Source organism: Dendrobates tinctorius, unplaced genomic scaffold (assembly GCF_039654945.1).
Source record: "Dendrobates tinctorius isolate UK_male_01 unplaced genomic scaffold, ASM3965494v1 ptg000044l, whole genome shotgun sequence".
Taxonomy (NCBI): Eukaryota; Metazoa; Chordata; class Amphibia; order Anura; family Dendrobatidae; genus Dendrobates; species Dendrobates tinctorius.
The window spans coordinates 29,599,186-29,743,364 of NW_027361712.1; positions in this window are offsets into that span (position 1 = coordinate 29,599,186).

The following is a 144,179-nucleotide window of genomic DNA, read 5'->3' on the forward strand; positions in this document are numbered from 1 at the left end:
GAGCTTACAATCTACAATGAGATGAGGGAGATACAAAGTACAGGTGTGTATTTACAATTGTGTATTTACAATGAAGGTCCAGCCATCTTGAGGGAGTGAAGGATGGATGGAGATAGTGAATGGGCTACACACACACACTTACACATAGAATGACTTTGATTAGTGAACGTGATAGACCGCTCTGAACAAATGTGTTTTGAGGGAGCGCCTAAAACAATGAAATTGTGGATAGTCCTGATTTCTTGGGGTAGAGCATTCCAGAGGATAGGAGCAGCACGGGAGAAGTCTTGGAGTCGGGAGTGGGAGGTACGGATTAGTGCAGAGGTTAGTCGAAAGTCGTTTAAAGAGCGCAGCGATCGGCTAGGCCGATAGACAGAAAAGAGGGAAGAGATGTAAGGGGGTGCCGCACTGTGGAGAGCTTTGTGGGTGAGAACAAGTACTTTGAATTGGATCCTAAAATGAATTGGCAGTCAATGTAAGGACTGGCAATTCAGAGCGGACGCGTCCGAGTACCGATTAGCCAGATGGACGATCCTGGCCGCTGCATTAAGTATGGACTGGAGAGGGGATAGTCGAGTGACGGGGAGGCCAATTAATAGAGCGTTGCAGTAATCCAGGCGGGAGTGGATCAATGCAACAGTTAGGGTTTTTGTTGTTTCCATAGTGAGAAAAGGGCGGATTCTAGAAATGTTCTTTAGGTGTAAGCGGCAAGAGCGGGCAAGAGATTGTATATGGGATGTGAAGGAGAGATTGGTGTCAAACATAACACCCAGACAGCGTGCCTGCTGCCGGAGTGTTATTGTGGTACCACACACAGAGAGGGAAATGTCAGATTTAGGGAGGTTAGTAGACGGCGGGAGCAGAAGAAGTTCAGTTTTAGAGAGGTTGAGTTTCAGATAGAGAGTGGACATGATATTGGAGACTGCGGACAGACAGTCACTGGCGTTCTGTAGTACAGCGGGGGTAAGGTCGGGGGAAGACGTATATAGCTGTGTGTCATCAGCATAAAGATGGTACTGAAAGCCAAATCTGCTGATGGTCTGTCCAATTGGGGCCGTGTAGAGAGAGAAAAGAAGGGGGCCAAGTACTGGGCCCTTAGGTACCCCGACAGCAAGAGGAAGAGAAGATGACGTGGAGCCAGAGAACAAAACACTGAAGGAGCGGTTAGAGAGATAGGAAGAGAACCAGGAGAGTGCAGTGTCCTTAATGCCTAGTGACTGGAGCCTAGAGAGTAGGAGATGGTGGTCAACAGTACCGAAAGCTGCAGATAGGTCAAGAAGAATGAGCAGAGAGTGGTCACCGTTACGTTTTGCTGTCAGAAGGTCATTGGTCACTTTGATGAGTGCAGTTTCAGTCGAATGTAGGGGGCGGAAGCCGGACTGTGAAGGGTCTAGAAGGGAGTGAGTGGAGAGGTAACGGGTAAGGCAGGAGTAAACTAGGCGTTCCAAAAGTTTAGAGATGAAGGGGAGATTGGAGACTGATCTGTAGTTGTTTGTGCAGGATGGGTCGAGAGCGGGTTTCTTTAGTAATGGAGTAAGGCTGAGTTCACACGTGGCGTTTTTTTTCGCGTTTCCGCGGTGGTTTTAACCGCGCGATTTTGCCGCGAAAACGCGAAAAATAAGCATCCCATGCATTCCTATGGGATTCCGCAATGCTGTACTAATGCTGCGGTTTTTACCGCGGCGGAATCGCTTCGCGGTAAAAACCGCAGCATGCTCATTAATTTGCGGAATTGCGGCGATCCCGCACCCATAGGAATGCATTGTTCCGCTTACTTTCCGCATGTGGCTGTGCACACCATGCGGAAAGTAAGCAGAACATTTGCGGATGGTACCCACGGTCCGGACGAGAGGAGACTGTCCTCCGGGCTTTGGGTACCATATCCCTGTAAAAAATAGAATTTAAAAATAAAAAATATTGTTATTCTTACCTTCCGGCGTCCCGCACAGTCTTCCCGCTTCTCTTCACGCTCTCGTTCCCAGTAGTCCTTTGCGAAAATGTCCGCGATGGCGTCCGTTCTCACGGGATCGCGAAGTCTCGCGGTCATTCGCGCGACGTCATCGCGAATTACCGCGAGACGTCGTGATCCCGCGAGAACTGACGTCATCGCGGGCATATTCGCAAAGGATTACTGGGAACGGATGCGCGGGACGTCGGAGGGTAAGAATAACACCATTTTTTATTTTTTTTTTACATTTTATCTTTTACTACTGATGCCGCATAGGCTGCCTCAGTAGTAAAAAGTTGGTCACACTTGTCAAACACTATGTTTGACGAGTGTGACCAACCTGTCAATCAGTTCTCCAAGCGATGCTACAGATCGCTTGGAGAACGCTAGCATTTTGCAAGCTAATTACGCTTGCAAAAGCTAGTTTTTCCGCGGGAAAATCGCGGGAATTTAAAATGCGATTTTCCCGCGGACTGGAATTCCGGAATTCTCGCGGTAATTTCCGCGAGAGTTCCGGTACGTGTGCACTTAGCCTTACAATGGCGTGTCTGAAGGAGGATGGGAAAATGCCCGAAATGGTCGGTAGTGCATGTGAAGAAGAAGAGATGAGAAGAAGAGATGAGTCTGGAGACCTCTTCTTCTGTGATGGGATCAAATGTGGAAAATGAGCCAGGGGAGATGCAGGAAGGGATGGGAGTCACATCACTTGGTGGTTGGGAGCAGATTTCTTGACGGATATTATCTATTTTTTCTGTAAAGTGGGAGGCCAGGTCATCAGCACAAATGTCTGTGATAGGGGCTTGTGCTTTTGGCCTGAGGAGGGAGTGAAAAGTGTCTAAAAGTTTCTTGGGGTTGTTGGCTAGTGTGGAGATCAGGGTGGGGAAGTAGGTCTGTTTGGCGAGGTGAAGGGCAGCGTTATAGTATAGGTTCTTAACATAAATTTGAAGTGGATGAAGTCTTCTGGTGTGTGGGTTTTTCTCCATAGGCGTTCAGCACTCCTAGAGCATTGCTGGAGAAGTTGAGTTTGCGATGTGAGCCAGGGCTGTTTTACTCTGTGTTTGGAGGTTGTGAGGGTGAGGGGAGCTACTTGGTCAAGGGTGCTTCTAAGAGTTTCATTGTAGTGATGAACAGCCAGATTAGGACAGGAAAAAGAGGAGATTGGGGACAGTGATGAGTGTAGGGAATCTGAAAGTGTCTGAGGGTTAATATCTTGTAGATTTCTGACTGTGTAGATGCATCAAGATGATGAGGAGGAAGAGGCAGATGCATCAAGAGGAGGCAGATGCATAAAAAAAGAGGAGGCAGATGCATCAAGAGGAGGAGGGAGATGCATCAAGAGGAGGAGGCAGATGCATTCAGTGGAGGAGGCAGATTCACCATAGTAGGTGAAGGCAGATGTATCCAAAGGAGAAGGAGGATCAAGATGCAAAAAGAGGAGGCAGATGCATCAAGGGAAGGAGGGAGATGCATCAAAAGGAGGAGGCAGACGCAACAAATGGAGGAGGCAGATGCATCAAAAGGAGAAGGCAGATGCATCAAGCACAGAAGGCAGATGCATCAAAAGGAGAAGGCAGATGCATCAAGAGGATGAGGCAGATCCATCAAGAGTAGGAGGCAGATGCATCAAGAAAAGGAGACAGATGTATCAAGAAGAGGAGGCAGATGCATCAAGAGAAAGAGGTGTCAGATGCATCAAGAGGAGGAGACAGATGCATCAAGAGGAGGAGGAGAAGGCAGATGCATGAAGAGGTGGAAGAGGCAGATGCACCAAGAGGACGATGTATCAAGAGGAGGCGGCAGATGCATCAAGAGGAGTAGGCAGATTCATCAAGTGAAGGAAGCAGATGCAAGAAGAGGAGGAGGCACATGCATAAAGAGGAGGAGTCAGATGCATCAAGAGGAGATGGCAGATGCATCAAGAGGAGGAGTCAGATGCATCAAGATGAGAAGGCAGATGTATCAAGAGGAGGATGATGCAGATGCATCAAGAGGAGGAGGAGGCAGATGCATCAAGAGGAGGAGGAGGAGGTACATACATCAATAGGAGGAGGAGGCAGATGCATCAAAAGGAGGAAGAGGCAGTTGCATCAAAAGGAGGGGGAGGAGCCTGATACATTAAGAGGAGGAGGAGGAGGCAGATGCCTCAAGAGGAGGAGGAGGCAGATGCACTAAGAGGAGGAGGCAGATGCATCAAGAGTAGGAGGCAGATGCATTAAGAGGAGGCAGATGCATCAAGAGAGAGGAGGCAGATGCATCAGGAGAAAGAGGAGGCAGATGCATGAAGAGAAGGAGGAGGCAGATGCATCAAGAGGAGGAGGAGGCAGATGCATCAAGAGGAGGAGGCAGATGCATCAAGAGGAAGAGAATGCAGATGAATCAAGAGGAAAAGGATGTACATGCATAAAGAGAGAAGGCAAATACATCAAGATGAGGCAGATTCATCAAGAGGAGAAGGATGCAGATGCATCAAAAGGAGGAAGCAGATTCATCAAGAGGAAGAGGCAGATGCATCAAGAGAAGAAGGCAGGTGCATGTGGGTCGCTCTCCCAGGGCTGTGGGGAACTCGGTACCGGGCCGGTGTCAGGGGAGTGTGTCACAGCAGCGGTGACCCGGTCCGTGGCCCTGGGCGCCCAAGTAATGGGGGAATATAGTTAATGGAATGGAATAGTTCATAATGCCACCTGTGGTGCTCGGCAAAGGAGGTGTTAAGCCAACGCTGAATGCAGATCCGCTGGGACTTATGGTAGGGTGCAGCAAGGATGTAAAAGCTCCCCACAGGTGAAGCTATTGTCCCAGGGCAGTGTAGAGGTGGTTGGCACGGGGATGTAGCAGTGACGTAAGGGTAGGAAGCAGACAAGACACAGCGGGGTGAAATTTCTGTAGCTTTACTTGATAACTGCAGTCCAGGGTCCTGATTACAGATGGTAACGGAGCAGGCTAGCCTGGAAGCAACTCAGGGATTCTCTCTCAGCAGACGGGCTGTGCAGTCTCCTTCCTAGCGCTTGTTTGAATGAAGTACTCCTAGTACTGAGTTACACTGAAGTTCCTCCTGTCAGATGTTCTCAAGAACCTTACTTGCACGGCAGACAGCTGTAGCCTATCTCGGGGGCTCCTTTCTCCTGAGTCCCGGCTCTCTATCCAAGCTGCTGTTGTGCCCTCAAGTCTTAGATAGGAGTAGGGTATTTACAGCCTCCTACTCCTCTGGTATCTGTTGTAGGACCGTTAGTATCCGTATAACCGTGGAGACCAGGCTACAGTTCATGCGATCACTGTGAAGGAGCTCTCCTTTCCCAGCTCAACCTCCAGCTTCTCTCTACACATCTGCACACTTCACCCTCCGCAGACTAACTAGCCACTCCTTCCTCATGGCTCTCAGAGAGCACTCCTCCCCTTAATCCTGGTTCAGAGTTCCCCCTGCTGGCCTGGAGTGGAACTGTGTTGCATGCATGGATTGACTGCGAGAGAGACCCATCATTGCCTCCAAGCCTGGAATTACCCTCCCCTGGAGGAAGGCAAAGCCACTGTGGCGGCCATACTCCTGGGGTGCCATATTCCCCCCCTAGTGCAAGTCAGCACTCCTGGGCTGAACAAAAGCATGAAACATATAAACAGTTAAACAATTATAATTGTACAAGAGTTAAAAAATGAAAAAGTTACAAAAACCAAGAGCTTCAAATATGGTCCTATGATGTCCAAGCATCAATGTCCATGGTCCATTCCTGGGCAAATGGTTAATTATTTACAAATTGGTGACCACACAAGTCCTGTGGTACAATGTCCATAACTAAAGGAAACTCTTACAGGTTACCTGTAGGCACAAAACTTGAAAAAAACAGTTACAAATATACACATACAATTTCAACATTTACATTCACCTATATACGATATCTAATGGGTGGTATCCCTTGTGTAATGCGGGTAGACCTGCATAATACTGGTGTAGTGGGTAATGTACTGAATACACTACTGGGGGTTCTGTGTAGCACAGGGATACTAGATTGTCTGTGAACTCTTAGACTCTCCAGGGGCACAACAGGTTCACCACTGGCAGGGCGAGGGTTCTCTGGCTCCACTGCTGGTGTGGCATCTGCTACCCAATTTTCTTGATTCTCTTGAGTCACTTCTACCTGTACTACCAGTTGGGGAAATGTCAACACTGGCACCACTATAGCATCGTTCACTTTAGTCCAATTCGCAGGGAATTCTCCAAGCACTGTGCTGACCTTCTCTTCTTCCACTATGGGTTGGATGTTATCTGGTTCTTCTTTTCTTTCTTTTAACTGGTCAGGGCATGACTTCATATAGATATCTCTTGATACCGCTGCTGAGGTCTCTCCTTCATCTTTACTAACAAGGCATACCTTCGTATTATCAAAGTTCGAGGGCAGAATGGTATAAGGTTCAGCTTCCCATTGATCATACAATTTGTGCAATCTTCTCTTCCTTTTCAAAACTTGCTCTCCCGGCGACAAAGGAATGGCAGGTGCATTTTGATTGTAAAGCTTCTTCTGCTTTTGCCTTGCCTGAGCCAGACTCCTTTCCACGCATTCTTGAACTCTCCTGTACTGTTGCTGCCTCTCCGTGTCCCAATCAGCATCTGGTGATGCTACTTCAGGTGTCAGGACTCCCATGTCTAAGTCAATATGCAGCTTACCATGTCTTGCTCTCATTAAATAGTCTGGGGTACAGTTGGTAGAGTTCACTTGAATATGGTTGTAGAGGTCTACCAGATGGGGCAACTTCTCTGGCCACAGATTCCTCTCCTCCCAGGGCAAAGTGTTCAGGAGGTCAATCACTACCTGGTTCATCTTCTCGCACATGCCATTGGTCTGTGGGTGGTACGGTGTTGTCCTGATCTTCTTACAACCATACAGGTTACAGAATTCTTGGAACACTTCTGCCTCGAAAGCTGGACCTTGATCTGTGAGCACTCTTTCAAGATACCCATGTGGTCTTCAGAAGTGCTGTTGGAATGCTCTGGCTGCTGTCCTCGCCGTTTGATCTTTGACAGGCACAACTAACAGGAATCTTGAGTAATGCCAACGATGGTAAGAGCATAAATGTAGCCCGACCGGCTTGGAACCAGCTTCACATGGTCCAGGGCTACCAACTCCAGTGGCTGTTTGGTGATTGGCTACAGAGGAGCTCTCTGGCTGTTTCGATCCTTTCTGCGCAGGTTACACTGTCCACACTCCCGGCACCACCTCTCAATGGCTTTCCTCATATCAGCCTAGTAGAACCTCTCTCGGAGCAATGCTTCCAACTTCTTCCATCCGAAGTGTCCAGCTCCATTGTGGTATGCTTCCAGGACCATTGATGCCTCTCTCTTTGGGACTATCACCTGCCAAACCAGCTCATGAGTACAGGCATTGATACTCCTCTGACACAGTTTCCATTCATAAATGAACAGCCGTCCTCTCTCCTTCCACAACTGCTGAGTTTCTTCAGGAGCATCCGACTCTGGACGTGAGTCAGCTCGTGTCAGCAGCTCCTTCAATAGGTGGTCTGCAGGGTCACTATCTTGTGTTTCTGCCCAGTCATGATGGGGCAATGGATTCAGGGTGACCACCCTCAAGCCAGACCGTCGGTTCCTTACTCCTTGAGCACGTTGGGCCGGAAGTGGCCGGTGGAAGGGAGGTAGCTCTACTTCTTCAAGAGCCTCAGGGTCTTCTCCTGTATCTGGTAGGTTAGGCATCCTGGACAGTGCATCAGCATTGGCATTCTTGTGCCCTGCCCGGTACTTGATGGTAAACTCATAATTAGATAGCTGAGCCATCCATCGCTGTTCCAGTGCACCTAGTTTTGCAGTGTCCAAGTGTGTCAACGGGTTATTGTCCGTGAAGATAGTAAACTTGGCGGAGGCTAGGTAATGTTTGAACCTTTCGGTGACAGCCCAGACTATGGCAAGGAACTCCAGCTTGAAAGAACTGTAGTTATCAGGGTTCCTTTCAGTGGGGTGCAGCTTCCTGCTGGAGTAGGAGATCACTCTTTCTTACCCATTCTGTACCTGCGACAGTACTGCTCCTAGTCCCACGTTGCTGGCATCAGTGTACAGCACAAAGGGTTTGTCATAATCTGGGTAGGCCAGAACTTCATCTCCTATGAGAGCCATCTTCAGCCGAGTGAAGGATCTCTCCAACTTTTCAGTCCATTCAAAGGTGGAACTTTTCTGTTGGGTCTTCTTGGACTGCCCCACCAGAAGGTTTTGCATAGGGGTGGCTATTTCGGTAAAGCCTTTGAGGAATCTTCGGTAGTAGCCTACCAGTCCAAGGAATTGGCGTACTTCATGAAGGTTGCTGGGCTTCGGCCAGTCCCGGATGACTGTGACCTTGTTAGGATCTGGTGCCACACCTTCTGCACTGACCACATGACCGTGGTACTGTACCTTGGGCTTCAGGAGGTGGCATTTGGAAGGCTTCACCTTCAGGCCAAAATTGGACAAAGCTTCAAACACTTCAGCCAGGTGTTCCAGATGATCTTCATAGGTTTTGGAGAAAACAATGACATCATCCAGGTACAACAGGACCATCTCAAAGTTCATGTGTCCCAGGCAGCACTCCATCAGCCGTTGAAATGTTCCTGGAGCAGTGCAGAGCCCAAATGGCATATAACTGAACTCACAGAGACCCTTTGAAGTGGTAAATGCTGTTTTCTATTTGTCTGCCTCTGCCACGGGAACCTGCCAATACCCACTGGTGAGATCCAAGGTGGAAAAGTAATTAGCAGTTTTAAGTGCAGCCAATGATTCCTCAATTCTAGGTAATGGGTAAGCATCTTTATGTGTAATGCTGTTAATTTTCCTGTAATCAACACACATTCTCATGGTACCATCCTTTTTCTTTACAAAAACTATTGGAGCTGCCCATGGGCCACAACTGTCTCTGACAACCCCAGCTTCCTTCATCTCCCTCAACATACTCTTAGCACATTGGTATTGTTTTGGGGGTATAGGTCTGTACCTCTCCTTTATGGGTGGATGGTTTCCAGTGGGGATATGATGTTGAACCCCTTTTGCCTGCCCAAAATCTAGTGGGTGTTTGCTGAATACCCGCTCTTACTCTTGTGTCACTCTGTAAACCCCATTTTTCTGGTATGAAGGTGTAGAGTCAGTTCCCACCTGCGGTTGCTGACACCACTCCTCTGGCTGCTTCACAGAGCCATTGTCCTCCACCTGACCGGATGAGACCAAGGGCTCTACTGCCTGCAAAGAGTTGTTATTAACCGTGAGCAGCTTAGCAACTGTGGCGTACCTAGGTATTGTGGCCTCTTCCTCCCCACAATTCAAAAGACGAACAGGTACTTTCCCTTTTTTTGTACATCAACCACCCCTCTGGCTGTCAGGACAGTGGGCCTGCTATCGGAGTATACTGGTTCTACCAATTCCTGGTAATCTCTCCCTCTAAGACCTATAGCTGCCCGACACCAAACCAACATTTCACATCTGGGGGGTATTGCAATGGGGAAGGGATCACTCACTCTGACACTGCCAATTTCTCCGCCAGAGAGTTCTACCTGTTGTCTTTGCATCAGGGCTCTGATCTCCTTCTGCAGGACTCGTTGCTCACTCGAACCAACAGTCTCAGCCACCTGTTGCAACAAGACAGTAACCTCGGACAGACAGTTTTCAATTACATTTGTACCAAGAGTCATCATGGGATTACATTCACGTCAATCAATATCAACAACTATCAGACCTTGAGACTTTAGCTCTACCCGCCCCACTTTAACAGTAATTTCTTTACATCCTATCTGCGGCAAAGACTGACCATTACAGGCAACTACTGTCAGTTCATCAGTTGGGCCACGGGTAAGTTCTGAATCAGCCCAATACCTCTTGTAAAGAATGTATGGCATAATGGTCACCTGGGAGCCAGTGTCCAGCAAAGCGTTCATGGGGATGCCGTCAATCACCACAGGAAGGATCGGTCTCCCTCCGACATACTTGGCTCACCAATTCCTTGGGCCTTGTGGTCCTACTCCTGGGGGTTGGCCTTCTGCCCCAGGGGTTGCTCGTTTAAAGGACAAAATCTTGCAAGATGACCGGCCTTGTAGCAGCGACGACAGATGGGATGTCCGTCCTGGTCATAGCGATCGTTGTTCCTTCCTCGAAGTGGCGGGGTTCTCCTCCTCCGGAGCCACGGGACATCCTCTGGACTTTAAGGAAGCTGGATCTTTGGAGGACCCTTGCAGGGACTGCATGGTTTTTGTAAGTGCAGCCATCCCTTTGGTCAACTCCTGGACCTGAAGACGCAGCTCCTCTGTTGGATCTTTATCCAGAGTCTGTGCATCAGCCTCCACAGGGATGGAAGGAAAAGATGTTGCTTCTTGATGGTAGGTGATCGCTGGGCACCTAGGTGGCGCTGGACGGCTGTCAGTGAATTCCTGCAGTACCCGAATAGCCCTGTCCTTAAAATCAGCAAAGTCCAGATCAGGGTTTTGCAGGGTTATGATACGCAACTGTCCTCTGTGGGTACTGGAGAGGAGTCCTTCAATGAACTGCTCCTTTAAAAGTTTATCTTCCTCCTTCACACTGTCAGGATCAACTTGCTTAACTGCTCGCAGCGCCTCCTGCAGGTTGAGAGCATAGTCCCTGATACTGTCCTGCGCCTTCAGTTTACAGCCAAAGAACCTCATCTTGATATCAGCGGCAGTACGGGTGTCAAAGGTGCTTCTCAGCTTGACCAGGTTCTTTGCAACAGTCTCTTTATCAGGATCCTGCCAGGCCTTCACTTCTCTCTGTGCAGCACCCGTTAGCTGTCCAATCAGGATATTCACTTTCTGGCCTTCAGACAGAGGGTATACTTTAAACAAACTGCACAGTCTCTCTTTAAATTCACTCATGGTATGCGACTCACCCGAGTACTGCAGTAGCCAGGCCGCTCCCGGTATGTAGGGCATGGACAGCGGCATTATGGAGACCGCTGTGGCGGGCGCTCCTCCTTGCGGTGCTGCGGGGTTGGCAACGGCACCTGCCGCTGCATTGCCATCTGGCGCAGACATCCTCTCCCCCCCAGTTAAAGTTAGCCAGGGTCGGGGGTTATGTGAGCTCACCGGCGGCTGCTTCACAGGCCCGACGCTCCGGGCTGTAGGCCTCAGCTCTTCCCCTTCTCGCTCGCTGTCCTCTCTTCCCACACAGCACGTCACTTCTTCGCGCTCTGTGGCAGGCTCCGCCCTCGAAGGCCTGCCCCTTCTTCCCGCGCGCCAAGCAGCGCGGCAATGGCGGAAACTGGTGTCAATTTCACACAGTCTTTTACACAAACACAGTCTATGGCACACATGACCCGGGGAAACCGGGCTCCGTAATCCTGTTCGTGACGCCAAACTAGGTCGCCCTCCCAGGGCTGTGGGGTACTCGGTACCAGGCCGGTGTCAGGGGAATGTGTCACAGCAGCGGTGACTCGGTCCATGGCTCTGGGCGCCCAAGTAATGGGGGAATGTAGATAATGGAATGGAATAGTTCGTGACGCCACCTGTGGTGCTCGGTAAAGGAGGTGTTAAGCCGACGCTGCATGCAGATCCGCTGGGACTGATGGTAGGGTGCAGCAAGTATGTAAAAGCTCCCCACAGGTGAAGCTATAGTCCCAGGGCAGTGTAGAGGTGGTTGGCACGGGGAAGTAGCAGTGCCGTAAGGGTAGGAAGCAGACAAGACACAGCGGGGTGCAATTTCTGTACCTTTACTTGATAACTGCCGTCCAGGGTCCTGATTACAGATGGTAATGGAGCAGGCTAGCCTGGAAGCAACTCAGGGATTCTCTCTCAGCAGACAGGCTGTGCAGTCTCCTTCCTAGCGCTTGTTTGAATGAAGTACTTCTAGTACCGAGTTACACTGAAGTTCCTCCTGTGAGATGTTCTCAAGAACCTTACTTGCATGGCAGACAGCTGTAGCCTATCTCGGGGGCTCCTTTCTCCTGAGTCACGACTCTCTATCCAAGCTGCTGTTGTGCCCTCAAGTCTTAGATGGGAGTAGGGCATTTACAGCCTCCTACTCCTCTGGTATCTGTTGTAGGACCATTAGTATCCGTACAACCGTGGAGACCACGCTCCAGTTCATGCGCTCACAGTGAGGGAGCTCTCCTTTCCCAGCTCAACCTCCAGCTTCTCTCTACATGTCTGCACACTTCACCCTCCGCAGACTAACTACTACTAACTTACTTTTGGCAGAATTTTTGCGGATTGCAGCCATCATCTTTTCTGTCCTTTCCTATTTAGTTAGTTGGGCCCCATCGTTTGCTCAACCTGTCTTTCTGTCTGTGTTTGTGTTTTCATCTGCTTTTCACCGACAATACATGTTGGGGGCTGTCTGTTGCTTTGGGGTCTGCTCTGGGGCGGTTTAGATTTCCCCTTTCTTTCTTTAGGCTTATTTAGTTCTCCGGCTGTGAATGAGGGGTCTAGGGCACCGTAGGAACCCCCCATGGCTACTGTTAGTTGTGGTGAATAGGATCAGGGGTCTGCAATCCGATCGCTACCAACCTCTCCGCTTTTCTGGACTTAGCTTGTATTTTTGTTTTTTCCTCCTTCAGTGACTCATTCATAACAGAATCACCAGCCATACCACAGATTCTAGGGTACTCAATAGCAGGAAAGAATTGTAAAAAAAAAAAAAAAGGGAAAGAAAACAAAAAGTGTCAGAATTTTTTTTTTTTTGTGTGTATATTTTTTCCTCTATGTCTTTGAGGCCGTAGGGGGAATTTTTTCTTTTCAATGGAGATGAAGCAATTGTCTGATCGTGTGGAGCAGCTCGCTGCTAAAGTGCGGGGAATTTCCGCCTATCTTGCTCATTCACATGTTGCTGAGCCAAAGATCCCTACTCCTGATGTGTTTTTTGGGGATCGGTCTAAATTTTTGAATTTTAAGAATAATTGTAAATTATTTTTTGCCTTAAAGCCTCACTCGTCTGGGAGCTCCGCGCAGCAGGTTAAAATTGTCATCTCTTTGCTGCGCGGCGATCCCCAGTATTGGGCGTTTTCTTTGAAACCTGATGATCCTATTCTAACTAATGTGGACGCATTTTTTCAAGCCTTGGGGCTGTTGTACGATGAACCTAATGATATTGATCAGGCTGAAAAGGCACTGTTGGCATTGAGCCAGGGTCAGGATTCTGCAGACTTGTACTGTCAAGAATTCCGAAAGTGGGCGGTCCTTACTACCTGGAATGATGGTGCCTTGGCAGCTCTCTTTCGGAAGTGTCTGTCAGAAACCGTAAAAGATACTATGGTGTAATTTACTGTTCCCTCTGGTCTTGACGATTCTATGCCATTAGCCATTCAGGTTGATCGGCGTTTGCGTGAACGCAAAACTGCACGAGAGGTGTTGCCACCTGTTGAACAAATGTCTGAACCTATGCAATGTGATAGAGTTTTGTCTAGGGCGCAACGTCAGGAGTTCAAAAGGCGTAATAAGCTGTGTTTTTTCTGTGGAGATGCCTCGCATATTATTTCTATCTGCCCTAAACGAGAGAAACGTTTTGCACACACATTTGCTGTGGGTGGTGTTCAACCTAAGTTTCTTCTGGCAATTACTCTGATCTACTCCCTGTCCACATTTTCCGCTAAGGCTTTTGTGGATTCGGGAGCAGCTCTGAACCTGATGGACTTGGAATTTGCTAAACGTTGTGGATTTCCTATGACACCTCTGCGGACGACTATCCCTTTGAGGGGTATTGATGCTACTCCTTTGGCGAAGAATAAACCTCTGTTTTGGACCCAGGTGGTAATGCGGGTCGCCCCAGACCATCAAGAAAATTGCAGATTTTTGGTGTTGCATAATCTGCATGATATCATTGCTCTGGGGTTTCCCTGGTTGCAAATCCATAATCCAGATTTGGATTGGAAATCTGTGTCTGTGGTGAGTTGGGGTTGCCGGTGTGCCCTTAGTGACCCTCCTGTTTTCTCCACCTCTCCCCAGTCACATGATGTTCCTGACTATTTGGCTGATTTTTATGATGTATTTAGTGAGAATGAGTCTGCGTCTTTGCCTCCTCATAGGAGTTATGACTGTGCAATTGAGCTGAGCCCTGGGTGTAAATTTCCCAAGGGTTTACTTTTCAATTTATCTGTACCCGAGCACGAGGCTATGCGATCCTATATTAAGGAGTCATTGGAGAAGGGTCATATTGGACCATCCTCTTCACCCTTAGGTGCTGGGTTTTTTTTCGTGGCCAAGAAGGATGGTTCATTAAGGCCTTGTATTGACTATCGTTCCCTCAACAAAATTACTGTTAATTATCAGTATCCGTTACCCCTGATTTCTGATCTATTCTCTAGAGTTAAAGGTGCTTGCTGGTTTACCAAGCTTGACCTCAGGGGGGCGTATAGTCTTATTCGCATTAAGCATGGGGATGAATGGAAGATGGCGTTTAATACTCCGGAGGGACATTTTGAGTACCTGGTGATGCCTTTTGGGCTCACTAATGCCCCTTCTGTCTTCCAGTGCTTCATGAATGATATTTTCTGAGACTTTGTGGATAAATTTTTGATCATCTATCTGAATGATATTTTGATCTTTTCCAAGGATTGGGACTCTCATGTGGAACATGTTCGGACTGTGTTCCGGATTTTGAGGGAGAATTCCCTGTATGTCAAGGGATCGAAATGCCTTTTTGGTGTACAGAGGATTTCATTTTTGGGATTTATTTTGTCTCTGTCAACTATTGAAATGGACCCGGCCAAGGTACAGGCCATTTATGATTGGGTTCAGCCCACTTCTTTGAAGGCCCTCCAGAAGTTTTTGGGTTTTGCTAATTTTTATCGTAAAATTATAGCTAATTTTTCTGGTATTGCCAAACCATTGACTGATTTGACTAAGAAAGGTGCTGATGTGCTGAATTGGTCTCCGGAGGCTGTTTCTTCCTTTCAGGAGCTGAAGCGAAGGTTCACTTCTGCTCCGGTTTTGCGGCAACCTGATGTCTCACTCCCGTTTCAGGTAGAGGTGGATGCTTCTGAGATTGGTGCAGGAGCTGTTTTGTCCCAAAAAGATCCGGTAACATCTAAAATGAATCCCTGTGCTTTCTTTTCCCGAAAGTTCTCCCCATCCGAACGTAACTATGATGTGGGGAATCGGGAACTGTTAGCCATGAAATGGGCATTTGAGGAGTGGAGACATTGGTTGGAGGGAGCTAAACATCAAGTCATGGTCCTTACTGACCACAAGAATGTGATTTACCTGGAGTCGGCCAAACGCTTGAATCCTAGACAGGCTAGGTGGGCCTTGTTTTTCACATGTTTTGATTTTGTGGTCTCTTTTCTTCCAGGCACTAAGAATGTCAAGGCAGACGCCCTCTCTAGGAGTTTCTTTGCTGATTCTCCTGTTGTGACCAAGCCTGCTACCATCTTAGGTGAGGGGGTAGTTCTTTCTGCCATCTCGCCCGATTTGAGACGTGCTCTGGAAGAGTTTCAGGAGGACAAACCTGACCGTTGTCCCATTGGAAAATTGTATGTTCCTGACCAGTGGAGGAAGAGATTGATGTCTGAAGTTCATTGCTCTGCATTGGCTGGTCATCCAGGTATTTTTGGTACTAGAGATTTGGTGAGTCGGTTTTTTTGGTGGCCCGCGTTGTCTCGTGATGTCAGGAGATTTGTGCAATCCTGTGGGACTTGTTCTCGCTCTAGACCTTGTTCTCGCTCTAGTGGGTTGCTGATGCCTTTGCCGGTGCCCAGGAGGCCATGGACCCATATTTCAATGGATTTTATCTCTGATATGCCTGTCTCTCAGAGAATGACTGTTATTTGGGTGATATGTGATAGATTCTCTAAGATGGTCCATCTTGTACCACTCCCTAAGTTGCCATCTTCCTCAGAGTTGGTGCCCTTGTTTTTGCAATAGGTGGTTCGCTTGCACGGGATTCCTGAGAACATTGTATCTGACAGAGGAGTTCAGTTTATTTCTAGATTTTGGAGGACTTTCTGTTCCAAGCTGGGAATTCAGTTGTCCTTCTCCTCTGCGTTTCACCCTCAGACCAATGGGCAGACGTAGAGAACAAACCATACTTTGAAGTCGTATTTGAGATGTTTTATTTCTGCTGATCAGGATGATTAAGTTTCATTTTTGCCCTTGGCCGAATTTGCTTTAAATAATAGAGCTAGTTCTGCCACTTTGATGTCACCTTTTTTTTGTAACTTTAGGTTTCATCCTCGATTCTCTTCAGGGCAGGTGGAGTCTTCTGCCTGCCCAGGTGTTGACACTGTGGTGGAGAGAATGCACCAGATTTGGGACCAAGTGGTGGATAGGTTGTCTCTCTCCCAGGAAAAGGCCCAGCGGTTTTCCAACCGTCATAGGACCATTGGTCCCCAGTTTAAGGTGGGTGATATGGTTTGGTTGTCATCAAAGAATATCTCTATGAAGGTGGCTTCTCCAAAGTTTAAACCTAGATTTATTGGACCTTACAAGATTTTGGAGATTCTTAATCCTGTCTCTTTTCGATTGGCTCTTCCTGTTACATTTAAGATCCATAACGTGTTTCATAAGTCTCTGTTAAAGAGGTTTGTTGAGCCAGTAGTTCCTGTGGTGGCACCTCCTGACCCTGTATTGGTGGAAGGTAATGTGGAAAATGAGGTTGAAAAGATACTGGATTCTCGCCTGGCTAGACGGAGACTCCAGTATTTGGTTAAATGGAAGGGTTATGGCCAGGAGGATAATTCTTGGGTCCCTGCATCCGATATTCATGCCGAAAGATTGGTTCGTGCTTTTCATCGGGCCCATCCTGATCGTCCTGGTGGCGTGGATGAGGGTTCGGTGACCCCTCCTCAAGGGGGAGGTACTGTTGTGAGTTCATTTTCCGTTGATGTCTGATGAACTCCCTGTGCTGGTGAAGAGAGGTAGTGAAATTGATTGGGTTGGGAAGAACCTGTCATCTGAACAGGTGGAGCCTGATTGGACACCCGGAATCACTGAGTGGATATAAGGCAGCTGACGCCCTGCAGGGGTGCTGGTGATCCTTTCTGCTCTGAGCTCTTGCAACCAGTTTAGTCCTGTCTACTGAAAGCTAAGTTTTTGCTCTCTTATTTTTCCATGAGATTTTGTCTGTTTGCTTAGTGTTTTGTGTTCAGCCTGCCTTTGTTGGGACGGGCTGAGCTCCATTTTTGTCTCTGATCAAGTTGATCTCTTTGCTCAGTCTTCAGAATATACCTGAGTGCTGATATAGTTATTTTGAAGTCTAGTGACTTCAGGGCCTTTTTCTATCAGACGTGCTGGACATTACTTTTGGCAGAATTTTTGCGGATTGCAGCCATCATCTTTTCTGTCCTTTCCTATTTAGTTAGTTGGGCCCCATCGTTTGCTCAACCTATCTTTCTGTCTGTGTTTGTGTTTTCATCTGCTTTTCACTGACAATACATGTTGGGGGCTGTCTGTTGCTTTGGGGTCTGCTCTGGGGCGGTTTAGATTTCCCCTTTCTTTATTTAGGCTTATTTAGTTCTCCGGCTGTGAACGAGGGGTCTAGGGCACCGTAGGAACCCCCCATGGCTACTGTTAGTTGTGGTGAATAGGATCAGGGGTCTGCAATCCGATAGCTACCAACCTCTCTGGTTTTCTGGACTTAGCTTGTATTTTTGTTTTTTCCTCCTTCGGTGACTCATTCATAAAAGAGGCAGATGCATCAATAGGAGATAGAGGCAGATGCATCAAAAGGAGAAGGAGTAGCCAGATGCATCAAGAGGAGGCAGATGCCTCAAGAGGAGGAGGGAGATTCATCAAAATGAGTAGGCAGATGCATCAAGAGGAAGATGCACATGCATCAAGAGGAGGAGGGGGCAGATGCATCAAGAAGAGAAGGAGACAGATGCATCACAAGGAGGAGGAGGCTGATGAATCAAGAGGAGGAGGAGGCAGATGCATCAAGAAGAGTAGGAGGAGGCAGGTGCATTTTGATGAGGAGGAGGAAGATGCATCAAGAGGAGGATGAGGCAGATGCATCAAGATGATGAGGCAGATGCATCAAGAGGAGGAGGAGGCAGATTCATCAAGTGGAGTTGGAGGCAGATACATCAAGAGGAGGAGGCAGATGCATCAAGTGGAGGAGGCAGATGCATCAAGAGTGGGAGGAGGCAGATGCATCAAAAGGAGGAGGTAGATCCATCCAGAGGAGGAGGAGGCCGATGCATCAAGAGGAGGAGGCAGATGCATCAAGAGGAGGATGAGGCATATGCCTCAAGAGGAGGTGGAGGAGGCAAATGCAGCAAGAGGAGGAGGCAGATGTATCAAGAGGAGGAGGAGGAAGATGCATCAAGATGGTTATTAATTATAGGAGTACCTTACGTCATTTTTTTGGGGGTCCCCCATTTTAATAGCCAGTATAAGCTAAGTATACAGTTGTGAGCTGATATTAATAGCCTGGAAACATCCATGGGTATTACCCCCTTCCGAGTCTATAAACATTGGCCCCCAGCCGTTGGCTTTCCCTCTGCTGGTTATTAATATTACTTGGGAGGCCACACCATTTTTTAAGATTTTTTTTCTTTAAAATTAACAATTCCTATCTGGTTACAGCCTATGTACGCTTATTCTGTTAAAGCTCTTACATAGGCTGGTGTAACGATAATGTAAAAATATGACATAACATTCCCTTGATTATCACTATTTCTGGAACATTCCAGACTCTTCTATTCATAGCAGCACAGAGCCAAGCGACCCTCTTCTTCCCCCCTTGTCACACATTGCAGCCCTGTGCCTGGAGCTTCACACACGCTCTCTGTAACACTATACTAGCTCTTTCCTGTCTCCCCCCTCCCCTCCTCACTGCAAGGAATGTTAATTAGAACTGGTCCAATGTTTATATTTATGTTTCTCCCTCTCCCATATTGATGGTTCTGCTTCACGTCACTTGTCTTATCTATTGCATTTTTTCTAGGCTGTATTGTGCATAAATATGTGACTTCAGATTTTGTATTAGTCTAGCCTGATGAAGAGACCTGAGTAGTCTCGAAAGCTTGCAATGTATTACCATCTTTTCAGTTAGCCATTAAAAGGTATCAACTACTGAGGACTCTCAATCCTGAATATTTTTCTATCCACTGGCTAACACGGTACAAAGATATACATCTTTCCTGTTAGCTAGTAGGAAGACTTTTCTTTATTTAAGCACATGTGGTCGCATATGTATATGGGAGATAGTAAAATGGCCGTACCTCGGACCCTGTCCGTGACAGAAAAATGAAAATTCCATATCGGGACGTGCGCCGATCGGGCTTCACTACAGTGGTCCGTGCTAAATCCTAGCATTAACAGAACCAAAGAAACGGAGTTCTCCTGAACAGAGCGGAATAAACAGCTAATGTTTGATGTCATTACAAAGCTAATTTCAATATAAGATTGTCACGATCCCGCTGCTGACACCGGTATGTCACGGACGGAAGGATGCGATGCACTGCCGACACATGGCTATCACAGGCAAAGGGAAGAAAATCTTAGTTATCCCACCGCTGGAACCATGTGATAAAAAACAGCAAGCTATTATTGCCCTAATAATTTATCGCAGGGGGGTTATTTTGGATGTCCCACCACAGCTAACAATCTTCCACGAACTGCTGGGATTTATGAATATCCCTCTTTTCAGTTCCCCTTTGGAACTCTCAGCTCTCTGGCACCCTCCCTTTACCCTCAGGTCAGTCAGGGAGCTACACCTGGGATAATGGGTCGCCGGCCGGCTGCTTCAATAAGGTCTGGCCACCCGGCTCGCTGCAGTGAGGGAATTATAAAATACTCTGGCCTCAGCTACCCAATTAGCTTATAAAATCCCTCCCGTCACTCTCAGCAGTGCCCAGGGCCCAGATCACACTTTGTGGGTGATTTCTACTGTTTAGGCACATCAGGGGCTCTGCAAACGTAACATGAAGCCCGCAGACCATTCCACCAAAGTCTGCATTCCAAAACGGCGCTCCTTCCCTTTTGAGCTCTGCCATACGCCGAAACAGTGGATCCACCCCACATATGGGGTATCAGCGTACTCAGGACAAATTGCACAATAAGTTTTGGGGTGCTATTTATCCTGTTGCCCTTCTGAAAATAAAAATTTGTGGGCAAAAAGATCATTCTTGTTTAAAAAAATATGATTATTTTATTTTCATGGCTCTACATTATAAACTTTTCTGAAGCACTTGGGGTTCAAAGTGCTCACCACAAATCTAGATAAGCTCATTGGGGGGTCTAGTTTCCAAAATGGTGTCACTTGTGGGAAGGTTTCCACTGTTTAGGCACATCAGGGGCTCTCCAAATGTGACATGGCGTCCGATCGCAGTTCCAGCCAATTTTGCGTTGAAAAAGTCAAACGGCGCTCCTTCCCTTCTGAGCTCTGCCATGCACCCACACAGTAGTTTACCCCCACATATGGGGTATCTGCGTACTCAGGACAAATTGCACAACAACCTTTGGGGTCCTTTTACCCTTGGGAAAATAAAAATTTTACGGCTCTCACCACACATGTAAATAAGTTACTAGGGGGGTCTAGTTTCTGAAATACAGTCACTTGTGGGGGGTTTCCACTGTTTAGGCACATCAGGGGCTCTCCAAACGTGACATGGTGTCTGATCTCAATTCCAGCCAAAAAAGTCAAATGGCGCTGCCTCCCTTCTTTTCTCTGCCATGCGCCCAAATAGTGGTTTACCCCCACATATGGGGTATCAGCATACTCAGGACAAATTGCACAATAATTGTGGGGTCCTATTACCCTTGGGAAAATAAAAATTGGGGATGAAAAGATCATTTTTGTGAAAAAAAATATGATTTTTTAATTTTACAGCTCTATGTTATAACTAGTGTTGAGCGATACCGTTCGATACCCAAAAATATCGTATCGGATGATATCGCCCGATACGAAAAAAATATCGGGTATCGCCGATTCCGATACCGGAAGTCCCATTCAAGTCAATGGGACTTCCGGTATCGGAATTAAAAAAAGGCCTTTATTTCCTTGTTGGCTAATTCTACATAATTGAAAACAAATAAGAATCATGTAGAATGTATTGTGGGAGGTGGAGGAGACATTAAAAGCATAGTGGTTTATTCAAATCACATGGCATAGCATTAATTCCAATTTATTTTTTCAAGACGTTCGGAGTTAAAAAGATATTGACTATGTTAACTTTTTTATATTTAGTCAGATATGTATGTTTCACAACTTCCATGCTCTTCACCTTCTTTTGTACTTCTCCCACACTTTCTCCTTCATGATCCGCAGCAGTAGCATTTTTTTCATCAACTTTTTCTTCACCTTATTCATCTTCTTCTTCTTCACCTTCTTCCCATTAATTTTTTTTTTCCATTCTTCATATTCTTCTTATTCAGCTATTATTAATTTTCATATGCTATTTCTTCATCTTCTTCCTATTCTTCTTTTTCTTCATTTTCTTATGGCGACAGGCATTCCTGTAGTACTTATCTATAAAAGTTATAAGATTACACCTTACGTTCTGCCTGTCACAAAAGATTTACAACAGGATTTGTCCGCGTTCAGTTTGGCCTGCAGCAGCAGGCATTTTCCAGGGGCACCACGAGGAGGAACGGACTCACCCCCATTTACTGCTTAGTCTTCTTCTGCTTATAATTTTGATTTCTTCTATGCTGATTTTTTGTCTTATGCTTAATGTTCTTCTGCTTTCTGTTCTTCTGCTTTTGCTTCTTCTGCATCTTGTTCTTCTGTCTTTTGTTCTGTATCTTGGTGGTTGTCTTCATGCGAGAACCAGCTGACAGTACTGGAACCCGTAGTGGCAGCAGAAGGAACAATAGCCAATGGCACTACTGAGGAACAGCTGACGGTGCTGGACCCCGGTTACTATGCAGGAGGTACCTGTGCTAGAAACCACTACCAAGGACCAGCTGACGGTGCTGGACCTCGGATACCGAGATGGAGGCACCTAGGCCAAAGGCTGTGGCGAGAACCAGCAGACAGTGCTGGCACCCGGATGGGTAGCAGAAGGAACAAGAGCCAATGGCACTACCGAGGACCAACTGACGGTGCTGGACCACGGTTACTAAGCAGAAGGTACCTGTGCTAAAAAGCACTACCAAGGACCAGCTGACGGTGCTGGACCTCGGATACCGAGATGGAGGCACCTAGGCCAAAGGCTGTGGCGAGAACCAGCAGACAGTGCTGGCACCCAGATGGGTAGCAGAAGGAACAAGAGCCAATGGCACTACCGAGGACCAACTGACGGTGCTGGACCACGGTTACTAAGCAGAAGGTACCTGTGCTAAAAAGCACTACCAAGGACCAGCTGACGGTGCTGGACCTCGGATACCGAGATGGAGGCACCTAGGCAAAAGGCTGTGGCGAGAACCAGCAGACAGTGCTGGCACCCGGATGGGTAGCAGAAGGAACAAGAGTCAATGGCACTACCGAGGACCAACTGACGGTGCTGGACCACAGTTACTAAGCAGAAGGTACCTGTGCTAAAAAGCACTACCAAGGACCAGCTGACGGTGCTGGACCTCGGATACCGAGATGGAGGCACCTAGGCCAAAGGCTGTGGCGAGAACCAGCAGACAGTGCTGGAACCCGGGTGGGTAGCAGAAGGTACCCATTGAAAGCAAAGTAGCCAGGCCGCAAGCCAGCCGCAGTTACCGAAACCCACAGTCCTACAGGGGGTCCATGTCCCATTGGCACTACGGATCCAGCCTTCAGTGCCAGTTCCCGCAGCCCACATAGGAGTCACCTAAACTGCAGGCACCGTAGAGTCGGCTAACCCGGCCGCAAGACGACAGGACAACGGATTGGTGGCATAGTGACCTTGACACTACCCGGAGACAGCAGGCGTGCTGGAACCAGGCTGGGCAACAGGGAGTCCCCGTGCCAAAGACACTGCCGAGAACCAGCTGACGGTGCTGGAACCCAGATGGGTATCAAAAGCTACAAGAGCCAATGGCACTACCGAGGAACAGCTGACGGTGCTGGACCACGGTTACTAGGCAGGAGTTACCTGTGCTAGAAAGCACTACCAAGGACCAGCTGACGGTGCTGGACCTCGGATACCGAGATGGAGGCACCTAGGCCAAAGGCTCTGGCAAGAACCAGCACACAGTGCTGGAACCCGGGTGGGTAGCAGAAGGTACCCATTGAAAGCAAAGTAGCCAGGCCGCAAGCCGGCCGCAGTTACCGAAACCCACAGTCCTACAGGGGGTCCATGTCCCATTGGCACTACGGATCCAGCCTTCAGTGCCAGTTCCCGCAGCCCACATAGAAGTCACCTAAACTGCAGGCACCGTAGAGTCGGCTAACCCGGCCGCAAGACGACAGGACAACGGATTGGTGGCATAGTGACCTTGACACTATCCGGAAACAGCAGGCGTGCTGGAACCAGGCTGGGCAACAGGGAGTCCCCGTGCCAAAGACACTGCCGAGAACCAACTGGCATTGTTGGAGCCCAGGGACAATCATGGTGTAGGCCGAGGCCTACTTGGTGGTAGTTTTAGATTGTTTGTAGGCTACAACAGACTGTCAACGTGCTCCAATTAGGCATCTGTCTCCACTCTGTTTCCAGGATTTCACGTGACCACCAACACTGCCAGTTTATGCGTACAGTAGCCGTCTGCCCAATCCACACGTGTTGCTGTGTTACTGGGATTCTGTAATGTCAGCAGATCCCCTGATGTGTGTCTGCCACTGTCTCCTGCTCTGTCCACCTTCCCACAGCTTGCAGTGGGAAGGTGGACAGCGCAGGAGACAGTGGCGGACACATATTGGGGGATCTGCTGATGTTACAGAACCCCAGTAACACAGGAACACGTGTGGAATGCGTGGACGGCTACTGTGAGCAGGAACTGGCGGTGTTGGAGGTCAGGGGAAATACTAGAGACAGAGTGGAGACAGAGGCCAAAACAGAGAATGTTTAAATCTGAAGTAGTTACAATTTGGAGGCAGCAGCAGTTTGCCCTCCACACAGCAGGGGAGCAGCTGACGTTACTGACCCCCACTTTCACATGAACGAGTGTGTTTTTCTGTGTGGACAGCACTTCCGAGCACCAACTAGCATTGTTGGAACCCAGGGACAATCATGGTGCAGGCCGAGGCCTACTAGGAGCGAGGTGTAAAGCAGAGGTATTTTGACTTTGGAGGGAGCAGGACACTTTGCCCTCCACACAGCAGGGGATCAGCTGACGTTACTGACCCCCACTTTCACATGAACGAGTGTGTTTTTCTGTGTGGACAGCACTTCCGAGCACCAACTAGCGTTGTTGGAGCCCATGGAGAACCAGGGTGCAGGCCGAGGCCTACTTGGTGGCAGTTTTAGATTGTTTGTAGGCTACAACAGACTGTCAACGTGCTCCAATTAGGCATCTGTCTCCACTCTGTTTCCAGGATTTCACGTGACTACCAACACCGCCAGTTTATGCGTACAGTAGCCGTCTGCCCAATCCACGCGTGTTCCTGTGTTACTGGTGTTCTGTAATGTCAGCAGATCCCCTGATGTTTGTCTGCCAATGTCTCCTGCTCTGTCCACATTCCCACCACTTGCAGTGGGAAGGTGGACAGCGCAGGAGACAGTGGCGGACACACATTGGGGGATCTGCTGACATAACAGAACCCCAGTAACACAGGAACACGTGTGGAATGCGTGGACGGCAACTGTGAGCAGGAACTGGCGGTGTTGGGGGTCAGGGGAAATACTAGAGACAGAGTGGAGACAGAGGCCAAATCAGAGAATGTTTAAATCTGAAGTAGTTACAATTTGGAGGCAGCAGCAGTTTGCCCTCCACACAGCAGGGGATCAGCTGACGTTACTGAACCCCACTTTCACATGAACGAGTGTGTTTTTCTGTATGGATGGCACTTCCGAGCAACAACTGACGATGTTGGAGCCCAGGGATAGTCATTTTGTAGGCTGAGGCCTACTTGGAGGCAGTTTAAGATAAGACGTTGTTTGAATTTGGAGGCAGTAGCAGTTTGCCCTCCACACAGCAGGGGATCAGCTGACGTTACTGAACCCCACTTTCACATGAACGAGTGTGTTTTTCTGTGTGGACAGCACTTCCGAGCACCAACTAGCGTTGTTGGAGCCCAGGGAGAACCAGGGTGCAGGCCGAGGCCTACTAGGAGCCAGGTGTAAAGCAGAGGTATTTTGACTTTGGAGGGAGCAGGACACTTTGCCCTCCACACAGCAGGGGATCAGCTGACGTTACTGACCCCCACTTTCACATGACCGAGTGTGTTTTTCTGTGTGGACAGCACTTCTGAGCACCAACTAGCGTTGTTGGAGCCCAGGGAGAACCAGGGTGCAGGCCGAGGCCTACTTGGTGGCAGTTTAACAGTGTTTGTAGGCTACAACAGACTGTCAACGTGCTCCAATTAGGCATCTGTCTCCACTCTGTTTCCAGGATTTCACGTGACTACCAACACCGCCAGTTTATGCGTACAGTAGCCGTCTGCCCAATCCACGCGTGTTGCTGTGTTACTGGGATTCTGTAATGTCAGCAGATCCCCTGATGTGTGTCTGCCACTGTCTCCTGCTCTGTCCACCTTCCCACCGCTTGCAGTGGGAAGGTGGACAGCGCATGAGACAGTGGCGGACACATATTGGGGGATCTGCTGATGTTACAGAACCCCAGTAACACAGGAACACGTGTGGAATGCGTGAACGGCTACTGTGAGCAGGAACTGGCGGTGTTGGAGGTCAGGGGAAATACTAGAGACAGAGTGGAGACAGAGGCCAAATCAGAGAATGTTTAAATCTGAAGTAGTTACAATTTGGAGGCAGCAGCAGTTTGCCCTCCACACAGCAGGGGAGCAGCTGACGTTACTGAACCCCACTTTCACATGAACGAGTGTGTTTTTCTGTGTGGACAGCACTTCCGAACACCAACTAGCGTTGTTGGAGCCCAGGGAGAACCAGGGTGCAGGCCGAGGCCTACTAGGAGCCAGGTGTAAAGCTGAGGTATTTTGACTTTGGAGGGAGCAGGACACTTTGCCCTCCACACAGCAGGGGATCAGCTGACGTTACTGACCCCCACTTTCACATGACCGAGTGTGTTTTTCTGTGTGGACAGCACTTCTGAGCACCAACTAGCGTTGTTGGAGCCCAGGGAGAACCAGGGTGCAGGCCGAGGCCTACTTGGTGGCAGTTTTACAGTGTTTGTAGGCTACAACAGACTTTCAACGTGCTCCAATTAGGCATCTGTCTCCACTCTGTTTCCAGGATTTCACGTGACTACCAACACCGCCAGTTTATGCGTACAGTAGCCGTCTGCCCAATCCACACGTGTTGCTGTGTTACTGGGATTCTGTAATGTCAGCAGATCCCCTGATGTGTGTCTGCCACTGTCTCCTGCTCTGTCCACTTTCCCACCGCTTGCAGTGGGAAGGTGGACAGCGCAGGAGACAGTGGCGGACACATATTGGGGGATCTGCTGACGTAACAGAACCCCAGTAACACAGGAACACGTGTGGAATGCGTGGCGGCAACTGTGAGCAGGAACTGGCGGTGTTGGAGGTCAGGGGAAATACTAGAGACAGAGTGGAGACAGAGGCCAAATCAGAGAATGTTTAAATCTGAAGTAGTTACAATTTGGAGGCAGCAGCAGTTTGCCCTCCACACAGCAGGGGAGCAGCTGACGTTACTGACCCCCACTTTCACATGAACGAGTGTGTTTTTCTGTGTGGACAGCACTTCCGAGCACCAACTAGCATTGTTGGAACCCAGGGACAATCATGGTGCAGGCCGAGGCCTACTAGGAGCGAGGTGTAAAGCAGAGGTATTTTGACTTTGGAGGGAGCAGGACACTTTGCCCTCCACACAGCAGGGGATCAGCTGACGTTACTGACCCCCACTTTCACATGAACGAGTGTGTTTTTCTGTGTGGACAGCACTTCCGAGCACCAACTAGCGTTGTTGGAGCCCATGGAGAACCAGGGTGCAGGCCGAGGCCTACTTGGTGGCAGTTTTAGATTGTTTGTAGGCTACAACAGACTGTCAACGTGCTCCAATTAGGCATCTGTCTCCACTCTGTTTCCAGGATTTCACGTGACTACCAACACCGCCAGTTTATGCGTACAGTAGCCGTCTGCCCAATCCACACGTGTTCCTGTGTTACTGGTGTTCTGTAATGTCAGCAGATCCCCTGATGTTTGTCTGCCAATGTCTCCTGCTCTGTCCACATTCCCACTACTTGCAGTGGGAAGGTGGACAGCGCAGGAGACAGTGGCGGACACACATTGGGGGATCTGCTGACATAACAGAACCCCAGTAACACAGGAACACGTGTGGAATGCGTGGACGGCAACTGTGAGCAGGAACTGGCGGTGTTGGAGGTCAGGGGAAATACTAGAGACAGAGTGGAGACAGAGGCCAAATCAGAGAATGTTTAAATCTGAAGTAGTTACAATTTGGAGGCAGCAGCAGTTTGCCCTCCACACAGCAGGGGATCAGCTGACGTTACTGAACCCCACTTTCACATGAACGAGTGTGTTTTTCTGTATGGATGGCACTTCCGAGCAACAACTGACGATGTTGGAGCCCAGGGATAGTCATTTTGTAGGCTGAGGCCTACTTGGAGGCAGTTTAAGATAAGACGTTGTTTGAATTTGGAGGCAGTAGCAGTTTGCCCTCCACACAGCAGGGGATCAGCTGACGTTACTGAACCCCACTTTCACATGAACGAGTGTGTTTTTCTGTGTGGACAGCACTTCCGAGCACCAACTAGCGTTGTTGGAGCCGAGGGAGAACCAGGGTGCCGGCCGAGGCCTACTAGGAGCCAGGTGTAAAGCAGAGGTATTTTGACTTTGGAGGGAGCAGGACACTTTGCCCTCCACACAGCAGGGGATCAGCTGACGTTACTGACCCCCACTTTCACATGACCGAGTGTGTTTTTCTGTGTGGACAGCACTTCTGAGCACCAACTAGCGTTGTTGGAGCCCAGGGAGAACCAGGGTGCAGGCCGAGGCCTACTTGGTTGCAGTTTAACAGTGTTTGTAGGCTACAACAGACTGTCAACGTGCTCCAATTAGGCATCTGTCTCCACTCTGTTTCCAGGATTTCACGTGACTACCAACACCGCCAGTTTATGCGTACAGTAGCCGTCTGCCCAATCCACGCGTGTTGCTGTGTTACTGGAATTCTGTAATGTCAGCAGATCCCCTGATGTGTGTCTGCCACTGTCTCCTGCTCTGTCCACCTTCCCACCGCTTGCAGTGGGAAGGTGGACAGCGCAGGAGACAGTGGCGGACACATATTGGGGGATCTGCTGATGTTACAGAACCCCAGTAACACAGGAACACGTGTGGAATGCGTGGACGGCTACTGTGAGCAGGAACTGGCGGTGTTGGAGGTCAGGGGAAATACTAGAGACAGAGTGGAGACAGAGGCCAAATCAGAAAATGTTTAAATCTGAAGTAGTTACAATTTGGAGGCAGCAGCAGTTTGCCCTCCACACAGCAGGGGATCAGCTGACGTTACTGAACCCCACTTTCACATGAACGAGTGTGTTTTTCTGTGTGGACAGCACTTCCGAGCACCAACTAGCGTTGTTGGAGCCCAGGGAGAACCAGGGTGCAGGCCGAGGCCTACTAGGAGCCAGGTGTAAAGCAGAGGTATTTTGACTTTGGAGGGAGCAGGACACTTTGCCCTCCACACAGCAGGGGATCAGCTGACGTTACTGACCCCCACTTTCACATGACCGAGTGTGTTTTTCTGTGTGGACAGCACTTCTGAGCACCAACTAGCGTTGTTGGAGCCCAGGGAGAACCAGGGTGCAGGCCGAGGCCTACTTGGTGGCAGTTTAACAGTGTTTGTAGGCTACAACAGACTGTCAACGTGCTCCAATTAGGCATCTGTCTCCACTCTGTTTCCAGGATTTCACGTGACTACCAACACCGCCAGTTTATGCGTACAGTAGCCGTCTGCCCAATCCACGCGTGTTGCTGTGTTACTGGGATTCTGTAATGTCAGCAGATCCCCTGATGTGTGTCTGCCACTGTCTCCTGCTCTGTCCACCTTCCCACCGCTTGCAGTGGGAAGGTGGACAGCGCAGGAGACAGTGGCGGACACATATTGGGGGATCTGCTGACATAACAGAACCCCAGTAACACAGGAACACGTGTGGAATGCGTGGACGGCTACTGTGAGCAGGAACTGGCGGTGTTGGAGGTCAGGGGAAATACTAGAGACAGAGTGGAGACAGAGGCCAAATCAGAGAATGTTTAAATCTGAAGTAGTTACAATTTGGAGGCAGCAGCAGTTTGCCCTCCACACAGCAGGGGAGCAGCTGACGTTACTGAACCCCACTTTCACATGAACGAGTGTGTTTTTCTGTGTGGACAGCACTTCCGAGCACCAACTAGCGTTGTTGGAGCCCAGGGAGAACCAGGGTGCAGGCCGAGGCCTACTAGGAGCCAGGTGTAAAGCTGAGGTATTTTGACTTTGGAGGGAGCAGGACACTTTGCCCTCCACACAGCAGGGGATCAGCTGACGTTACTGACCCCCACTTTCACATGACCGAGTGTGTTTTTCTGTGTGGACAGCACTTCTGAGCACCAACTAGCGTTGTTGGAGCCCAGGGAGAACCAGGGTGCAGGCCGAGGCCTACTTGGTGGCAGTTTTACAGTGTTTGTAGGCTACAACAGACTGTCAACGTGCTCCAATTAGGCATCTGTCTCCACTCTGTTTCCAGGATTTCACGTGACTACCAACACCGCCAGTTTATGCGTACAGTAGCCGTCTGCCCAATCCACACGTGTTGCTGTGTTACTGGGATTCTGTAATGTCAGCAGATCCCCTGATGTGTGTCTGCCACTGTCTCCTGCTCTGTCCACATTCCCACCGCTTGCAGTGGGAAGGTGGACAGCGCAGGAGACAGTGGCGGACACATATTGGGGGATCTGCTGACGTAACAGAACCCCAGTAACACAGGAACACGTGTGGAATGCGTGGCGGCAACTGTGAGCAGGAACTGGCGGTGTTGGAGGTCAGGGGAAATACTAGAGACAGAGTGGAGACAGAGGCCAAATCAGAGAATGTTTAAATCTGAAGTAGTTACAATTTGGAGGCAGCAGCAGTTTGCCCTCCACACAGCAGGGGAGCAGCTGACGTTACTGAACCCCACTTACACATGAGCGAGTGTTTTGTCTGTGCGGACAGCACTTCCGAGCACCAACTGGCGTTGTCGGAGCCCAGAGAAAATGAGGTAGTAGGCCGAGGCCTACTACGAGCCAGGTGTAAATCTGAGGTTGTTTGACTGTGGGGGGAGCAGGACACTTTGCCATACACACAGCAGGGGATCAGCTGACGTTACCGAACCCCACTTACACATGAGCGAGTGTTTTGTCTGTGCGGACAGCACTTCTGAGCACCAACTGGCGGTGTCGGAGCCCAGGGAAAATCAGGTAGTAGGCCGAGGCCTACTTGGTGGCAGTTTGCGATTGTTTCTAGACTACTACTAACTGTCAACGTACTCCAGTTAGGCCTCTGTCTTCACTCTGTTTCGAGTATTTCCGCTGGCTTCCAACCACGCCAGTTGCTGCTCTGAAATGCCGTCTGCACAACCCACACTTGTTCCTGTGTTACTGGGGTTCTGTAACAGCAGCTTCTCCCTAGAGGTGAGTCAGGCAATGTCTCCTGCTCTGTCCACATTTCCACTACAAGTAGTGGGAATGTAGACAAAGCAGGAGACATTGCCGTGCTCAACTCTGGAGATGAGCAGATGTTACAGGACCCAGGTACCACAGGATCAAGTGTGGATTGTGCAGACGGCACTTGAGAGCAGAAACAGGCGGTGTTGTAGGCCGGAGGAAATACTCAAAACAGAGTGGAGACAAAGGGCAAATCAGAGAACATATTAAATCAGAGGTAGTCAGAAGTTGTAGGCAGCAGGAGAGTTTGCCGTACACACAGCAGGGGATCAGCTGACGTTACCGAACCCCACTTACACATGAGCGAGTGTTTTGTCTGTGCGGACAGCACTTCCGAGCACCAACTGGCGTTGTCGGAGCCCAGGGAAAATGAGGTAGTAGGCTGAGGCCTACTTGCAGCCAGGTGTAAATCTGAGGTTGTTTGACTGTGGAGGGAGCAGGACACTTTGCCATACACACAGCAGGGGATCAGCTGACGTTACCGAACTCCACTTACACATGAGCGAGTGTTTTGTCTGTGCGGACAGCACTTCCGAGCACCAACTGGCGTTGTCGGAGCCTAGGGAAAATGAGGTAGTAGGCCGAGGCCTACTTGGAGCCAGGTGTAAATCTGAGGTTGTTTGACTGTGGAGGGAGCAGGACACTTTGCCATACACACAGCAGGGGATCAGCTGACGTTACCGAACCCCACTTACACATGAGCGAGTGTTTTGTCTGTGCGGACAGCACTTCTGAGCACCAACTGGCGGTGTCGGAGCCCAGGGAAAATCAGGTAGTAGGCCGAGGCCTACTTGGTGGCAGTTTGCGATTGTTTCTAGACTACTACTAACTGTCAACGTAATCCAATTAGGCCTCTGTCTCCACTCTGTTTCGAGTATTTCCACTGGCTTCCAACCACGCCAGTTGCTGCTCTGAAATGCCGTCTGCACAACCCACACTTGTTCCTGTGTTACTGGGGTTCTGCAACAGCAGCTTCTCCCTAGAGGTGAGTCAGGCAATGTCTCCTGCTCTGTCCACATTTCCACTACAAGTAGTGGGAATGTAGACAAAGCAGGAGACATTGCCGTGCTCAACTCTGGAGATGAGCAGATGTTACAGGACCCAGGTACCACAGGATCAAGTGTGGATTGTGCAGACGGCACTTGAGAGCAGAAACAGGCGGTGTTGTAGGCCGGAGGAAATACTCAAAACAGAGTGGAGACAGAGGGCAAATCAGAGAACATATTAAATCAGAGGTAGTCAGAAGTTGTAGGCAGCAGGAGAGTTTGCCCTCCACACAGCAGGGGATCAGCTGACATTACCGAACCCCACTTACACATGAGCGAGTGTTTTGTCTGTGCGGACAGCACTTCCGAGCACCAACTGGCGTTGTCGGATCCCAGGGAAAATGAGGTAGTAGGCCGAGGCCTACTTGGAGCCAGGTGTAAATCTGAGGTTATTTGACTGTGGAGGGAGCAGGACACTTTGCCATACACACAGCAGGGGATCAGCTGACGTTACCGAACCCCACTTACACATGAGCGAGTGTTTTGTCTGTGCGGACAGCACTTCTGAGCACCAACTGGCGGTGTCGGAGCCCAGGGAAAATCAGGTAGTAGGCCGAGGCCTACTTGGTGGCAGTTTGCGATTGTTTCTAGACTACTACTAACTGTCAACGTAATCCAATTAGGCCTCTGTCTCCACTCTGTTTCGAGTATTTCCGCTGGCTTCCAACCACGCCAGTTGCTGCTCTGAAATGCCGTCTGCACAACCCACACTTGTTCCTGTGTTACTGGGGTTCTGTAACAGCAGCTTCTCCCTAGAGGTGAGTCAGGCAATGTCTCCTGCTCTGTCCACATTTCCACTACAAGTAGTGGGAATGTAGACAAAGCAGGAGACATTGCCGTGCTCAACTCTGGAGATGAGCAGATGTTACAGGACCCAGGTACCACAGGATCAAGTGTGGATTGTGCAGACGGCACTTGAGAGCAGAAACAGGCGGTGTTGTAGGCCGGAGGAAATACTCAAAACAGAGTGGAGACAGAGGGCAAATCAGAGAACATATTAAATCAGAGGTAGTCAGAAGTTGTAGGCAGCAGGAGAGTTTGCCGTACACACAGCAGGGGATCAGCTGACGTTACCGAACCCCACTTACACATGAGCGAGTGTTTTGTCTGTGCGGACAGCACTTCCGAGCACCAACTGGCGTTGTCGGAGCCCAGGGAAAATGAGGTAGTAGGCCGAGGCCTACTTGGAGCCAGGTGTAAATCTGAGGTTGTTTGACTGTGGAGGGAGCAGGACACTTTGCCATACACACAGCAGGGGATCAGCTGACGTTACCGAACCCCACTTACACTTGAGCGAGTGTTTTGTCTGTGCGGACAGCACTTCTGAGCACCAACTGGCGGTGTCGGAGCCCAGGGAAAATCAGGTAGTAGGCCGAGGCCTACTTGGTGGCAGTTTGCGATTGTTTCTAGACTACTACTAACTGTCAACGTAATCCAATTAGGCCTCTGTCTCCACTCTGTTTCGAGTATTTCCGCTGGCTTCCAACCACGCCAGTTGCTGCTCTGAAATGCCGTCTGCACAACCCACACTTGTTCCTGTGTTACTGGGGTTCTGTAACAGCAGCTTCTCCCTAGAGGTGAGTCAGGCAATGTCTCCTGCTCTGTCCACATTTCCACTACAAGTAGTGGGAATGTAGACAAAGCAGGAGACATTGCCGTGCTCAACTCTGGAGATGAGCAGATGTTACAGGACCCAGGTACCACAGGATCAAGTGTGGATTGTGCAGACGGCACTTGAGAGCAGAAACAGGCGGTGTTGTAGGCCGGAGGAAATACTCAAAACAGAGTGGAGACAGAGGGCAAATCAGAGAACATATTAAATCAGAGGTAGTCAGAAGTTGTAGGCAGCAGGAGAGTTTGCCGTACACACAGCAGGGGATCAGCTGACGTTACCGAACCCCACTTACACATGAGCGAGTGTTTTGTCTGTGCGGACAGCACTTCCGAGCACCAACTGGCGTTGTCGGAGCCCAGGGAAAATGAGGTAGTAGGCCGAGGCCTACTTGGAGCCAGGTGTAAATCTGAGGTTGTTTGACTGTGGAGGGAGCAGGACACTTTGCCATACACACAGCAGGGGATCAGCTGACGTTACCGAACCCCACTTACACTTGAGCGAGTGTTTTGTCTGTGCGGACAGCACTTCTGAGCACCAACTGGCGGTGTCGGAGCCCAGGGAAAATCAGGTAGTAGGCCGAGGCCTACTTGGTGGCAGTTTGCGATTGTTTCTAGACTACTACTAACTGTCAACGTAATCCAATTAGGCCTCTGTCTCCACTCTGTTTCGAGTATTTCCGCTGGCTTCCAACCACGCCAGTTGCTGCTCTGAAATGCCGTCTGCACAACCCACACTTGTTCCTGTGTTACTGGGGTTCTGTAACAGCAGCTTCTCCCTAAAGGTGAGTCAGGCAATGTCTCCTGCTCTGTCCACATTTCCACTACAAATAGTGGGAATGTAGACAAAGCAGGAGACATTGCCGTGCTCAACTCTGAAGATGAGCAGATGTTACAGGACCCAGGTACCACAGGATCAAGTGTGGATTGTGCAGACGGCACTTGAGAGCAGAAACAGGCGGTGTTGTAGGCCGGAGGAAATACTCAAAACAGAGTGGAGACAGAGGGCAAATCAGAGAACATATTAAATCAGAGGTAGTCAGAAGTTGTAGGCAGCAGGAGAGTTTGCCGTACACACAGCAGGGGATCAGCTGACGTTACCGAACCCCACTTACACATGAGCGAGTGTTTTGTCTGTGCGGACAGCACTTCCGAGCACCAACTGGCGTTGTCGGAGCCCAGGGAAAATGAGGTAGTAGGCCGAGGCCTACTTGGAGCCAGGTGTAAATCTGAGGTTGTTTGACTGTGGAGGGAGCAGGACACTTTGCCATACACACAGCAGGGGATCAGCTGACGTTACCGAACTCCACTTACACATGAGCGAGTGTTTTGTCTGTGCGGACAGCACTTCTGAGCAACAACGTGCGTTGCTGTAGCCCTGGAAATAAAGTTCAGGTCATAGAAACATGAACACAACAGGAGACCTGGATCCTGTTGCCAGCCAATTATTTATTCTGGAAGAGGACTGGCAAATTCAGGTGAGATCCAGGCCTTGTTCATTTTCACAAAAGTAAGCCGGTCAACATTATCGGCGGATAGTCGCGTGCGACGGTCTGTTACCACACCACCTGCAGCACTAAATACACGTTCCGATAATACACTGGCAGCAGGGCAAGCCAGCACCTCCAATGCATACTGGCTAAGCTCTGGCCATGTATCCAGCTTAGAGACCCAATACTTGAACGGGGAAGAGCCGTCTGGGAGAACACTAACAGGGCACGACAAGTAGTCTGTCCCCATCTGACGGAAACGTTGCCTCCTGCTGACTGGAGCCGTCTGTGATGGTGTAGCCGTTTGTGGCAGTCCCACAAAACTTTTCCACATTTGGGCCATACTGGCCTTGCCTTGTCCTGCGGCACTGCCTCTGCTACCTCTTTGTGCAGAGCTTCCTCCACTGCCTCTACCCACATGTCTGCTTTGAAAAGCACTACCAGCAACACTTGTGGGGGGAATGGAGAACATGATGGCCTGCACAAGTGTTTCTTGTACTCCCGCATTTTTCGCTCCTGGTTCAACTGTGGTATGAGGCTTTGTAAGTTGTCCCAGTAGCGAGGATCTAGGAGGGTGTACACCCAATAATCAGCCGTGTGGAGAATGTTGGCGATGCGGCGGTCATTTAACAAGCACTGCAGCATGAAATCAACCATGTGCTGCAGAGTGCCAACTGGACTGGAAACGCTGTCCCCAGCTTGAGGCAGCATCTCTGCCTGCTCAGCATCACCCCACCCTCGCTGTACACACTGACTACTAGAGCCTTGTGTACCTCCTTCCTCTGGAGAGATGTGTTCCTCCTCCTCCATTGACTCCTCGTCATCCTCCTCACTAAGTGTCCCCTGCCTGGGCCTTTGTGTGGAAGCACGTTGCGCAGACTTGCCAGAAACAGATGGCATTTCTGACTGCTCATCCTCGACCTCTTCAAAAACCTCCTCACTCAGTGCTTGTAAGGTTTTTTGAAGCAGACAGATGAGGGGGACAGTCATGCTGATTAGTGCATCATCTGCACTGGCCATCCGCGTGGAGTCATCGAAGGCACGCAAAACTTGGCAGATGTCCCTCATAGTGGCCCACTCAGTGGTGGTGAAGTGTGTCCGGCGCACAGTGCGACTTGTTTGCGCCTGATGCAGCTGGTACTCCATTACTGCTGCCTGCTGCTCACACAACCGCTCCAACATATGTAACGTTGAATTCCACCTGGTGGGGAGGTCACATATGATGCGATGTTCTGGCAGGCGGAATCGGCGTTGCAGAGATGCAATGCGTGATCTTGCCATGCTGGAACGCCGCAAGTGAGCACACTCTAGGCGAACCTTGTGCAGCAGTGCATCAAGATCCGGATAGTCCCTCAGAAAGCTCTGCACGACCAAATTGAGCACGTGTGCCAGACATGGTATGTGAGTGAGGTTGCCTAGGCCCAGAGCTGCCACTAGATTTCGGCCATTGTCACTCACTACCAAGCCTGGCTGGAGATTCGCTGGCACAAACCACACATCGCTCTCCTGCTTGATGGCATTCCAGAGCTCCTGTGCTGTGTGGCTCTGATTCCCCAAAGAAATTAATTTAAGGACGGCCTGTTGACGTTTGGCCACACCTGTGCTCATATCTGGCCTAAGTGGCTCACACAGTGCTGATTCCGAGGAACTAGAGTAGGAGGAGGACTCAATATGTACAGACTGCATTCCTGCAATCCTTGGAGTTGGCAGAATACGTACAGAGCCACTCTCCAGATCTGTACCCGGCTCCACAACATTGACCCAATGGGCAGTGAGGGAAAGGTATCGTCCCTGTCCATGGCTACTGGTCCACGCATCGGTGGTCAGGTGGACCTTGCTACTGACGGCATTTAGTAGCGCATTTTTAATTTTTCCCTCCACCTGCTTTTGCAGGGCAGGGACAGCTTGCCTGCTGAAATAAAAGCGGCTGGGCACATTGTATTGTGGAACTGCCAATGACATAAAGTTCCGGAATGTGTCAGTCTCCACCAGCCTGAATGACAGCATCTCAAGGGCCAGTAGTTTGGCAATGCCGGCATTCAGAGCCAGTGCTCGGGGATGGTTTGCCGAGTATGGCCGCTTTTTCTCCCATGCCTGTGCTACCGATTGCTGGTGAGTGGCCTGGGAGGGTGCTGATGACTGCGAATGTGGTTCAGTGGGTGGAATTTCACTGGGTCTCTGGACAACAGTGGCAGTGGTTCTTCCATGGCGTTCCAGTGAGGAAGCCGAACCAGCTGTGTGTGAGCTGGAGGAAGAGGCCCCAACACGAGCTGAAGAGGTGGTAGGTGCTGCTGAAGGTTGGCCTACATCTTCAGTGTGTCTGTGTAACTCCACCTCGTGCTTGGTACGCACATGTTTCCACATATTTGTGGTATTGAGGTTGGTCACATTTTTGCCTCGTTTCACTTTCTGATGACACAGCTTGCATTTGACAAAGCAAATGTCATCTGCAACTGTGTCAAAAAAAGACCACGCACTGCAAGTCCTGGGAGCGCCCGTTTTGTGTTTTGGAAGAGGATTGCTCCTCACGGGTGCCAAAGTGGAGGCTACAGGCAACCAAGTCTGCCCCCGCCCTCTCCCTCCTCTTTTGGCCATTCGGGGAATCTCTTCCTCAGAGCTGCTCCCATCACCTTCCTGTGGCTGACGCCATGATGGGTCAAGGACCTCATCATCTCCACTCCCCTCTTCAAGAACCGGCTGGTCCTGGGTTGTCTCGCCAGCACCGTACGCACCAGAAATTGGCAACTGAGTCTCATCATCATCTGATGCATACTGAGGTGTGCTGACCATAGGCACTGGCCCACCCGCCTCTTCAGATTCAGAGGGACAAAGCAGTTCCGCATCACTGCATACTCCCTCTTCTTCACGCTCTAGAATGCTGCTTGGCTGGCCACCTCTTTCCAAGCCAACAGATTCTGAGAACAGAAGTAAAGATTGAGATGGCTCCTGTCCAGGGCTCTCAGACTGCCTGGGCAATTTGGCAGGTGGTGAAGAGACAGATGGTTGCTCTTCAGTGCTCTGGCCTTGGGAGGATGCGGAAGTCATTGAAGTGGATGCGTTAGCTGCCATCCATCCGACAACGGCTTCAATTTGTTCGTCACGCAGCAGTGGGGTACGGCGAGGTCCTACAAAGCTGCGCATGAAGGACTGTTGCCTGGTAAAAGTGGGGGATGCTGGGTCACTGGTGGCCGCAGCAGATACCGAATCCCCACGTCCTCTCCCTGCTGAATCCCCCCGTCCTCTCCCTGCTGAAACTCCACGGCCACGACCACGTGCCTTACTCCCTGCCTTCTTCATCTTGGTAGACTGATAAAGATAGGCAGAAAAGTAAAAAAGGGGTGGCTTAGTGTTCTTATTCCTGAACACCTGCTAACCAGTATAAGAAACACTAATTTGGCTAAGAGTGTGTGTACTACACTTTAATATGATCTAATGTGGCCTAGACAACTGTAAAGTGGAGTGTTTGGTGAACTTTATTTCCTTTTTTTTTTTTTGGGTGGGGGGAAAGGAAAGGAAAGGATGTGACCAAAGTTTGAAAGCTATAGTATCACAAACTTTTTGGAGCGATTACAATGCAGGAAGCTAACCTACAATGCAATTGATGAGGCTCCAAAAAATAGGGTGATACTAGCCTGGCTGGCCCTGAAGGGCACAAGCCAGCAAAAAGGCTCCTCTATCTAATCCTATATAGTGTTTGCAACCAACCAATGACAATGGATGCGGTTGTAAGCACACTAATATAGGAGTAAAAATCTGGCTAAATTTGCTGCAAAAAAAGGACTATGTATGAGGCAGTGACGCACGCTGAGCGGACTACAGCTAGCGGTGGCTGTAGAACACACTGCAACGTGAGCTGCACTCACACACAGAGAGACCTATCAGACAGCCAAAAACAGTGCAGAGAAATGGGCTATAGCACTGAAAGGCTGCTGAAAGGCTCCGCTGTCCACTCCTTTAGTGTTTGCAACCAACGTATATGGATACGTATGAAAGCACACTATACAGGAGAAAAAAAAAGCAGCAATAAAAGAAAAATGTGTATGAGGCAGAGACACACGCTGGCCGGCCTACAAGCAGACGTGCCTGCAGGACACACTACACAGCGTGGGTCTGCACTCACACAGCCCTTGCAGACAGCTGTCAAAACAGTGCTGCTAGGGAAAAGCAAGCTACAGTGGTGGTTTATGTAGCCTGGATAAAGCACAATATTGTTTTTAGAATCGCTATTTCTAACTGTCCCTCACAGTCTTCAACAGCAGCCTGTCCCTAACTGAATTCACAGCAGAGTGACCAGAAATGGCGGCTGCAGCGCTTTTTATAGTGCATCATGACATCATTTCAGCACCCAATCACAGCCATGCCAGTAGTTAACATGCCTACATGCCTAACAGGATATGCCCACACTTCTGAGGATCCCCATTGGCTGAATCAAATCGAGCGGGCTCCTAGCATTATGGGAACTTCCGATTCCGGTATTCGATATGAAAAAAGTATCGGAACTAAGTATCAGAATTCCGATACAGCTAATATCGGCCGATACCCGATACTTGCGGTATCGGAATGCTCAACACTAGTTATAACCTTCTGTGAAGCCCTTGTTGGTTCAAAGTGCTCACCACAAATTTAGATAAGTTCCTTGGGGTGTCTAGTTTCCAAAATGGGGTCACTTATGTTTAGGTACATCAGGGCCTCTCCAAATGCGACATGGCGTCCGCTCTCGATTCCAGCCAATTTGACATTCAAAATCTCAAATGATACTCCTTCCCTTCTGACCACTGCCGTGCACCTAAAGATTAGTCTTCCTCCACAAATGGGGTATCGGTGTATTCAGGAGAAATTGCACAACTAATATTGTGATACAATTTCTCCTGAAACCCTTGACAAAATAAAAAAATTGTGTCCAAAGAAAAATTTTGGGGAAAAAAAGTTAAATGTTAGTTTTTTACTTCCACATTGCTTCAATTCTTGTGAAGTACCTAAAGGGTTAATAAACTTCTTGAATGTGGTTTTGAACACCTTGAGTGGTGCAGTTTTTAGAATGGTGTCACTTTTGGGTATTTTCTGTCATATTGACCCCTCGAAATGACTTCAAATTTGAGATCCTCCCTAAAAAAAATGGTTTTGTAAATTTTGTTATAAAAATGAGAAATCGCTGGTCAAGTTTTAACCCTTATGACTTCCTAACAAAAAAAAATTTTGGTTCCAACATTGTGCTTATGTAAAGTAGACATGTGGAAAATGTTATTTATTAACTAATTTTGTGACATATCTCTCTGATTTGAGGGCATAAGAATTAAAAGTTTGAAAATTGCAAAACTTTAAAAATTTTCGCCATATTTCTGTTTTTTCATAAATAAACGCAAGTCATATCGAAGAAATTTTACCACTAACATGAAGTACAATATGTCATGGAAAAGCAATGTCAGAATCAGTGGGATCTGTTGAAGCATTCCAGTGTTATAAGCACATAAAGAGACAGTGGTCTGATTTCAAAATTAAGGCCTGGTCATTAACCTACAAAATGGTTTGGTCGTTAAGGGGTTAAATGCTGCGGGTCAGCTATGTGTACTTGTTCAGTGTCCAACCTGCAGCGTCCAGATGTTGCAGCATAGTGGATGGGATTTCAAGAAATTCCATCTCCTCTATGTGTCCACAGATGCCTGCAGCTCACCCGCAGTCACGGACATGCAGCGCGTCTCTCCTGACCGCAGCATGTCAACTTATCTTGCGTAGATGTGAGTCTCCGCAAGAGAAATCTCACCCGTACAATGTATTGGATGTGGTGATTCCGCACGGTTCAGTGAACACATGCAGAATCACATCCGTTCAAAAGCCAGCAGCACTATGGACGGGGCACATGTCCGCTGTGTCAAAAGTGCTGCCATTTCCGGATTATCTGCACATACAGTACAGACCAAAAGTTTGGACACACCTTCTCATTCAAAGAGTTTTCTTTTTTTTCATGACTACAAAATTTGTAGATTCACTCTGAAGGCATCAAAACTATGACTGTGCTCAGAGCCCATGCTGACCTCTGCTTTATTTGACTGTGAAACCTGATCCTACAGCAATCAGCACAGAGCTCCAGGACCACAGTCAAGGGGGGGGGTTTGCAAGAGACTACAGAGCAATGCACAGCATTATTCACTGCTGTATACCCTCTGGGCACTTCGTAAAGGGGCTGCAGACATGGGGGGGCCTTTGTAGGTGGGGTCCCCAGGCGTCTGCCTGGTCTGCCTGACCCAAAAGCTGGCCCTGACCCCTGAGGTGCTGGGGGCCCTAGGCAGTTGTCTAGTCTGCCAGCCCCTAACGCCAGCCTTGAGTCCGAATATATAGAAATGTAAAGCTAATTTTTCTGATTTTAGCATTTCATGATGGAGCCATCATTGCCAATGACTCCGCCTCCAGGGGATCTTATTTGTATCTTTTTATTGATTCCTATAACATTCAATAAAGCTATGATGAGATACCTCTCCAATATAGCAGCTGTGTGCATTCTTATTTTTATAAGGGAAAATGTGTGGTCAGGTGGGTTTTATTAACACCTTAAATATCTGCCCTTATTATGCCTTCAGCATTCTCCACCATTTTGACACTTTATGTGATCATAACAATGTCCTTTCCTGCATCCTCTGCTGGTCCTCACTGATGATGTCACAGAGAGTTGATGTCACAATTGCTTAGAACTTTCAGCTCTCTATATTCCAATCACTTGTGCAGTTGATGTCATTGTGGTGAAGCTTGAAGATGTGGAAGAACTGACCCAGCACCGGTAATCACTATAAATAATTATAATTATCAGGATATATGCTAATTCTAAGCCAGCAAGTTAAACTAGACTAATTAAGGACTCTTGCATCTAAAGAAAAATGTCCTTGGGCCAAATTGCATGCAAATGTCATCATTCATTTTTTACCATAGAATAATGATAACTTCTTGATCACTGGGGATCCAACAACAAGGATCGCTATCGATCTTGAGAATGCAGAGTAGAGGTCCAGCATGTAGATCTCTACTTCATTCATTGTTTAAGGCAGGAAAGGGAAACCCCAGGCCCAAGGTAAATGGCCCTCAATGACCTTTGCTCCGGCCCACTGGCAGATTCCTGAGGACCACAATGCTTGGGCCAACAGCTGTATTTTGATGGCTATCGGTCTTTTAATTTTTTCTTGCTCTGTGAGCACACGCATTCAGCGTTCAATACTGATTGCTGAGGCATGTACAATGAAAGATTACATCTCCACGTCAGTGCCAGAATCAGGACATACTTTGTGGATGAAGTTAGCGTACAATTTGTCCAACCCCCGAAGGATGGCATAAATATCAAAATGGCCCTTGGCAAAAAGAAGGTTTCTCACCCTTGGTCTAAGAGACTACCTGAGATACCGTTGTATTCACCTATCTCCAGCAGTCCGATAGAGAATGAATGGAGCTGAAAGGGCTTATTTGCTGATTTTGGGAAAGAACACTATTTTTTGTCGCAGACACATTTGGTATATGGTGGCCAGAAGGCTTTTTTCTCTGTCCACACATTGCATCATATCAATGTTAAAGATGCTCATAAATTGATGACTGTGCCTGTGTTCCCATAGCTCTTCTAAGGCCACACTCACGTTCAATATTTGGTCAGTATCAGTATCAAACTTATCAGTATCAAACGTATCAGTATTTGTAAGCAAAAATCAGTAGTGGGACAAGCAAAGGAGAAGTATAACAGAAACACATCACCACTTCTGCATTTTTCACCCATTCCTGATTTTGGCTTACAAATACTGATGTAAAAATGTAACGACTGGTATGCTCAAGAACGGGATACAGCACTGCTATGAATGACTCAGAACACAATATATTAAACCAACTTTTCTTTAAAATCACTTCAACCAGCACAACCTGTACAGAGTTCACTGTCTTATTTGTGAGTGCTCAGAGCGGACGCTCTGACAGAATATACTTAACAATAAATAACTGAACTCCAGCCACCAAATTCAATCAGCTTTCTAGGTCACCAAGTCCTTTGATACCAATGCAGATGAAGATTCCAATCAGTCGCAGTAACATTTCACGGCCAGAATCTTGATATACAGGAATTCACACAGTCTCTAGCAGTCCATATGCAATCTAAGGCCCCTTTTACATATCAGTTTTTTGCCATCAGTCGCAATCCGTCAAATTTTGAAAAAAATGGATCCGGCGACTGATGCCGCCGGATCCGCTTTTTTATCATAGACTTGTAGTAGCGACGTATTGAGACAGATGGCCTCACGTTTCATTCGTCATTCGCCGGATCCGTCGGATATTCTCTGTCCGGCAGCCATCGAAAAGTCGGACAGCGATGGATCCGTCGACGGATTCCATTTTTTTAACTGAGCATGCTCAGTTTACCTCTGGTCACTGGTGTCAGCTGATGGGACAACTGATCCCATAATCCGACACCTACTACCTTGAATTGCAGTGAATTGCCCCTGCGCTGAATATAAATAAATAATTTAAAAATAAACGCCCCCCCCTATTTTTGATAACCAGCCAGACAAAACTCACAGCTGGGGGCTGCAACCCTCAGCTGTCAGCTTCAGCAAGGCTAGTTATCAAGAATAGAGGGGTTCCCACATTTAAAAAAAATAAATAAATAATTTTAAAAAAACAGCGTGGGTTCCCCCCCATTTTTGACAACGAACCTTGATAAAGCAGGCAGCTGGGGGCTAATATTCTCAGGCTGGTAAGGGGCCATTGATCTTGGGCCCCCACAGCCTAAAAATAGCAGCCCACAGTTTCCCAGAAAAGGTGCATCTATTAGATGCCAGCGCTTCCCACTTGCCCTGTAGCGGTGGCAAGTGGGGTAATAAGGGGTTAATGTCACCTTGCTATTGAAAGGTGACATTAAGCCTGGTTAATAATGGAGAGGTGCCAATAAGACACCTATCCATTATTAATCCTATAGTAGTAAAGGGTTTAAGTAGACACACAGACATCAAAATTTCTTTTAATGAAATAATTATATGAAGTTTTTAACCAAATTTATTATGCTGCTAATCCAACAGAATCACTTGTCCTCCTGTAACGAAAAAAAACACAACAATATCCATACCTCAGTTCAGTCAGGTCCCCTGCTGCAATCCATTACAAGGGATTAACTAGTGTACAACCAGGACCGGTGCTAATGCTAGCGGTCCGGCTGTAAACCACTGCAGAGTGAATGAAATCATGTCTGCGCAATCTCCCTGCCAGGTCGGAAATGAACTGATTAGCGTGGGAAAGTTTATGAACTTTTTCCCACGCTGTCATTTCAACACAGGTCAGGCGGAGAGTCTTCGCAGACTCAGTGAAAACCGCTGACATCACTGAGGATGCGCAGACACCCTGCCTGACCTGAGGTGAACTGAGGAGCGTGGGAAAACATTCAGAAGCTTTCGCACGTGATTTGTTTTCAAATACGAGGCAGATGCATCAAGAGGAGGAGGAGGCAGATGCATAAAGAGGAGGAGAAGGCAGATGCATCAAGAGGAGGAGGAGGTGGCAGATGCAACAAGAGGAGGAGGAGGCAGATGCATCAAGAGGAGGAGGCAGATGGATCAAGAGGAGGAGGTAGATGTATCAAGAGAAGGAGGCAGATGCATAAAGAGGAGGAGGCAGATGCATCAAGAGGAGGAGGAGGCAGATGCATCAAGAGGATAGGAGGCAGATGCATCAAAAGGAAGACAAGGCAGAGCATCAAGAGAAGGAGGCACATGCAACAAGAGGAGGCAGATGCATCTAGAGGAGGAGGAGGCAGATGTATCAAGAGAAGGAGGAGGCAGATGCATCAAAAGGAGGAGGCAGATGCATCAAAAGGTGGAGGCCAATGCATCAAGAGGAGGAGGCAGATGCATAAAGAGGATGAGGTAGATGCATGAAGAGAAGGAGGCAGATGCATCAAAAGGAGGAGGAGGCAGATGCATCAAGAGGAGGAGAAGGCAGATGCATCAAAAGGAGATGGCAGATGCTTAAAGAAGAAGGCAAGCCAGGTGCATCGAAAGGAGGAGGAGGCAGATGCATCAAGGGGAGAAGGAGGCAGATGCATCAAAAGGAGAAGGTGGAAGAGGCATCAAGAGGAGGAAGCACATGCATCAAGAGAAGAAGGCAGATACATCAAGAGAAGGAGGCAGATGCATCAAGAGGAGGAGGAGGCAGAAGCATCAAGAGGAGTAGGCAGATGCATCAAAAGGAGGAGGAGGCAGATGCATCAAGAGGAGGAGGAGGCAGATGCATCAAGAGGAGGAGGCAGATGCATCAAGAAGAAGAGGAGGCAGATGCATCAAGAAGAAGAGGCAGATGCATCAAGAGGAGGAGGCAGATGCATCAAGAGGAGGAGGTAGATGCATCAAAAGGAGGAGGGAGATGCATCTAAAGGAGGAGGCAGATGCATCAAGAGGAGGAGGCAGATGCATCAAGAAAAGAAGGCAGATGGATCAAAAGAAGGTGTCAGATGCATCAAGAGGAGGAGGGAGATGCATCAAAAGGATGAGGCAGATGCATCAAGAGAAGGCAGATGCATAATGAGAAGGAGGCAGAGGCATCAAGAGGAGGAGGAGTAAAAGGTAGATGCATCAGGAAGAGGAGGAGGCAGATGCATCAAGAGGTGGACAAGCAAGAGGTTGATGCATCAGGAGGAGAAGGAGGCAGATGCATCAAAAGGAGGAGGAAGCTAATGCATCTAATGGAGGTGGAGGCAGATGCATCAAAAGGAGGAGGAGGAGGAGGCAGATGCATCAAGAGGAGGAGGCAGATGCATCAAAAGGAGGAGGTAGATGCATCAAGAGGAGGAGGCAGATGCATCAAGAGGAGGAGGCAGATGCATCAGGAGGAGGAGGAAGATGCATCAATAGGAGATGGAGGCAAATGTATCAAAAGGAGAAGGAGGAGCCAGATGCATCAAGAGGAGGCAGATGCATCAAAAAGAGGTGGCAGATGCATCAAAAAGAGGTGGCAGATGCATCAAGAGGAGGAGGGAGATGTATCAAAAGGAGGAGGCAGATGCATCAAGAGGAGGAGTCAGATGCATCAAGAGGATGAGGCAGATGCATCAAAAGGAGGAGACAGATGCATCAAGAGTGGGAGGCAGATCCATCAAGAGGAGGAGGCAGATGCATCAAGAGGAGGAGACAGATGCATCAAGAGGAGTAGGAGGCAGATGCATCCAGAAGAGATGGAGGCAGATGCATTGAATAGAGAAGGAGGAGCCAGATGCATCAAAAAGAAGAGGCAGATGCATCAAGAGGAAAATAGAGATGCATAAAAAAGTAGGCAGATGCATCAAGAGGAGGCCAATGCATCAATAGGAGGAGGCCGATGCATCAAGAGAAGGAGGAGACATGCATCTAGAGGAGGAGGAAGCAGAGGTATCAAGAGAAGGAGGAAGCAGATGCATCAAAAGGAGGAGGCAGATGCATCAAAAGGAGGAGGCCAATGCATCAAGAGGAGGAGGCAGGTGCATCAAGAGGAGGAGGTAGATGCATGAAGAGAAGGAGGCAGATGAATCAAGAGGAGGATGAGGCAGATGCATCAAGAGGAGGAGGCAGATGCATCAAGAGGATGAGGAATTAGAGCATCAAGAGAAGGAGGTATATGCAACAAGAGGAAGAGGCACATGCACCTAGAGGAGGAGGCAGATGCATCTAAAGGAGGCAGATGTATTAAGAGAAGGAGGAAGCAGATGCATCAAAAGGAGGAGACCGATGCATCAAGAGGAGAAGGCAGGTGCATCAAGAGGAGGAGTAGGCAGATGCATAAAGAGGAGAAGGCAGATGCATCAAGAGGAGGAGGAGGCAGATGCATCAAGAGGATAGGAGGCAGATGCATCAAAAGTAGGAGGAGGCAGATGCATAAGAGGAGGAGGAGGCAGATGCATCAAGAGGAGGAGGCAGATGCATGAAGAGGAGGAGAAGGAAGATGCATGAAGAGGAGGAGGCAGATGCATCAAGAGGAGGAGGCAGATGCATCAGTAGGAGAAGGAGGCAGATGCATCAAGAGGAGGAGGCAGAAGGATCAAGAGGAGGAGGTAGATGCATCAAGAGAAGAAGTCAGATGCATCAAGAGGAGGAGGTAGATGCATCAAGAGAAGGAGGCAGATGCATAAAGAGGAGGAGGCAGATGCATCAAGAGGAGGAGGAGGCAGATGCATCAAGAGGATAGGAGGCAGATGCATCAAAAGGAAGAGAAGGCAGAGCATAAAGAGGAGGCACATGCAACAAGAGGGGGCAGATGCATCTAGAGGTGGAGGCAGATGCATCTAGAGGAGGAGGAGGCATATGTATCAAGAGAAGGAGGAGGCAGATGCATCAAAAGGAGGAGGCCAATGCATCAAGGGGAGGAGGTAGATGCATCAAGAGGATGAGGTAGATGCATGAAGAGAAGGAGGACAAATGCATCAAAAGTTGGAGGAGGCAGATGCATAAAGAGGAGGAGGAGGCAGATGCATCAGAAGGAGAAGGAGGCAGATGCATCAAGAGGAGGAGGCAGAAGGATCAATAGGAGGTAGATGCATCAAGAGAAGGAGGCAGATGCATAAAGAGGAGGAGGCAGATGCATCAAGAGGATAGGAGGCAGATGCATCAAAAGGAAGAGAAGGCAGAGCATAAAGAGGAGGAGGCAGATGCATCAAGAAGAGGAGGAGGCAGATGCGTCAAAAAGAAGAGGCATATGTATCAAGAGAAGGAGGAGGCAGATGCATCAAAAGGAGGAGGCAGATGCTTCAAAAGGAGGAGGCCAATGCATCAAGGGGAGGAGGTAAATGAATCAAGAGGATGAGGTAGGTGCATGAAGAGAAGGAGGCAGATGCATCAAAAGTTGGAGGACGCAGATGCATAAAATGGAGGAGGCAGATGCATCAAGAGGAGGAGGAGGCAGATGCATCAAAAGGAGGAGGCAGATGCATCAAGAGGAGGAGGAGGCAGATGCATCAAGAGAAGGAGGCAGATGCATCAAGAAGAGGAGAAGGCAGATGCATCAAGAGGAGGAGTCAGATGCATAAAGAGGAGGAGGTAGATCCATCAAGAGGAGGAGGGAGATGCATCTAAAGGAGGAGGCAGATGCATCAAGAGGAGGAGGCAGATGCATCAAGAGGAGGAGGAGTCAGATGCATCAAGAGTAGGAGGCAGATGCATCAAGAGGAGGAGGAGGCAGAAGCATCAAGAGGAGTAGACAGATGCATCAAAATGTGGAGTAGGCAGATGCATCAAGAGTAGGAGGCAGATGCATCAAGAAGAGGAAGAGGCAAATGCATCAAGAAGAAGAGGCAGATGCATCAAAAGGAGACAGATGTGTCAATAAGACGAGGAGGCCGATATATCAAGAGGAGGAGGAGGCATATGCATCAAGAGGAGGAGGTAGATGCATCTAGAGGAGGAGGCATATGTATCAAGAGAAGGAGGAGGCAGATGCATCAAAAGTAGGAGGCAGATGTATCAAAAGGACAAGGCTGATGCATCAAGAGGAAGAGGCTGTTGCATCTAGAGGAGGAGGCACATGCATCTAAAGGAGGCAGATGTATCAAGAGAAGGAGGAGGCAGATGCATCACAAGGAGGAGAACGATGCATCAAGAGGAGGAGGCAGGTGCATCAAGAGGAGGAGGAGGCAGATGCATAAAGAGGAGGAGGCAGATGCATCAAGAGGAGGAGGAGGCAGATGAATCAAGGGGATAGGAGGCAGATGCATCAAAAGGAGGAGGCAGATGCATCAAGAGAAGGCAGATGCCTCAAGCGGAGGAGGCAGATGCATCAAGAGGAGGAGGAGTAAAAGATAGATGCATCAGGAAGAGGAGGAGGCAGATGCATCAAGAGGTGGACAAGCAAGAGTTAGATGCATCAGGAGGAGGAGGAGGCAGATGCATCAAAAGGAGGAGGAAGCTAATGCATCTATTGGACGTGGAGCTAGATGCATCAAAAGGAGGAGAAGGCAGATGCATCAAGAGGAGGAGGCATGTGCATCAAAAGGAGGAGGCAGATGCATCAAGAGGAGGAGGCAGATGCATCAAGAGGAGGAGGCAGATGCATCAGGAGGAGTAGGAGGCAGATGCATCAAGAGGAGGATGAAGTTGCATCATTAGGAGATGGAGGCAGATGCATCAAAAGGAGAAGGAGGAGCCAGATGCATAAATAGGAGGCAGATGCATGAAAAAGAGGAGGCAGATGCATCAAGAGGAGGAGGGAGATGTATCAAAAGGAGTAGGCAAATGCATCAAGAGGAGGAGGCAGATGCATCAAGAGATGGAGGCAGATCCATCAAGAGGAGGAGGCAGATACATCAAGAGGAGGAGGTGGAGGAGGCAGATGCATCCAGAAGAGATGGAGGCAGATGCACTAAATAGAGAAGGAGGAGGCAGATGCATCAAAAAGAAGAGACAGATGCATTAAGAGGAAAATAAGGATGCATCAAAAAAGTAGGCAGATGCATCAATAGGAGGCAGATGCATCAATAGGGGGAGTAGGCCATTGCATCAAGAGAAGGAGGAGGAGACATATGAATCAAGAGGAGGAGGTAGATGCATCTAGAGGTGGAGGAGCCAGAGGAATCAAGAGAAGAAGGAAGAAGATGCATCAAAAGGAGGAGGCTGATCCATCAAGAGGAGGAGGCAGGTGCATCAAGAGGATAAGGTAGATGCATGAAGAGAAGGAGGCAGATGCATCAAGAGGAGGCGGAGACAGATGCATAAAGAGGAGGCAGATGCATAAAGAGGATAGGAGGCAGATGCATCAAAAGGAGGAGGAGGCAGATGAATAAAGAGGAGGAGGCAGATGCAACAAGAGGAGGAGGAGGCAGATGCATCAAGAGGAGGAGGCATATTCATAAAGAGGAGGAGAAGGCAGATGAATCAAGAGTAGGAGGCAGATGCATCAAGAGGAGGAGGAGTCAGATGCATCAAGAGTAGGAGGCAGATGCATCTAGAGGAGGAGGAGGCAGAAGCATCAAGAGGAGTAGACAGATGCATCAAAATGTGGAGTAGGCAGATGCATCAAGAGTAGGAGGCAGATGCATCAAGAAGAGGAAGAGGCAAATGCATCAAGAAGAAGAGGCAGATGCATCAAAAGGAGACAGATGTGTCAATAAGACGAGGAGGCCGATATATCAAGAGGAGGAGGAGGCATATGCATCAAGAGGAGGAGGTAGATGCATCTAGAGGAGGAGGCATATGTATCAAGAGAAGGAGGAGGCAGATGCATCAAAAGTAGGAGGCAGATGTATCAAAAGGACAAGGCTGATGCATCAAGAGGAAGAGGCTGTTGCATCTAGAGGAGGAGGCACATGCATCTAAAGGAGGCAGATGTATCAAGAGAAGGAGGAGGCAGATGCATCACAAGGAGGAGAACGATGCATCAAGAGGAGGAGGCAGGTGCATCAAGAGGAGGAGGAGGCAGATGCATAAAGAGGAGGAGGCAGATGCATCAAGAGGAGGAGGAGGCAGATGAATCAAGGGGATAGGAGGCAGATGCATCAAAAGGAGGAGGCAGATGCATCAAGAGAAGGCAGATGCCTCAAGCGGAGGAGGCAGATGCATCAAGAGGAGGAGGAGTAAAAGATAGATGCATCAGGAAGAGGAGGAGGCAGATGCATCAAGAGGTGGACAAGCAAGAGTTAGATGCATCAGGAGGAGGAGGAGGCAGATGCATCAAAAGGAGGAGGAAGCTAATGCATCTATTGGACGTGGAGCTAGATGCATCAAAAGGAGGAGAAGGCAGATGCATCAAGAGGAGGAGGCATGTGCATCAAAAGGAGGAGGCAGATGCATCAAGAGGAGGAGGCAGATGCATCAAGAGGAGGAGGCAGATGCATCAGGAGGAGTAGGAGGCAGATGCATCAAGAGGAGGATGAAGATGCATCATTAGGAGATGGAGGCAGATGCATCAAAAGGAGAAGGAGGAGCCAGATGCATAAATAGGAGGCAGATGCATGAAAAAGAGGAGGCAGATGCATCAAGAGGAGGAGGGAGATGTATCAAAAGGAGTAGGCAAATGCATCAAGAGGAGGAGGCAGATGCATCAAGAGATGGAGGCAGATCCATCAAGAGGAGGAGGCAGATACATCAAGAGGAGGAGGTGGAGGAGGCAGATGCATCCAGAAGAGATGGAGGCAGATGCACTAAATAGAGAAGGAGGAGGCAGATGCATCAAAAAGAAGAGACAGATGCATTAAGAGGAAAATAAGGATGCATCAAAAAAGTAGGCAGATGCATCAATAGGAGGCAGATGCATCAATAGGGGGAGTAGGCCATTGCATCAAGAGAAGGAGGAGGAGACATATGAATCAAGAGGAGGAGGTAGATGCATCTAGAGGTGGAGGAGCCAGAGGAATCAAGAGAAGAAGGAAGAAGATGCATCAAAAGGAGGAGGCAGATGCATCAAAAGGAGGAGGCCAATGCATCAAGAGGAGGAGGAAGGTGCATCAAGAGGATTATGTAGATGCATGAAGAGAAGGAGACATATGCATCTAGAGGAGGAGGAGGCAGATGCATCAAGAGGAGGAGGCAGATGCATCAAGAGGAGGAGGCATATGCAACAAGAAGAGGAGGCACATGCATCTAGTGGAGGAGGCCGATGCATCTAAAGGAGGCAGATGTATCAAGAGAAGGAGGAGGCAGATGCATCAAAAGGAGGAGGCCGATGCATCAAGAGGAGGAGGCAGGTGCATCAAGAGAAGGAGGCAGATGCATAAAGAGGATGAGGCAGATGCATCAAGAGGAGGAGGAGGCAGATGCATCAAGAGGATAGGAGGCAGATGCATCAAAAGTAGGAGGAGGCAGAAGCATAAAGAGGAGGAGGCAGATGCATCAAGAGGAGGAGGCAGATGCATTAGGAGGAGGAGGCAGATGCATTAGGAGGAGTAGAAGGCAGATGCATCAAGAGGAGTAAGAAGATGCATAAAAAGAAGGAGGAGGCAGATGCATCAAAAGGAGGAGGCCGATGCATCAAGAGGAGGAGGAGGCAGAAGCATCAAGGAGAAGAGGAAGATGCATCAAGAGGAAGAGGAGACAGATGCATCAAGAGGAGGAGGCAGATGCATAAAAAGGAGGAGAAGGCAGATGCATCAATAGGAGGAGGAGGCAGATGCATCAAGAGGAGGAGGTAGATGCATCAAGAGGAGGAGGGAGATGCATCTAGAGGAGGAGGAGGCAGAAGCATCAAGAGGAGTAGGCAGATGAATCAAAAGGATGAGGAGTCAGATGCATCAAGAGGAGGAGGCAGATGCATCAAGAAGAGGAGGAGGCAGATGCATCACGAGGAGGAGGCAGATGCATCAAGAAAAGAAGGCAGTTGGATCAAAAGAAGGATGCAGATGCATCAAGAGGAGGAGGCAGATGCATCAAAAAGAGGAGGCAGATGCATCAAGAGGAGGACGGAGATGTATCAAAAGGAGTAGGCAGATGCATAAAGAGGAGGAGGCAGATGCATCAAGAGGAGAAGTAGGCAGATGCATAAAGAGTAGGAAGCAGATGCATCAAGAGAAGAAGGCAGAAGCATCAAGAGGAGGAGGTAGATTCAAAAAAAGGAGGAGGCAGATGCTTCAAAAAGAGAAGGCAGATGCATCAAGAGGATGAGGAAGATCCATCAAAAGGAGGAGGCAGATGCATCAAGAGGAGGAAGCAGATCCATCAATAGGAGGAGGCAGATGCATCAAAAGGAGGAGGAGGCAGATGCATCAAGAGGAGGCAGATGCATCAAAAGGAGGAGGCAGATGCATCAAAAGGAGGAGGCAGATCCATCAAGAGGAGGAATCAGATGCATCAAGAGAAGAAGGAAGAAGCATCAAGAGGAGGAGGCAGATGCATTAGGAGGAGAAGGCAGATGCATTAGGAGGAGTAGAAGGCAGATGCATCAAGAGGAGTAAGAAGATGCATAAAAAGAAGGAAGAGGCAGATGCATCAAAAGGAGGAGGCCGATGCATCAAGAGGAGGAGGAGGCAGAAGCATCAAGGAGAAGAGGAAGATGCATCAAGAGGAAGAGGAGACAGATGCATCAAGAGGAGGAGGCAGATGCATAAAAAGGAGGAGAAGGCAGATGCATCAATAGGAGGAGGAGGCAGATGCATCAAGAGGAGGAGGTAGATGCATCAAGAGGAGGAGGGAGATGCATCTAGAGGAGGAGGAGGCAGAAGCATCAAGAGGAGTAGGCAGATGAATCAAAAGGATGAGGAGTCAGATGCATCAAGAGGAGGAGGCAGATGCATCAAGAAGAGGAGGAGGCAGATGCATCACGAGGAGGAGGCAGATGCATCAAGAAAAGAAGGCAGTTGGATCAAAAGAAGGAGGCAGATGCATCAAGAGGAGGAGGCAGATGCATCAAAAAGAGGAGGCAGATGCATCAAGAGGAGGACGGAGATGTATCAAAAGGAGTAGGCAGATGCATAAAGAGGAGGAGGCAGATGCATCAAGAGGAGAAGGAGGCAGATGCATCAAGAGGAGAAGTAGGCAGATGCATAAAGAGTAGGAAGCAGATGCATCAAGAGAAGAAGGCAGAAGCATCAAGAGGAGGAGGTAGATTCAAAAAAGGAGGAGGCAGATGCTTCAAAAAGAGAAGGCAGATGCATCAAGAGGATGAGGAAGATCCATCAAAAGGAGGAGGCAGATGCATCAAGAGGAGGAAGCAGATCCATCAATAGGAGGAGGCAGATGCATCAAAAGGAGGAGGAGGCAGATGCATCAAGAGGAGGCAGATGCATCAAAAGGAGGAGGCAGATGCATCAAAAGGAGGAGGCAGATCCATCAAGAGGAGGAAGCAGATGCATCAAGAGAAGAAGGAAGAAGCATCAAGAGGAGTAGGCAGATGCACCAAGAGGAGGAGGAGTCAGATGCATCAAGAGGAGAAGGAGGCAGATGCATCAAGAGGAGAAGTAGGCAGATGCATAAAGAGTAGGAAGCAGATGCATCAAGAGAAGAAGGCAGAAGCATCAAGAGGAGTAGGCAGATGCATCAAAAGATGGAGGAGGCAGATGCATCAAGAGGAGGAGATGGCAGTTGCATCAAGAAGAGGAGGAGGCAGATGCATCAAGAAGAAGAGGCAGAAGCATCAAGAGGAGGAGAAGGCAGATGCATCAAGAGGAGGAGGAGGCAGATGCATCAAGAGGAGGCAGATGCATCAAAAGGAGGAGGCAGATGCATCAAGAGGAGATGGGAGATCCATCAAGAGGAGGAAGCAGATGCATCAAGAGAAGAAGGAAGAAGCATCAAGAGGAGTAGGCAGATGCACCAAGAGGAGGAGGAGTCAGATGCATCAAGAGGAGTAGGAGGCAGATGCATCAAGAGGAGAAGTAGGCAGATGCATAAAGAGTAGGAAGCAGATGCATCAAGAGAAGAAGGCAGAAGCATCAAGAGGATTAGGCAGATGCATCAAAAGATGGAGGAGGCAGATGCATCAAGAGGAGGAGAAGGCAGATGCATCAAGAGGAGGAGGCATATGCTTCAAGAGGAGGAGGTAGATGCATCAAGAGGAGGAGGGAGATGCATCTAAAGAAGGAGGCAGATGCATCAAGAGGAGGAGGCAGATGCATCAAGAGGAGGAGGTAGATTCATAAAAAGGAGGAGGCAGATACTTCAAAAAGAGGAGGCAGATGCATCAAGAGGATTAGGAAGATCCATCCAAAAGAGGAGGCAGATGCATCAAGAGGAGGACGCAGATCCATCAATAGGAGGAGGCAGCTGCATCAAAAGGAGGAGGAGACAGATGCATCAAGAAGAGGCAGATGCATCAAAAGGAGGAGGCAGATGCATCAAGAGGAGGAGGCAGATCCATCAAGAGGAGGAGGCAGATGCATCAAGAGGAGGAGACAGATGCATCAAAAGGAGGAGACAGATGCATCAAGAGGAGGAGGCAGATCCATCAAGAGGAGGAGGCAGATGCTTCAAGAGGAGGAGGTAGATGCATCAAGAGGAGGAGGGAGATGCATCTAAAGAAGGAGGCAGATGCTTCAAGAGGAGGAGGTAGATGCATCAAGAGGATTAGGAAGATCCATCCAAAAGAGGAGGCAGATGCATCAAGAGGAGGACGCAGATCCATCAATAGGAGGAGGCAGATGCATCAAAAGGAGGAGGAGGCAGATGCATCAAGAAGAGGCAGATGCATCAAAAGGAGGAGGCAGATGCATCAAGAGGAGGAGGCAGATCCATCAAGAGGAGGAGGCAGATGCATCAAGAGGAGGAGGCAGATGCACCAAAGGAGGAGGAGGCAGATGCATCAATAAGAGATGGAGGCAGATGCATTAAAAAGAGAAGGAGGAGCCAGATGAATTAAAAGGAGGCAGATCCATCCAAAAGAGGAGGCAGATGCATCAAGAGGAGGACGCAGATCCATCAATAAGAGGAGGCAGATGCATCAAAAGGAGGAGAAGGCAGATGCATCAAGAAGAGGCAGATGCATCAAAAGGAGGAGGCAGATGCATCAAGAGGAGGATGCAGATCCATCAATAGGAGAAGGCAGATGCATCAAGAGGAGGAGGCAGATGCATCAAAAGGTGGAGGAGGCAGATGCATCAATAAGAAATGGAGGCAGATGCATTAAAAAGAGAAGGAGGAGCCAGATGAATTAAGAGGAGGCAGATTCATCAAAAAGAGGAGGCAGATGCATCAAGAGGAAGAGAGAGATGCATCAAAAAAGTAGGCAGATGCATCAAGAGGAGGCAGATGCATCAATAGGAGGAGGAGGCTGATGCATCAAGAGGAGGAGGAGTCATATGCATCAAGAGGAGGAGGTAGATTCATCTAGAGGAGGAGGCAGAGGTATCTAGAGAAGGAGGAGGCAGATGCATCAAAAGGAGGAGGCAGATGCATCAAAAGGAGGAGGCCGATACATCAAGAGGAGGAGGCAGGTACATCAAGAGGATAAGGTAGATGCATGAAGAGAAGAAGGCAGATGGATCAAGAGGAGGAGGCAGATGCATCAAGAAGAGGAGGAGGCATATGCATCAAGAGGAGGAGGCAGATGCATCATGAGGAGGAGAAGGCAGATGCATCAGGAGGAGGAGGTAGATGCATCATGAGGAGGAGGCAGATGCATCAAGAAAAGAATGCAGATGGATCAAAAGAAGGAGGCAGATGCATCTTGAGGAGGAGGCAGATGCATCAAGAGGAGGAGGTAGAGTCATAAAAAGGAAGAGGCAGATGCATCAAAAAGAGGAGGCAGATGCATCAAGAGGAGGAGGGAGATGTATCAAAAGGAGTAAGCAGATGCATCAAGAGGATGAGGCAGATGCATCAAAAGGAGGAGGCAGATGCATCAAGAGGAGGAGGCAGATGCATCAAGAGGAGGAGGCAGATCCATCAAGAGGAGGAGGCAGATGCATTAAGAGGAGGAGGAGGCAGATGCATCAATGAGAGATGTAGGCAGATGCATTAAATAGAGCAGGAGGAGGCAGATAAATTAAGAGGAGGCAGATGCATCAAAAACAGTAGGCAGATGCATCAAGAGGAAGAGAGAGATGCATCAAAAAAGTAGGCAGGTGCATCAAGAGGTGGCAGATGCATCAATAGGAGGAGGAGGCCGATGCATCAATAGGAGGAGGAGGCATATGCATCAAGAGGAGGACTTAGATGCATTTAGAGGAGGAGGAGGCAGAGGTATCAAGAGGAGGAGGCAGATGCATCCAAAGGAGGGAGCAGATGCATCAAAAGGAGGAGGCTGATGCATCAAGAGGAGGAGGCAGGTCCATCAAGAGAATAAGGTAGATGCATGAAGAGAAGAAGGCAGATGCATCAAGAGGAGGAGGCAGATGTGTTCAGAGGAGGAGGAGGAGGAGCATCAAGAGAAGTAGGCATATGCAACAATAGGAAGAGGCACATGCATCTAGAGGAGGAGGCAGATGCATCTAGAGGAGGAGGAGGCAGACGTATCAAGAGAAGGAGGAGGCAGATGCATCAAAAGGAGGAGGCAGATGCATCAAAAGGAGGAGGCCGATGCATCAAGAGGAGGAGGCAGGTGCATCAAGAGGGTGAGGTAAATGCATCAAGAGAAGGAGGGAGATGCATCAAGAGGAGGAGGAGGCAAATGCATCAAGAGGATAGGAGGCAGATGCATCAAAAGGAGGAGGCAGATGCATAAAGAGGAGGCAGATGTATCAAGAGAAGGAGGAGGCAGATGCATCAAGAGGAGGAGGCAGATGCATAAAGAGGAGGAGAAGGCAGATGCATCAAGAAGAGGAGGCAGATGCATCAAGAGGAGGAGGAGTCAGGCGCATCAAGAGGAGAAGGAGGCAGATGCATCAAGAGGAGAAGGAGGCAGATGCATCAAGACGAGGAAGCAGATGCATCAAGAGAAGAAGGCAGATGCATCAAGAGGAGGAGGCAGATGCATGAAGAGGAGGAGGAGGCAGAAGCATCAAGAGGAGTAAGCAAATGCATCAATAGGAGGAGGAGGCAGATGCATCAAGGAGAGGAGGAGGCAGATGCATCAAGAAGAAGAGGCAGATGCATGAAGAGGATGAGAAGGCAGATTCATCAAGAGGAGGAGGAAGATGCAACAAGAGGAGGTAGGTGCATCAAGAGGAGGAGGAGGGAGAAGCATCTAAAGGAGGATACAGATGCATCAAGAGGAGGAGGCACATGCATCATGAGGAGGAAGCAGATGCATCAAGAAAAGATGGCAGATGGATCAAAAGAAGGAAGCAGATGCATAAAGAGGAGGAGGCAGATGCATCAAGAAAAGAAGGCAGATGGATCGAAAGAAGGAGGCAGATGCATTATGAAGAGGAGGCAGATGCATCAAGGGGAGGAAGTAGATGCATAAAAAGGAGGAGGCACTTGCATCAAGAGGAGGAGGCAGATGCATCAAGAGAAGGAGGCAGATAAACAAAGAGGAGGAGGTAGATGCATCAAGAGGAGGCAGATGCATAAAGAGGAGGAGGAGGCAGATGCATCAAGAGGATGAGGCATATGCATCAAAAGGAGGAGGAAGATGCATTAAAAGGAGCATGCAGATGCATCAAGAGTAAGAGGAGGCAGATGCATTAAGAGGAGGAGGCAGATTCATCAAGATGAGGAGGCAGATGCACCAAAGGAGTAGGCAGATAAATCAAGAGGAGGCAGCTACATCATGAGGAGGGGGCAGATGCATCAAGAGGAGCAGGAAGATGCATCAGGAGTAGGAGGCAGATGCATCAGGAGGTGTAGGAGGCAAATGCATCAAGAGGAGGAGGAAGATGCATCAATAAGAGATGGAGGCAGATGCATCAGAAGGAGAAGAAGGAGGCAGATGCATCAAGAGGAGGCAGATGCATCAAAAAGAGGAGGCAGATGTATGAAGAGGAGGAGGGAGATGTATTAAAAGGAGTAGGCAGATGCATCATGAGAAGGAGGCAGATACATCAAGAGGATGAGGCAGATGCATCAAAAGGAGGAGGCAGATGCATCAAGAGGAGGAGGAGGCAGATGCATCAAGAGGAGGAGGAGGAGGCAGATGCATCAATAAGAGATGGAGGCAGATGCATTAAATAGAGAAGGAGGAGCCAGATGCATCAAAAAAAGGTGGCAGATGCATCAAGAGGAAGAGAGAGATGCATCAAAAAAATAGGCAGATGCATCAAGAGGAGGCAGGTGCATCAATAGGAGGAGGAGGCCGATGCATCAAGAGGAGGATGAGGCATATGCATCAAAAGGAGAAGGAGGCAGATGCATCAAGAGAAGAAGGCAGATGCATCAAGAGGAGGAAGAGGCAGAAGCATCAAGAGGAGTAGGCAGATGCATCAAGAGGAGGAGCCAGATGCATCAAGAGGAGGAGCCAGATGCATCAAGACAAGGAGGAGGCAGATGCATCAATAAGAAGAGACAGATAAATCAAGAGGAGTAGGAGGCAGATGCATCAAGAGGAGGAGGCAGATGCATAAAGAGAACTAGAAGGCAGACATATCAATAGGAGGAGGAGGCGGATACATCTAGAGGAGGAGGAGGCAGAGGTATCAAGAGAAGGAGGAGGCAGATGCATCAAAAGGAGGAGGCCGATGCATCAAGAGGAGGAGGCAGGTGCATCAAGAGGATAAGGTAGATGCATGAAGAGAAGGAGGCAGATGCATCAAGAGTAGGAGGAGGCAGATGCATAAAGAGGAGAAGGCAGATGCATCAATAGGAGGAGAAGGCAGAGCTTTAAGAGAAGGAGACATATGCAACAAGAGAAGGAGGCACATTCATCTAGATAAGGAGGCAGATGCATCTAGAGGAGGTGGAGGCAGATGTATCAAGAGAAGGAGGAATTAGATGCATCAAAAGGAGGAGGCAGATGAATCAAAAGGAGGAGGCCGATACATCAAGAGGAGGAGGCAGATGCATCAAAAGGAGGAGGCCGATGCATCAAGAAAAGGAGGCAGGTGCATCAAGAGGAGAAGGAGGCAGCTGCATAAAGAGTAGGAGGCAGATGTATCAAAAGTAGGAGGAGGCAGATGCATAAAGAGGAGGAGGCAGATGCATGAGGCGGTGGAGGAGGCAGATGCATCAAGAGCAGGAGGCAGATGCATAAAGAGGAGTAGAAGGCAGATGCATCAAGAGGAGGGGGCAGATGCATCAAGAGGAGGAGGAGGCAGATGCATCAAGAGGAGAAGGGGGCAGATGCATCAAGAGAAGGAGGCAGATGCATCAAGAGGAGAAAGCAGATGCATCAAGAGAAGAAGGCAGATGCATCAAAAGGAGGCATCAAGAGGAAAAGGAGGCAGAAGCATCAAGAGGAGTAGGCAGATGCATCAAGAGGAGTAGGCAGATGCATCAAGAAGAGGAGGCAGATGCATCAAGAAGAAGAAGCAGATGCATCAAGAGGAGGAGGAGGCAGATGCATAAAGAGGAGATGAAGGCAGATGCATCAAGAGGAGGAGGCAGATGCACCAAGAGGAGGAGGAGGCAGATGCATCAAGAGAAGGAGGCAGATGCATCAAGAGTAGAAGGAGGCAGATGCATCAAGAGGAGGAAGCAGATGCATCAAGAGAAGAAGGTAGAAGCGTCAAGATGAGTAGGCAGATGCATCAAAAGGAGGAGGAGGCAGATGCATCAAGAGGAGGAGGCAGATGCATCAAGAAGAGGAGGAGGCAGATGCGTCAACAAGAAGAGGCAGATGCATCAAGAGGAGGAGAAGGCAGATGCATCAAGAGAAGGAGGCAGATGCATCAAGAGGAGGAGGTAGATGCATCAAGAGGAGGAGGCAGGATATGCATCTAAAGGAGGAGGCAGATGCATCAAGAGCAGGAGGCAGATGCATAAAGAGGAGTAGAAGGCAGATGCATCAAGAGGAGGGGGCAGATGCATCAAGAGGAGGAGGAGGCAGATGCATCAAGAGGAGAAGGGGGCAGATGCATCAAGAGAAGGAGGCAGATGCATCAAGAGGAGAAAGCAGATGCATCAAGAGAAGAAGGCAGATGCATCAAAAGGAGGCATCAAGAGGAAAAGGAGGCAGAAGCATCAAGAGGAGTAGGCAGATGCATCAAGAGGAGTAGGCAGATGCATCAAGAAGAGGAGGCAGATGCATCAAGAAGAAGAAGCAGATGCATCAAGAGGAGGAGGAGGCAGATGCATAAAGAGGAGATGAAGGCAGATGCATCAAGAGGAGGAGGCAGATGCACCAAGAGGAGGAGGAGGCAGATGCATCAAGAGAAGGAGGCAGATGCATCAAGAGTAGAAGGAGGCAGATGCATCAAGAGGAGGAAGCAGATGCATCAAGAGAAGAAGGTAGAAGCGTCAAGATGAGTAGGCAGATGCATCAAAAGGAGGAGGAGGCAGATGCATCAAGAGGAGGAGGCAGATGCATCAAGAAGAGGAGGAGGCAGATGCGTCAACAAGAAGAGGCAGATGCATCAAGAGGAGGAGAAGGCAGATGCATCAAGAGAAGGAGGCAGATGCATCAAGAGGAGGAGGTAGATGCATCAAGAGGAGGAGGCAGGATATGCATCTAAAGGAGGAGGCAGATGCATCAAGAGGAGGAGGCAGATGCATCATGAGGAGTAGGCAGATGCATCAAGAAAAGAAGGCAGATGGATCAAAAGAAGGAGGCAGATGCATCAAGAGGAGGAGGCAGATGCATCAAGAGGAGGAGGTAGATGCATAAAAAGGAGGAGGCAGATGCTTTAAAAGAGGAGCCAGATGCATCAAGAGGAGGAGGGAGATGTATCAAAAGGAGTAGGCAGATGCATCAAGAGGAGGATTCAGATGCATACAGAAGATGAGGAAGATGCATCAAAAGGAGGAGGCAGATGCATCAAGAGGAGGAGGCAGATCCATCAATAGAAGGAGGTAGATGCATCAAGAGGATGAGGAGGCAGATACATTAAGAGGAGGAGGAGGAGGCAGATGAATAAGAGATGGAGGCAGATGCATTAAATAGAGAAGGAAAAGCCAGATGAATTAAGAGGAGGCAGATGCATGAAAAAGAGGAGGCAGATGCATCAAGAGGAAGAGAGAGATGCATCAAAAAAGTAGGCAGATGCATCAAGAGGAGGCAGATGCATCAATAGGAGAAGGAGGCCGATGCATCAAAAGGAGGAAGAGGCATATGCATCAAGAGGAGGAGGCAGATGCATCTAGAGGAGGAGGAGGCATATGTATCAAGAGAAGGAGGAGGCAGATGCATCAAAAGGAGGAGGCAGATGCTTCAAAAGGAGGAGGCCGATGCATCAAGAGGAGGAGGCAGGTGCATCAAGAGGATAAGGTAAATGTATGAAGAGAAGGAGGCAGATGCATCAAGAGGAGGAGGAGGCAGATGCATCAAGAGGAGGAGGCAGATGCATCAAGAGGAGGAGGAGGCAGAGCATCAAGAGAAGGAGGCATATGCAACAAGAGGAGGAGTCACATGCATCTAGAGTAGGAGGCAGATGCATCTAGAGGAGGAGGAGGCAGATACATCAAAAGGAGGAGGCAGATGCTTCAAAAGGATGAGGCCGATGCATCAAGAGGAGGAGGCAGGTGTATCAAGAGGATGAGGTAGATGAATGAAGAGAAGGAAGCAGATGCATCAAGAGGAGGAGAAGGCAGCTGCCTCAAGAGGATAGGAGGCAGATGCATCAAGAGAAGGAGGCAGATGCATCAAGAGGAGAAGGAGGCAGATGCATCAAGAGGAGGAAGCAGATGCATCAAGAGAAGAAGGTAGAAGCATCAAGAGGAGGTGGCAGATGCATCAAGAGGAGGAGGAGGCAGAAGCGTCAAGATGAGTAGGCAGATGCATCAAAAGGAGGAGGAGGCAGATGCATCAAGAGGAGGAGGCAGATGCATCAAGAAGAGGAGGAGGCAGATGCGTCAAAAAGAAGAGGCATATGTATCAAGAGAAGGAGGAGGCAGATGCATCAAAAGGAGGAGGCAGATGCTTCAAAAGGAGGAGGCCGATGCATCAAGAGGAGGAGGCAGGTTCATCAAGAGGATAAGGTAGATGTATGAAGAGAAGGAGGCAGATGCATCAAGAGGAGGAGGAGGCAGATGCATCAAGAGGAGGATGCAGATGCATCAAAAGGAGGAGGAGGCAGAGCATCAAGAGAAGGAGGCATATGCAACAAGAGGAGGAGGCACATGCATCTAGAGTAGGAGGCAGATGCATCTAGAGGAGGAGGAGGCAGATACATCAAAAGGAGGAGGCAGATGCATCAAAAGGATGAGGCCGATGCATCAAGAGGAGGAGGCAGGTGTATCAAGAGGATGAGGTAGATGAATGAAGAGGAGGAGGCAGATGCATCAAGAGGAGGAGAAGGCAGCTGCCTCAAGAGGATAGGAGGCAGATGCATCAAGAGAAGGAGGCAGATGCATCAGGAGGAGAAGGAGGCAGATGCATCAAGAGGAAGAAGCAGATGCATCAAGAGAAGAAGGTAGAAGCATCAAGAGGAGGTGGCAGATGCATCAAGAGGAGGAGGAGGCAGAAGCGTCAAGATGAGTAGGCAGTTGCATCAAAAGGAGGAGGCAGATGCATCAAGAGGAGGAGGCAGATGCGTCAAAAAGAAGAGGCAGATGCATCAAGAGGAGGAGAATGCAGATGCATCAAGAGAAGGAGGCAGATGCATCAAGAGGAGGAGGTAGATGCATCAAGATGAGGAGGTGGGATATGCATCTAAAGGAGGAGGCAGATGCATCAAGAGGAGGAGGCAGATGCATCATGAGGAGTAGGCAGATGCATCAAGAAAAGAAGGCAGATGGATCAAAAGAAGGAGGCAGATGCATCAAGAGGAGGAGGCGATGCATCAAGAGGAGGAGGAAGATGCATAAAAAGGAGGAGGCAGATGCTTTAAAAGAGGAGTCAGATGCATCAAGAGGAGGAGGGAGATGTATCAAAAGGAGTAGGCAGATGCATCAAGAGGAGGATTCAGATGCATACAGAGGATGAGGAAGATGCATCAAAAGGAGGAGGCAGATGCATCAAGAGGAGGAGGCAGATCCATCAATAGAAGGAGGTAGATGCATCAAGAGGATGAGGAGGCAGATGCATTAAGAGGAGGAGGAGGAGGAGGCAGATCAATAAGAGATGGAGGCAGATGCATTAAATAGAGAAGGAAAAGCCAGATGAATTAAGAGGAGGCAGATGCATGAAAAAGAGGAGGCAGATGCATCAAGAGGAAGAGAGAGATGCATCAAAAAAGTAGGCAGATGCATCAAGAGGAGGCAGATGCATCAGTAGGACAAGGTGGCCGATGCATCAAAAGGAGGAAGAGGCATATGCATCAAGATTAGGAGGCAGATGCATCTAGAGGAGGAGGAGGCAGATGCATCAAGAGAAGGAGGAGGCAGATGCATCAAAAGGAGGAGGCAGATGCTTCAAAAGGAGGAGGCCGATGCATCAAGGGTAGGAGACAGATGCATCAAGAGGAGGAAGCAGATGCATCAAGAGAAGGAGGCAGATGAATCAAGAGGAGAAGGAGGCAGATGCATCAAGAGGAGGAGGGAGATGCGTCAAAAGGAGGAGGTAGATGCATCAATAGAAGGCAGATGCATCAAGAGGAGGATGCATATTCATCAAGAGGAGGAGGAGTAAAAGGTAGATGCATCAGGAAGAGGAGGAGGCAGATGCATCAAGCGGTGGACAAGCAAGAGGTAGATGCATCAGGATGAGGAGGCACATGCATCATGAATAGGAGGAGGCAGATGCATCAAAAGGAGAAGGAAGCTAATGCATCTATAGGAGGTGGAGGCAGATGAATCAAAAAGAGGAGGAGGAGGCAGATGCATCAAGAGGAGGAGGCAGATGCATCAAAAGGATAAGGCAGGTGCAACAAGAGGAGGAGGCAGATGCATCAAGAGGAGGAGGCAGATGCATCAAGATGATGACGAGTAAAAGGTAGATGCATACGGAGAAGGAGGAGGCAGATGCATCATGAGGAGGAGGAGGCAGATGCATCAAGAGGAGGAGGCGGCAGATGCATCAAGAGGAGGATGCAGATGCATCAAAGGGAGGAGGCAGTGCATCAAGAAGAGGAGGCAGATAATAATAATAATAATAATAATAATAATAATAATAATAATAATAATAATCTTTATTTATATAGCGCCAACATATTCCGCAGCGCTTTACAGTTTAACAGTTTCAAAACACAAGTCATAAGTAATAACGTTAACAGTACAATAATTAAAGCAAATTAAGATTAAATAAGATGACCCTGCTCGTGAGAGCTTACAATCTACAATGAGATGAGGGAGATACAAAGTACAGGTGTGTATTTACAATTGTGTATTTACAATGAAGGTCCAGCCATCTTGAGGGAGTGAAGGATGGATGGAGATAGTGAATGGGCTACACACGCACACTTACACATAGAATGACTTTGATTAGTGAACGTGATAGGCCGCTCTGAACAAATGTGTTTTGAGAGAGCGCCTAAAACAATGCAAATTGTGGATAGTCCTGATTTCTTGGGGTAGAGCATTCCAGAGGATAGGAGCAGCACGGGAGAAGTCTTGGAGTCGGGAGTGGGAGGTACGGATTAGTGCAGAGGTTAGTCGAAAGTCGTTTACAGAGCGCAGCGATCGGCTAGGCCGATAGAAAAGAGGGAAGAGATGTAAGGGGGTGCCGCACTGTGGAGAGCTTTGTGCGTGAGAACAAGTATTTTGAATTGGATCCTAAAATGAATTGGTAGTCAATGTAAGGACTGGCGAAGAGCGGACGCGTCCGAGTACCGATTAGCCAGATGGACGATCCTGGCCGCTGCATTAAGTATGGACTGGAGAGGGGATAGTCGAGTGACGGGGAGGCCAATTAATAGAGCGTTGCAGTAATCCAGGCGGGAGTGGATCAATGCAACAGTTAGGGTTTTTGTTGTTTCCATAGTGAGAAAAGGGCGGATTCTAGAAATGTTCTTTAGGTGTAAGCGGCAAGAGTGGGCAAGAGATTGTATATGGGATGTGAAGGAGAGATTGGTGTCAAACATAACACCCAGACAGCGTGCTTGCTGCCGGAGTGTTATTGTGGTACCACCCACAGAGAGGGAAATGTCAGATTTAGGGAGGTTAGTAGACGGCGGGAGCAGAAGAAGTTCAGTTTTAGAGAGGTTGAGTTTCAGATAGAGAGTGGACATGATATTGGAGACTGCGGACAGACAGTCACTGGCGTTCTGTAGTACAGCGGGGGTAAGGTCGGGGGAAGACGTATATAGCTGTGTGTCATCAGCATAAAGATGGTACTGAAAGCCAAATCTGCTGATGGTCTGTCCAATTGGGGCCGTGTAGAGAGAGAAAAGAAGGGGGCCAAGGACTGGGCCCTTAGGTACCCCGACAGCAAGAGGAAGAGAAGATGACGTGGAGCCAGAGAACAAACCACTGAAGGAGCGGTTAGAGAGATAGGAAGAGAACCAGGAGAGTGCAGTTTCCTTAATGCCTAGTGACTGGAGCCTAGAGAGTAGGAGATGGTGGTCAACAGTACCGAAAGCTGCAGATAGGTCAAGAAGAATGAGCAGAGAGTGGTCACCGTTACGTTTTGCTGTCAGAAGGTCATTGGTCACTTTGATGAGTGCAGTTTCAGTCGAATGTAGGGGGCGGAAGCTGGACTGTGAAGGGTCTAGAAGGGAGTGAGTGGAGAGGTAACGGGTAAGGCGGGAGTAAACTAGGTGTTCCAAAAGTTTAGAGATGAAGGGGAGATTGGAGACTGATCTGTAGTTGTTTGTGCAGGATGGGTCGAGAGCGGGTTTCTTTAGTAATGGAGTAAGGCTGAGTTCACACGTGGCGTTTTTTTCGCGTTTCCGCGGCGGTTTTAACCGCGCGATTTTGCCGCGAAAACGCGAAAAATAAGCATCCCATGCATTCCTATGGGATTCCGCAATGCTGTACTAATGCTGCGGTTTTTACCGCGGCGGAATCGCTTCGCGGTAAAAACCGCAGCATGCTCATTAATTTGCAGAATTGCGGCGATCCCGCACCCATAGGAATGCATTGTTCCGCTTACTTTACGCATGTGGCTGTGCACACCATGCGGAAAGTAAGCAGAACATTTGCGGATGGTACCCACGGTCCAGAGGAGAGGAGACTGTCCTCCGGGCTTTGGGTACCATAACCCTGTAAAAAATAGAATTTAAAAATAAAAAATATTGTTATTCTTACCTTCCGGCGTCCCGCGCAGTCTTCCCGCTTCTCTTCACGCTCTCGTTCCCAGTAGTCCTTTGCGAAAATGCCCGCGATGGCGTCCGTTCTCGCGGGATCACGAAGTCTCGCTGTCATTCGCGCGACGTCATCGCGAATTACCGAGAGACGTCGCGATCCCGCGAGAACTGACGTCATCGCAGGCATTTTCGCAAAGGATTACTGGGAACGGATGCGCGGGACGTCGGAGGGTAAGAATAACACCATTTTTTATTTTTTTTTTACATTTTATCTTTTACTACTGATACCGCATAGGCGGCCTCAGTAGTAAAAAGTTGGTCACACTTGTCAAACACTATGTTTGACGAGTGTGACCAACCTGTCAATCAGTTCTCCAAGCGATGCTACAGATCGCTTGGAGAACGCTAGCATTTTGCAAGCTAATTACGCTTGCAAAAGCTAGTTTTTCCACGGGAAAATCGCGGGAATTTAAAATGCGATTTTCCCGCGGACTGGAATTCCGGAATTCTCGCAGTAATTTCCGCGAGAGTTCCGGTACGTGTGCACTTAGCCTTACAATGGCGTGTTTGAAGGAGGATGGGAAAATGCCCAAAATGGTCGGTAGTGCATGTGAAGAAGAAGAGATGAGAAGAAGAGATGAGTCTGGAGACCTCTTCTTCTGTGATGGGATCAAATGTGGAAAATGAGCCAGGGGAGATGCAGGAAGGGATGGGAGTCACAGCACTTGGTGGTTGGGAGCAGATTTCTTGACGGATATTATCTATTTTTTCTGTAAAGTGGGAGGCCAGGTCATCAGCACAAATGTCTGTGATAGGGGCTTGTGCTTTTGGCCTGAGGAGGGAGTGAAAAGTGTCTAAAAGTTTCTTGGGGTTGTTGGCTAGTGAGGAGATCAGGGTGGTGAAGTAGGTCTGTTTGGCGAGGTGAAGGGCAGCGTTATAGTATAGGTTCTTAACATAAATTTGAAGTGGATGAAGTCTTCTGGTGTGTGGGTTTTTCTCCATAGGCGTTCAGCACTCCTAGAGCATTGCTGGAGAAGTTGAGTTTGCGATGTGAGCCAGGGCTGTTTTACTCTGTGTTTGGAGGTTCTGAGGGTGAGGGGAGCTACTTGGTCAAGGGTGCTTCTAAGAGTGTCATTGTAGTGATGAACAGCCAGATTAGGACAGGAAAAAGAGGAGATTGGGGACAGTGATGAGTGTAGGGAATCTGAAAGTGTCTGAGGGTTAATATCTTGTAGATTTCTGACTGTGTAGATGCATCAAGATGATGAGGAAGAAGAGGCAGATGCATCAATAGGAGGTGGAGGTAGATACATCAAAACGAGAAGGAGGAGCCAGATGCATCAAGAGGAGGCAGATGCATCAAAAAGAGGAGGCAGATGCATCAAGAGGAGGAGGGAGATGCATCAAGAGGAGGAGGCAGATGCATTCAGAGGAGGAGGCAGATTCACCATAGTAGGTGAAGGCAGATGTATCCAAAGGAGAAGGAGGATCAAGATGCAAAAAGAGGAGGCAGATGCATCAAGGGAAGGAGGGAGATGCATCAAAAGGAGAAGGCAGATGCATCAAGCACAGAAGGCAGATGCATCAAAAGGAGAAGGCAGATGCATCAAGAGGATGAGGCAGATCCATCAAGAGTAGGAGGCAGATGCATCAAGAAAAGGAGACAGATGTATCAAGAAGAGGAGGCAGATGCATCAAGAGAAAGAGGTGTCAAATGCATCAAGAGGAGGAGACAGATGCATCAAGAGGAGGAGGAGAAGGCAGATGCATGAAGAGGTGGAAGAGACAGATGCACCAAGAGGACGATGTATCAAGAGGAGGCGGCAGATGCATCAAGAGGAGTAGGCAGATTCATCAAGTGAAGGAAGCAGATGCAAGAAGAGGAGGAGGCACATGCATAAAGAGGAGGAGTCAGATGCATCAAGAGGAGATGGTAGATGCATCAAGAGGAGGAGTCAGATGCATCAAGATGAGAAGGCAGATGTATCAAGAGGAGGATGATGCAGATGCATCAAGAGGAGGAGGAGGCAGATGCATCAAGAGGAGGAGGAGGCACATACATCAATAGGAGGAGGAGGCAGATGCATCAAAAGGAGGAAGAGGCAGTTGCATCAAAAGGAGGGGGAGGAGCCTGATACATTAAGTGGAGGAGGAGGAGGCAGATGCCTCAAGAGGAGGAGGAGGCAGATGCACTAAGAGGAGGAGGCAGATGCATCAAGAGTAGGAGGCAGATGCATTAAGAGGAGGCAGATGCATCAAGAGAGAGGAGGCAGATGCATCAGGAGAAAGAGGAGGCAGATGCATGAAGAGAAGGAGGAGGCAGATGCATCAAAAGGAGGAGGAGGAGGCAGATGCATCAAGAGGAGGAGGCAGATGCATCAAGAGGAAGAGAATGCAGATGAATCAAGAGGAAAAGGATGTACATGCATAAAGAGGAGAAGGCAAATACATCAAGATGAGGCAGATTCATAAAGAGGAGAAGGAAGCAGATGCATCAAAAGGAGGAAGGAGTTTCATCAGAAGGAAGAGGCAGATGCATCAAGAGAAGAAGGCAGGTGCATGTGGGTCGCTCTCCCAGGGCTGTGGGGAACTCGGTACCGGGCCGGTGTCAGGGGAGTGTGTCACAGCAGCGGTGACCCGGTCTGTGGCCCTGGGCGCCCAAGTAATGGGGGAATATAGTTAATGGAATGGAATAGTTCGTAATGCCACCTGTGGTGCTCGGCAAAGGAGGTGTTAAGCCAACGCTGCATGCAGATCCGCTGGGACTGATGGTAGGGTGCAGCAAGGATGTAAAAGCTCCCCACAGGTGAAGCTATTGTCCCAGGGCAGTGTAGAGGTGGTTGGCACGGGGATGTAGCAGTGACGTAAGGGTAGGAAGCAGACAAGACACAGCGGGGTGAAATTTCTGTAGCTTTACTTGATAACTGCAGTCCAGGGTCCTGATTACAGATGGTAACGGAGCAGGCTAGCCTGGAAGCAACTCAGGGATTCTCTCTCAGCAGACGGGCTGTGCAGTCTCCTTCCTAGCGCTTGTTTGAATGAAGTACTCCTAGTACTGAGTTACACTGAAGTTCCTCCTGTCAGATGTTCTCAAGAACCTTACTTGCACGGCAGACAGCTGTAGCCTATCTCGGGGGTTCCTTTCTCCTGAGTCCCGGCTCTCTATCCAAGCTGCTGTTGTGCCCTCAAGTCTTAGATAGGAGTAGGGTATTTACAGCCTCCTACTCCTCTGGTATCTGTTGTAGGACCGTTAGTATCCGTATAACCGTGGAGACCAGGCTACAGTTCATGCGATCACTGTGAAGGAGCTCTCCTTTCCCAGCTCAACCTCCAGCTTCTCTCTACACATCTGCACACTTCACCCTCCGCAGACTAACTAGCCACTCCTTCCTCATGGCCCTCAGAGAGCACTCCTCCCCTTAATCCTGGTTCAGAGTTCCCCCTGCTGGCCTGGAGTGGAACTGTGATGCATGCATGGATTGACTGCGAGAGAGACCCATCATTGCCTCCAAGCCTGGAATTACCCTCCCCTGGAGGAAGGCAAAGACACTGTGGCGGCCATACTCCTGGGGTGCCATATTCCCCCCCTAGTGCAAGTCAGCACTCCTGGGCTGAACAAAAGCATGAAACATATAAACAGTTAAACAATTATAATTGTACAAGAGTTAAAAAATGAAAAAGTTACAAAAACCAAGAGCTTCAAATATGGTCCTATGATGTCCAAGCATCAATGTCCATGGTCCATTCCTGGGCAAATGGTTAATTATTTACAAATTGGTGACCACACAAGTCCTGTGGTACAATGTTCATAACTAAAGGAAACTCTTACAGGTTACCTGTAGGCACAAAACTTGAAAAAAACAGTTACATATATACACATACAATTTCAACATTTACATTCACCTATATACGATATCTAATGGGTGGTATCCCTTGTGTAATGCGGGTAGACCTGCATAATACTGGTGTAGTGGGTAATGTACTGGATACACTACTGGGGGTTCTGTGTAGCACAGGGATACTAGATTGTCTGTGAACTCTTAGACTCTCCAGGGGCACAACAGGTTCACCACTGGCAGGGCGAGGGTTCTCTGGCTCCACTGCTGGTGTGGCATCTGCTACCCGATTTTCCTGATTCTCTTGAGTCACTTCTACCTGTACAACCAGTTGGGGAAATGTCAACACTGGCACCACTATAGCATCGTTCACTTTAGTCCAATTCGCAGGGAATTCTCCAAGCACTGTGCTGACCTTCTCTTCTTCCACTATGGGTTGGATGTTATCTGGTTCTTCTTTTCTTTCTTTTAACTGGTCAGGGCATGACTTCATATAGATATCTCTTGATACCGCTGCTGAGGTCTCTCCTTCATCTTTACTAACAAGGCATACCTTCGTATTATCAAAGTTCGAGGGCAGAATGGTATAAGGTTCAGCTTCCCATTGATCATACAATTTGTGCAATCTTCTCTTCCTTTTCAAAACTTGCTCTCCCGGCGACAAAGGAATGGCAGGTGCATTTTGATTGTAAAGCTTCTTCTGCTTTTGCCTTGCCTGAGCCAGACTCCTTTCCACGCATTCTTGAACTCTCCTGTACTGTTGCTGCCTCTCCGTGTCCCACTCAGCATCTGGTGATGCTACTTCAGGTGTCAGGACTCCCATGTCTAAGTCAATATGCAGCTTACCAGGTCTTGCTCTCATTAAATAGGCTGGGGTACAGTTGGTAGAGTTCACCTGAATATGGTTGTAGAGGTCTACCAGATGGGGCAACTTCTCTGGCCACAGATTCCTCTCCTCCCAGGGCAAAGTCTTCAGGAGGTCAATCACAACCTGGTTCATCTTCTCGCACATGCCATTGGTCTGTGGGTGGTACGGTGTTGTCCTGATCTTCTTACAACCATACAGGTTACAGAATTCTTGGAACACTTCTGCCTCAAAAGCTGGACCTTGATCTGTGAGCACTCTTTCAAGATACCCATGTGGTCTTCAGAAGTTCTGTTGGAATGCTCTGGCTGCTGTCCTCGCCGTTTGATCTTTGACAGGCACAACTAACAGGAATCTTGAGTAATGGTCCACGATGGTAAGAGCATAAATGTAGCCCGACCGGCTTGGAACCAGCTTCACATGGTCCAGGGCTACCAACTCCAGTGGCTGTTTGGTGATTGGCTACAGAGGAGCTCTCTGGCTGTTTCGATCCTTTCTGCGCAGGTTACACTGTCCACAATCCCGGCACCACCTCTCAATGGCTTTCCTCATATCAGCCCAGTAGAACCTCTCTCGGAGCAATGCTTCCAACTTCTTCCATCCGAAGTGTCCAGCTCCATTGTGGTATGCTTCCAGGACCATTGATGCCTCTCTCTTTGGAACTATCACCTGCCAAACCAGCTCATGAGTACGGGCATTGATACTCCTCTGACACAGTTTCCATTCATAAATGAACAGCCGTCCTCTCTCCTTCCACAACTGCTGAGTTTCTTCAGGAGCATCCGACTCTGGACGTGAGTCAGCTCGTGTCAGCAGCTCCTTCAATAGGTGGCCTGCAGGGTCACTATCTTGTGTTTCTGCCCAGTCATGATGGGGCAATGGATTCAGGGTGACCTCCCTCAAGCCAGACCGTCGGTTCCTTACTCCTTGAGCACGTTGGGCCGGAAGTGGCCGGTGGAAGGGAGGTAGCTCTACTTCTTCAAGAGCCCCAGGGTCTTCTCCTGTATCTGGTAGGTTAGGCATCCCGGACAGTGCATCAGCATTGGCATTCTTGTGCCCTGCTCGGTACTTGATGGTAAACTCATAATTAGATAGCCGAGCCATCCATCGCTGTTCCAGTGCACCTAGTTTTGCAGTGTCCAAGTGTGTCAACGGGTTATTGTCCGTGAAGATAGTAAACTTGGCGGAGGCTTGGTAATGTTTGAACCTTTCGGTGACAGCCCAGACTATGGCAAGGAACTCCAGCTTGAAAGAACTGTAGTTATCAGGGTTCCTTTCAGTGGGGCGCAGCTTCCTGCTGGCGTAGGAGATCACTCTTTCTTACCCATTCTGTACCTGCGACAGTACTGCTCCTAGTCCCATGTTGCTGGCATCAGTGTACAGCACAAAGGGTTTGTCATAATCTGGGTAGGCCAGAACTTCATCTCCTATGAGAGCCATCTTCAGCCGAATGAAGGATCTCTCCAACTTTTCAGTCCATTCAAAGGTGGAACTTTTCTGTTGGGTCTTCTTGGACTGCCCCACCAGAAGGTTTTGCATAGGGGTGGCTATTTCGGTAAAGCCTTTGATGAATCTTCGGTAGTAGCCTACCAGTCCAAGGAATTGGCGTACTTCATGAAGGTTGCTGGGCTTCGGCCAGTCCCGGATGACTGTGACCTTGTTAGGATCTGGTGCCACACCTTCTGAACTGACCACATGACCGTGGTACTGTACCTTGGGCTTCAAGAGGTGGCATTTGGAAGGCTTCACCTTCAGGCCAAAATTGGACAAAGCTTCAAACACTTCAGCCAGGTGTTCCAGATGATCTTCATAGGTTTTGGAGAAAACAATGACATCATCCAGGTACAAGAGGACCATCTCAAAGTTCATGTGTCCCAGGCAGCACTCCATCAGCCGTTGAAATGTTCCTGGAGCAGTGCAGAGCTCAAATGGCATATAATTGAACTCACAGAGAACCTTTGAAGTGGTAAATGCTGTTTTCTATTTGTCTGCCTCTGCCACGGGAACCTGCCAATACCCACTGGTGAGATCCAAGGTAGAAAAGTAATTAGCAGTTTTAAGTGCAGCCAATGATTCCTCAATTCTAGGTAATGGGTAAGCATCTTTATGTGTAATGCTGTTAATTTTCCTGTAATCAACACACATTCTCATGGTACCATCCTTTTTCTTTACAAAAACTATTGGAGCAGCCCATGGGCTACAACTGTCTCTGACAACCCCAGCTTCCTTCATCTCCCTCAACATACTCTTAGCACATTGGTATTGTTTTGGGGGTATAGGTCTGTACCTCTCCTTTATGGGTGGATGGTCTCCAGTGGGGATATGATGTTGAACCCCTTTTGCCTGCCCAAAATCTAGTGGGTGTTTGCTGAATACCCGCTTGTACTCTTGTGTCACTCTGTAAACCCCATTTTTCTGGTATGAAGGTGTAGAGTCAGTTCCCACCTGCGGTTGCTGACACCACTCCTCTGGCTGCTTCACAGAGCCATTGTCCTCCACCTGACCGGATGAGACCAAGGGCTCTACTGCCTGCAAAGAGTTGTTATTAACCGTGAGCGGCTTAGCAACTGTGGCGTACCTAGGTATTGTGGCCTCTTCCTCCCCACAATTCAAAAGACGAACAGGTACTTTCCCTTTTTTTGTACATCAACCACCCCTCTGGCTGTCAGGACAGTGGGCCTGCTATCGGAGTATACTGGTTCTACCAATGCCTGGTAATCTCTCTCTCTAAGACCTATAGCTGCCCGACACCAAACCAACATTTCACATCTGGGGGGTATTGCAATGGGGAAGGGATCACTCACTCTGACACTGCCAATTTCTCCGCCAGAGAGTTCTACCTGTTGTCTTTGCATCAGGGCTCTGATCTCCTTCTGCAGGACTCATTGCTCACTCGAACCAACAGTCTCAGCCACCTGTTGCAACAAGACAATAACCTCGGACAGACAGTTTTCAATTACATTTGTACCAAGAGTCATCATGGGATTACATTCACGTCAATCAATATCAACAACTATCAGACCTTGAGACTTTAGCTCTACCCGCCCCACTTTAACAATAATTTCTTTACATCCTATCTGCGGCAAAGACTGACCATTACAGGCAACTACTGTCAGTTCATCAGTTGGGCCACGGGTAAGTTCTGAATCAGCCCAATACCTCTTGTAAAGAATGTACGGCATAATGGTCACCTGGGAGCCAGTGTCCAGCAAAGCGTTCATGGGTATGCCGTCAATCACCACAGTAAGGATCGGTCTCCCTCCCACATACTTGGCTCACCAGTTCCTTGGGCCTTGTGGTCCTACTCCTGGGGGTTGGCCTTCTGCCCCAGGGGTTGCTCGTTTAAAGGACAAAATCTTGCAAGATGACTGGCCTTGTAGCAGCGACGACAGATGGGACGTCCTTCCTGGTCATAGCGATTGTTGTTCCTTCCTCGACGTGGCGGGGTTCTCCTCCTCCGGAGCCACGGGACATCCTCTGGACTTTAAGCAAGCTGGATCTTGGGAGGACCCTTGCAGGGACTGCACGGTTTTTGTAAGTGCAGCCATCCCTTTGGTCAACTCCTGGACCTGAAGATGCAGCTCCTCCGTTGGATCTTTATCCAGAGTCTGTGCATCAGCCTCCACAGGGATGGAAGGAAAAGATGTTGCTTCTTGATGGTAGGTGATCGCTGGGCACCTAGGTGGCGCTGTACGGCTGTCAGTGAATTCCTGCAGTACCTGAATAGCCCTGTCCTTAAAATCAGCAAAGTCCAGATCAGGGTTTTGCAGGGTTATGATATGCAACTGTCCTCTGTGGGTACTGGATAGGAGTCCTTCAATGAACTGCTCCTTTAAAAGTTTATCTTCCTCCTTCACACTGTCAGGATCAACTTGCTTAACTGCTCGCAGCGCCTCCTGCAGGTTGAGAGCATAGTCCCTGATACTGTCCTGCGCCTTCAGTTTACAGCCAAAGAACCTCATCTTGATATCAGCGGCAGTACGGGTGTCAAAGGTGCTTCTCAGCTTGACCAGGTTCTTTGCAACAGTCTCTTTATCAGGATCCTGCCAGGCCTTCACTTCTCTCTGTGCAGCACCCATTAGCTGTCCAATCAGGATATTCACTTTCTGGCTTTCAGACAGAGGGTATACTTTAAACAAACTGCACAGTCTCTCTTTAAATTCACTCAGGGTATGCGACTCACCCGAGTACTGCAGTAGCCAGGCCACTCCCGGTATGTAGGGAATGGACAGCGGCATTATGGAGACCGCTGTGGCGGGCGCTCCTCCTTGCAGTGCTGCGGGGTTGGCAACGGCACCTGCCGCTGCATTGCCGTCTGGCGCAGACATCCTCTCCCCCTCAGTTAAAGTTAGCCAGGGTCGGGGGTTATGTGAGCTCACCGGCGGCTGCTTCACAGGCCCGACGCTCCGGGCTGTAGGCCTCAGCTCTTCCCCTTCTCACGCGCTGTCCTCTCTTCCCACACAGCACTTCACTTCTTCGCGCTCTGTGGCAGGCTCCGCCCTCGAAGGCCTGCCCCTTCTTCCCGCGCGCCAAGCAGCGTGGCAATGGTGGAAACTGGTGTCAATTTCACAGTCTTTTACACAAACACAGTCTATGGCACACATGACCCGGGGAAACCGGGCTCCGTAATCCTGTTCGTGAAGCCAAACTGGGTCGCCCTCCCAGGGCTGTGGGGTACTCGGTACCAGGCCGGTGTCAGGGGAATGTGTCACAGCAGCGGTGACCCGGTCCATGGCTCTGGGCGCCCAAGTAATGGGGGAATGTAGATAATGGAATGGAATAGTTCGTGACGCCACCTGTGGTGCTCGGCAAAGGAGGTGTTAAGCCTACGCTGCATGCAGATCCGCTGGGACTGATGGTAGGGTGCAGCAAGGATGTAAAAGCTCCCCACAGGTGAAGCTATAGTCCCAGGGCAGTGTAGAGGTGGTTGGCACGGGGAAGTAGCAGTGCCGTAAGGGTAGGAAGTAGACAAGACACAGCGGGGTGCAATTTCTATACCTTTACTTGATAACTGCCGTCCAGGGTCCTGATTACAGATGGTAATGGAGCAGGCTAGCCTGGAAGCAACTCAGGGGTTCTCTCTCAGCAGATGGGCTGTGCAGTCTCCTTCCTAGCGCTTGTTTGAATGAAGTACTCCTAGTACCGAGTTACACTGAAGTTCCTCCTGTCAGATGTTCTCAAGAACCTTACTTGCATGGCAGACAGCTGTAGCCTTTCTCGGGGGCTCCTTTCTCCTGAGTCCCGGCTCTCTATCCAAGCTGCTGTTGTGCCCTCAAGTCTTAGATGGGAGTAGGGCATTTACAGCCTCCTACTCCTCTGGTATCTGTTGTAGGACCATTAGTATCCGTACAACCGTGGAGACCACGCTCCAGTTCATGCGCTCACAGTGAGGGAGCTCTCCTTTCCCAGCTCAACCTCCAGCTTCTCTCTACACGTCTGCACACTTCACCCTCCGCAGACTAACTAACCACTCCTTCCTCATGGCCCTCAGAGAGCACTCCTCCCCTTAATCCTAGTTCAGAGTTCCCCCTGCTGGCCTGGAGTGGAACTGTGTTGCATGCATGGATTGACTGCGAGAGAGACCCATCATTGCCTCCAAGCCAGGCATTACCCTCCCCTGGAGGAAGGCAAAGCCACTGTGGCGGCCATACTCCTGGGGGCACCACATTCCCCCTAGTGCAAGTCAGCACTCCTGGGCTGAACAAAAGCATGAAACATATAAACAGTTAAACAATTATAATTGTACAAGAGTTAAAAAATGAAAAAGCTACAAAAACCAAGAGCTTCAAATATGGTCCTATGATGATAAGTCCAAGCATCAATGTCATGGTCCATTCCTCGGTAAATGGTTAATTATTTACAAATTGGTGACCACACAAGTCCTGTGGTACAATGTCCATAACTAAAGGAAACTCTTACAGGTTACCTGTAGGCACAAAACTTGAAAAAAACAGTTACATATATACACATACAATTTCAACATTTACATTCACCTATATACGATATCTAATGGGTGGTATCCCTTGTGTAATGCGGGTAGACCTGCATAATACTGGTGTAGTGGGTAGTGTACTGGATACACTACTGGGGGTTCTGTGTAGCACGGGGATACTAGATTGTCTGTGAACTCTTAGACTCTCCAGGGGCACAACAGGTTCACCACTGGCAGGGCGAGGGTTCTCTGGCTCCACTGCTGGTGTGGCATCTGCAACCCGATTTTCCTGATTCTCTTGAGTCACTTCTACCTGTACTACCAGTTGGGGAAATGTCAACACTGGCACCACTATAGCATCGTTCACTTTAGTCCAATTCGCAGGGAATTCTCCAAGCACTGTGCTGACCTTCTCTTCTTCCACTATGGGTTGGATGTTATCTGGTTCTTCTTTTCTTTCTTTTAACTGGTCATGGCATGACTTCATATAGATATCTCTTGATACTGCTGCTGAGGTCTCTCCTTCATCTTTACTAACAAGTAGAGTTGAGCGATACCGTCCGATACTTCAAAGTATCATATCGGATGGTATCGGCCGATCTTTAAAAAAAGTATCGGTATCGCCGATTCCGATACCGGAAGTCCCATTCAAGTCTATGGGACTTCCGGTATCGGAATAAGAAAAACCCTGTTTTTGCCTTGTACAGCCTCTCTGGGGTCTGTACGGGCCTTTCGGGGGGCTGTGCCGGCCTGCCAGGGGGTCTGTGCAGGCTCCGGTGGTCTGTGCCGGCCTGCCGGGGGGCTGTGCCGGCCTGCCGGTGGTCTGTGCAGGCTCCGGTGGGCTGTGCCGGCCTGCCGGGGGGCTGTGCCGGCCTGCCGGGGGGCTGTGCAGGCTCCGGGGGGCTGTGCCGGCCTGCCGGGGGGCTGTGCCGGCCTGCCGGTGGTCTGTGCAGGCTCCGGGGGGCTGTGCCGGCCTGCTGGGGGGCTGTGCCGGCCTGCCGGTGGTCTGTGCAGGCTTCGGGGGTCTGTGCAGGCATCGTCCGATGGGACTACAAGTCCCATCGGGCGATGCCTGCTACCATGACAGTGATTGACACATTAGCCAATGATGGGACAGTAGTAGTCCCATCATCCGGCTAATGTGTTGAATGTAAAAAAAAAAAAAAAAAAATTACATGCTACATACATGCTACATACATACAACATGCATACTACATACATGCTACATTCATACTACATACTACATACATGCTACATTCATACTACATATATACTACATGCAACATACATACTACATATATACTGCATGCAACATGCATACTACATACATACTACATGCTACATACATACTACATATATACTACATGCATGCTACATACATACTACATGCTACATACATACCACATACATACTACATACATGCTACATGCTACATACATACTACATATATACTACATACATACTACATGCATGCTACATACATACTACATGCATGCTACATGCATGCTACATACATACTACATGCTACATACATACCACATACATACTACATACATACTACATGCTACATACATACTACATATACTACATGCTACATACATACTGCATGCTACATGCATGCTACATACATACTACATACATACTACATGCTACATACATACCACATATATACTACATACATACAATACATTCATACAATACATACATAGACATACAGTACATATAACATAGAGTAACATACTTACCAATACTTGTCACATTGTTCCCCGAAGCCATTGTCTTTTTCCGGAATAAATATTAACATAACAAACCACAAAAATACTCACCCACGATCCGAAGCAGTCCACGAGTGTGTCCCACGACGATCTTGGGTAGAGAACTGCAGCATCAGCTGATGCTGCCGTTCTCTACGGGCTGCAGGAATCCAATGACGGAAGGTAGGTATCCTTCCGCACTGTATTCCTCCGCCACTTAAAAAAAAAAAAGTCCCTAGTCTCACTTTATGCCATTGCTGTGTGGGAATACACAGACCCCCGGACATCAGCACAGCCCCCCGGCAGGCCGGCACAGCCCCCCGGCAGGCCGGTACAGACCCCCACAGGGTGCACAGACCACCGGCAGGCCGGCACAGCCCCCCGGCAGGCCGGTACAGACCCCCACAGGGTGCACAGACCACCGGCAGGCCGGCACAGCCCCCCGGCAGGCCGGTACAGACCCCCACAGGGTGCACAGACCACCGGCAGGCCAGCACAGCCCCCCGGCAGGCCGGTACAGACCCCGGGCAGTCCACACAGCCCCCCGGCAGGCCGGCACAGCCCCCTGGCAGGCCGGCAGAGACCCCCGGAAGGCCCGAAATGACGGCGCATCATGATGCGCACACACCGCGCATCATGATGACGTCAGGCTGTCAATCAACTTTGAACTTCCGATTCCGATGCCGAATTCCGATATTGAAAAAATATCGGAAGTCGGTATCGGAATTCCGATACAGCAAGTATCGGCCGATACCCGATACTTGTGGTATCGGAATGCTCAACACTACTAACAAGGCATACCTTCGTATTATCAAAGTTCGAGGGCAGAATGGTATAAGGTTCAGCTTCCCATTGATCATACAATTTGTGCAATCTTCTCTTCCTTTTCAAAACTTGCTCTCCCGGCGACAAAGGAATGGCAGGTGCATTTTGATTGTAAAGCTTCTGCTTTTGCCTTGCCTGAGCCAGACTCCTTTCCACGCATTCTTGAACTCTCCTGTACTGTTGCTGCCTCTCCGTGTCCCAATCAGCATCTAGTGATGCTACTTCAGGTGTCAGGACTCCCATGTCTAAGTCAATAGGCAGCTTACCAGGTCTTGCTCTCATTAAATAGGCTGGGGTACAGTTGGTAGAGTTCACTTGAATATGGTTGTAGAGGTCTACCAGATCGGGCAACTTCTCTGGCCACAGATTCCTCTCCTCCCAGGGCAAAGTGTTCAGGAGGTCAATCACAACCTGGTTCATCTTCTCGCACATGCCATTGGTCTGTGGGTGGTACGGTGTTGTCCTGATCTTCTTACAACCATACAGGTTACAGAATTCTTGGAACACTTCTGCCTCGAAAGCTGGACCTTGATCTGTGAGCACTCTTTCAAGATACCCATGTGGTCTTCAGAAGTGCTGTTGGAATGCTCTGGCTGCTGTCCTGGCCATTTGATCTTTGACAGGCACAACTAACAGGAATCTTGAGTAATGGTCCACGATGGTAAGAGCATAAATGTAGCCCGACCGGCTTGGAACCAGCTTCACATGGTCCAGGGCTACCAACTCCAGTGGCTGTTTGGTGATTGGCTGCAGAGGAGCTCTCTGGCTGTTTCGATCCTTTCTGCGCATGTTACACTGTCCACACTCCCGGCACCACCTCTCAATGGCTTTCCTCATACCAGCCCAGTAGAACCTCTCTCGGAGCAATGCTTCCAACTTCTTCCATCCGAAGTGTCCAGCTCCATTGTGGTATGCTTCCAGGACCATTGATGCCTCTCTCTTTGGAACTATCATCTGCCAAACCAGCTCATGAGTACGGGCATTGATACTCCTCCGACACAGTTTCCCTTCATAAATGAACAGCCGTCCTCTCTCCTTCCACAACTGCTGAGTTTCTTCAGGAGCATCCGACTCTGGACGTGAGTCAGCTCGTGTCAGCAGCTCCTTCACTAGGCGGCCTGCAGGGTCACTATCTTGTGTTTCTGCCCAGTCATGATGGGGCAATGGATTCAGGGTGACCTCCCTCAAGCCAGACCGTCGGTTCCTTCAGCAGCATTGGCATTCTTGTGCCCTGCCCGGTACTTGATGGTAAACTCATAATTAGATAGCTGAGCCATTCATCGCTGTTCCAGTGCACCTAGTTTTGCAGTGTCCGAGTGCGTCAACGGGTTATTGTCCGTGAAGATAGTAAACTTGGCGGAAGCTAGGTAATGTTTGAACCTTTCGGTGACAGCCCAGACTATGGCAAGGAACTCCAGCTTGAAAGAACTGTAGTTATCAGGGTTCCTTTCAGTGGGGCGCAGCTTCCTGCTGGTGTAGGAGATCACTCTTTCTTACCCATTCTGTACCTGCGACAGTACTGCTCCTAGTCCCACGTTGCTGGCATCAGTGTACAGCACAAAGGGTTTGTCATAATCTGGGTAGGCCAGAACTTCATCTCCTATGAGAGCCATCTTCAGCCGAGTGAAGGATCTCTCCAACTCTTCAGTCCATTCAAAGGTGGAACTTTTCTGTTTGGTCTTCTTGGACTGCCCCACCAGAAGGTTTTGCATTGGGGTGGCTATTTCGGTAAAGCCTTTGATGAATCTTCAGTAGTAGCCTAGTTCGCCAAGGAGTTGGCGTACTTCATGAAGGTTGCTGGGCTTCGGCCAGTCCCGGATGACTGTGACCTTGTCAGGATCTGGTGCCACACCTTCTGCACTGACCACATGACCGTGGTACTGTACCTTGGGCTTCAGGAGGTGGCATTTGGAAGGCTTCGCCTTCAGGCCAAAATTGGACAAAGCTTCAAACACTTCAGCCAGGTGTTCCAGATGATCTTCATCAGTTTTCGAGAAAACAATGACATCATCCAGGTAAGACAGGACCGTCTCAAAGTTCATGTGTCCCAGGCAGCACTCCATCAGCCGTTGAAATGTTCCTGGAGCAGTGCAGAGCCCAAATGGCATGTAATTGAACTCACAGAGACCCATTGGAGTGGTAAATGCTGTTTTCTATTTGTCTGCCTCTGCCACGGGAACCTGCCAATACCCACTGGTGAGATCCAAGGTAGAAAAGTAATTAGCAGTTTTAAGTGCAGCCAATGATTCCTCAATTCTAGGTAATGGGTAAGCATCTTTATGTGTAATGCTGTTAATTTTCCTGTAATCAGCACATATTCTCATGGTACCATCCTTTTTCTTTACAAAAACTATTGGAGCTGCCCATGGGCCACAACTGTCTCTGACAACCCCAGCTTCCTTCATCTCCCTCAACATACTCTTAGCACATTGGTATTGTTTTGGGGGTATAGGTCTGTACCTCTCCTTTATGGGTGGATGGTCTCCAGTGGGGATATGATGTTGAACCCCTTTTGCCTGCCCAAAATCTAGTGGGTGTTTGCTGAATACCCGCTCGTACTCTTGTGTCACTCTGTAAACCCCATTTTTCTGGTAAGAAGGTGTAGAGTCAGTTCCCACCTGCGGTTGCTGACACCACTCCTCTGGCTGCTTCACAGAGCCATTGTCCTCCACCTGACCGGATGAGACCAAGGGCTCTACTGCCTGCAAAGAGTTGTTATTAACAGTGAGCAGCTTAGCAACTGTGGCGTACCGAGGTATTGTGGCCTCTTCCTCCCCACAATTCAAAAGACGTACAGGTACTTTCCCTTTTCGTACGTCAACCACCCCGCTGGCTGTCAGGACAGTGGGCCTGCTATCGGAGTTTACTGGTTCTACCAATGCCTGGTAATCTCTCCCTCTAAGACCTACAGCTGCCCGACACCAAACCAACATTTCACATCTGGGGGGTATTGCAATGGGGAAGGGATCACTCACTCTGACACTGCCAATTTCTCCGCCAGAGAGTTCTACCTGTTGTCTTTGCATCAGGGCTCTGATCTCCTTCTGCAGGACTCGTTGCTCACTCGAACCAACAGTCTCAGCCACCTGTTGCAACAAGAAAATAACCTCGGACAGACAGTTTTCAATTACATTTGTACCAAGAGTCATCATGGGATTACATTCACGTCGATCAATATCAACAACTATTAGACCTTGAGACTTTAGCTCTACCCGCCCCACTTTAACAGTAATTTCTTTACATCCTATCTGCGGCAAAGACTGACCATTACAGGCAACTACTGTCATTTCATCAGTTGGGCCACGGGTAAGTTCTGAATCAGCCCTATACCTCTTGTAAAGAATGTACGGCATAGTGGTCACCTGGGAGCCAGTGTCCAGCAAAGCGTTCATGGGGATGCCGTCAATCACCACAGGAAGGATCGGTCTCCCTCCCACATACTTGGCTCACCAGTTCCTTGGGCCTTGTGGTCCTACTCCTGGGGGTTGGCCCTCTGCCCCAGGGGTTGCTCGTTTAAAGGACAAAATCTTGCAAGATGACTGGCCTTGTAGCAGCGACGACAGATGGGAAGTCCGTCCTGGTCATAGCGATCGCTGTTCCTTCCTCGAAGTGGCGGGGTTCTCCTCTTCCGGAGCCACGGGACATCCTCTGGACTTTAAGCATGCTGGATATTTTCTTTGCAGGACCCTTGCAGGGACTGCACAGTTTTTGTAAGTGCAGCCATCCCTTTGGTCAACTCCTGGACCTGAAGACGCAGCTCCTCATTTGGATCTTTATCCAGAGTCTGTGCATCAGCCTCCACAGGGATGGAAGGAAAAGATGTTGCTTCCTGATGGTAGGTGATCGCTGGGCACCTAGGTGGCACTGGACGGATGTCGGTGAATTCCTGCAGTACCCGAATAGCCCTGTCCTTAAATCAGCAAAGTCCAGATCAGGGTTTTGCAGGGTTATGATACGCAACTGTCCTCTGTGGGTACTGGATAGGAGTCCTTCAATGAACTGCTCCTTTAAAAGTTTATCTTCCTCCTTCACACTGTCAGGATCAACTTGCTTAACTGCTCACTGCGCCTCCTGCAGGTTGAGAGCATAGTCCCTGATACTATCCTGCGCCTTCAGTTTACAGCCAAAGAACCTCATCTTGATATCAGCGGCAGTACGGGTGTCAAAGGTGCTTCTCAGCTTGACCAGGTTCTTTGCAACAGTCTCTTTATCAGGATCCTGCCAGGTCTTCACTTCTCTCTGCGCTGCACCCGTTAGCTGTCCAATCAGGATATTCACTTTCTGGCTTTCAGACAGACGGTATACTTTAAACAAACTTCACAGTCTCTCTTTAAATTCACTCAGGGTATGCGACTCACCCGAGTCCTGCGGTAGCCAGGCCGCTCCCGGTATGTAGGGCATGGACAGCGGCATTATGAAGACCGCTGTGGCGGGCGCTCCTCCTTGCGGTGCTGCGGGGTTGGCAACGGCACCTGCCGCTGCATTGACGTCTGGCGCGGACATCCTCTCCCCCCCAGTTAAAGTTAGCCAGGGTCGAGGGTTATGTGAGCTCACCGGCGACTGCGTCACAGGCCCGTCAGGGGAATGTGTCACAGCAGCGGTGACCCGGTCCATGGCTCTGGGCGCCCAAGTAATGGGGGAATGTAGTTAATGGAATGGAAAAGTTTGTGACGCCACCTGTGGTGCTCGGCAAAGGAGGTGTTAAGCCGACGCTGCATGCAGATCCGCTTGGATTGATGGTAGTGTGCAGCAAGGATGTAAAAGCTCCCCACAGGTGAAGCTATAGTCCCAGGGCAGTGTAGAGGTGGTTGGCACGAAGAAGTAGCAGTGCCATAAGGGTAGGAAGCAGACAAGACACAGCGGGGTGCAATTTCTGTACCTTTACTTGATAACTGCCGTCCAGGGTCCTGATTACAGATGGTAATGGAGCAGGCTAGCCTGGAAGCAACTCAGGGGTTCTCTCTCAGCAGACGGGCTGTGCAGTCTCCTTCCTAGCGCTTGTTTGAATGAAGTACTCCTAGTACCGAGTTACACTGAAGTTCCTCCTGTCAGATGTTCTCAAGAACCTTACTTGCATGGCAGACAGCTGTAGCCTATCTCGGGGGCTCCTTTCTCCTGAGTCACGACTCTCTATCCAAGCTGCTGTTGTGCCCTCAAGTCTTAGATGGGAGTAGGGCATTTACAGCCTCCTACTCCTCTGGTATCTGTTGTAGGACCATTAGTATCCGTACAACCGTGGAGACCACGCTCCAGTTCATGCGCTCACAGTGAGGGAGCTCTCCTTTCCCAGCTCAACCTCCAGCTTCTCTCTACATGTCTGCACACTTCACCCTCCGCAGACTAACTAACCACTCCTTCCTCATGGCCCTCAGAGAGCACTCCTCCCCTTAATCCTGGTTCAGAGTTCCCCCTGCTGGCCTGGAGTGGAACTGTGTTGCATGCATGGATTGACTGCGAGAGAGACCCATCATTGCCTCCAAGCCTGGCATTACCCTCTCCTGGAGGAAGGCAAAGCCACTGTGGCAGCCATACTCCTGGGGGCGCCACACATGAAGAGGAGGGATGAGATGAGGAGGCAGATGCATCAAGAGGAGGAGGCAGATGCATCAAGAGGAGGAGGAGGCAGAAGCATCAAGAGTAGGAGGAGGCAGATGCATCAATAGGAGGAGGAAGCTGATGCATCAAGAGGAGGAGGAGGCAGATGCATCAAGAAGAGGAGGCAGATGCATCAAGAGGAGGAGAAGGCAGATGCATCAAGAGGAGGAGGCAGATGCATCAAGAGGAGGAGGAGGGAGATGCCTCAAAAGCAGGAGGCATATCCATCAAGAGGAGGAGGCAGATGCATCAAGAGAAGGAGGCAGATGCATCAAGAAAAGAAGGCAGATGCATCAAAACAAGGAGGCAGATGCATCAAGAGGAGGAGGCAGATGCATCAAGAGGAGGAGGTACATGCATCAAGAGGAGGAGGCAGAAGCATCAAGATGAGGAGGCAGATGCATCAAGAGGACGAGGCAGATGCATCAATTGGAGGAGGAGGCAGATGCATCAAGAGAAGGAGGCATGTTGTGAGTTCATTTTCCCCTTCACCGTTGATGTCTGATGAACTCCCTCTGCTTGTGAAGAGAGGTAGTGAAATTGATTGGGTTGGGAAGAACCTGTCATCTGAACAGGTGGAGCCTGATTGGACACCCGGAATCACTGAGTGGATATAAGGCAGCTGACGCCCTGCAGGGGTGCTGGTGATCCTTTCTGCTCTGAGCTCTTGCAACCAGTTTAGTCCTGTCTACTGAAAGCTAAGTTTTTGCTCTCTTATTTTTCCATGAGATTTTGTCTGTTTGCTTAGTGTTTTGTGTTCAGCCTGCCTTTGTTGGGACGGGCTGAGCTCCATTTTTGTCTCTGATCAAGTTGATCTCTTTGCTCAGTCTTCAGAATATACCTGAGTGCTGATATAGTTATTTTGAAGTCTAGTGACTTCAGGGTCTTTTTCTATCAGACGTGTTGGACATTACTTTTGGCAGAATTTTTGCGGATTGCAGCCATCATCTTTTCTGTCCTTTCCTATTTATTTAGTTGGGCCCCATCGTTTGCTCAACCTGTCTTTCTGTCTGTGTTTGTGTTTTCATCTGCTTTTCACCGACAATACATGTTGGGGGCTGTCTGTTGCTTTGGGGTCTGCTCTGGGGCGGTTTAGATTTCCCCTTTCTTTCTTTAGGCTTATTTAGTTCTCCGGCTGTGAACGAGGGGTCTAGGGCACCGTAGGAACCCCCCATGCTACTGTTAGTTGTGGTGAATAGGATCAGGGGTCTGCAATCCGATCGCTACCAACCTCTCCGGTTTTCTGGACTTAGCTTGTATTTTTGCTTTTTCCTCCTTCAGTGACTCATTCATAACAGAATCACCAGCCATACCGCAGATTCTAGGGTACTCAATAGCAGGAAAGAATTGTAAAAAAAAAAAAAAAAAAAAGGGAAAGAAAACAAAAAGTGTCAGAATTTTTTTTTTTTGTGTGTATATTTTTTCCTCTATGTCTTTGAGGCCGTAGGGGGAATTTTTTCTTTTCAATGGAGATGAAGCAATTGTCTGATCGTGTGGAGCAGCTCGCTGCTAAAGTGCGGGGAAATTCCGCCTATCTTGCTCATTCACATGTTGCTGAGCCAAAGATCCCTACTCCTGATGTGTTTTTTGGGGATCGGTCTAAATTTTTGAATTTTAAGAATAATTGTAAATTATTTTTTGCCTTAAAGCCTCACTCGTCTGGGAGCTCCGCGCAGCAGGTTAAAATTGTCATCTCTTTGCTGCGCGGCAATCCCCAGTATTGGGCGTTTTCTTTGAAACCTGATGATCCTATTCTAACTAATGTGGACGCATTTTTTCAAGCCTTGGGGCTGTTGTACGATGAACCTAATGATATTGATCAGGCTGAAAAGGCCCTGTTGGCATTGAGCCAGGGTCAGGATTCTGCAGAGTTGTACTGTCAAGAATTCCGAAAGTGGGCGGTCCTTACTACCTGGAATGATGGTGCCTTGGCAGCTCTCTTTCGGAAGTGTTTGTCAGAAACCGTAAAAGATACTATGGTGGGATTTCCTGTTCCCTCTGGACTTGACGATTCTATGCCATTAGCCATTCAGGTTGATCGGCGTTTGCGTGAACGCAAAACTGCACGAGAGGTGTTGCCACCTGTTGAACAAATGTCTGAACCTATGCAATGTGATAGAGTTTTGTCTAGGGCGCAACGTCAGGAGTTCAGAAGGCGTAATAAGCTGTGTTTTTTCTGTGGAGATGCCTCGCATATTATTTCTATCTGCCCTAAACGAGAGAAACGTTTTGCACACACATTTGCTCTGGGTGGTGTTCAACCTAAGTTTCTTCTGGCAATTACTCTGATCTACTCCCTGTCCACATTTTCCGCTAAGGCTTTTGTGGATTCGGGAGCAGCTCTGAACCTGATGGAATTGGAATTTGCTAAACGTTGTGGATTTCCTATGACACCTCTGCGGACGACTATCCCTTTGAGGGGTATTGATGCTACTCCTTTGGCGAAGAATAAACCTCTGTTTTGGACCCAGGTGGTAATGCGGGTCGCCCCAGACCATCAAGAAAATTGCAGATTTTTGGTGTTGCATAATCTGCATGATATCATTGCTCTGGGGTTTCCCTGGTTGCAAATCCATAATCCAGATTTGGATTGGAAATCTGTGTCTGTGGTGAGTTGGGGTTGCCGGTGTGCCCTTAGTGACCCTCCTGTTTTCTCCACCTCTCCCCAGTCACATGATGTTCCTGACTATTTGGCTGATTTTTATGATGTATTTAGTGAGAATGAGTCTGCGTCTTTGCCTCCTCATAGGAGTTATGACTGTGCAATTGAGCTGAGCCCTGGGTGTAAATTTCCCAAGGGTTTACTTTTCAATTTATCTGTACCCGAGCACGAGGCTATGCGATCCTATATTAAGGAGTCGTTGGAGAAGGGTCATATTGGACCATCCTCTTCACCCTTAGGTGCTGGGTTTTTTTTCGTGGCCAAGAAGGATGGTTCATTAAGGCCTTGTATTGACTATCGTTCCCTCAACAAAATTACTGTTAATTATCAGTATCCGTTACCCCTGATTTCTGATCTATTCTCTAGAGTTAAAGGTGCTTGCTGGTTTACCAAGCTTGACCTCAGGGGGGCGTATAGTCTTATTCGCTTTAAGCATGGGGATGAATGGAAGATGGCGTTTAATACTCCGGAGGGACATTTTGAGTACCTGGTGATGCCTTTTGGGCTCACTAATGCCCCTTCTGTCTTCCAGCTCTTCATGAATGATATTTTCTGAGACTTTGTGGATAAATTTTTGATCATCTATCTGGATGATATTTTGATCTTTTCCAAGGATTGGGACTCTCATGTGGAACATGTTCGGACTGTGTTCCGGATTTTGAGGGAGAATTCCCTGTATGTCAAGGGATCGAAATGCCTTTTTGGTGTACAGAGGATTTCATTTTTGGGATTTATTTTGTCTCCGTCAACTATTGAAATGGACCCGGCCAAGGTACAGGCCATTTATGATTGGGTTCAGCCCACTTCTTTGAAGGCCCTCCAGAAGTTTTTGGGTTTTGCTAATTTTTATCGTAAAATTATAGCTAATTTTTCTGGTATTGCCAAACCATTGACTGATTTGACTAAGAAAGGTGCTGATGTGCTGAATTGGTCTCCGGAGGCTGTTTCTTCCTTTCAGGAGCTGAAGCGAAGGTTCACTTCTGCTCCGGTTTTGCGGCAACCTGATGTCTCACTCCCGTTTCAGGTAGAGGTGGATGCTTCTGAGATTGGTGCAGGAGCTGTTTTGTCCCAAAAAGATCCGGTAACATCTAAAATGAATCCCTGTGCTTTCTTTTCCCGAAAGTTCTCCCCATCTGAAAGTAACTATGATGTGGGGAATCGGGAACTGTTAGCCATGAAATGGGCATTTGAGGACTGGAGACATTGGTTGGAGGGAGCTAAACATCAAGTCATGGTCCTTACTGACCACAAGAATGTGATTTACCTGGAGTCGGCCAAACGCTTGAATCCTAGACAGGCTAGGTGGGCCTTGTTTTTCACATGTTTTGATTTTGTGGTCTCTTTTCTTCCAGGCACTAAGAATGTCAAGGCAGACGCCCTCTCTAGGAGTTTCTTTGCTGATTCTCCTGTTGTGACCAAGCCTGCTACCATCTTAGGTGAGGGGGTAGTTCTTTTTGCCATCTCGCCCGATTTGAGACGTGCTCTGGAAGAGTTTCAGGAGGACAAACCTGAGCGTTGTCCCATTGGAAAATTGTATGTTCCTGACCAGTGGAGGAAGAGATTGATGTCTGAAGTTCATTGCTCTGCATTGGCTGGTCATCCAGGTATTTTTGGTACTAGAGATTTGATGAGTCGGTCTTTTTGGTGGCCCGCCTTGTCTCGTGATGTCAGGAGATTTGTGCAATCCTGTGGGACTTGTTCTCGCTCTAGTGGGTTGCTGATGCCTTTGCCGGTGCCCAGGAGGCCATGGACCCATATTTCAATGGAGTTTATCTCTGATATGCCTGTCTCTCAGAGAATGACTGTTATTTGGGTGATTTGTGATAGATTCTCTAAGATGGTCCATCTTGTACCACTCCCTAAGTTGCCATCTTCCTCAGAGTTGGTGCCCTTGTTTTTGCAACAGGTGGTTCGCTTGCACGGATTTCCTGAGAACATTGTATCTGACAGAGGAGTTCAGTTTATTTCTAGATTTTGGAGGACTTTCTGTTCCAAGCTGGGAATTCAGTTGTCCTTCTCCTCTGCGTTTCACCCTCAGACCAATGGGCAGACGTAGAGAACAAACCATACTTTGAAGTCGTATTTGAGATGTTTTATTTCTGCTGATCAGGATGATTAAGTTTCATTTTTGCCCTTGGCCGAAATTGCTTTAAATAATAGAGCTAGTTCTGCCACTTTGATGTCACCTTTTTTTTGTAACTTTGGGTTTCATCCTCGATTCTCTTCAGGGCAGGTGGAGTCTTCTGCCTGCCCAGGTGTTGACACTGTGGTGGAGAGAATGCACCAGATTTGGGACCAAGTGGTGGATAGGTTGTCTCTCTCCCAGGAAAAGGCCCAGCAGTTTTCCAACCGTCATAGGACCATTGGTCCCCAGTAGTGTTGAGCATTCCGATACCGCAAGTATCGGGTATCGGCCGATACTTGCTGTATCGGAATTCCGATACCGACTTCCGATATTTTTTCAATATCGGAATTCGGCATCGGAATCGGAAGTTCCAAGTTGATTGACAGACTGACGTCATCATGATGCGCGGTGTGTGCGCATCATGATGCGCCGTCATTTCGGGCCTTCCGGGGGTCTCTGCCGGCCTGCCGGGGGGCTGTGCCGGCCTGCCGGGGGGCTGTGTGGACTGCCCGGGGTCTGTACCGGCCTGCCGGGGGGCTGTGCCGGCCTGCCGGGGGGCTGTGCACCCTGTGGGGGTCTGTACCGGCCTGCCGGGGGGCTGTGCCGGCCTGCCGGTGGTCTGTGCACCCTGTGGGGGTCTGTACCGGCCTGCCGGGGGGCTGTGCCGGCCTGCCGGGGGGCTGTGCTGATGTCCGGGGGTCTGTGCAAGCATCGTCCGATGGGACTACAAGTCCCATCGGGCGATGCCTGCTACCATGACAGTGATTGACACATTAGCCAATGATGGGACAGTAGTAGTCCCATCATCCGGCTAATGTGTTAAATGTTAAAAAAAAAAAAAAAAATACTACATACATACTACATGCATGCTACATACATACTACATGCTACATACATACTACATATATACTACATACATACTACATGCATGCTACATACATACTACATGCTACATACATACTACATATATACTACATACATGCTACATACATACTGCATGCTACATACATACTACATACATACTACATACATACTACATGCATGCTACATACATACTACATGCATGCTACATACATACTACATGCATGCTACATGCATGCTACATACATACTACATGCATGCTACATGCATGCTACATACTACATATATACTACATGCATACTACATACATACCACATACATACCACATACATGCTACATACATGCTACATACTACATACATACTACATACATGCTACATACATACTACATGCATGCTACATACATACTACATGCCACATACATACCACATACATACTACATACATACTACATGCATGTTACATACATACTACATGCATGCTACATACATACTACATACATGCTACATACATACTACATGCATGCTACATACATACTACATGCATGCTACATACATACTACATGCATGCTATATACATACTACATGCATGCTACATGCATGCTACATGCATGCTACATACTACATATATACTACATGCATACTACATACATACCACATACATACCACATACATGCTACATACATGCTACATACTACAAACATACTACATACATGCTACATACATACTACATGCATGCTACATACATACTACATGCCACATACATACCACATACATACTACATACATACTACATGCATGCTACATACATACTACATGCATGCTACATACATACTACATACATACTACATACATACTACATGCATGCTACATACATACTACATGCATGCTACATACATACTACATGCCACATACATACCACATACATACTACATACATACTACATGCATGCTACATACATACTACATGCATGCTACATACATACTACATGCATGCATGCTACATACATACTACATGCCACATACATACCACATACATACTACATACATACTACATGCATGCTACATACATACTACATGCATGCTACATACATACTACATACATACTACATGCATGCTACATGCATGCTACATGCATGCTACATGCATGCTACATACTACATATATACTACATGCATACTACATACATACCACATACATACCACATACATGCTACATACATGCTACATACTACATACATACTACATACATACTACATGCATGCTACATACATACTACATGCCACATACATACCACATACATACTACATACATACTACATGCTACATACATACCACATATATACTACATACATACAATACATTCATACAATACATACATAGACATACAGTACATATAACATAGAGTAACATACTTACCAATACTTGTCACATTGTTCTCCGAAGCCCTTGTCTTTTCCGGAATAAATATTAACATAACAAACCACAAAAATACTCACCCACGATCCGAAGCAGTCCACGAGTGTGTCCCACGACGATCTTGGGTAGAGAACTGCAGCATCAGATGATGCTGCCGTTCTCTACGGGCTGCAGGAATCCAATGACGGAAGGTAGGTATCCTTCCGCACTGTATTCCTCCGCCACTTAAAAAAAAAAAAAAGTCCCTAGTCTCACTTTATGCCATTGCTGCGTGGGAAATTCCCACACAGCTATGGCATAAAGTGAGACTAGGGACTTTTTTTTTTTTTTTAAGTGGCGGAGGAATACAGTGCGGAAGGATACCTACCTTCCGTCATTGGATTCCTGCAGCCCGTAGAGAACGGCAGCATCATCTGATGCTGCCGTTCTCTACCCAAGATCGTCGTGGGACACACTCGTGGACTGCTTCGGATCGTGGGTGAGTATTTTTGTGGTTTGTTATGTTAATATTTATTCCGGAAAAGACAATGGCTTCGGGGAACAATGTGACAAGTATTGGTAAGTATGTTACTCTATGTTATATGTACTGTATGTCTATTTATGTATTGTATGAATGTATTGTATGTAGTATGCATGTAGTATATATGTGGTATGTATGTAGCATGTAGTATGTATGTAGTATGTATGTAGCATGCATGTAGTATATATGTAGTATGTATGTAGCATGTAGTATGTATGTAGCATGCAGTATGTATGTAGCATGCATGTAGTATATATGTAGTATGTATGTAGCATGTAGTATGTATGTAGCATGTAGTATGTATGTAGCATGTAGTATGTATGTAGCATGCATGTAGTATATATGTAGTATGTATGTAGCATGTAGTATATATGTAGTATGTATGTAGCATGCATGTAGTATATATGTAGTATGTATGTAGCATGTATGTAGTATGTATGTATGTAGCATGCATGTAGTATATATGTAGTATGTATGTAGTATATATGTAGTATGTATGTAGTATATATGTAGTATGTATGTAGTTTGTAGTATGAATGTAGCATGTATGTAGTATGCATGTTGTATGAATGTAGCATGTATGTAGCATGTAATTTTTTATTTTTTTTTTTTACATTTAACACATTAGCCGGATGATGGGACTACTACTGTCCCATCATTGGCTAATGTGTCAATCACTGTCATGGTAGCAGGCATCGCCCGATGGGACTTGTAGTCCCATCGGACGATGCCTGCACAGACCCCCGAAGCCTGCACAGACCACCGGCAGGCCGGCACAGCCCCCCGGCAGGCCGGCACAGCCCCCCGGAGCCTGCACAGACCACCGGCAGGCCGGCACAGACCCCCGGCAGGCCGGCACAGCCCCCCGGCAGGCCGGCACAGCCCCCCGGAGCCTGCACAGCCCCCCGGCAGGCCGGCACAGCCCACCGGAGCCTGCACAGACCACCGGCAGGCCGGCACAGCCCCCCGGCAGGCCGGCACAGACCACCGGAGCCTGCACAGACCCCCTGGCAGGCCGGCACAGCCCCCCGAAAGGCCCGTACAGACCCCAGAGAGGCTGTACAAGGGCAGGAAAGGGTTTTTCTTATTCCGATACCGGAAGTCCCATAGACTTGAATGGGACTTCCGGTATCGGAATCGGCGATACCGATACTTTTTTTAAAGATCGGCCGATACCATCCGATACGATACTTTGAAGTATCGGACGGTATCGCTCAACTCTAGTCCCCAGTTTAAGGTGGGTGATATGGTTTGGTTGTCATCAAAGAATATCTCTATGAAGGTGGCTTCTCCAAAGTTTAAACCTAGATTTATTGGACCTTACAAGATTTTGGAGATTCTTAATCCTGTCTCTTTTCGATTGGCTCTTCCTGTTACATTTAAGATCCATAACGTGTTTCATAAGTCTCTGTTAAAGAGGTTTGTAGAGCCAGTAGTTCCTGTGGTGGCACCTCCTGACCCTGTATTGGTGGAAGGTAATGTGGAATATGAGGTTGAAAAGATACTGGATTCTCGCCTGGCTAGACGGAGACTCCAGTATTTGGTTAAATGGAAGGGTTATGGCCAGGAGGATAATTCTTGGGTCCCTGCATCCGATATTCATGCCGAAAGATTGGTTCGTGCTTTTCATCGGGCCTATCCTGATCGTCCTGGTGGCGTGGATGAGGGTTCGGTGACCCCTCCTCAAGGGGGAGGTACTGTTGTGAGTTCATTTTCCGTTGATGTCTGATGAACTCCCTGTGCTGGTGAAGAGAGGTAGTGAAATTGATTGAGTTGGGAAGAACCTGTCATCTGAACAGGTGGAGCCTGATTGGACACCCGGAATCACTGAGTGGATATAAGGCAGCTGACGCCCTGCAGGGGTGCTGGTGATCCTTTCTGCTCTGAGCTCTTGCAACCAGTTTAGTCCTGTCTACTGAAAGCTAAGTTTTTGCTCTCTTATTTTTCCATGAGATTTTGTCTGTTTGCTTAGTGTTTTGTGTTCAGCCTGCCTTTGTTGGGACGGGCTGAGCTCCATTTTTGTCTCTGATCAAGTTGATCTCTTTGCTCAGTCTTCAGAATATACCTGAGTGCTGATATAGTTATTTTGAAGTCTAGTGACTTCAGGGTCTTTTTCTATCAGACGTGTTGGACATTACTTTTGGCAGAATTTTTGCGGATTGCAGCCAGCATCTTTTCTGTCCTTTCCTATTTAGTTAGTTGGGCCCCATCGTTTGCTCAACCTATCTTTCTGTCTGTGTTTGTGTTTTCATCTGCTTTTCACCGACAATACATGTTGGGGGCTGTCTGTTGCTTTGGGGTCTGCTCTGGGGCGGTTTAGATTTCCCCTTTCTTTCTTTAGGCTTATTTAGTTCTCCGGCTGTGAACGAGGGGTCTAGGGCACCGTAGGAACCCCCCATGGCTACTGTTAGTTGTGGTGAATAGGATCAGGGGTCTGCAATCCGATAGATACCAACCTCTCTGGTTTTCTGGACTTAGCTTGTATTTTTGTTTTTTCCTCCTTCGGTGACTCATTCATAACAGAGTCAGATGCATCAATAAGAGATGGAGGCAGATGCATCAAAAGGAGAAGGAGTAGCCAGATGCATCAAGAGGAGGCAGATGCCTCAAGAGGAGGAGGGAGATTCATCAAAATGAGTAGGCAGATGCATCAAGACGAAGATGCACATGCATCAAGAGGAGGAGGGGGCAGATGCATCAAGAAGAGGAGGAGACAGATGCATCACAAGGAGGAGGCTGATGAATCAAGAGGAGGAGGAGGCAGATGCATCAAGAGGAGAAGGAGGAGGCAGGTGCATTTTGATGAGGAGGAGGAAGATGCATCAAGAGGAGGATGAGGCAGATGCATCAAGAGGAGGAGGCAGATGCATCAAGAGGAGGAGGAGGCAGATTCATCAAGTGGAGTTGGAGGCAGATACATCAAGAGGAGGAGGCAGATGCATCAAGTGGAGGAGGCAGATGCATCAAGAGTGGGAGGAGGCAGATGCATCAAAAGGAGGAGGTAGATCCATCCAGAGGAGGAGGAGACCGATGAATCAAGAGGAGGAGGCAGATGCATCAAGAGGAGGATGAGGCATATGCCTCAAGAGGAGGTGGAGGAGGCAAATGCAGCAAGAGGAGGAGGCAGATGTATCAAGAGGAGGAGGAGGAAGATGCATCAAGATGGTTATTAATTATAGGAGTACCTTACGTCATTTTTTTGGGGGTCCCCCATTTTAATAGCCAGTATAAGCTAAGTATACAGTTGTGAGCTGATATTAATAGCCTGGAAACATCCATGGGTATTATCCCCTTCCGAGTCTATAAACACTGGCCCCCAGCCATTGGCTTTCCCTCTGCTGGTTATTAATATTACTTGGGACGCCACGCCATTTTTTAAGATTTTTTTTCTTTAAAATTAACAATTCCTATCTGGTTACAGCCTATGTACGCTTATTCTGTTAAAGCTCTTACATAGGCTGGTGTAACAATAATGTAAAAATATGACATAACATTCCCTTGATTATCACTATTTCTGGAACATTCCAGACTCTTCTATTCATAGCAGCACAGAGCCAAGCGACCCTCTTCTTCCCCCCTTGTCACACATTGCAGCCCTGTGCCTGGAGCTTCACACACGCTCTCTGTAACACTATACCAGCTCTTTCCTGTCTCCCCCCTCCCCTCCTCACTGCAAGGAATGTTAATTAGCTAGTAGAAAGACTTTTCTTTATTTAAGCGCATGTGGTGGCTTATGTATATGGGAGATAGTAAAATGGCCGTACCTCGGACCCTGTCCGTGACAGAAAAATGAAAATTCCATATCGGGACGTGCGCCGATCGGGCTTCACTACAGTGGTCCGTGCTAAATCCTAGCATCAACAGAACCAAAGAAACGGAGTTCTCCTGAACAGAGCGGAATAAACAGCTAATGTTTGATGTCATTACAAAGCTAATTTCAATATAAGATTGTCACAATCCCGCTGCTGACACCGGTATGTCACGGACGGAAGGATGCGATGCACTGCCGACACATGGCTATCACAGGCAAAGGGAAGCAAATCTTAGTTATCCCACCGCTGGCACTATGTGATAAAAAACAGCAAGCTATTCTTGCCCTAATAATTTATCGCAGGGGGGTTATTTAGGATGTCCCACCACAGCTAACAATCTTCCACGAACTGCTGGGATTTATGAATATCCCTCTTTTCAGTTCCCCTTTGGAACTCTCAGCTCTCTGGCATCCTCCCTTTACCCTCAGAGTCAGGGAGCTACACCTGGGATAATGGGTCGCCGGCCGGCTGCTTCAATAAGGTCTGGCCACCCAGCTCGCTGCAGTGAGGGAATTATAAAATACTCTGGCATCAGCTACCCAATTAGCTTATAAAATCCCTCCCGTCACTCTCAGCAGTGCCCAGGGCCCAGATCACACTTTGTGGGTGATTTCTACTGTTTAGGCACATCAGGGGCTCTGCAAACGTAACATGAAGCCCGCAGACCATTCCACCAAAGTCTGCATTCCAAAACGGCGCTCCTTCCCTTTTGAGCTCTGCCATACGCCGAAACAGTGGATCCACCCCACATATGGGGTATCAGCGTACTCAGGACAAATTGCACAATAAGATTTGGGGTGCTATTTATCCTGTTGCCCTTGTGAAAATAAAAATTTGTGGGCAAAAAGATCATTCTTGTTTAAAAAAATATGATTATTTTATTTTCATGGCTCTACATTATAAACTTTTCTGAAGCACTTGGGGTTCAAAGTGCTCACCACAAATCTAGATAAGCTCATTGGGGGGTCTAGTTTCCAAAATGGTGTCACTTGTGGGAAGGTTTCCACTGTTTAGGCACATCAGGGGCTCTCCAAATGTGACATGGCGTCCGATCGCAATTCCAGCCAATTTTGCGTTGAAAAAGTCAAACGGCGCTCCTTCCCTTCTGAGCTCTGCCATGCACCCACACAGTGGTTTACCCCCACATATGGGGTATCTGCGTACTCAGGACAAATTGCACAACAACCTTTGGGGTCCTTTTACCCTTGGGAAAATAAAAATTTTACGGCTCTCACCACACATGTAAATAAGTTACTAGGGGGGTCTAGTTTCTGAAATGCGGTCACTTGTGGGGGGTTTCCACTGTTTAGGCACATCAGGGGCTCTCCAAACGTGACATGGTGTCTGATCTCAATTCCAGCCAAAAAAGTCAAATGGCGCTGCATCCCTTCTGAGCTCTGCCATGCGCCCAAATAGTGGTTTACCCCCACATAAGGGGTATCAGCATACTCAGGACAAATTGCACAATAATTGTGGGGTCCTATTACCCTTGGGAAAATAAAAATTGGGGATGAAAAGATCATTTTTGTGAAAAAAAATATGATTTTTTAATTTTACAGCTCTATGTTATAACTGAGCGATACCGTTCGATACCCAAAAATATCGTATCGGATGGTATCGCCCGATACGAAAAAAATATCGGGTATCGCCGATTCCGATACCGGAAGTCCCATTCAAGTCAATGGGACTTCCGGTATCGGAATTAAAAAAAGGCCTTTATTTCCTTGTTGGCTAATTCTACATAATTGAAAACAAATAAGAATCATGTAGAATGTATTGTGGGAGGTGGAGGAGACATTAAAAGCATAGTGGTTTATTCAAATCACAAGGCATAGCATTAATTCCAATTTTTTTTTTCAAGACGTTCGGATTTAAAAAGATATTGACTATGTTAACTTTTTTATATTTAGTCAGATATGTATGTTTCACAACTTCCATGCTCTTCACCTTCTTTTGTACTTCTCCCACACTTTCTCCTTCATGATCCGCAGCAGTAGCATTTTTTTCATCAACTTTTTCTTCACCTTATTCATCTTCTTCTTCTTCACCTTCTTCCCATTAATTTTTTTTTTCCATTCTTCATATTCTTCTTATTCAGCTATTATTAATTTTCATATGCTATTTCTTCATCTTCTTCCTATTCTTCTTTTTCTTCATTTTCTTATGGCGACAGGCATTCCTGTAGTACTTATCTATAAAAGTTATAAGATTACACCTTACGTTCTGCCTGTCACAAAAGATTTACAACAGGATTTGTCCGCGTTCAGTTTGGCCTGCAGCAGCAGGCATTTTCCAGGGGCACCACGAGGAGGAACGGACTCACCCCCATTTACTGCTTAGTCTTCTTCTGCTTATAATTTTGATTTCTTCTATGCTGATTTTTTGTCTTATGCTTAATGTTCTTCTGCTTTCTGTTCTTCTGCTTTTGCTTCTTCTGCATCTTGTTCTTCTGTCTTTTGTTCTGTATCTTGGTGGTTGTCTTCATGCGAGAACCAGCTGACAGTACTGGAACCCGTAGTGGCAGCAGAAGGAACAATAGCCAATGGCACTACTGACGAACAGCTGACGGTGCTGGACCCCGGTTACTATGCAGGAGGTACCTGTGCTAGAAACCACTACCAAGGACCAGCTGACGGTGCTGGACCTCGGATACCGAGATGGAGGCACCTAGGCCAAAGGCTGTGGCGAGAACCAGCAGACAGTGCTGGCACCCGGATGGGTAGCAGAAGGAACAAGAGCCAATGGCACTACCGAGGACCAACTGACGGTGCTGGACCACCGTTACTAAGCAGAAGGTACCTGTGCTAAAAAGCACTACCAAGGACCAGCTGACGGTGCTGGACCTCGGATACCGAGATGGAGGCACCTAGGCCAAAGGCTGTGGCGAGAACCAGCAGACAGTGCTGGCACCCGGATGGGTAGCAGAAGGAACAAGAGCCAATGGCACTACCGAGGACCAACTGATGGTGCTGGACCACGGTTACTAAGCAGAAGGTACCTGTGCTAAAAAGCACTACCAAGGACCAGCTGACGGTGCTGGACCTCGGATACCGAGATGGAGGCACCTAGGCCAAAGGCTGTGGCGAGAACCAGCAGACAGTGCTGGCACCCAGATGGGTAGCAGAAGGAACAAGAGCCAATGGCACTACCGAGGACCAACTGACGGTGCTGGACCACGGTTACTAAGCAGAAGGTACCTGTGCAAAAAAGCACTACCAAGGACCAGCTGACGGTGCTGGACCTCGGATACCGAGATGGAGGCACCTAGGCCAAAGGCTGTGGCGAGAACCAGCAGACAGTGCTGGCACCCGGATGGGTAGCAGAAGGAACAAAAGCCAAAGGCACTACCGAGGACCAACTGACAGTGCTGGACCACGGTTACAAAGCAGAAGGTACCTGTGCTAAAAAGCACTACCAAGGACCAGCTGACGGTGCTGGACCTCGGATACCGAGATGGAGGCACCTAGGCCAAAGGCTGTGGCGAGAACCAGCAGACAGTGCTGGCACCCGAATGGGTAGCAGAAGGAACAAGAGCCAATGGCACTACCGAGGACCAAATGACGGTGCTGGACCACGATTACTAAGCAGAAGGTACCTGTGCTAAAAAGCACTACCAAGGACCAGCTGACGGTGCTGGACCTCGGTTACCGAGATGGAGGCACCTAGGCCAAAGGCTGTGGCGAGAACCAGCAGACAGTGCTGGCACCCGGATGGGTAGCAGAAGGAACAAAAGCCAAAGGCACTACCGAGGACCAACTGACGGTGCTGGACCACGGTTACTAAGCAGAAGGTACCTGTGCTAAAAAGCACTACCAAGGACCAGCTGACGGTGCTGGACCTCGGATACCGAGATGGAGGCACCTAGGCCAAAGGCTGTGGCGAGAACCAGCAGACAGTGCTGGCACCCGGATGGGTAGCAGAAGGAACAAGAGCCAATGGCACTACCGAGGACCAACTGATGGTGCTGGACCACGGTTACTAAGCAGAAGGTACCTGTGCTAAAAAGCACTACCAAGGACCAGCTGACGGTGCTGGACCTCGGATACCGAGATGGAGGCACCTAGGCCAAAGGCTGTGGCGAGAACCAGCAGACAGTGCTGGCACCCGGATGGGTAGCAGAAGGAACAAAAGCCAAAGGCACTACCGAGCACCAACTGACGGTGCTGGACCACGGTTACTAAGCAGAAGGTACCTGTGCTAAAAAGCACTACCAAGGACCAGCTGACGGTGCTGGACCTCGGATACCGAGATGGAGGCACCTAGGCCAAAGACTGTGGCGAGAACCAGCAGACAGTGCTGGCACCCGGATGGGTAGCAGAAGGAACAAGAGCCAATGGCACTACTGAGGACCAACTGACGGTGCTGGACCACGGTTACTAAGCAGAAGGTACCTGTGCTAAAAAGCACTACCAAGGACCAGCTGACGGTGCTGGACCTCGGATACCGAGATGGAGGCACCTAGGCCAAAGGCTGTGGCGAGAACCAGCAGACAGTGCTGGCACCCAGATGGGTAGCAGAAGGAACAAAAGCCAAAGGCACTACCGAGGACCAACTGACGGTGCTGGACCACGGTTACTAAGCAGAAGGTACCTGTGCTAAAAAGCACTACCAAGGACCAGCTGACGGTGCTGGACCTCAGATACCGAGATGGAGGCACCTAGGCCAAAGGCTGTGGCGAGAACCAGCAGACAGTGCTGGCACCCGGATGGGTAGCAGAAGGAACAAGAGCCAATGGCACTACCGAGGACCAACTGACGGTGCTGGACCACGGTTACTAAGCAGAAGGTACCTGTGCTAAAAAGCACTACCAAGGACCAGCTGACGGTGCTGGACCTCGGATACCGAGATGGAGGCACCTAGGCCAAAGGCTGTGGCGAGAACCAGCAGACAGTGCTGGCACCCAGATGGGTAGCAGAAGGAACAAGAGCCAATGGCACTACCGAGGACCAACTGACGGTGCTGGACCACGGTTACTAAGCAGAAGGTACCTGTGCTAAAAAGCACTACCAAGGACCAGCTGACGGTGCTGGACCTTGGATACCGAGATGGAGGCACCTAGGCAAAAGGCTGTGGCGAGAACCAGCAGACAGTGCTGGCACCTGGATGGGTAGCAGAAGAAACAAGAGCCAATGGCACTACCGAGGACCAACTGACGGTGCTGGACCACGGTTACTAAGCAGAAGGTACCTGTGCTAAAAAGCACTACCAAGGACCAGCTGACGGTGCTGGACCTTGGATACCGAGATGGAGGCACCTAGGCCAAAGGCTGTGGCGAGAACCAGCAGACAGTGCTGGCACCCGGATGGGTAGCAGAAGGAACAAGAGCCAATGGCACTACCGAGGACCAACTGACGGTGCTGGACCACGGTTACTAAGCAGAAGGTACCTGTGCTAAAAAGCACTACCAAGGACCAGCTGACGGTGCTGGACCTCGGATACCGAGATGGAGGCACCTAGGCCAAAGGCTGTGGGGAGAACCAGCAGACAGTGCTGGCACCCGGATGGGTAGCAGAAGGAACAAGAGCCAATGGCACTACCGAGTACCAACTGATGGTGCTGGACCACGGTTACTAAGCAGAAGGTACCTGTGCTAAAAAGCACTACCAAGGACCAGCTGATGGTGCTGGACCTCGGATACCGAGATGGAGGCACCTAGGCCAAAGGCTGTGGCGAGAACCAGCAGACAGTGCTGGAACCCGGGTGGGTAGCAGAAGGTACCCATTGAAAGCAAAGTAGCCAGGCCGCAAGCCGGCCGCAGTTACCGAAACCCACAGTCCTACAGGGGGTCCATGTCCCATTGGCACTACGGATCCAGCCTTCAGTGCCAGTTCCCGCAGCCCACATAGGAGTCACCTAAACTGCAGGCACCGTAGAGTCGGCTAACCCGGCCGCAAGACGACAGGACAACGGATTGGTGGCATAGTGACCTTGACACTACCCGGAAACAGCAGGCGTGCTGGAACCAGGCTGGGCAACAGGGAGTCCCCGTGCCAAAGACACTGCTGAGAACCAGCTGACGGTGCTGGAACCCAGATGGGTATCAAAAAGCTACAAGAGCCAATGGCACTACCGAGGAACAGCTGACGGTGCTGGACCACAGTTACTAGGCAGGAGGTACCTGTGCTAGAAAGCACTACCAAGGACCAGCTGACGGTGCTGGACCTCAGATACCGAGATGGAGGCACCTAGGCCAAAGGCTCTGGCGAGAACCAGCAGACAGTGCTGGAACCAGGGTGGGTAGCAGAAGGTACCCATTGAAAGCAAAGTAGCCAGGCCGCAAGCCGGCCGCAGTTACCGAAACCCACAGTCCTACAGGGGGTCCATGTCCCATTGGCACTATGGATCCAGCCTTCAGTGCCAGTTCCCGCAGCCCACATAGGAGTCACCTAAACTGCAGGCACCGTAGAGTCGGCTAACCCGGCCGCAAGACGACAGGACAACGGATTGGTGGCATAGTGACCTTGACACTACCCGAAAACAGCAGGCGTGCTGGAACCAGGCTGGGCAACAGGGAGTCCCCGTGCCAAAGACACTGCCGAGAACCAACTGGCGTTGTTGGAGCCCAGGGAGAACCAGGGTGCAGGCCGAGGCCTACTTGGTGGCAGTTTTAGATTGTTTGTAGGCTACAACAGACTGTCAACGTGCTCCAATTAGGCATCTGTCTCCACTCTGTTTCCAGGATTTCACGTGACTTCCAACGCCGCCAGTTTATGCGTACAGTAGCCGTCTGCCCAATCCACACGTGTTCCTGTGTTACTGGTGTTCTGTAATGTCAGCAGATCCCCTGATGTTTGTCTGCCAATGTCTCCTGCTCTGTCCACATTCCCACCACTTGCAGTGGGAAGGTGGACAGCGCAGGAGACAGTGGCGGACACACATTGGGGGATCTGCTGACGTAACAGAACCCCAGTAACACAGGAACACGTGTGGAATGCGTGGACGGCTACTGTGAGCAGGAACTGGCGGTGTTGGAGGTCAGGGGAAATACTAGAGACAGAGTGGAGACAGAGGCCAAATCAGAGAATGTTTAAATCTGAAGTAGTTACAATTTGGAGGCAGCAGCAGTTTGCCCTCCACACAGCAGGGGAGCAGCTGACGTTACTGACCCCCACTTTCACATGAACGAGTGTGTTTTTCTGTGTGGACAGCACTTCCGAGCACCAACTAGCGTTGTTGGAGCCCAGGGAGAACCAGGGTGCAGGCCGAGGCCTACTAGGAGCTAGGTGTAAAGCTGAGGTATTTTGACTTTGGAGGGAGCAGGACACTTTGCCCTCCACACAGCAGGGGATCAGCTGACGTTACCGAACCCCACTTACACGTGAGCGAGTGTTTTGTCTGTGCGGACAGCACTTCCGAGCACCAACTGGCGTTGTCGGAGCCCAGGGAAAATGAGGTAGTAGGCCGAGGCCTACTACGAGCCAGGTGTAAATCTGAGGTTGTTTGACTGTGGAGGGAGCAGGACACTTTGCCCTCCACACAGCAGGGGATCAGCTGGCGTTACCGAACCCCACTTACACATGAGCGAGTGTTTTGTCTGTGCGGACAGCACTTCTGAGCACCAACTGGTGGTGTCGGAGCCCAGGGAAAATCAGGTAGTAGGCCGAGGCCTACTTGGTGGCAGTTTGCGATTGTTTCTAGACTACTACTAACTGTCAACGTACTCCAATTAGGCCTCTGTCTTCACTCTGTTTCGAGTATTTCCGCTGGCTTCCAACCACGCCAGTTGCTGCCTGAAATGCCGTCTGCACAACCCACACTTGTTCCTGTGTTACTGGGGTTCTGTAACAGCAGCTTCTCCCTAGAGGTGAGTCAGGCAATGTCTCCTGCTCTGTCCACATTTCCACTACAAGTAGTAGTGCCAATGACATAAAGGTCCGGAATGTGTCAGTCTCCACCAGCCTGAATGACAGCATCTCAAGGGCCAGTAGTTTGGCAATGCCGGCATTCAGAGCCATTGCTCGGGGATGGTTTGCCGAGTATGGCCGCTTTTTCTCCCATGCCTGTGCTACCGATTGCTGGTGAGTGGCCTGGGAGGGTGCTGATGACTGCGAACGTGGTTCAGTGGGTGGAATTTCACTGGGTCTCTGGACAACAGTGGCAGTGGTTCTTCCATGGCGTTCCAGTGAGGAAGCCGAACCAGCTGTGTGTGAGCTGGAGGAAGAGGCCCCAACACGAGCTGAAGAGGTGGTAGGTGCTGCTGAAGGTTGGCCTACATCTTCAGTGTGTCTGTGTAACTCCACCTCGTGCTTGGTACGCACATGTTTCCACATATTTGTGGTATTGAGGTTGGTCACATTTTTGCCTCGTTTCACTTTCTGATGACACAGCTTGCATTTGACAAAGCAAATGTCATCTGCAACTGTGTCAAAAAAAGACCACGCACTGCAAGTCCTGGGAGCGCCCGTTTTGTGTTTTGGAAGAGGATTGCTCCTCACGGGTGCCAAAGTGGAGGCTACAGGCAACCAAGTCTGCCCCCGCCCTCTCCCTCCTCTTTTGGCCGTTCGGGGAATCTCTTCCTCAGAGCTGCTCCCATCACCTTCCTGTGGCTGACGCCAGGACCTCATCATCTCCACTCCCCTCTTCAAGCACCAGCTGGTCCTGGGTTGTCTCGCCAGCACCGTACGCACCAGAAATTGGCAACTGAGTCTCATCATCATCTGATGCATACTGAGGTGTGCTGACCATAGGCACTGGCCCACCCGCCTCTTCAGATTCAGAGGGACAAAGCAGTTGCGCATCACTGCATACTCCCTCTTCTTCACGCTCTAGAATGCTGCTTGGCTGGCCACCTCTTTCCAAGCCAACAGATTCTGAGAACAGAAGTAAAGATTGAGATGGCTCCTGTCCAGGGCTCTCAGACTGCCTGGGCAATTTGGCAGGTGGTGAAGAGACAGATGGTTGCTCTTCAGTGCTCTGGCCTTGGGAGGATGCGGAAGTCATTGAAGTGGATGTGTTAGCTGCCATCCATCCGACAACGGCTTCAATTTGTTCGTCACGCAGCAGTGGGGTACGGCGAGGTCCTACAAAGCTGCGCATGAAGGACTGTTGCCTGGTAAAAGTGGGGGATGCCGGGTCACTGGTGGCCGCAGCAGATACCGAATCCCCACGTCCTCTCCCTGCTGAATCCCCCTGTCCTCTCCCTGCTGAAACTCCACGGCCACGACCACGTGCCTTACTCCCTGCCTTCTTCATCTTGGTAGACTGATAAAGATAGGCAGAAAAGTAAAAAGGGGGTGGCTTAGTGTTCTTATTCCTGAACACCTGCTAACCAGTATAAGAAACACTAATTTGGCTAAGGCTACTTTCACACATCAGGTTTTCGGCGTCAGGCGCGATCCGGCGTTGTGCCGGAACGCCGGATCCGGCAAATGTTTAGTAAAACCGGATGTGACGGATCCGGTTTTCTGCCGGATCCGTCTTTTTCTTGACAGACAAAACCGGATCCGTCTCATCCGGTTCATCCGTTTTTCTATCCGTTTTTCGACGGATTACGCCGGATCCGGTTTTTAAAATTGACCCTTGTGGCCTTTCCGAACGGGATTGGCTACTGGAAAACTATATATAGCATGTTCCTACAGCCCTTCTTTGACAGGTTGTAGAGGAGAAAGTGCAGGTTGGAGAGAAGAGCAAGTTACTGGCGAAGATGGATGTTGTCATTGGAAATATTTTGAAGAATTTGGCGGATTTTACAGCGGAGGCAAATCGTTTGAGGGTAATTGTTCTGGAGAAGGAGAGAGCGAGACAGCAGCGCATCAGGCATCGTAGACGACGTTTGTGGATCCACCCCATCACAGCCAAGAGAATGACGCGTGGGGTCTATTCTACACTATGCATGGACCTTCGACGAAACCCGGATACATTTTTTGGATATGTTAGGATGAAAATGGAGAATTTTGATTACTTGGTGGAGCGCATTGCACACCTCATAAGAAAAGCGGACACCTATTGCCGCTTCTCCGTTTTACCCGCAGAGCGTCTGATGGTGACTTTAAGGTAAGCCACATTTATTGGATATGATCGCATCAGAGCACACTTTCACTGCAATCTTGTTGGTGGTAATTTGTATCTCCAAGTGTTAGGTCAGTTTTGGTATGTAATGCTGTGATTTAAAACTAATTTATTGTTTGTTAATTCCCCACAGATTTCTTGCAACTGGAGAATCCCTTTCGTCACTGCATTTCCAGTACAGACTCGGGATTTCCACCATATCTGGAATTGTGAAGTACACATGCTGTGCACTGTGGGACTCCTTAGCTGAAGAGTTTTTACCAGAGCCCACAACAGAGAGGTGGATTGAAATTGCTGACAAGTTTCAACAGATATGTCAGTTTCCAAACTGCTTGGGCGCTGTGGACGGGAAACATATCCGCATTGTAAAGCCAGCTGGATCTGGATCGGAATATTTCAATTACAAGAAATATTTTTCAATTGTCCTCATGGCCATCGCTGACGCGGAATACAAATTTATTGCGGTTGATATTGGGGCCTATGGCCGCTCCAATGACTCTCAAGTTTTCAAACTGTCTGCCATGGGGCGTAAACTGTATGGAAACACCTTCCAGTTCCCACCACCTAGACCGCTGCCGCAAACATCTGGTCCACCTATGCCATTTGTCTGTGTAGGGGATGAAGCCTTCCAGCTGTCAGAACACCTTTTGAAACCGTACTCTAGCAGAGGATTGACAAGACCAAAACGCATTTTTAATTACCGCCTCACAAGAGCAAGAAGAATGGTTGAATGTACCTTTGGTATTCTGACAGCCAAATGGCGGGTCCTATTGACTGCGATCAACCTCAAGACAGAAACTGTGGACGAGGTGATCAAAGCGTGCGTGGTACTCCACAATTTTGTTATATGCAAGGAACCCATTTCCATTGAGGACACCTCTGAAGAAACCACCTTGCAAGATTACCATGACATTACCACTAGAAGTTCTGTGACGGTTTCAGTAATGAGGGACAATTTTGCACTATACTTTATGTCACCTCAAGGCAGAGTACACTGGCAGGATGACAGAGTGTGAAAGATTTGTGCCCTAACCAAACTTGTGTACCTTCTGTACCAACAGTATATACCTTTGCCAACCAAAGTTGGCTATCTTGTCATGGTCTCTATTTTTAGCTTTAGGCCACAGGTGTGTACCTGGTTGTGTTTTATGCAAAGTATTTCACCTTTTAACAAAAGTTGTGTACATTGTTAGGAAATCACCAACAATAAACACAACTTTTTAGGTGAAATACTTTGCTTCAAACACAACCAGGAACACAACTGTGGCAAAAAGCTAAAATTTACCCACAGTTATATACCTAGTTTTGAATACCATTTCACCTTTTAAATACCCTGTATTTAACCTTTTTCGCCGCAGAAAGAAATGACAGACAACCAGTGTAAAATAATTTAACTTTTATTGAAAAATGTTTTTTTTAGTAAACTTTTTTAAAATTTTAATAAACATGTTTAATAAAAATTTGAAACTATAAAACTGAAACCATAAAACTGGTCATTTTTATTTAAATACACACATTATAATTCTGTGTAGTGTGTGGTGGAAATACTGCTGTAGGGGCTGCGGGACACTTCGACACTGGGAGTGTGGAGAGAGGACTGGGATCGTGGTGGGGAAGGAACAGTTAGAGGTGAAGGTGTGGAAAAAACTACAGAATGGGTGGACATGTGGGAAGCAGAAGAGGTGGTGGGTGGTGGAGTGGAGGGTTGGGCAGGGACTGTAGGAGCAGATGATGTTGATGGCAAGTTGTATGGGGAAGGAGTTTGGTACGGGGCAGGTTGCTGGAAGTGGGGAGATGTCTGGTACGGGGCAGGTTGCTGGAAGTGGGGAGATGTCTGGTACGGGGCAGGTTGCTGGAAGTGGGGAGATGTCTGGTACGGGGCAGGTTGCTGGAAGTGGGGAGATGTCTGGTACTGGGGAGGTTGCTGGTACTGGGGAGTTTGCAGGTACTGTGGAGGTTGCTGGTACTGGTGAGGTTGCTGGTGCTGGGGAGGTTGCTGGTGCTGGGGAGGTGGCTGGTGCTGGGGAGGTGGATGGTGCTGGGGAGGTGGATGGTGCTGGGGAGGTGGATGGTGCTGGGGAGGTGGATGGTATGTAATAGGAGGGGGAGGATGGAAAGTGGCTGAAGGTGGATGGTATGTAATAGGAGGGGGAGGATGGAAAGTGGCTGGAGGGGGTGTAGATGTAATAGGAGGGGGAGGATGGAAAGTGGCTGGAGGGGGTGTAGATGTAATAGGAGGGGGAGGATGGAAAGTGGCTGGAGGGGGTGTAGATGTAATAGGAGGGGGAGGATGGAAAGTGGCTGGAGGGGGTGCAGGTGGAGGAACTACTGTGGTGGGAGGAGGAGGAGGAGGTTGGGAGGTAACTTGCTGGAGAGCAGCGTGGCATGAATGCATTACATGCATCTGCTGGGCAGGGGAGAGCGTTTCCATGCGCTCCACAACAGACCTGAAAAAGGTGTGGTTTGGCAAAGATCTTGCTTCTGAATGCATGGTTTGCAGAAGTGTCTTCACCTCCAGAATGCTGGAGTTGATCTGCTGATAGCCTGCGGAGATTTGCTCTGACAAGACTTTTAGACAGTTCTGGAAAGATGCATTCAGATGCAAGAACTCTGGCGCATAAGTCTTTTCCTGACCCCTCTGCCGCTGCCGCCCAGTACCCGCAGGTGTACTAGAGGTGGCAGGGGCAGAAGGGTGGGGTAAAGGGAAAGCGATCTCCTCACCAGCAGCTTCATGTAATGTAGGCGGCCATGATGCTCCTGTGCTGGTGGATGGGACAGATGGGTCGAATGTGTTGGAAGGCTGGGAAGGTGCAGATGTACCGGGACGGTCGAAGTGTCCCTCGGTGCCGGTCTCCTCAGGGATCGCCTCAGAAGGGTCCAATCGTGCCGGCTCCCGAGTGCTGCTCACCGTGCTGTGGAATAAAGAGAAAAAAAAACAATTAAAATACTGACATGGTGTGGCCCTGGCTGAAAAAAAATTTACATCTAACATTTTTTTCACATGTGGTGTGTAATATTTACCTTCTGGTGACCATTGTTTCCCGGAGGAACGACAGGGCTTTTGCGTACTTGTACTTGCTCCTGCGTCCTCCAGATCCACTCGGGGCCCGCATCTCTTTATTGAACTCCTTCTTGAAACGATCTCTCACAGACCGCCACCGATTCACAATTCTGTTCCCTGAAACGAGAAAGGAGTGGTTAGTATACAACATCAGTGTTTCCCAAACTCCAGTCCTCATGGTCCCCAGGGGTCATGTTTTCAGGATTTCCATAGTAAATAGAAATCCTGAACACATGATCCGTGGGGACCACGAGGACTGGAGTTCGGGAAACACTGGTTTAAATCAAGCAACTGGTACTGTATATACTTACGCTCTGTAATCTGGGCCCGAACATCGAGGTCCTCCCAGCGGCCCACAAGGAGCGAACAGATTTCCTCCCAGAGTCGTCGGGTAACGATCAGGTCAGCGTGGCGGCGGTCAGCCATATTCCAGAGCGGCTCCCTTTCTCTGACGAGATCAATGAGGCGGTCCACATCAATCCCTCCATCCTCAACATCAGAGTCGGGAGCACGCTGTGAAGGCTGTTAAAGAAAAAGACAAAAATAACATAATTAGCCTCCACAAAAGAAATGAAATAAAAAGTGCAAAAAAACAAAGCAAAAATATTTATACTTACACGCTGGTGACCGCCGCGTTATGTCTTTGGATGTAGGCATTTGTTTGCTGTGTGTGGTCTGCAGAACATTGTTTTCTATGTGTTGTGTGTAGTGTGATGTTGTGTTTCTGCGTTTGATGCAAAAAACTTACCAATTGTGAGCCCACTCCAGGTGTCTGTCCACCCCTTCCTTCTTCTTCTGGGAGCTCCTCTTCATCTTGTGATTCCTGTTTTGAAATAAAAGGCCATGAATAGACATATATTACAGAGAAGATGGATTTTGGAAATAAAAACTTACCGTCAAACGCTGACGATGCGAGGGAGGGCTCCCAGAAGATGATGTGCTGTCTTCCTGGTGGCCACACTCCATGCCTGTGGGTGGTGTTCCAGCTGCTGCCATTGCTGCTGCTGCATCTATTGGGCGGCTGTTGAATAAAGAGAAACAAAGGGCCAATGAATATCTTGATATTCAATAGCCCTAGTTTGGAGGAATGGGTGATTTGATAATTACCGTCTCTCATCTGCTGCTGGACTCCCCTCCCGTTGTTTAGCATGCTGCTCCAATTGGGGTGGTGCTGATGGTGCTGCTGCAGATGTCTCCTGCCTTCTCCTGCGCCTGGTTGCTGTCTTGGGTGGCATGTTGGGTGTGGCTGTGGGTCCCACTGTCTTGCTTTTATATATGTCTTGTGGGCAGAGCTACTGAGCATGCTCAGACCAAAAAACCGGATCCGGCCGCCGGATCAGGCTTTCGCCGGATCCGGCGCATTGCGGCGCTCATAGGCTTTCATTGTGTGAAAAAGCCGGACGCGCCGGGTCCGGCGTGTCCGGCTTTTTCGCCGGAGACAAAAAACGTTACAGTAGACGTTTTTTCCAGACGCCGGATCGCGACACATTGCGACACATTGCCGGATCCGGCGAAAACCGGATGAAACGCATGGCCATCCGGCGCGATCCGGCGCAAATGCAAGTCAATGGGGGGGAAACCGGATCCGGCATTGCATTTCGCCGGATCCGGTTTCTGTCAAAAGCGTCGGATCGCGCCTGACGGCGAAAACCTGATGTGTGAAAGAGGAATAAGAGTGTGTGTACTACACTTTAATATGATCTAATGTGGCCTAGACAACTGTAAAGTGGAGTGTTTGGTGAACTTTATTTCCTTTTTTTTTTTTGGGTGGGGGGAAAGGAAAGGAAAGGATGTGACCAAAGTTTGAAAGCTATAGTATCACAAACTTTTTGGAGCGATTACAATGCAGGAAGCTAACCTACAATGCAATTGATGAGGCTCCAAAAAATAGGGTGATACTAGCCTGGCTGGCCCTGAAGGGCACAAGCCAGCAAAAAGGCTCCTCTGTCTAATCCTATATAGTGTTTTCAACCAACCAATGACAATGGATGCGGTTGTAAGCACACTAATATAAGAGCAAAAATCTGGCTAAATTTGCTGCAAAAAAAGGATGAGGCAGTGACGCACGCTGAGCGGACTACAGCTAGCGGTGGCTGTAGAACACACTGCAACGTGAGCTGCACTCACACACAGAGAGACCTATCAGACAGCCAAAAACAGTGCAGAGAAATGGGCTATAGCACTGAAAGTCTGCTGAAAGGCTCCGCTGTCCACTCCTTTAGTGTTTGCAACCAACGTATATGGATACGTATGGAAGCACACTATACAGGAGAAAAAAAAGCAGCAATAAAAGAAAAATGTGTATGAGGCAGAGACACACGCTGGCCGGCCTACAAGCAGACGTGCCTGCAGGACACACTACACAGCGTGGGTCTGCACTCACACAGCCCTTGCAGACAGCTGTGAAAACACCGCTGCTAGGGAAAAGCAAGCTACAGTGGTGGTTTATGTAGCCTGGATAAAGCACAATATTGTTTTTAGAATCGCTATTTCTAACTGTCCCTCACAGTCTTCAACAGCAGCCTGTCCCTAACTGAATTCACAGCAGAGTGACCAGAAATGGCGGCTGCAGCGCTTTTTATAGTGCATCATGACATCATTTCAGCAGCCAATCACAGCCATGCCAGTAGTTAACATGCCTACATGCTTAACAGGATATGCCCACACTTCTGAGGATCCCCATTGGCTGAATCAAATCGAGCGGGCTCCTAGCATTATGGGAACTTCCGATTCCGGTATTCGATATGAAAAAAGTATCGAAACTAAGTATCAGAATTCCGATACAGCTAATATCGGCCGATACCCGATACTTGCGGTATCGGAATGCTCAACACTAGTTATAACCTTCTGTGAAGCCCTTGTTGGTTCAAAGTGCTCACCACACATTTAGATAAGTTCCTTGGGGGGTCTAGTTTCCAAAATGGGGTCACTTATGTTTAGGTACATCAGGGCCTCTCCAAATGCGACATGGCGTCCGCTCTCGATTCCAGCCAATTTGACATTCAAAATCTCAAATGATACTCCTTCCCTTCTGACCACTGCCGTGCACCTAAAGATTAGTCTTCCTCCACAAATGGGGTATCGGTGTATTCAGGAGAAATTGCACAACTAATATTGTGATACATTTTCTCCTGAAACCCTTGACAAAATAAAAAAAATTGTGTCCAAAGAAAAATTTTGGGGAAAAAAAGTTAAATGTTAGTTTTTTACTTCCACATTGCTTCAATTCTTGTGAAGTACCTAAAGGGTTAATAAACTTCTTGAATGTGGTTTTGAACACCTTGAGTGGTGCAGTTTTTAGAATGGTGTCACTTTTGGGTATTTTCTGTCATATTGACCTCTCGAAATGACTTCAAATGTGAGGTCCTCCCTAAAAAAAATGGTTTTGTAAATTTTGTTATAAAAATGAGAAATCGCTGGTCAAGTTTTAACCCTTATGACTTCCTAACAAAAAAAAATTTTGGTTCCAACATTGTGCTTATGTAAAGTAGACATGTGGAAAATGTTATTTATTAACTAATTTTGTGACATATCTCTCTGATTTGAGGGCATAAAAATTAAAAGTTTGAAAATTGCAAAACTTTAAAAATTTTCGCCATATTTCTGTTTTTTCATAAATAAACGCAAGTCATATCGAAGAAATTTTACCACTAACATGAAGTACAATATGTCATGGAAAAGCAATGTCAGAATCAGTGGGATCTGTTGAAGCATTCCAGTGTTATAAGCACATAAAGAGACAGTGGTCTGATTTCAAAATTAAGGCCTGGTCATTAACCTACAAAATGGTTTGGTCGTTAAGGGGTTAAATGCTGCGGATCAGCTATGTGTACTTGTACAGTGTCCAACCTGCAGCATCCAGATGTTGCAGCATAGTGGATGGGATTTCAAGAAATTCCATCTCCTCTATGTGTCCACAGATGCACGCAGCTCACCCGCAGTCACGGACATGCAGCGCGTCTCTCCTGACCGCAGCATGTCAACTTATCTTGCGTAGATGTGAGTCTCCGCAAGAGAAATCTCACCCGTACAATGTATTGGATGTGGTGATTCCGCACGGTTCAGTGAACACATGCAGAATCACATCCGTTCAAAAGCCAGCAGCACTATGGACGGGGCACATGTCCGCTGTGTCAAAAGTGCTGCCATTTCCGGATTATCTGCACATACAGTACAGACCAAAAGTTTGGACACACCTTCTCATTCAAAGAGTTTTCTTTTTTTTCATGACTACAAAATTTGTAGATTCACTCTGAAGGCATCAAAACTATGACTGTGCTCAGAGCCCATGCTGACCTCTGCTTTATTTGACTGTGAAACCTGATCCTACAGCAATCAGCACAGAGCTCCAGGACCACAGTCAAGGGGGGGGTTTGCAAGAGACTACAGAGCAATGCACAGCATTATTCACTGCTGTATACCCTCTGGGCACTTCATAAAGGGGCTGGAGACATGGGGGGGCCTTTGTAGGTGGGGTCCCCAGGCGTCTGCCTGGTCTGCCTGACCCAAAAGCTGGCCCTGACCCCTGAGGTGCTGGGGGCCCTAGGCAGTTGTCTAGTCTGCCAGCCCCTAACGCCGGCCTTGAGTCCGAATATATAGAAATGTAAACCTTATTTTTCTGATTTTAGCATTTCATGATGGAGCCATCATTGCCAATGACTCCGCCTCCAGGGGATCTTATTTGTATCTTTTTATTGATTCCTATAACATTCAATAAAGCTATGATGAGATACCTCTCCAATATAGCAGCTGTGTGCATTCTTATTTTTATAAGGGAAGATGTGTGGTCAGGTGGGTTTTATTAAGACCTTAAATATCTGCCCTTATTATGCCTTCAGCATTCTCCACCATTTTGACACTTTATGTGATCATCCAATGTCCTTTCCTGCATCCTCTGCTGGTCCTCACTGATGATGTCACAGAGAGTTGATGTCACAATTGCTTAGAACTTTCAGCTCTCTATATTCCAATCACTTGTGCAGTTGATGTCATTGTGGTGAAGCTTGAAGATGTGGAAGAACTGACCCAGCAACGGTAATCACTATAAATAATTATAATTATCAGGATATATGCTAATTCTAAGCCAGCAAGTTAAACTAGACTAATTAAGGACTTTTGTATCTAAAGAAAAATGTCCTTGGGCCAAATTGCATGCAAATGTCATCATTCATTTTTTACCGTAGAATAATGATAACTTCTTGATCACTGGGGATCCAACAACAAGGATCGCCATCGATCTTGAGAATGCAGAGCAGAGGTCCAGCATGTAGATCTCTACTTCATTCATTGTTTAAGGCAGGAATGGGAAACCCCAGGCCCAAGGTAAATGGCCCTCAATGACCTTTGCTCCGGCCCACTGGCAGATTCCTGAGGACCACAATGTTTGGGCCAACAGCTGTATTTTGATGGCTATCGGTCTTTTAATTTTTTCTTGCTCTGTGAGCACACGCATTCAGCGTTCAATACTGATTGCTGAGGCATGTACAATGAAAGATTACATCTCCACGTCAGTGCCAGAATCAGGACATACTTTGTGGATGAAGTTAGCGTACAATTTGTCCAACCCCCGAAGGATGGCATAAATATCCAAATGGCCCTTGGCAAAAAGAAGGTTTCTCACCCTTGGTCTAAGAGACTACCTGAGATACCGTTGTATTCATCTATCTCCAGCAGTCCCATAGAGAATGAATGGAGCTGAGAGGGCTTATTTGCTGATTTTGGGAAAGAACACTATTTTTGTCGCAGACACATTTGGTATATGGTGGCCAGAAGGCTTTTTTCTCTGTCCACACATTGCATCATATCAATGTTAAAGATGCTCATAAATTGATGACTGTGCCTGTGTTCCCATAGCTCTTCTAAGGCCACACTCACGTTCAATATTTGGTCAGTATCAGTATCAAACTTATCAGTATCAAACGTATCAGTATTTGTAAGCAAAAATCAGTAGTGGGACAAGCAAAGGAGAAGTATAACAGAAACACACCACCACTTCTGCATTTTTCACCCATTCCTGATTTTGGCTTACAAATACTGATGTAAAAATGTAACGACTGGTATCCTCAAGAATGGGATACAGCACTGCTATGAATGACTCAGAACACAATATATTAAACCAACGTTTCTTTAAAATCACTTCAACCAGCACAACCTGTACAGAGTTCACTGTCTTATTTGTGAGCGCTCAGAGAGGACGCTCTGACAGAATATACTTAACAATAAATAACTGAACTCCAGCCACCAAATTCAATCAGCTTTCTAGGTCACCAAGTCCTTTGATACCAATGCAGATGAAGATTCCAATCAGTCGCAGTAACATTTCACGGCCAGAATCTTGATATACAGGAATTCACACAGTCTCTATCAGTCCATATGCAATCTAAGGCCCCTTTTACATATCAGTTTTTTGCCATCAGTCACAATCCGTCAAATTTTGAAAAAAATGGATCCGGCGACTGATGCCGCCGGATCCGCTTTTTTATCATAGACTTGTAGTAGCGACGTATTGAGACAGATGGCCTCACGTTTCATCCGTCATTCGCCGGATCTGTCGGAAATTCTCTGTCCGGCAGCCATCGAAAAGTCGGACAGCGATGGATCCGTCGACGGATTCCATTTTTTTAACTGAGCATGCTCAGTTTACCTCTGGTCACTGGTGTCAGCTGATGGGACAACTGATCCCATAATCCGACACCTACTACTTTGAATTGCAGTGAAAGCAGGAGCGGCGGATGTGAGTATTCATCTGCAGCTCCTGCGCTGAATATAAATAAATAATTTAAAAATAAACGGCCCCCCCTATTTTTGATAACCAGCCAGACAAAACTCACAGCTGGGGGCTGCAACCCTCAGCTGTCAGCTTCAGCAAGGCTAGTTATCAATAGAGTTGAGCGACTTTTGGTTTTTTATGGTCGAGTTTCGTTTCGTGAAACCCGACTTTTCCAAAAGTCGGGTCGAGCAAGATCGGCCGATTATAGGGAAAAGTCGGGGTCGTCCCGAAACACGAAACCCAATGTAAGTCAATGGGGAATAAAAGTCGGCAGTGAGAGGAGGACAGGAAACACACCTACAGTGCTCATTTGAATGCCAAAAGCATCAATTCTTCTTACTTAAGCTGGTCAACCTTAATTAACTTCATAATACAAGTTACGCACTGAAAAATGGGGGTTATTTGGCTAAAGTTGTGGGGGGGTAGGGCTGGCTCCAGGTTTTCATGTGCCCTGGGCGAAAAAGCGCCCCTTTAACACATACCACAACTCATCATGCTCCGATACGGCAGAGAAATAGCGGTATAGTACAATGAAAAATATTTCACTTTTTACATCTCATGACGAGGCCCATCTATTTCTCCATACAGAATCATTGGTCCCATATAATGTTTGAAACAGTATATGATGAGCTCCACATAATGCTACAGTATATGTTGGTCCCCATGGATGAAGCTCCACTGTCTTATGGGCCCAAATAATGCTCCAAACATAATGGGCCCCATTTCTAATGCTCTAGTGTATAATGGGCCCTGTAAATGCTGCTCCAGTGTCTGATGTCCACCTTTGGAATGTTCCAGTGTATGGTGGGCCCCATCTATCATTCTCCAGAGTATAGTGCTCCCCAAAAATTGCTGTCCCAACATTGAAAACAATCAAATAAGTCTCCTCGCTAGGGAATCCCTGTACTAGTCTGGACTCCTCGTCGTCCCCATCTTCCATCTCACTGCACAGTATTTCAACCTTGCAAGTGCTGTGATCCTGAGCAAGCAGGGGGGGCCCACTTGTTGGCGACGGCACTGGCACAGGGCCCCTGATAGTACGGTGGTGTGTCTGATGGCGGGTGGGCCGAACCTGCACTTTCATCTGCAGCTTCCTCTTTGTCACCGTGTAAGATGGAACTGTATATGGGAAGGGTAACCTGAGTTTCATCAGGGTCAGATTCAGGCCGGGTAGCGTGCGAGGGGAATGTAGTGGTCTGGGTCAATGTACCAGCAGATTCATTGAGCAGTGGCTGGGCATCAGTGCACTTGTGTCGCCCCCAGGAGTACGGTCGCCACAGTGGCATTACCTTCCTTCTAGGGAGTGTGATGTCATGCTTGAGAGCAACGAAGGATCTCTCTAGCAGGTTAACTGATTGGGCGGCGTTATTCCCACGAGTCATGACCCTCCAAACAGCGTTCATGAAGGCAAAGTGTTTGTTTTACGTGGGCAGTATGGCTGCAAAGCTGAACCTTAAAGGAATGTCCAGAAGGGCACCACCAGGAGTGGAGCCTACGGCGTAATTTGACTCAACACGGGCAACCTCAACCATGCCAGCTACAGAACAGATGCACACATTGCAAGCTTAATTCCGTTAACGAACGAGACTCCGTCATGCCCCGCGGTCCGAGTCCGGCTTACTAGAGGGACACGTGAGGCTCTGGCACATGAGATTGGCCAATAACTGATGTGTCATGCCCTTACATGTCCGTGGCTGCATGTGCGCTACACTGAAAAGGCCAGCGTTTGTCGCTTACAGGTGCAGATAACCCGCTGAACAACGTTAGTGATGGGGATCACTGATTACAATTAGCGTTGAGCGACCTTTGGTTTTTTAGGGTCGCGTTTCGTTTCGTGAAACCCGACTTTTCCAAAAGTCGGGTCGAGCAAGATCGTCCGATTATAGGGAAAAGTCGGGGTCGTCCAGAAAAACGAAACCCAATGTACGTCAATGGGGAATAAAAGTCGGCAGTGAGAGGAGGACAGGAAACACACCAACAGTGCTCATTTGAATGCCAAAAGCATCAATTCTTCTTACTTAAGCTTGTCAACCTTAATTAACTTCATAATACAAGTTACGCACTGAAAAATGGGGGTTATTTGGCTACAGACTGTGGGGGGGGAGGGCTGGCTCCAGGTTTTCATGTGCCCTGGGCGAAAGAGCGCCCCTTTAACACATACCACAACTCATCATGCTCCGATACGGCAGAGAAATAGCGGTATAGTACAATGAAAAATACCTCACTTTTTACATCTCATGACGAGGCCCATCTATTTCTCCATACAGAATCATTGGTCCCATATAATGTTTGAAACAGTATATGATGAGCTCCACATAATGCTACAGTATATGTTGGTCCCCATGGATGAAGCTCTACTGTCTTATGGGCCCAAATAATGCTCCAAACATAATGGGCCCCATTTCTAATGCTCTAGTGTATAATGGGCCCTGTAAATGCTGCTCCAGTGTCTGATGTCCACCTTTGGAATGTTCCAGTGTATGGTGGGCCCCATCTATCATTCTCAGACGGTGTTAGGCCCAGTATGGATTGCACGTGATTGCACAAAGGTTAGAAAGGGTACCATATCCCCAGATAACATGTATGGATAGCGTACACATTCAAAATATATGTCTCAGGAGGCAGGCTCAGACGGTGTTAGGCCCAGTATGGATTGCACGTGATTGCACAAAGGTTAGAAAGGGTACCGTATCCCCGGATAACATGTATGGATAGCGTACACATTCAAAATATATGTCTCAGGAGGCAGGCTCAGACGGTGTTAGGCCCAGTATGGATTGCACGTGATTGCACAAAGGTTAGAAAGGGTACCGTATCCCCAGATAACATGTATGGATAGCGTACACATTCAAAATATATGTCTATGTCTCAGGAGGCAGGCTCAGACGGTGTTAGGCCCAGTATGGATTGCACGTGATTGCACAAAGGTTAGAAAGGGTACCGTATCCCCGGATAACATGTATGGATAGCGTACACATTCAAAATATATGTCTATACATCAGGAGGCAGGCTCAGACGGTGTCAGGCACAGTATGGATTTGACGGCCCAGATTACACAGCGGAGGAGCAGGGAGAGGTAAAAATTGCAAATGCTGGAGCCCTGCCCAAGTAAGGGGGGCCCACTCTTTGTCGTCGGTACTGGCACTGGGCCCCTCATAGTACAGCGGTGTGTCTGACGGCGGGTGTGCACCACCACCGTCAGAGACACTTGATTGCACTATGAGGGACCCTGTGCCAGTGCCTGCGCCCAAGAGTCGGCCTACCCACCTGTCCAGGGCAACGGCACTCGCACGGTGTCGTGCGCTAGGTGGTGACCCCGGCCATGGGGGGGGAGGCAGCACAGTTAGGGAGTTTTAGAAAGTGGCATATGTTGATGTTGGACATTCAGCTGATGCAAAAGGCGAAATAGGTGAAGTACCAGGAAGAGGTGGACCAAAGCAAGCCATTTTTCTGTCACCCTATGTGTCATCAGGGGAAGGTGGGACAAAATCCTTGGAAACCCATGCGTGGTTCATTTTAATGAAGGTTAGATCATCCACATTTTGGGTTGACAGACGGGTCCTTTTTTCTGTCAGGATTGATCCAGCTGCACTGAAGACTCTTTCCGATAGCACACTTGCAGCTGGGCAAGCCAGCTCCAGGCATATTGGGCCAATTCAGGCCAGGTGTCCAGTTTAGCGGCCCAATAGTCAAAGGGGAATGACCTGTGTGGGAGAACATCGATATGGGAGGAAAAGTAGTTTGTAACCATAGTTGACAACTGCTGTCTCCTGTCACTTTCCATCGATGCAGTATTACCAGTTGTGTGAGCGGTATTTGAAAAATCAGTCCACAACATTGTCATGAAACCCCTGTCTCCAACGCCACTTCTTCTGTGTGCACCACGAACACCTCTGCCAAGCTGCCCCCGGCCCGTACGGCTCGTGTGAGAACCATCACCGCTGCTGTGTGCTGGGAATGCCTCAAGCAACCGATTTACCAGAGTTGCTTGTTTATTAGCCAATATTAGGTCAAGGTTCTCCTGTGGCATGATGTTTTGTAATTTGCCTTTATAGCGTGGATCCAGGATGCTGGCCAACCAGTAGTCATCATCGTTCATCATTTTGGCAATGCGGGGGTCCCTTTTTAGGATCCGCAAGGCATAATCTGACATGTGGGCCAATGTTCCCGGTGTCAATGATGCACTGCGAGTGCTGGGTGGAGGAGCACTTTCTGGCAAATCCACATCCCTCCAGTCACGCACAAACCTTGTACCAGACCTTGCCACGCCAACATTTTCACTTGCCCCACGAGATGCATCCTCCTCCCCTAAGTAATCATCCCCATCATCATCCTCCTCCTCCTCTTCTTCCTCCACCTCGTCCAGGAGAGGTCCCTGAGCAGACAATGGCTGAATGTCATCAAGGATTCCCTCATCCTCTTCCTCCTCATCAACATTGGCTGCAGACGCCTGCTCCTTAAGGTGCGTCAAAGTTTGCATGAGCAGACGCATAAGTGGGATGCTCATGCTTAGGATGGCGTCGTCTGCGCTTACCAGCCGTGTGCATTCCGCAAAACACTGAAGGACTTTACAAAGGTCTTTCAGCTTTGACCACTGCACACCTGTCAACTCCATGTCTGCTCTCAAAGTGCCTGGCCGTGTATCCTCCCACAAATGCATTATGGCCTGCCTCTGCTCGCACAGCCGCTCCACCATGTGCAGGGTGGAGTTCCACCTTGTTGCAATGTCGATAATGAGGCGGTGGTTGGGAAGGTGGAGCAATCGCTGCAGCTTCTGCATACGAACGGAGTGTACAGGCGACCGGCGGATGTGCGCGCACAGTCTTCGCACCTTCTGGAGCAGGGCTGTTAACTCCGGATAATTTTTGAGGAAGCACTGCACCACCAGGTTCAAGGTGTGAGCCAAGCAAGGTATGTGGCTGAGTTTTGAAAGGGCTATGGCTGCCACAAAATTACGGCCGTTATCACTAACTACCTTGCCTGCCTCAAGATGTACACTGCCCAGCCATGACTCAGTTTGTCGCTTCAAGTACTCGGCCAGCACCTCGGCGGTGTGTCTGTCACCCAAACACATCATCTGCAACACAGCCTGCTGACGCTTTCCACTAGCTGCTCGATAGGGGGACACATCGTGTGTAACAGTGGCAGCTGCAGATGGAGTGCTCATACGACTGCGCTCTGTGGACGAGCTTTCGCTTCTGGAGGAGGAGGAGGAGGAGGAGGGACGAATGCCTACAGCCAACTGTTTCCTATACCGTGGGCTAGGCAGCACTGTCCCACCACCGCTGTCCCCTGTGGACCCTGCATCCACCACATTAACCCAGTGCGCAGTGATGGACACGTAACGGCCCTGGCCATGCCGACTGGACCATGCATCAGTTGTGAGGTGCACCTTTCCGCTCACTGACTGCTTGAGTGCATGGACAATGCGGTCTTTCACATGATGGTGGAGGGCTGGGATGGCTTTGCGAGAGAAGAAGTGGCGACTGGGTAGGTCATAGCGTGGTACTGCATAGGCCATGAGTTCGCGGAAAGCTGTGCTTTCCACCAACCGAAAGGGCATCATCTCAAACGAGATTAGTTTGGCAATGTGGGCGTTCAAACCCAGTGTACGCGGATGAGAGATTGAGAACTTTCTTGACCTACTCATAGTGTCTGGGAGGGTGAGCTGGACTTGAGAGCTGCATATGGTGGAAGTAGCGGTGGACAGGGCGGACTGAGAGAGGGTTGATGATGGTGATGGAGTTGGTGTTCTTTCTGATGGCCTAGAATCAGTCTTTCGTTGATATAACAGTGGGATTCCCTGACTGCTGTGGTCTTGCAACGACACCTCAACATTTGCTGCTGTGCTAACCGGTGGGCTTACAGTGGGGGAAACAATGTAGCGTTGCTGACTACCTTCGTTGTGATCAGTTGCACATGTGGCACTTGAGGTTTGGTGTTGTGTCCACGCTTGCAAGTGCATGCTGGTTAAATGTCTAAGCATGCAACTGGTATTCAAATTTTTCAGATTTTTCCATCGGCTAAAGGTCTTTGCGCACTTCTTACAGATAACCTTGGCCTGATCATGAGGATTTTGTTCAAAAAAGTGCCACACTGCACTCTTCCTACTTTGGCAGACATTTTGCGGCCCAGCACGCTGTGATCTTTTGACCCTCTGGACAAGCTGTCCAGCAACTCTTTTGATGTTTGGAACCTGTCTTTGGAGTGCTCCGGGCCTGCCAGATAACAGCTGTTGCGATGTCGGTGTCTGCTGTGGATGCTCCTCATCTGAGCTATTGGAAGCAGTACCCTCTTCCCCCAATGGATGCCAATCTGGGTCAACAACTGGGTCATCCATCACCTCCTCTTCTATGTCATGTGCACCTTCCTCTGTGTCACCGTGTATGGTGGTATAGTGTGCGGGAAGGGGCACCTGAGTCTCATCAGGGTCAGAATCTGGCTCTGTACACTGCGAGGACAATGTAGTGCTCTGAGTGAATGTACCAGCAGAATCATCCATCAGCGGCTGTGCATCAGTGCACTCCATGTCAGATTCATCTTGGCCTGGGTAATTCACCATTTGACTTGATAATCCAGGCATGGTATGTAAAAACAGCTCCATGGAGTAATCAGTAGTATGGCCTGCGTCATCCTTCAATCTTGGTTGTGGTGAAGGACACAAGAAAAGGTGTGGTTCATGAACATGAGCCTCCAATGACGACTCAGTGCTTTTACTTTTTACAACTGAAGAAGAGGAGGCGATAGAGCTGGAGGCTGAGTCAGCAATGTAAGACAAAACTTTTTCCTGATGCTCTGGCTTTAAAAGCGGTTTGCCAACTCCTAGAAAACTAAGCGTTCGAGGCCTTATGTAGCCAGACGATGACGCAGGGTCAGCACCTCCTGCATTCGGTCCTATTTTGCTCTTGCCACTACCATCAGATCCACCACCAACACCATCATTACCAGCTGCCAACCCCCGCCCAATTCCACGGCCTCTTCCACCAGCCTTCCTCATTTTTGGTAGAAATGTAGACAAAATCCAACAAACTATATAGTAATGTAAAACAAGGTACAAGGTGTCTATAGGACAGGGGAGATTTTGAATTTCTGCAGACACTTGTGGACACTGGACACTTTTGGATTGTGTGAGGCCCACTGATATCTGAGCGCTATGTGACAGGCTCGATGACACAGCTGTGACCAAAGTGACTAGAGGATAAGGGAGATTTTGAATCTCTGCACACACTTTTGGACACTGGATGGACACTTTTGGATTGTGTGAGGCCCACTGATATCTGAGCGCTATATGACAGGCTCGATGGCACAGCTGTGACCAAAGTGACTAGAGGATAAGGGAGATTTTGAATCTCTGCACACACTTTTGGACACTGGACACTTTTGGATTGTGTGAGGCCCAATGAATATCTGAGCGCTATGTGACAGGCTCGATGGCACAGCTGTGACAAAAGTGACTAAAGGATAAGGGAGATTTTGAATCTCTGCACACACTTTTGGACACTGGATGGACACTTTTGGATTGTGTGAGGCCCACTGATATCTGAGCGCTATGTGACAGGCTCGATGGCACAGCTGTGACCAAAGTGACTAGAGGATAAGGGAGATTTTGAATCTCTGCACACACTTTTGGACACTGGACACTTTTGGATTGTGTGAGGCCCAATGAATATCTGAGCGCTATGTGACAGGCTCGATGGCACAGCTGTGACCAAAGTGACTAGAGGATAAGGGAGATTTTGAATCTCTGCACACACTTTTGGACACTGGATGGACACTTTTGGATTGTGTGAGGCCCACTGATATCTGAGCGCTATGTGACAGGCTCGATGGCACAGCTGTGACCAAAGTGACTAGAGGATAAGGGAGATTTTGAATCTCTGCACACACTTTTGGACACTGGACACTTTTGGATTGTGTGAGGCCCAATGAATATCTGAGCGCTATGTGACAGGCTCGATGGCACAGCTGTTACAAAAGTGACTAGAGGATAAGGGAGATTTTGAATCTCTGCACACACTTTTGGACACTGGATGGACACTTTTGGATTGTGTGAGGCCCACTGATATCTGAGCGCTATGTGACAGGCTCGATGGCACAGCTGTGACCAAAGTGACTAGAGGATAAGGGAGATTTTGAATCTCTGCACACACTTTTGGACACTGGACACTTTTGGATTGTGTGAGGCCCAATGAATATCTGAGCGCTATGTGACAGGCTCGATGGCACAGCTGTGACAAAAGTGACTAGAGGATAAGGGAGATTTTGAATCTCTGCACACACTTTTGGACACTGGATGGACACTTTTGGATTGTGTGAGGCCCACTGATATCTGAGCGCTATGTGACAGGCTCGATGGCACAGCTGTGACCAAAGTGACTAGAGGATAAGGGAGATTTTGAATCTCTGCACACACTTTTGGACACTGGATGGACACTTTTGGATTGTGTGAGGTCCACTGATATCTGAGTGCTATGTGACAGGCTCGATGTCACAGCTGTGACCAAAGTGACTAGAGGATAAGGGAGATTTTGAATCTCTGCACACACTTTTGGACACTGGACACTTTTGGATTGTGTGAGGCCCAATGAATATCTGAGCGCTATGTGACAGGCTCGATGGCACAGCTGTGACAAAAGTGACTAGAGGATAAGGGAGATTTTGAATCTCTGCACACACTTTTGGACACTGGATGGACACTTTTGGATTGTGTGAGGCCCACTGATATCTGAGCGCTATGTGACAGGCTCGATGGCACAGCTGTGACCAAAGTGACTAGAGGATAAGGGAGATTTTGAATCTCTGCACACACTTTTGGCACTGGACACTTTTGGATTGTGTGAGGCCCAATGAACATCTGAGCGCTATGTGACAGGCTCGATGGCACAGCTGTGACAAAAGTGACTAGAGGATAAGGGAGATTTTGAATCTCTGCACACACTTTTGGACACTAGATGGACACTTTTGGATTGTGTGAGGCCCACTGATATCTGAGCGCTATGTGACAGGCTCGATGGCACAGCTGTGACCAAAGTGACTAGAGGATAAGGGAGATTTTGAATCTCTGCACACACTTTTGGACACTGGACACTTTTGGAAAGTGTGAGGCCCAATGAATATCTGAGCGCTATGTGACAGGCTCGATGGCACAGCTGTGACCAAAGTGACTAGAGGATAAGGGAGATTTTGAATCTCTGCACACACTTTTGGACACTGGATGGACACTTTTGGATTGTGTGAGGCCCACTGATATCTGAGCGCTATGTGACAGGCTCGATGGCACAGCTGTGACCAAAGTGACTAGAGGATAAGGGAGATTTTGAATCTCTGCACACACTTTTGGACACTGGACACTTTTGGATTGTGTGAGGCCCAATGAATATCTGAGCGCTATGTGACAGGCTCGATGGCACAGCTGTGACCAAAGTGACTAGAGGATAAGGGAGATTTTGAATCTCTGCACACACTTTTGGACACTGGATGGACACTTTTGGATTGTGTGAGGCCCACTGATATCTGAGCGCTATGTGACAGGCTCGATGTCACAGCTGTGTCCAAAGTGACTAGAGGATAAGGGAGATTTTGAATCTCTGCACACACTTTTGGACACTTGACACTTTTGGATTGTGTGAGGCCCAATGAATATCTGAGCGCTATGTGACAGGCTCGATGGCACAGCTGTGACAAAAGTGACTAGAGGATAAGGGAGATTTTGAATCTCTGCACACACTTTTGGACACTGGATGGACACTTTTGGATTGTGTGTGGCCCACTGATATCTGAGCGCTATGTGACAGGCTCGATGGCACAGCTGTGACCAAAGTAACTAGAGGATAAGGGAGATTTTGAATCTCTGCACACACTTTTGGACACTGGACACTTTTGGATTGTGTGAGGCCCACTGATATCTGAGCGCTATGTGACAGGCTCGATGGCACAGCTGTGACCAAAGTGACTAGAGGATAAGGGAGATATTGAATCTCTGCACACACTTTTGGACACTGGATGGACACTTTTGGATTGTGTGAGGTCCACTGATATCTGAGTGCTATGTGACAGGCTCGATGTCACAGCTGTGACCAAAGTGACTAGAGGATAAGGGAGATTTTGAATCTCTGCACACACTTTTGGACACTGGACACTTTTGGATTGTGTGAGGCCCAATGAATATCTGAGCGCTATGTGACAGGCTCGATGGCACAGCTGTGACAAAAGTGACTAGAGGATAAGGGAGATTTTGAATCTCTGCACACACTTTTGGACACTGGATGGACACTTTTGGATTGTGTGAGGCCCACTGATATCTGAGCGCTATGTGACAGGCTCGATGGCACAGCTGTGACCAAAGTGACTAGAGGATAAGGGAGATTTTGAATCTCTGCACACACTTTTGGCACTGGACACTTTTGGATTGTGTGAGGCCCAATGAACATCTGAGCGCTATGTGACAGGCTCGATGGCACAGCTGTGACAAAAGTGACTAGAGGATAAGGGAGATTTTGAATCTCTGCACACACTTTTGGACACTAGATGGACACTTTTGGATTGTGTGAGGCCCACTGATATCTGAGCGCTATGTGACAGGCTCGATGGCACAGCTGTGACCAAAGTGACTAGAGGATAAGGGAGATTTTGAATCTCTGCACACACTTTTGGACACTGGACACTTTTGGAAAGTGTGAGGCCCAATGAATATCTGAGCGCTATGTGACAGGCTCGATGGCACAGCTGTGACCAAAGTGACTAGAGGATAAGGGAGATTTTGAATCTCTGCACACACTTTTGGACACTGGATGGACACTTTTGGATTGTGTGAGGCCCACTGATATCTGAGCGCTATGTGACAGGCTCGATGGCACAGCTGTGACCAAAGTGACTAGAGGATAAGGGAGATTTTGAATCTCTGCACACACTTTTGGACACTGGACACTTTTGGATTGTGTGAGGCCCAATGAATATCTGAGCGCTATGTGACAGGCTCGATGGCACAGCTGTGACCAAAGTGACTAGAGGATAAGGGAGATTTTGAATCTCTGCACACACTTTTGGACACTGGATGGACACTTTTGGATTGTGTGAGGCCCACTGATATCTGAGCGCTATGTGACAGGCTCGATGTCACAGCTGTGTCCAAAGTGACTAGAGGATAAGGGAGATTTTGAATCTCTGCACACACTTTTGGACACTTGACACTTTTGGATTGTGTGAGGCCCAATGAATATCTGAGCGCTATGTGACAGGCTCGATGGCACAGCTGTGACAAAAGTGACTAGAGGATAAGGGAGATTTTGAATCTCTGCACACACTTTTGGACACTGGATGGACACTTTTGGATTGTGTGTGGCCCACTGATATCTGAGCGCTATGTGACAGGCTCGATGGCACAGCTGTGACCAAAGTAACTAGAGGATAAGGGAGATTTTGAATCTCTGCACACACTTTTGGACACTGGACACTTTTGGATTGTGTGAGGCCCACTGATATCTGAGCGCTATGTGACAGGCTCGATGGCACAGCTGTGACCAAAGTGACTAGAGGATAAGGGAGATATTGAATCTCTGCACACACTTTTGGACACTGGATGGACACTTTTGGATTGTGTGATGCCCACTGATATCTGAGCGCTATGTGACAGGCTCGATGGCACAGCTGTGACCAAAGTGACTAGAGGATAAGGGAGATTTTGAATCTCTGCACACACTTTTGGACACTGGACACTTTTGGATTGTGTGAGGCCCACTGATATCTGAGCGCTATGTGACAGGCTCGATGGCACAGCTGTGACCAAAGTGACTAGAGGATAAGGGAGATTTTGAATCTCTGCACACACTTTTGGACACTGGATGGACACTTTTGGATTGTGTGAGGCCCACTGATATCTGAGCGCTATGTGACAGGCTCGATGGCACAGCTGTGACCAAAGTGACTAGAGGATAAGGGAGATTTTGAATCTCTGCACACACTTGTGGACAGTGGACACTTTTGGATTGTGTGAGGCCCACTGATATCTGAGCGCTATGTGACACGCTCGATGGCACAGCTGCCTGTGACCAAAGTGACGAGAGGATAATGGAGATTTTGAATCTCTGCGTACACTTTTGGACACTGGACACTTGTAGATTGTGTGAGGCCCACTGATATCTGAGCGCTATGTGACACGCTCGATGGCACAGCTCCCTGTGACCAAAGTGACGAGAGGATAATGGAGATTTTGAATCTCTGCGTACACTTTTGGACACTGGACACTTGTGGATTGTGTGAGGCCCACTGATATATGAGCGCTATGTGACACGCTCGATGGCACAGCTGCCTGTGACCAAAGTGACGAGAGGATAATGGAGATTTTGAATCTCTGCGTACACTTTTGGACACTGGACACTTGTGGATTGTGTGAGGCCCACTGATATCTGAACGCTATGTGACACGCTCGATGGCACAGCTGTGACAAAAGTGACTAGAGGATAAGGGAGATTGGATTGCTTTTTAAAAAGCAGTTTGCGGAGCAGTGGGTAAACAGCAATGCCAGCGTGTCAGGAAGCCTTAAAAGGCAGCCCAACAACCAACACCACTGATACACCACAATATAGCCTCCCCTTGCACTGCACACACAGTGACTTGTGTGTTGTGCAGGCCAAATCGCTAGCAGCAGAAGCAGTTTTTTTGTCTTCTTCCCTGCCTAACGCTCTCCCTACAGAATCAGCAGCAACCTCTCCCTATACTAAGATCGGCAGAAGTAAGATGGCGGTCGGCGTGCACGCCCTTTTATACCCCCTGTGACGCCCACCAAAGCAAGCCAATCACTTGCATGCCCTTCTGAAAGATGGTGGTGACCCGTGCCTAGGTCATCACGTTGCCCACAGTGTCCGTGGATCCTGATTGGCTGAAAAAGAGCGCAAAACAAACTTTTGAAACGCGACTTTGGCGCGTAAGTCGCCGACCTCGTGGCCGACCTCATCCTAGGGTCGGGTTTCGTTTCATGAAACCCGACTTTGCCAAAAGTCGGTGACTTTTGAATTTTTTCGACTCGTTTCGCTCAACTCTATTTACAATTATTACTCGCGAACGATGATTTCCCAGTAAGTGCAGGTCAACCGCAGTTCCGGAATTAGGCCTAACCGTCATTCCTGAAAAAAATGAAAAACTTACGTGTGCAAACCACAGGTGCTGTAGCTTGCTTAACAGCTCGCCAGCCGTTCTCACGCCCAGTATGGGTTACACGTGATTGCACAAAGGTGAGAAAGGGTACCGTATCCCCGGATAACATGTATGGATAGCGTACACATTCAAAAGATATGTCTATACATCAGGAGGCAGGCTCAGACGGTGTTAGGCCCAGTATGGCTTGCACGTGATTGCACAAAGGTGAGAAAGGGTACCGTATCCCCGGATAACATGTATGGATAGCGTACACATTCAAAAGATATGTCTATACATCAGGAGGCAGGCTCAGACGGTGTTAGGCCCAGTATGGCTTGCACGTGATTGCACAAAGGTGAGAAAGGGTACCGTATCCCCGGATAACATGTATGGATAGCGTACACATTCAAAAGATATGTCTGTACATCAGGAGGCAGGCTCAGACGGTATAAGGCCCAGTATGGCTTGCAAGTGATTGCACAAAGGTGAGAAAGGGTACCGTATCCCCGGATAACATGTATGGATAGCGTACACATTCAAAATATATGTCTCAGGAGGCAGGCTCAGACGGTGTTAGGCCCAGTATGGCTTGCACGTGATTGCACAATGGTGAGAAAGGGTACCGTATCCCCGGATAACATGTATGGATTGCGTACACATTCAAAAGATATGTCTATACATCAGGAGGCAGGCTCAGACGGTGTAAGGCCCAGTATGGCTTGCAAGTGATTGCACAAAGGTGAGAAAGGGTACCGTATCCCCGGATAACATGTATGGATAGCGTACACATTCAAAGATATGTCTATACATCAGGAGGCAGGCTCAGATGGTGTCAGGCCCAGTATGGCTTGCAAGTGATTGCACAAAGGTGAGAAAGGGTACCGTATCCCCGGATAACATGTATGGATAGCGTACACATTCAAAAGATATGTCTATACATCAGGAGGCAGGCTCAGATGGTGTAAGGCCCAGTATGGCTTGCAAGTGATTGCACAAAGGTGAGAAAGGGTACCGTATCCCCGAATAACATGTATGGATAGCGTACACATTCAAAAGATATGTCTATACATCAGGAGGCAGGCTCAGACAGTGTCAGGCACAGTATGGATTTGACGGCCCAGACTACACAGCGGAGGAGCAGGGAGAGGTAAAGATTGCAAATGCTGGGGCCCTGCCCAAGCAAGGGGGGCCCACTCGTGGGCGTCGGTACTGGCACTGGGCCCCTCATAGTACGGCGGTGTGTCTGACGGCGGGTGTGCACCACCACCGTCAGAGACACTTGATTGCACTATGAGGGACCCTGTGCCAGTGCCCGTGCCCAAGAGTCAGCCTACCCACCTGTCCACGGCAACGGCACTCGCACGGTGTCGTGCGCTAGGTGGTGACCCCGGCCATGGGGGGGGAGGCAGCACAGTTAGGGAGTTTTAGAAAGTGGCATATGTTGATGTTGGACATTCAGCTGATGCAAAAGGCGAAATAGGTCAAGTCCCAGGAAGAGGTGGACCAAAGCAAGCCATTTTTCTGTCACCCTATGTGTCATCAGGGGAAGGTGGGACAAAATCCTTGGAAACCCATGCATGGTTCATTTTAATGAAGGTTAGATCATCCACATTTTGGGTTGACAGACGGGTCCTTTTTTCTGTCAGGATTGATCCAGCTGCACTGAAGACTCTTTCCGATAGCACACTTGCAGCTGGGCTAGCGAGCTCCTGTAAGGCATATTGTGCCAATTCAGGCCAGGTGTCCAGTTTAGCAGCCCAATGGTCAAAGGGCAATGACCTGTGTGGGAGAACATCGATATGGGAGGAAAAGTAGTTTGTAACCATAGTTGACAACTGCTGTCTCCTGTCACTTTCCATCGATGCTGTATTACCAGTTGTGTGAGCGGTACTTGAAAAATCAGTCCACAACATTGTCATGAAACCCCTGTCTCCAACGCCACTTCTGCTGTGTGCACCATGAACACCTCTGCCAAGCTGCCCCCGGCCCGTACGGCTCATGTGAGAACCATCACCGCTGCTGTGTGCTGGGAATGCCTCAAGCAACCGATCTACCAGAGTTGCTTGTTTATTAGCCAATATTAGATCAAGGTTCTCCTGTGGCATGATGTTTTGCAATTTGCCTTTATAGCGTGGATCCAGGATGCTGGCCAACCAGTAGTCGTCATCGTTCATCATTTTGGCAATGCGGGGGTCCCTTTTTAGGATCCGCAAGGCATAATCTGACATGTGGGCCAATGTTCCCGGTGTCAATGATGCACTGCGAGTGCTGGTTGGAGGAGCACTTTCTGGCAAATCCACATCCCTCCAGTCACACAAACCCTGTACCAGACCATGCCACGCCAACATTTTCACTTGCCCCACGAGATGCATCCTCCTCCCCTAAGTAATCATCCCCATCATCATCCTCCTCCTCCTCTTCTTCCTCCAACTCGTCCAGGAGAGGTCCCTGAGCAGACAATGGCTGAATGTCATCAAGGAATCCCTCCACCTCTTCCTCCTCGTCCACATTGGCTGCAGACGCCTGCTCCTTAAGGTGCGTCAAAGTTTGCATGAGCAGACGCATAAGTGGGATGCTCATGCTTAGGATGGCGTCGTCTGCGCTTACCAGCCGTGTGCATTCCTCAAAACACTGAAGGACTTTACAGATGTCTTTCAGCTTCGACCACTGCACACCTGTCAACTCCATGTCTGCTCACAAAGTGCCTGGCCGTGTATCCTCCCACAAATGCATTATGGCCTGCCTCTGCTCGCACAGCCGCTCCACCATGTGCAGGGTGGAGTTCCACCTTGTTGCAATGTCGATAATGAGGCGGTGGTTGGGAAGGTGGAGCAATCGCTGCAGCTTCTGCATACGAACGGAGTGTACAGGCAACCGGCGGATGTGCGCGCACAGTCTTCGCACCTTATGGAGCAGGGCTGTTAACTCCGGATAATTTTTGAGGAAGCACTGCACCACCAGGTTCAAGGTGTGACCCAAGCAAGGTATGTGGCTGAGTTTTGAAAGGGCTATGGCTGCCACAAAATTACGGCCGCTATCACTAACTACCTTGCCTGCCTCAAGATGTACACTGCCCAGCCATGACTCAGTTTGTCGCTTCAAGTACTCGGCCAGCACCTCGGCGGTGTGTCTGTCGCCCAAACACATCATCTGCAACACAGCCTGCTGACGCTTTCCACTAGCTGCTCGATAGGGGGACACCTCGTGTGCAACAGTGGCAGCTGCAGATGGAGTGCTCGTACGACTGCGCTCTGTGGACGAGCTTTCGCTTCTGGAGGAGGAGGAGGAGGGTGGAACGCCTACAGCCAACTGTTTCCTATACCGTGGGCTAGGCAGCACTGTCCCACCACCGCTGTCCCCTATGGAGCCTGCGTCCACCACATTAACCCAGTGCGCAGTGATGGACAAGTAACGGCCCTGGCCATGCCGACTGGACCATGCATCAGTTGGGAGGTGCACCTTTCCACTCACTGACTGCTTGAGTGCATGGACAATGCGGTCTTTCACATGATGGTGGAGGGCTGGGATGGCTTTGCGAGAGAAGAAGTGGCGACTGGGTAGGTCATAGCGTGGTACTGCATAGGCCATGAGTTCGTGGAAAGCTGGGCTTTCCACCAACCGATAGGGCATCATCTCAAACGAGATTAGTTTGGCAATGTGGGCGTTCAAACCCAGTGTACGCGGGTGAGAGACTGAGTACTTTCTTGACCTACTCATAGTGTCTGGGAGGGTGAGCTGGACTTGAGAGCTGCATATGGTGGAAGTAGCGGTGGACAGGGCGGACTGAGAGAGGGTTGATGATGGTGATGGAGTTGGTGTTCTTTCTGATGGCCTAGATTCAGTATTTCGTTGATATAACAGTGGGATTCCCTGACTGCTGTGGCCTTGCAACGACACCTCAACATTTGCTGCTGTGCTAACTGGTGGGCTTACAGTGGGGGAAACAATGTACATTGCTGACTACCTTCGTTGTGATCAGTTGCACATGTGGCACTTGAGGTTTGATGTTGTGTCCACGCTTGCAAGTGCATGCTGGTTAAATGTCTAAGCATGCAACTGGTATTCAAATTTTTCAGATTTTTCCATCGGCTAAAGGTCTTTGCGCACTTCTTACAGATAACCTTGGCCTGATCATGAGGATTTTGTTCAAAAAAGTGCCACACTGCACTCTTCCTACTTTGGCAGACATTTTGCGGCCTAGCACGCTGTGATGTTTTGACCCTCTGGACAAGCTGTCCAGCAACTCTTTTGATTTTTGGAACCTGTCTTTGGAGTGCTCCGGGCCTGCCAGATAAGAGCTGTTGCGATGTTGATGTCTGCTGTGGATGCTCCTCATCTGAGCTATTGGAATCAGCACCCTCTTCTCCCAATGGATGCCAATCTGGGTCAACAACTGGGTCATCCATCACCTCCTCTTCAATGTCATGTGCACCTTCCTCTGTGTCACCGTGTATGATGGTATAGTGTGCGGGAAGGGGCACCTGAGTCTCATCAGGGTCAGAATCTGGCTCTGTACACTGCGAGGACAATGTAGTGCTCTGAGTGAATGTACCAGCAGAATCATCTATCAGCGGCTGTGCATCAGTGCACTCCATGTCAGATTCATCTTGGCCTGGGTAATTCACCATTTCACTTGATAATCCAGGCATGGTATGTGAAAACAGCTCCATGGAGTAATCAGTAGTATGGCCTGCGTCATCCTTCAATCTTGGTTGTGGTGAAGGACACAAGGAAAGGTGTGGTTCATGAACATGAACCTCCAATGACGACTCAGTGCTTTTACTTTTTACAACTTCAGAAGAGGAGGTGATAGAGCTGGAGGCTGAGTCAGCAATGTAAGACAAAACTTTTTCCTGATGCTCTGGCGTTAAAAGCGGTTTGCCAACTCCTAGAAAACTAAGTCTTCGAAGCCTTATGGAGCCAGACGATGACGCAGGCTCAACACCTCCTGCATTCGGTCCTATTTTGCTTTTGCCACTACCATCAGATCCACCACCAACACCATCATTACCAGCTGCCAACCCCCGCCCAATTCCACAGCCTGTTCCACCAGCCTTCCTCATTTTTGGTAGAAATGTAGACAAAATCCTACAAACTATATAGTAATGTAAAACAAGGTACAAGGTGTCTATAGGACAGGGGAGATTTAGATTTTCTGCAGACACTTGTGGACACTGGACACTTGGATTGTGTGAGGCCCACTGAATATCACAGTGCTATGTCACAGGCTCGATGGCACAGGTGTGAAAAAAGTGACTACAGGATAAGGGAGATTTTGAATTTCTGCAGACACTTGTGGACACTGGACACTTGGATTGTGTGAGGCCCACTGAATATCACAGCGCTATGTCACAGGCTCGATGGCACAGGTGTGAAAAAAGTGACTACAGGATAAGGGAGATTTTGAATTTCTGGGAGATTTTGAATTTCTGCAGACACTTGTGAACACTGGACACTTGGATTGTGTGAGGCCCACTGAATATCACAGTGCTATGTCACAGGCTCGATGGCACATGTGTGAAAAAAGTGACTACAGGATAAGGGAGATTTTGAATTTCTGGGAGATTTTGAATTTCTGCAGACACTTGTGGACACTGGACACTTGGATTGTGTGAGGCCCACTGAATATCACAGCGCTAAGTCACAGGCTCGATGGCACAGGTGTGAAAAAAGTGACTACAGGATTAGGGTGATTTTGAATTTCTGGGAGATTTTGAATTTCTGCAGACACTTGTGGACACTGGACACTTGGATTGTGTGAGGCCCACTGAATATCACAGTGCTATGTCACAGGCTCGATGGCACAGGTGTGAAAAAAGTGACTACAGGATAAAGGAGATTTTGAATTTCTGCAGACACTTGTGGACACTGGACACTTGGATTGTGTGAGGCCCACTGAATATCACAGTGCTATGTCACAGGCTCGATGGCACAGGTGTGAAAAAAGTGACTACAGGATAAGGGAGATTTTGAATTTCTGCAGACACTTGTGGACACTGGACACTTGGATTGTGTGAGGCCCACTGAATATCACAGTGCTATGTCACAGGCTCGATGGCACAGGTGTGAAAAAAGTGACTACAGGATAAGGGAGATTTTGAATTTCTGCAGACACTTGTGGACACTGGACACTTGGATTGTGTGAGGCCCACTGAATATCACAGCGCTATGTCACAGGCTCGATGGCACAGGTGTGAAAAAAGTGACTACAGGATAAGGGAGATTTTGAATTTCTGGGAGATTTTGAATTTCTGCAGACACTTGTGGACACTGGACACTTGGATTGTGTGAGGCCCACTGAATATCACAGCGCTATGTCACAGGCTCGATGGAACAGGTGTGAAAAAAGTGACTACAGGATAAGGGAGATTTTGAATTTCTGGGAGATTTTGAATTTCTGCAGAAACTTGTGGACACTGGACACTTGGATTGTGTGAGGCCCACTGAATATCACAGTGCTATGTCACAGGCTTGATGGCACAGGTGTGAAAAAAGTGACTACAGGATAAGGGAGATTTTGAATTTCTGCAGACACTTGTGGACACTGGACACTTGGATTGTGTGAGGCCCACTGAATATCACAGTGCTATGTCACAGGCTCGATGGCACAGGTGTGAAAAAAGTGACTACAGGATAAGGGAGATTTTGAATTTCTGCAGACATTTGTGGACACTGGACACTTGGATTGTGTGAGGCCCACTGAATATCACAGTGCTATGTCACAGGCTCGAAGGCACAGGTGTGAAAAAAGTGACTACAGGATAAGGGAGATTTTGAATTTCTGGGAGATTTTGAATTTCTGCAGACACTTGTGGACACTGGACACTTGGATTGTGTGAGGCCCACTGAATAACACAGCGCTATGTCACAGGCTGGATGGCACAGGTGTGAAAAAAGTGACTACAGGATAAGGGAGATTTTGAATTTCTGGGAGATTTTGAATTTCTGCAGACACTTGTGGACACTGGACACTTGGATTGTGTGAGGCCCACTGATTATCACAGTGCTATGTCACAGACTCGATGGCACAGGTGTGAAAAAAGTGACTACAGGATAAGGGAGATTTTGAATTTCTGCAGACACTTGTGGACACTGGACACTTGGATTGTGTGAGGCCCACTGAATATCACAGTGCTATGTCACAGGCTCGATGGCACAGGTGTGAAAAAAGTGACTACAGGATAAGGGAGATTTTGAATTTCTGCAGACACTTGTGGACACTGGACACTTGGATTGTGTGAGGCCCACTGAATATCACAGTGCTATGTCACAAGCTCGATGGCACTGGTGTGAAAAAAGTGACTACAGGATAAGGGAGATTTTGAATTTCTGGGAGATTTTGACTTTCTGCAGACACTTGTAGACACTGGACACTTGGATTGTGTGAGGCCCACTGAATATCTCAGCGCTATGTCACAGGCTCGATGGAACAGGTGTGAAAAAAGTGACTACAGGATAAGGGAGATTTTGAATTTCTGGGAGATTTTGAATTTCTGCAGACACTTGTGGACACTGGACACTTGGATTGTGTGAGGCCCACTGAATATCACAGTGCTATGTCACAGGCTCGATGGCACAAGTGTGAAAAAAGTGACTACAGGATAAGGGAGATTTTGAATTTCTGCAGACACTTGTGGACACTGGACACTTGGATTGTGTGAGGCCCACTGAATATCACAGGGTTATGTCACAGGCTCGATGGCACAGGTGTGAAAAAAGTGACTACAGGATAAGGGAGATTTTAAATTTCTGCAGACACTTGTGGACACTGGACACTTGGATTGTGTGAGGCCCACTGAATATCACAGCGCTATGTCACAGGCTCGATGGCACAGGTGTGAAAAAAGTGACTACAGGATAAGGGAGATTTTGAATTTCTGGGAGATTTTGAATTTCTGTAGACACTTGTGGACACTGGACACTTGGATTGTGTGAGGCCCACTGAATATCACAGCGCTATGTCACAGGCTCGATGGCACAGGTGTGAAAAAAGTGACTACAGGATAAGGGAGATTTTAAATTTCTGCAGACACTTGTGGACACTGGACACTTGGATTGTGTGAGGCCCACTGAATATCACAGCGCTATGTCACAGGCTCGATGGCACAGGTGTGAAAAAAGTGACTTCAGGATAAGGGAGATTTTGAATTTCTGGGAGATTTTGAATTTCTGCAGACACTTTTGGACACTGGACACTTGGATTGTGTGAGGCCCACTGAATATCACAGCGCTATGTCACAGGCTCGATGGCACAGGTGTGAAAAAAGTGACTACAGGATAAGGGAGATTTTAAATTTCTGCAGACACTTGTGGACACTGGACACTTGGATTGTGTGAGGCCCACTGAATATCACAGCGCTATGTCACAGGCTCGATGGCACAGGTGTGAAAAAAGTGACTACAGGATAAGGGAGATTTTGAATTTCTGGGAGATTTTGAATTTCTGTAGACACTTGTGGACACTGGACACTTGGATTGTGTGAGGCCCACTGAATATCACAGCGCTATGTCACAGGCTCGATGGCACAGGTGTGAAAAAAGTGACTACAGGATAAGGGAGATTTTAAATTTCTGCAGACACTTGTGGACACTGGACACTTGGATTGTGTGAGGCCCACTGAATATCACAGCGCTATGTCACAGGCTCGATGGCACAGGTGTGAAAAAAGTGACTTCAGGATAAGGGAGATTTTGAATTTCTGGGAGATTTTGAATTTCTGCAGACACTTTTGGACACTGGACACTTGGATTGTGTGAGGCCCACTGAATATCACAGCGCTATGTCACAGGCTCGATGGCACAGGTGTGAAAAAAGTGACTACAGGATAAAGGAGATTTTAAATTTCTGCAGACACTTGTGGACACTGGACACTTGGATTGTGTGAGGCCCTCTGAATATCACAGCGCTATGTCACAGGCTCGATGGCACAGGTGTGAAAAAAGTGACTACAGGATAAGGGAGATTTTGAATTTCTGGGAGATTTTGAATTTCTGCAGACACTTGTGGACACTGGACACTTGGATTGTGTGAGGCCCACTGAATATCACAGCGCTATGTCACAGGCTCGATGGCACAGGTGTGAAAAAAGTGACTACAGGATAAGGGAGATTTTAAATTTCTGCAGACAGTTGTGGACACTTGGATTGTTTGAGGCCCACTGAATATCACAGCACTATGTCACAGGCTCGATGTCACAGGTGTGAAAAAAGTGACTACAGGATAAGGGAGATTTTGAATTTCTGCAGATACTTGTGGACACTGGACACTTTTGGATTGTGTGAGGCCCAATGAATATCAGAGCGCTATGTCACAGGCTCGATGCAGCAGGTTTGAAAAAAGTGACTACAGGATAAGGGAGATTTTGAATTTCTGCAGACACTTGTGGACACTGGACACTTTTGGATTGTGTGAGGCCCAATGAATATCAGAGCGCTATGTCACAGGCTCTATGCAGCAGGTGTGAAAAAAGTGACTACAGGATAAGGGAGATTTTGAATTTCTGCAGACACTTGTGGACACTGGACACTTTTGGATTGTGTGAGGCCCACTGAATATCAGAGCGCTATGTCACAGGCTCTATGCAGCAGGTGTGAAAAAAGTGACTACAGGATAAGGGAGATTTTGAATTTCTGCAGACACTTGTGGACACTGGACACTTTTGGATTGTGTGAGGCCCACTGAATATCAGAGCGCTATGTCACAGGCTCGATGGCACAAGTGTGAAAAAAGTGAATTGTAGAATTGGGCAGAATAGGAATCTACCTAGTGTGTAGGTCTGTATGAACGGAACAAGCCCTCCACTTATCCTTCCACAGTGACACACAGATAGCTTCACTGTGGCTGTGATAATAGCCGTTACACGGTGCTGTGTGAGGAGCGTACACCGCTGTATGGTGTGAATAAATGCACGCTCAGTACCTTAGCAGGACAAAAAAAAAATTGGGATTGCTTTTAAAAAAGCAGTTTGCAGAGCAGTGGGGAAACAGCAATGCAGCTGTCAGGAAGCCGTAGAAGGCAGCCTAACAACCAACACCGCTGATCCATCACAATATAGCCTCCCCTTGCACTGCACACACAGTGACTGGTGTGTTGCACAGGCAAAATCGCTAGCAGCAGAAGCAGTTTTTTTGTCTTCTTCCCTGCCTAACGCTCTCCCTACAGAATCAGCAACCTCTCCCTATGCTAAGATCGGCAGAAGTAAGATGGCGGTCGGCGTGCACGCCCTTTTATAACCCCTGTGACGCCCACCAAAGCAAGCCAATCACTTGCATGCCCTTCTGAAAGATGGTGGCGACCCCTGCCTATGTCATCACGTTGCCCACAGTGTCCATGGATCCTGATTGGCTGAAAAAGAGCACTAAACAAACTTTTGAAATGCGACTTTGGCGCGTAAGTCGCCGACCTAGTGGCCGACCTCAACCTAGGGTCGGGTTTCGTTTCATGAAACCCGACTTTGCCAAAAGTCGGCGACTTTTGAAATTGTTCGACCCGTTTCGCTCAACTCTAGTTATCAAGAATAGAGGGGTTCCCACATTTAAAAAAAAATAAATAAATAAATAAATAATTTAAAAAAAACAGCGTGGGTTCCCCTCCAATTTTTGACAACGAACCTTGCTAAAGCAGGCAGCTGGGGGCTAATATTCTCAGGCTGGTAAGGGGCCATTGATCTTGGGCCCCCACAGCCTAAAAATAGCAGCCCACAGTTTCCCAGAAAAGGTGCATCTATTAGATGCCAGCGCTTCCCGCTTGCCCTGTAGCAGTGGCAAGTGGGGTAATAAGGGGTTAATGTCACCTTGCTATTGAAAGGTGACATTAAGCCTGGTTAATAATGGAGAGGTGCCAATAAGACACCTATCCATTATTAATCCTATAGTAGTAAAGGGTTTAAGTAGACACACAGACATCAAAATTTCTTTTAATGAAATAATTATATGAAGTTTTTAACCAAATTTATTATGCTGCTTATCCAACAGAATCACTTGTCCTCCTGTAACGAAAAAAAACACAACAATATCCATACCTCAGTTCAGTCAGGTCCCCTGCTGCAATCCATTACAAGGGATTAACTAGTGTACAACCAGGACCGGTGCTAATGCTAGCGGTCTGGCTGTAAACCCCTGCAGAGTGAATGAAATCATGTCTGCGCAACCTCCCTGCCAGGTCGGAGATGAACTGATTAGCGTGGGAAAGTTTATGAACTTTTTCCCACGCTGTCAGTTCAACACAGGTCAGGCGGAGAGTCTTCGCAGACTCAGTGAAAACCGCTGACATCACTGAGGATGCGCAGACACCCTGCCTGACCTGAGGTGAACTGAGGAGCGTGGGAAAACATTCAGAAGCTTTCCCACGTGATTTGTTTTCAAATACGAGGCAGATGCATCAAGAGGAGGAGGAGGCAGATGCATAAAGAGGAAGAGGAGGCAGATGCTTCAAGAGGAGGAGGAGGTGGCAGATGCAACAAGAGGAGGAGGAGGCAGATGCATCAAGAGAAGGAGGCAGATGCATAAAGAGGAGGAGGCAGATGCATCAAGAGGAGGAGGAGGAGGCAGATGCATCAAGAGGATAGGAGGCAGATGCATCAAAAGGAAGAGAAGGCAGAGCATCAAGAGAAGGAGGCACATGCAACAAGAGGAGGCAGATGCATCTAGAGGAGGAGGCAGATGCATCTAGAGGAGGAGGAGGCAGATGTATAAAGAGAAGGAGGAGGCAGAAGCATCAAAAGGAGGAGGCCAATGCATCAAGAGGAGGAGGCAGATGTATCAAGAGGATGAGGTAGATGCATGAAGAGAATGAGGCAGATGCATCAAAAGGAGGAGGAGGCAGATGCATCAAGAGGAGGAGGAGGAAGATGCATCAAGAGGATAGGAGGCAGATGCATCAAAAGTAGGAGGAGGCAGATGCATAAAGAGGATGAGGCCGATGCATCAAGAGGAGAAGGCAGATGCATCAAATGGAGGAGGCAGATTCTTAAAGAAGAAGACAAGGCAGATGCATCAAGAGGAGGAGGCAGATGCATCAAGAGGAGGAGGAGGCAGATGCATCAAGAGAAGAAGGAGGCAGATGCAACAAAAGGAGAAGGTGGAAGAGGCATCAAGAGGAGGAAGCACATGCATCAAGAGAAGAAGGAAGATGCATCAAGAGAAGGAGGAAGATGCATCAAGAGGAGGAGCAGGCAGAAGCATCAATAGGAGTAGGCAGATGCATCAAAAGGAGGAGGAGGCAGATGCATCAAGAGGAGGAGGCAGATGCATCAAGAAGAAGAGGAGGCAGATGCATCAAGAAGTAGAGGCAGATGCATCAAGAAGAGGAGAAGGCAGATGCATCAAGAGAAGGAGGCAGATGCATCAAGAGGAGAAGGTAGATGCATCAAGAGGAGGAGGGAGATGCATCTAAAGGAGGAGGCAGATGCATCAAGAGGAGGAGGCAGATGCATTAAGAATAGAAGGAAGATGGATAAAAAGAAGGAGGCAGATGCATCAAAAGGAGGAGGGAGATGCATCAAAAGGACGAGGCAGATGCATCAAGAGAAGGCAGATGCATCAAGAGGAGGAGGAGTAAAAGGTAGATGCATCAGGAAGAGGAGGAGGCAGATGCATCAAGAGGTGGACAAGCAAGAGGTAGATGCATCAGGAGGAGGAGGAGTCAGATGCATAAAAACGAGGAGGAAGCTAATGCATCTATTGGAGGTGTGAGGCAGATGCATCAAAAGGAGGAGGAGGCAGATGCATCAAGAGGAGGAGGCAGATGCATCAAAAAGAGGAGGCAGATGCTTCAAGAGGAGGAGGGAGATGTATCAAAAGGTGTAGGCAGATGCATCAAGAGGATAAGGCAGATGCATCAAGAGGAAGAGGCAGATGCATCAAAAGGAGGAGACAGATGCATCAAGAGTGGGAGGCAGATCCATCAAGAGGAGGAGGCAGATGCATCATGTGGAGGAGGCAGATGCATCAAGAGGAGGAGGATGTAGATGCATCCAGAAGAGATGGAGGCAGATGCATTAAATAGAGAATGAGGAGCCAGATGCATCAAAAAGAAGAGGCAGATGCATCAAGAGGAAAAGAGAGATGCATCAAAAAAGTAGGCAGATGCATCAAGAGGAGGCTGATGCATCAATAGAAGGAGGATACCGAAGCATCAAGAGGAGGAGGAGACATATGCATCAAGAGGAGGAGGTAGATGCATCTAGAGGAGGAGTAAGCAGAGGTATCAAGAGAAGGAGGAAGCAGATGCATCAAAAGGAGGAGGCAGATGCATCAAAAGGAGGAGGTCAATTCATCAAGAGGAGGAGGCAGATGCATCAAGAGGAGGAGGAAGCAGAGCATCAAGAGAAGGAGGCATATGCAACAAGAGGAAGAGGCACATGCATCTAGAGGAGTAGGCAGATGCATCTAAAGGAGGCAGATGTATCAAGAGAAGGAGGAGGCAGATGCATCAAAAGGAGGAGACCGATGCATCAAGAGGAGGAGGCAGGTGCATCAAGAGGAGGAGGAGGCAGATGCATCAAGAGGAGGAGGAGGCAGATGCATCAAGAGGAGGAGGAGGAGGAGGATGCATCAAGAGGATAGGAGGCAGATGCATCAAAAGTAGGAGGAGGCAGATGCATAAAGAGGAGGAGGCAGATGCATCAAGAGGAGGAGTAGGCAGATGCATAAAGAGGAGGAGGCAGATGCATGAAGAGGAGGAGAAGGCAGATGCATAAAAAGGAGGAGGCAGCTGCATCAAGAGGAGGAGGAGGCAGATGCATCAAAAGGAGATGGAGGCATATGCATCAAGAGAAGAAGGCAGATGCATCAAGAGGAGGAGGCAGATGCATCAAGAGGAGGAGGAGGCAGAAGCATCAAGAGGAGTAGGCAGATGCATCAAATTGAGGAGTAGGCAGATGCATCAAGAGGAGGAGGCAGATACATCAAGAAGAGGAGGAGGCAAATGCATCAAGAAGAAGAGGCAGATGCATCAAGAGGAGGAGGCAGATGCATCAATAGGACGAGGAGGCCGATATATCAAGAGGAGGAGGAGGCATATGCATCAAAAGGAGGAGGTAGATGCATCTAGAGGAGGAGGCATATGTATCAAGAGAAGGAGGAGGCAGATGCATCAAAAGTAGGAGGCAGATGCATCAAAAGGACGAGTCTGATGCATCAAGAGGAGGAGGCAGGTGCATCAAGAGGATAAGGTAGATGCATGAAGAGAAGGAGGCAGATGCATCAAGAGGAGGAGGAGGCAGATGCATAAAGAGGAGGCAGATGCATCAAGAGGAAGAGGAGGAGGCAAATGCATCAAGAGGATAGGAGGCAGATGCATCAAAAGGAGGAGGAGGCAGATGCATAAAGAGGAGGAGGCAGATGCATCAAGAGGAGGAGGAGGCAGATGCATCAAGAGGAGGAGGCAGATGCATAAAGAGGAGAAGGCAGATGCATCAAGAGGAGGAGGCAGATGCATCAAGAGGAGGAGGAGTCAGATGCATCAAGAGGAGAAGGAAGCAGATGCATCAAGAGGAGAATGAGGCAGATGCATCAAGAGGAGGAAGCAGATTCATCCAGAGAAGAAGGCAGATGCATCAAGAGGAGGAGGCAGATGCATCAAGAGGAGGATGAGTAAAAGGTAGATGCATCAGGAAGAGGAGGAGGCAGATGCATCAAGAGGTGGACAAGCAAGAGGTAGATGCATCAGGAGGAGGAGGAGGCAGATGCATCAAAACGAGGAGGAAGCTAATGCATCTATTTGAGGTGGAGGCAGATGCATCAAAAGGAGGAGAAGGCAGATGCATCAAGAGGAGGAGGCAGATGCATCAAAAGGAGGAGGTAGATGCATCAAGAGGAGGCAGCAGGTGCATCAAGAGGAGGAGGCAGATGCATCAGGAGGAGTAGGAGGCAG